Source organism: Perca flavescens, chromosome 1 (assembly GCF_004354835.1).
Source record: "Perca flavescens isolate YP-PL-M2 chromosome 1, PFLA_1.0, whole genome shotgun sequence".
In the NCBI taxonomy this organism is placed as follows: Eukaryota; Metazoa; Chordata; class Actinopteri; order Perciformes; family Percidae; genus Perca; species Perca flavescens.
In genome coordinates, this window is record NC_041331.1 from 17363817 (window position 1) to 17497723 (window position 133907).

Consider the following 133907-nt stretch of genomic DNA (forward strand, 5'->3'; position numbering starts at 1 on the left):
CATATGCATGACACAGAAAAGCGCAATTTGCCATTTTCAGTGCCCGCAACAAGCAGTCTGCGCATTTACCTCAGTGCGGCCTGTTTGAACATACCTCGCCATGCTTTTACGCACACTTTGTGAAACAAATATGCCTGAAGTGGGCGCAAAAGCGTTAGTACATCTGGCCCTCGGAGTCTAATGCAGTTTAAGGCATCTTATTGAACTTTGGAGACCAAGGTTAGCTGTTTCTCCAGCTACCCGTCTTTATGCTAAGCTAGGCTAATCATGCCCTGACTCCTGCTACATAATTATAACACAAACATCAGATTAGTGACAAACTTCTCATCTTAAGGCCTTTACACACCGAGGGCGTTTTTTCATACGATTAATTGGCTCGTCAATATATTTTTTCAAATTGTTTTTGTCACAAGTACTTTCACACAGAACGTGAATATTATGCAGCAAACATGGAACATAATTCTTTTGCAACACTCAAACAAGGTAGATTTTTCTGAGCTTTGAAATAAAGATCATCGACCTATCACGTTGCGTCTATACTTACGAGAATTGTAAAACAACACAGATGGTCCGAGGTCCAAGATGACAAACTTTACTCCTTTACTCTGAAAAAGAAGCTAATAAGCCAAAATGTTGAATTATATTTTTAGACTGCTAACTCTTCTGTCCAGCATAGATACAGATAATCACAGATAGACCGTAAATGGACAGTTGTCACAGCAGCATGAACTTGATCCCAAATATGCTTCACAACAAAACACGATAAATCTAGTCCAAAGCTTGTCACATTTATTATCATACTGTTTACAATTTTTTTCAAAGAATACCAACAACATGCTTTTGTAATTCCACGATGCTGCCTGCCAAAGGATGCTGTGACACAAACAACTACCCTGTCTGCTTGAGTTTGCTCCCATCTTGATCCAAGTTGAGTCACTGTGAGCATCCACCCATCCCCGAGAGAGCAACTACACACTGAAGAAAGTTACAGTCAGCCGCTGAGAGACCCCAGAAATCAGCAATTTATGTGAATCCAATCCATCTTTAAACCCTGTAGGTCTTTACAAAGGATTTTGTCATCCAGGGATTGCCTCATTCTCAGAGCAAAATGTATTCACTCTTGAGTCTGTATCAGTTATGTGATTGAGAGACTTTTTTCACAGTCAAAGCAAACATCTTGCCCCACAGCAATTCAAGATGCCAGTGTGTGTGCACTTTCAAGGGAGCAACAAGTGGTTTAGTGTGTGGTACAAAGTCAGGAGACACTATTTATATCTCTAATGTTCCTTTCAGAGCTGCAGGGACAGTCCATGTTGAACCTATCTGTGTGACTCAGATAACCCAAAACATCAGCAACACAATGACTGTTATTTAGCTGCAGGTTTCCTGTTACGCTCACACTGCTGATGGCAAGGACCATGATCTCTTTTTTTTCTCTCTCTAAGTTGATCCTCTGTATTTCTGAGGATATCACGGCTCATAGGTCAGAGGTTAAACTTTTCCAGCCAGGCAGAGGTGGTCTGACCACACGAAACAAGCTTGAACATGGAGTCTATCAGCATACCAGTGAGATCTCTTCTGACCATAATAAGCACCCAGCAGACCACAAATCGTACTCCTCAGCACTTTTGATGATGAAATGATCTCCTTTTCTCTTGTCCAGACCCAATTGACTCCACCGTGCGTGTGTGTGTGCGTGCGTGCGTGTGTGTGTGATGGGGGTGAAGATTTTGACCTCAAATGGATCAGGCACCACTGACATTTTGTTTCCAAACTTTTTTACAACTAAGCCACAAATTTTACAAATACATTACAGTACATTTAGCCGGATTCCCTTGGGTGTCCTCCTAAATAAAAAACGGACTGTATTGTATTTGTTTCTGCAAAATAAGTCGGGGAAAACGCAACACCAGACTGAGGCAGCATTCAGACTGACTTTAGCTCTGATTGGGGGGAAAAGCTGCCCTTGAATGAGGCCAGTCCAGTGGGACAACCAAAGGTTTGGACATAAAGTCAAATACAATTAACCCTGAGGGGGACATGAATGTCTAAATGTCATGGCAATCCATCTAATAGTTGTTGAGCTATGTTAGTCTGGACCAAAGTGGTGGGCCATGGTGGCCATTATTACCGTACTTGGAGCCTTGCCGTTATGTGACAAAACAAACAAGCGTCAAAGTTGAGGCTTCACACCAAAATGAGTCAGCAGTCAATTAGTAGTAAATAAATTTTACAGAAATAACCTTCATCCACAGCGTTGCAAAGGAGGGTCTGGCTAGTCCACACAGCATTCCGGGATGGGAGAAAAACATGTTCTGGTTTATTGGCATTTCTTTAAACCAATCACAATCGTCATGGGCAGCGCGAAGCTCCACACGGAGCCGCTGTAAAATAGCCTCAGGAAGGAATTTGGTGGAACGTGTGTACGTCGTGCAACAGAACACTGGCTGTCTCAATTTACCCTGCAGAGATCTGAGGAGCAGTTAACCATAGCCTTCATAAATCGGCCGGAAATTTTAAATTACAACACAAACAAAGCGGAAGGTAACGGACATCCGGGCGAAAAAGTGTGATCCGGCGGAATTTCCGGCAGCACCGGAGCAATCTCGGAAGTGGAATGTCGTGGATATAGATTAGAAATAATCAAGTCAGATTCAGGTGAATTTTTAGCTTTTTTTTATCAAAGGAGTGGTGTATTTTTCGCTAATTGGTTTTGAGGAAGCAAACACTCTCACTCAGTATCACCCAAAGCAACGCTAGAACAGTACAAAGGTAGGACGAGCCCAAATTCTCACATTTCAGACCTCCGGTAGGCAGCTAGAAGTGAAGTTGTTTTAAAAGGTTGCTGTTAACAACCCTCCCAGGGATAATGTTTTTTTGATTTGGTTTGTTTTGAAACTGGTATGAGAAGAAGCTAAAGTGCTTCCAGAAATCCCTGGAAGGCTTGATAGGTTTGTCTCGTGAATCAGAACATGATAATGGGCGTATTCACTGTTATAAACACAATAAACTGTTTGGCAGGAGAGATGCTTCATGGAGCTTAATGTTGTAATGTCAGTTTAAGGGAGGTAGAGAGACCCCATTTGAGACAAACAATAGGCTAAAAGCCTACATGACATGAGACATGTTATTTTGTTGTTCTAATAGTTGGTCAATTGAAACTATCTAATTGAATCAGTATGAATCAAAGCCCAACATTTAAATAACTGTAGCTCAGCAAAGAGATTTGCTGTTTTTCTCTCATGTATTACATGACGGAATATAATCTTTTTTTCTGGGTATTTTCTTGTTACCTATCACTCAAAGGTTTTTATCCATATTCAGAGCAGTGCCAAAGTTCGAAAACATTTTTTTTTAAGTGTTTTGTTGAGATTGAAAGTTAATTTCACAAGTTTCATTTGACCTTAGAAACGGCAGTTGTGAAAACAAGGTCCACCACAATACAAAGTACAATATTTGCCTGTGAGATGTAGTGAAGTAGAAGTATAAAGTAGCAGCAAATGGAAATACGCAAGTAAAGTACCTCAAAATTGTACTTGAGTAAATGTACTTAGTTACTCTCCACCACTGCTGTATTTGCCAAACAATCTGAGCAACTAACACAAACACACGTTACTGTGCTTCTGTGTTCACACCAGACAAACATTTATCTGTAGTCATCTTTTGACCTGTCTTGCTCCCACAAAACAACTGTTGCTATAATAACACAAGTAGGCACAATCACTGACCAGCAGGAAGTGTGGAGCTTTTCGGGTTAATGAGAGCTTCCGTGTGGGAAGGGGTGTGTTCACAGCAGGAGGGAGACCTCTGAGTCATTCTAACAAAGGGGATTTTCCATGTTTTTATGACAGTGGGAATATTGTTTTAGTGTCCCAGGCTATTCATTTTTTCCTGTCTGGGCCATTTTTTTTATTGTGTTTACCTTTTAAAATATTTCCACTATTTTTAATTTTTTTAATAAAGTAGGAAAACACACATGATTTGTAAGTTTTGAGTTATTGTCATATGCACAACAATTACAGAGAAGCAGTCGTTGCTTATTAAATATGTAGGCTATAAAAAGAAAATCATGCAACAAAAACAATTTGAATCTAAAACATAAAATAGTTTAGGTTAAGTTAAATATGAAGATAAAATATAACGTATAATAATAAATAACTCTATATTTTAGTAGTTTTTCTAACTTTATATTTTATATAGCCCATGTTATATTTTTCATTTGTTCAATTTCACTTGTTTCATCTAATCAACTACATCACCTAATTTGAGAGAATGTAATTTTGCTCGAATTGGCCTGTCTTATCCTGTTTTTATTTCTGGTTCTTGACTTTTCTTCTGAATCAGCTAAACTGCAATGGAAACGAGGAGCTTTCCAACTGGCAAAATGATTCACTTAAAAAACAGGTTTTTAAGACAGAGTTTTTGACTAAGATTAATGCCGTTTGAGTCTCAATAGGATACAAATCAGACCAAGGTTGAAGAGTGTTGTAATATTGAATACATACAGTCATGTTTGGGGGCTGCAGCATGAAATGGCCTACAGCCAGTTTGGCTGGACTTGTCTGTGAGTAATTATGTTTTTGTGCTGATCTTGGACCTAAGCTGTAGTACACGCATGCACGCACGCACGCCCGATCACGATGCATCATGATGCGTCACCATAGACTAACCCTGCGTTCATGCCACCTTGGAATAACCAAGGGGGTAAGCTTCGCTTCAGAACGCGAACCTCCGATGGCGCCATTTTGTTGCTACAAAGCGATCACCTCTTACACTGACCGCCATTTTTTTTTTTACGTCACTTGACTGTGAATAACTTTACATCTGAAGCGTTTAAAGACTCTATTGAAATTGTTTATTTCTAAAGAAACACGACAATGTATAAAAGGCTTCATTACCTTGTAGCTCACGTTATAGCTCCGTAGCAGACGTTTTTGTAAAAATAAGCTAACGATTGTGTCATAACCAAGTGACTTACTGTCGCACAGTAGAGGAATTACCGTATAGTACAGGAGAAGCTCGCAGGCAGTTTCGACTTCCATTAGCTGTTTAGGTTTAATTACTAATGTTAATTAGCATGCTAGTTAGCAATAATTAGCCTGTGCTTATGTTATCTCCTTACATATACCTACGCTCTCCGTCTCTGTAAGATTGGGAATGATTGAGATTTCTCTTGGCACAGCTACTAGAAGACTTACAACTTTCAGACACGTTGCTCACGTCACATTTACGTTGTCTCTGTCAGTTGGAGGCTGCGCAGTAAAGCAAGAGATCACCGGAAAAGTGCTTCTAATAGCCTTCACTGGTCTCCGTCCAGAGCAACGGGGTCTATTGGTCCATTATATATATGTCAATGGGAATAACAGGCACCGCCCCCGTGGTTACGTTGTTTTTCTGTTTTACTGGTAGCGTTCACATGGTCGGGATGCGTGCTCTTCTTCTGTTATATTGGCGTTTGGCATAACAACTTTTTGCTTTACTGCCACCAACGGTCGGCCGTAGTCTAGAGCATCAGGTGTGTGAAAACATGGAGGCCACAATAACAAAAGATTTGCTGCTGTTTTCTTATGCGAGCATCCAAACAGCACATCGACAGGTTTTTGTTTGTTTTATCTGCAGGACAACCAACGGGAATGGACACGGATAATGTGTTTTTTTTTTTTATATGTGGGCCTATTTATGAATAATTTGAAACATATTATGTCTGTGTATGTTTCTTGGAAGAGGCATTTGTCCACAATAAACAGTTTATTGTCATTAAAATATGTTCAGTGAACCGAAGTTGCCTCCATCAAACGTCAGTTGTCAACAACGGGTCACCAACTGGGAAACTCGGGTATCAAAATCCAGCCCAAGTTTCCGACCTCTGATTCCCACAGGACGTTACGTGAATGGTGACGTTTTCACTCAGAAAAAAGTTTTTCCGATGTCCATGAACGCAGGGTAATAATATACAGTCTATGTGCGTCATATCCTCAGTGTTATTATATAGGCCTATTGCTACACATTGTTTTCATCAACTAATTCAAGCAGTCAGGTATGCGTTGAACTCTTTTTATTGTATCTGCTCCTAAAAAAAAGACACTTCCTGAATTTAGCAGAGTCTGAACACAACAGACAAAAAGCAAAAAAATAACTCCTAACTCCTAAATAAAAAACGGACTGTATTGTATTTGTTTCTGCAAAATAAGTCGGGGAAAAACGCAGCACTACAGTGGTGAACCAGACTGAGGCAGCATTCAGACTGACTTTAGCTCTGATTGGGGGGAAAAGCTGCCCTTGAATGAGGCCAGTCCAGTGGGACAACCAAAGGTTTGGACATAAAGTCAAATACAATTAACCCTGAGGGGGACATGAATGTCTAAATGTCATGGCAATCCATCTAATAGTTGTTGAGCTATGTTAGTCTGGACCAAAGTGGTGGGCCATGGTGGCCATTATTACCGTACTTGGAGCCTTGCCGCTATGTGACAAAACAAACAAGCGTCAAAGTTGAGGCTTCACACCAAAATGAGTCAGCAGTCAATTAGTAGTAAATAAATTTTACAGAAATAACCTTCATCCACAGCGTTGCAAAGGAGGGTCTGGCTAGTCCACACAGCATTCCGGGATGGGAGAAAAACATGTTCTGGTTTATTGGCATTTCTTTAAACCAATCACAATCGTCATGGGCAGCGCTAAGCTCCACACGGAGCCGCTGTAAAATAGCCTCAGGAAGGAATTTGGTGGAACGTGTGTACGTCGTGCAACAGAACACTGGCTGTCTCAATTTACCCTGCAGAGATCTGAGGAGCAGTTAACCATAGCCTTCATAAATCGGCCGGAAATTTTAAATTACAACACAAACAAAGCGGAAGGTAACGGACATCCGGGCGAAAAAGTGTGATCCGGCGGAATTTCCAACAGACAACAGACAAAAAGCAAAAAAATATTTTATTTTAGATCAGGTTTTTGTCGGTCAATGGCGCGATCCCGCTGCCTCAAGATAGCAATACGCCAAGAATTCACCTGAACACACCTCCCTGTAAGACCAGCACGCCCATGGGCGCAAAGGTGGGCGCATGTGCATTTGCTATTTAAACGATGTGGGCGCTGGACAGTCTTAAAATAGCAAAGACACTTGCATCGGGCTTTGCCCTGCGCTGCGCCGGGTGCAAGATAGGGTCCTAAATGTAATGGACTGGAGGCCACGCCCACCGTAGCCACATGACAACGCCTGCCCTCAACTCCCCTATACCGGATTTTACCCATTCTCATCTGGTCACCCTACAGTAGGATGATAATTGTCTGTGGGTTGGTGACTACAAGTGACACAACTGTCACATACCAAGGATTAGTGCAGCTTTAATCAATCCATTTTAAAATGTTTCTTTAATGCTGTGAGGAATGAACAACATGTCCTCACAACTTGAAACGTCTTCAGCCCCTTGTCAAGAGTAGGTCCTGCAGTACACACACACACACACACACTCTCAGTGGCTGTGCTTCCACATTTTGGCAGGTTATCAACATTACTTCCATCTTTCTTTAGTTTCCCATCATTCCCAGCTGTTCACATCTATCAAGACTCCACTCATTAGCAGCAGGCAATTAAGGGGCTGGAATGGAGATATTGTTCTGAATCCTATTCAAACACAGACACACAGACACAGACACACACACACACACACACACACACACACACACACACACACACACACACACTGACATCGAATGTGGTGTTGGTGTTCAGGCAGAGCAGCAGTGTAATCAGTAATACTGCTGCAATATTGCGACCATGATCTCGACCATGATCTGCTTTCAGCTGTTAGTTCAGCTGAAGCTGCAGCTCACTGGGACCGGTTCCTTCATCATATCAGGAGACACCCTCTGTCTCCATTATTAAAGGATACAAAACAAGTGCAGAGGGATCGGGGCGAATAAACTGTAGTCGATTAACAAGTGATGACATGGGGGCCTCCAAATTACATCCAAATTACTGTGACTCACACAGTGTGGGTGTTGTAGAAAAACTTGTACTTCAGTCAATCTCCATTTTGATGAACTAATAGAATAAACTTGATGAGCCTCAGTTGCCCTTTCTTGAATATAAAAGTTTACTACAACACAAACCCACAAATATATCAGAGAAGTACATTTAGCTCATAATACCTCTGTACTTTTACTTAAGTAAGATTCTAAATCTAGGACTTTTACTGTGCTTTAAGTGTTTTTGCACTACTTTAGTTAAGGATCTGAGTACTTCTTCCACCATTGATGGTCAGTAAATACCTCCAAACTGCTTGTGAAACCACTATGTCACGTTTGAAGTTACCCTTGACAGGGATATGCTCAGTAACAAAAGGATCGGTGGAGTAATGTAACTAATTACGTTTGCTTTTGAGTAATGAGGAAAGTAATGTAATAAATTTTTTAATGTAATGAGTAACTGATTCCTTTTTTCCCCTCGTCGAATAATAAAGTACAGACCCAAACTTCTGCCAGGACACAAAGTAAAAATGAATTTGAAATAAACCAGTAACTAACAGTGGGAGCTTTATATTTTATGACTGGCTTTTAAGCACATATTTTAGTTTCTCTCCTTCACTCAATCACTCTCTCTCCTTCTTCCCATGTCTACTGTGCTCTGAGTGACCCTGCTAGCATAGTTTGACCATAAACGGGCATGAGAGACAGCTGAATTCTTAGAAATGCACAAACATAACATGTAGATATGCACATGTACGTATATATACACAAAGACACACAATGGAACATTTGACTAATTTTAGTTCAAAAGCGTTTAATGCAAAAACTCCACATGCTCCTTTTAGCAAATAAAACAACATGCTACCCAGGCAGCTCAGACTCCTTTTGAGAAGCTTTGAAGCTAATTTGTCTTCTGCTTAACATGGAAGTCATTATGCTGTGTAAATTGCAGCCCACTGGATGAGCGGTTTAAGTACAACTTTCAGCTTGAGAAACGGTTTCTAATTACCCGTCGCGCTCTACAATTGAATGGCATTGTACCACAAACCACAGCACACGCACACACAGCGATGCTGACCTCCCTGTGCCAAGATGGGCTCCCTGTAGCAGCTGTGTCTTCATGCTTATAACTGAAGACCTGTATTGTGTTACAGTGGACAGGAACCTCAGATAATACACTGGAGACAGGCAAACACAAAGGTACAGACAGATTACAGTAAGATGGGATACATATGTTGAGAAGAGGTGGTGAAGGATGGGAAGTCATCTAGAAGGACATTAAGCAAAAAAGAAAAATAATTAAAGAGGAGACAGAGGAAGGATGATCATGTACTGTCGCTTGTCAGAGAAAAGGCAAAATGCGGAAAAAAAGAGGAAGATTAGAAGGGGAGTTTGGTCCAAATCCATATAATACAACTACTGCTGCCCTTAGACAACAGTCCAAATCATTTCTCTGTGTATCTGCCTGTTGAGGTTATTCATGTGTGAACCATTAGGATGTACCTTTATTATCGGAAGAGGAACAGGAAAGGAGGAGGCTTCAGTAGAACAGTAGAAAAATATTTGTGACAGGAAATGACATTTTTTTACATGCAGAGTGAGCCTTAGATTCCCTTTGCATGATTGTGTGAGATAGACAGAGACTGCGTGTGCATGTGCGTGTGCGTGTGCGTGTGCACTCACATGTTCATATTGTATTTAAGACACGCTGTTAAGAGCTTGAGGGAGCAGGCGTGGTTTTTCTGGCCTGTACTGGTTTCATCACTGGAAACAGCTTTTGCTTCTCAGACGTGCTGAAAATGACTCTAATCAACAACAGATCTCACTTTCATCATCACCAATTGTTTCTGATAACTTGGAGTAATTTAGATTTTTTTTGTCAGAAAAAAAAGTGATTGCAAACAGACTCATAGCTTCTCATTCAGTTTTTAAACAACGGTTGCAATACTTTTAAAACGGTGGCAGCGCTTGAACAGTGCCTGAACTGATACTTAATAGCATACAATTAAAAAAAGAAGAGAAAAAAAATGACAATTGGCGACATTAAAGAACTGCTTGATTATTGCTGAGGCCATATGGTCAAATGTAACTAATTTATTTAAAATGTAATACTTATTATTAATATTATCAGTCACCAGTCAATTGCTGTTAGAATCACTAGATGGCAATAGGGTACTTTACAACAACAGCTTGAGTTGCACTTGAATGCACCATGAGCTTACGAGGTGCAATTGAATGCACCATTAAGTCAGTGTTGTTTCTCATCTCCGACTCTGGCAGTGGCCATAGTGTCTCAAAGTGCAGCTGGTCTACGCTGTGTCTTTAGCTGCAGACTGTTGTACATCCCGGTGTTGGAATCCTATTGAGTGAAATACAGCCACACTTCAGACCGTTTAGTTTTCAGCATTTTCAGCCAGCTCCTAGCTAACTGTAGGCTAATACGATCTGCTGCCAATCAGTGTGCAGCGCAGGCATTTAAGTGGCACCGAAATGAGGCACTTAAATCTGAGTTGTAATTTGGTCCGGTAGATACCGGTCATTTAGAAGCCAGTTCCATATTGTACTCTACTCAAGTGAGGCTTTTATTTTATTTCAACATGTCTTCTTACATACGTGTTTGTAATTTCCAACAGTATGTTTTCACCTACAACATCAAGAGAAAAGGCAGTGAGCTGAAACGTGTTAAAATGTAGAGCTGAGGGAATTGCAGAGTGACTCTCTGTGGGTTTGTCACTTACACATAGTCGTTGGATCCAATGGTAATATAAAAATGTTGATTAGTTCAGCTTTAAAGTATCTTAATTTTGACACAGATCATGACACAGTATTAAAGGTTAAAGTGTCTAAACTACATGACATATGTCCTGCTCATTTCATTGAACTCTTATATTTTATACATACCAGTTGTTGTTTTGTTTTTTTACAGTGGACATACACACAGTGTCATTCTCCATCAGTTACTCTCAGAGTGTAAACAACTGATCATGTGTTGGTTGTCGTTCAAATACGCAGCCCGCCGGCTCTCACAATGTGTTGGTTCATGGGAATTGTGCTCTGGTCATTGTTGGATGGCGTGTGGGCAGGGTGGGAACATCTGGATCTGAAATGAAGCTTGGACACTAACTGTCAAAAAGCCAACCACAATCTGCCTGCCAGAATATCCATTAGATCTACTAGCCCTGGGAAACACAGAAACATGCACACGCCAAAGAGAAAAGGAGAGGGAAGAGAGAGGAAATGGAGGGTGTTTCACAATTGTCCTTAATTTCACACATTTCACAGATTTCCTCCAGAGGAAACAAGTTCACATTTGAGTCAACTACAGTATATGAGGACACTTTTGTGCTGTTGTGCAAAATTTGCCTCATATAACGCCCTCCATTGGCTGTCAAGTGCATGACAAACAGCATACAGTATGTTGTCGTTGGTCTGCTGTCTGCTCCTCTAGGGGAGCATAAATGCCCCATGAGACAGTGCCCCCCACCCCTCTAATAACCCCCCAATCCTCTCCAATGACCCAGCTTGGACGACATCACCTCAGTGAGCCTAATCAAAGAAAATGATGAGTCCATAACAAATGTAGTCACCAGATGTTGGTTCCAAGTCCTAAATCCTTAGTATTGTATTCAACACACAAACCACCCAGAGAGTAAGTAATCCATGCCCGAAATATGATTAGTAAAACAGCGTTAAGAGCTTTTGTTACATTTCAACTAATAGTTGTTTTTTTCATAATGTATAGGGAAACTTGAAATAAAAAATTCCCTTAAGCTAAAGCCCTAACGTCAGCATGCTAACATTTTCACTCCCTCAGTTCTTCAAGGGTCGATCCCTTCTCAAATCCATGTGTTTACAGAGTAATAGAACATTGCTTAAGGGTAAGTCGACAAGGGCTCATCAAAACCCTAATAACACACACCACACAACTTTGCGGGAGATGGGTGGGTCATACACAGTCAAGTCAGTTAAGTCAAACACTTAAAACCGAGGCGAAAAGAGATAAGTGAGTATTTGACAATTTCTAGGAATGTCTCACCCACTGAATTTGGTTTAAATATGCAGTTTGGCACATCTATGACTGTATCTCTGACTCTTGTATATATTACCCCATGCATATCTCAACAGGTAATTTTTTACAAGCTTAGAGAAATATGTTGGAAAAGTAGTGTTTTCAAAAATACCCCTGTGACCTTAAACAGGTGTGCAGCAGTAATTTATTATAAAGCAACTATTTTAATGGAAGGTCTGTTCTGGATCACATACCTCTTTCCTGAGATACAACATCCATGAGGTTTCTGTACCACTACATATACAGTCTATGCTTTATACCCTACAACCCCCACCCCTCCCTACACACACATATTTGTCCATACACACAATCTGTCTGTCAGTTAGTAAATTAATCAGCCAGTGTGTTGGGCAGTCAATTGTGCATCTGTTTTGGTAAAAAGACCTTCAAAATGCCTCCATGAGCTCATTAAGGGAATTCTGGCTTCAGAGAGAACTGGGAACACAGCCAGATTAATATTGTCATGATCCTGGAACACATTTATCATCTATAGAAACTCTTCACTGCATGAACCAGTCCTCCCATATCAAGGCTGCATACCTTCTTTCATCTTCATCTTGTTTTGTTTTCCCTTACTTATCTGTTTCTTCCAATTTGTTTCAACCAATGATGACTTATGAAGAAAACAATGATTTACAATGATTTGTGTTTTTGTGTTTCCGTCCTTCTATCCTCACAGTCCTCACAAACTTGGGGGCCCTGTTGGGGCCCTGTTGCTTCTCATCTCTCTGTACTGTACTTCTCAAAGACACCACAGACAGTCTCTTTACTTACTTTGCCAATGTGCTGCACTGATGAACACCCTGGGTTTTCACAGTGTAAGCCTTTCAGAAGCAAAAAAACACAGTTTTGTATGTTAATAACCATGTTGTTTTTTTTACTTTGCCTAGGCAGACTTTTTTTTTTTTAACAGTCAAACTTGACATGGTAATATGGCGTCACCTGCATTATGGCGTTTTTCCATTACATGGTACCTGCTCGACTCGCCTCGACTCTACTTGCCTTTTTTGGTTTACCATAACAAAAAAAAAGTCCCTTGTAACAGGTACTTTTTTTAGTACCACCTCCGTCCAGGTTCCAAGCGAGCTGAGCCGATACCAAAAGGTGACGTGAAAACCTGCAGACTACTGATTGGCCAGAGAGAATCGTCACTAATCAGTGCGTCATTATTGCTAGCGACACACGGGGGTGTGCTGAACAAACCCGCCATTTTTAAATAGTTTAGCCAGCGGTGTTTTTTTTTTTTGCTGCCTCCAGCTTCTTTTGAAAGAAAATTTGTGTTCTGGCAACAGCCACATGCCGAGAGTCAAAAACAACACACCTTCGACGTTCTGTGTGTGTGTCGCGTTAGGTCACGGCAGTTTCCTGCGGCGTCACTATGACGATCAGCCGCGCTCGCCTCAAGCATGAGGGGTACTAAATCTGCAATGGAAAATGGAGTCAAGCGGGTACCATGTAATGGAAAAACGCCATTATAGTCTATGTGGACTGCACTTACTAGAGAGGAGGATTCTTATTTGTTGTAACAAATGGCTTTGAGTGTAAGCCATGTTTACAAAGTTTAACATTAACTTGACAAGTTAATTAGAGTGACTAGCTTTTGTCTCCAATAATACAAAATCTTACATTAGTACACTGGGCCTCTTAACCAAACTGAATGAGAGATTTGCTCAAAGGGGTCAAGTAGGTTTTATTTCTGTAACCCAAAATCACAAATTCTTCTCAAAGGGCATACAGAGTGCACGCTGGGTGAATAACAGACAGGGCATTGCTATTTCATTGCTGAGTAACTGTTAATGTGCTGCTGTTTATTCCAAAGTGTTGGGTACTGTAAGTGTCACCAGATTGCATCTAGGTGGTTGCTATGGTGTTTGGTGTGGTTGCTATTGTATTAATACGTGGCTGCTGAGATGTTTAAGATGATTGGTAGGGTGTTCCAGGAGGTTACTGTGGGACTTTAATATGGTTGATAAGGTGTTTCTGCTGGTTGCAATGGTGTTAGTAGGTGGTTGCTAGGGTGAAGTAGGCCATTGCCATATTAGGTGGTTTCTGAATGGATTGAAAATAAGCTGCCATCAGCAAATTTTTAACACTATTAAACAACGAAAGATAAAATAGTTGCCACTGTGATAACTTTCCAGAGTTGTAAAATCCTGTCTGTGAATATTACCAACATTTTGTACGGGTGAGTATTATTGTAACATGCAAACTTGGGATATATAAATACCAAAAACAACCATATTCTAGGAAAAATACAAAGTACAACAAACATGAACTCAGAAGACTAATTGATGAAAGGAGCAAGAAGAAATCTCACATTAAAACAGAGGATAGTGCATGCTGCACACCAAAACATCCAAGTATCTTTAGTCACATGATGAGTTACAAAGGCTGAGGTCTTGTTTAGGGATTGATGTTTAAGTGCTGCTCTAGGCTACACTTTTCATCAGATCATGAACTGTGAGCCAGAAAGATAATAGGAGTCTTTCCAGATGTTGGTCTCTCCACAGTTGGTGGTCCTCCTCTTACACTGGCAGCAGCGCCTGTACTGCTCAAGCTTATCAACCAGGAGTTGACCAGCAGACCTGACCACAGACAGAAAGCAAAAAAGCAAAAGAAGAATGATTGAATGACCAGAAAAACATGTTATATAGCAACGTGACATCATGACTTTGCGTAAACATACACGCCACTTTCTAAAGCCAAGTGGTGTGTTATCTGTACGCATTTTGAGCTATCCGCGTGTATGTCTACGCTGTATACAGCGGACGGGTTGCAGTGCAATAAGTGGCATATGTATGATACGCCAATTCGTATGCCATTTTGGCGTGTTATCAAGACGCAGACGTAATCGCTTTTCGGACGGTTGGGTTTAGGAAAACAATAACGGGGTTGAGTTTAAGAAAAGAAGGAAGCGACGGTTGGGTTTAGGAAACGTGACACGTGGGACACGATCCCCAGTCTCTGGGTGAAGGTCCTGTGTTGTTTGACCCATCTACAATATTCGGGCTTTCATACAACTCGCTATGTCGTAAATTGACAAGTACTTGCAAGGTAATGTAAGTCAATGGAGGCCAAACGGTGTTGACAAACACGCTAAAAAGCTATCATGTGTCTTGATAACACGCCAAAATGGCATACGAATTGGCGTGTCATACATACGCCACTTATTGAGATCAGTCTTTATATAGCATGAATGATGTAGGCCAAGGTGTACCTTTTAGGGCAGTCAGTACCAAGGTCCAGTACATCACAATCAGATGAATGTTGTAACCAAACTCAGGAGAGCATTTATTCACAATTAGAGCAATGTGTACAGTGTTACAGCCTTTCAAAGTTGGAAATGTTTTACCTTTAATCAAGCCACTTTAAATTCTTGTGTGCAAGATGTCAAAATGGGCCAGTTGTTTGTGTCTTAGATAGCAAGTCTGCAACTAGGAACTAAAATAAGGAACACTGTCCCAGTGTGCAACAAATTTAATGCCAGTCAGACTAGGCATGGGTCGGTTACCGGTTTCAAGGTTTGAAAAAGTCACGGTTTCAAAACCACTAAAATCTGCCGTCATACCGTTCCTGCGGTATAAGCTGAGGATATCATACCGTCAGAATGTTATACCGCCTCATGCCTGAGTCAGACTAAGTACCACACTGTGTGAGTGAATGGTTAATAAGCGTATGATTATTTAAATAGATGTAAATGCATGGGTAAATGTTTATGCAGTCGCAAGGTAGTCCTACATCTACACACCTCAGGAAGTGCCTCTCCTCATCCTCTCGCTGGTGTTTGAGCTTCACACTACGACTCCACTCGTCCTCCAGTGACTTACTGATGTCCTGCTTCTTCTCAAAGCGACTAATGCGGTCCAATATTAACCTGGACAGAAAACATTCCACAGAAAGTTTCCACAAAAAGAAAACATTTCTGGACTAAGGTTGCTGCTTTTTCTCTAATTCTTTTTACTCACTCCATTTTGTTGTGTTTGAGAACTTCTCTCTCTTTCTCCAGCTGTTCTCGGCGGTTGTGCAGTTCTTCTTTCTTCCTCTGAGTGGCAGCGCTGGAATTTACCTGGAAGAGCTGCCAGTATGTAAAATAAAATCACATCAACTTTGATAAAATAGTAGACCAATTTAAAAAAACAAACACAAGACTTACAGTAACAGGCCTGAGAATATGTGTTGGCCTGTCAACCAAAAAACAGTGGTAGAAAAGAAGTACATTTACTCAAATACTTGTAGGTATGATTTTGAGAAACTTGTATTTTACACAGTATTTACATGTTATGCTACTTTATACATTAACTTCACAACATTTTAGAAGGCAATATTGTAGTTTTTATTCCACCACATTTATCTAACATCTATAATTTGTAATAATTTTGCTGGTAAACATTTGATCAACAAAATGTGATGCATTTTTTTATTTTAAGCCCCCACCCTATTTAAAGAAGTTTAATTATCTTTATCTCAACCAACTGCAACATAAAACTGCTGATTAAATGTTAATGGATCAATGATTGAATGAATAATCCAATAAAAAAATTTATAATAATAGCACATTCATTCTACACTGTGGTATTGCTACTTTTACTTCAGGTTCTGAATACCTCTTCTGTCACTGTCATTGCAAAAACACCTATGCAGAGATAATTAAACAACTAGGACTTCTTATTTCTGACATCTGCAAGAGGCCACATGTGGAAAAATGAGGTTTATGGCAGCAATAAGAAACAGAGGTGACCTTCTGGGCCCTCTGTCGGCTCTCTGCGTTATTGGCTGCTGTCTCACAGCGGTTAAACCCGGAGTTGTCATGCTGGCACTCTGGAGGGTCTGTGCACTTCTTATCTCCCACCTAAAGGACAGAACAGACTCATTTCAGTTTTAAGGTTACCATAGAGCAGACCATGGCATAATACAGCCTCCGGGCCAGATGTGCCGTGGTGGCCATGTCCTTTCTGGCCGACAAGATCAAAACAAAGCCCAGTGATTTTTATTTTGCTGGTGCCCTTTGTTGTTATCCCAAAAAAAATATTGGTTATCAATTTTTTTTTTACTATGTCAAACTCAATGCAGCAGAACCAGAGCTATTGTTTAATATGCCATGCATTATTCTTCCTTGTCTAAATGTACCCTGTTTATGCTAGTAGCTGCTAATGTAGAAAATGAAAAAATGCCTCAGATGCCAATCGTAGTATGAGGATTTATAACTGTGTTGTCTTAATGGATCTATTTAATACACCGGTATGTATGGTTTGTGATGATTGATGCTTGATCTGCTGCCACTTGCTCGCACAAAAAAATGTTACAGAGTCCATGGTAGAACTTCAGACATTACGACAAAGTAATGAAATACGTGTGGCAGGGCACCTTTAAAGTCTTCAGCTACAACCAATGCTGACTCAAGAGCTCCCCAAGACCTGTAAACAGACTGTGTTGTGTAAATCTATGCTTCTTTATTAACAAAGAAACTGGAATGATTTTGTTTAGAAAATGTGTTTTTTGAGTCAGGGAAAAAAAACAAAAACAATAATGCTTTAAGTGTTTTGGTCAGGCTGCTGGCACTAGTTCCCTTAACTGGCAGGATGGGCGGCAGCTGTACTCTGCTGCCTTCCTTTGACCTACAACCTTACTCAAGCTGACAACACAACAGCACAGTTAGACATCCGTAATATTGAATAATATGAATAATAATATCTGAACCTGAAATGCTTTCGTAATCGGAGAGGAATACAGAAGGGACAACATTATTTCTGTAAAAGATCTCAAATATATATTTTTAAAGCCGATTAACACCAGAGCTATTATGTTAACTAATATTAACATTATAATAAAAAACAATGACCAAGTATTCTCTCTTGCTCCAAGTGTTTGTAAAACATGTTGAAATGCAAGAACATGTATCACCTAATGTTAACTTCATGAACTCATCACATTGTTTGTTTACTAAATTGCTTGTGTCTGAAAGTCAACTTTGTGAAGACATTTTCTTGCCTGAGTGTCCAGAGCCCTCTTGTAATGCACAGTTCTCTTGTGTTTCTGCTGGAGCTGCTGAGCCTTTTGCAAAGCTATCCTAAAACACACACACACATATACACCAGATGACACACTATTTATCACAACAGATGAGAAATGCCAGAGCAGTACCGCTGTAAAGGACTCACTCCTGGACCAGCTGGACCTGGTCTAGACGCTCCATGAGGAGACGGTTCTGCTGGTCTTGAACATCGTGTTGCCGCCGTGTCTCTATCTGGCTCTGTAGCTCGTTCATGTAGCGATGCTGCTGGATCCTCCTGGCAGGAGTGAAGGGCCGAGCCGGGAAGACAAATGAGTTCTAAACACAAGTAGCCCAGAGAAGACTTTGAATTTTAACAGCTTGAGTTACCTTAAAAAGATGCAGTGAGTGACAATAGTTAATACAGCTTATTTCATGTTTAAAGTAATAATCTACAAGATTGGTGTTTATGCTCAGCATGTTTTCTGCAATAGCCATTCAATCTATTTAGATTCAGTAAAACAACATGAGTTTGTTTGGCTGCACTGTAAACAGACCCTCCTCTGATGGACTTCTTACAAACTAGCTGCTCAAGGAGTGTTACCACCAGGACTGAAATCCTGAAACGCTTTAACGTCCAGGTTCTACTCACAGGCAAGAGAGGACAGTACGTTTTCTCTTTCTTCTCTGACATTTTCAGGTTGAATGTAGCCACCTGCTTTGCATGCTCACGTTGCTCATTCAGCTTTTCCTGCCAGATGAACACACAAAAACACACGCCTTTTATCATCATATTGACTGGAAAAAATAGACATTGAGCGCATGCCATATACAGGGTAAAACATGAACTGTTAAGGGAAGTTTTATTGAACCATGAAATAATATTGGCAAAGTCAACATGCAAAGCACTTAAAGTTTTTTTCATTTAAAATTTTAATATCCCACATGTCCAACACCTCTTTCCCAGCGCTGTAAAGAGGATAAAGCTGTTTTCTCAGCTCTCTGGCCCCAACCAGTCTGGAACCACCCTTAACTCCTCAGTTGTTGAGCTATTTTTAGTGTTTTATCGCTGCTTTCACAGAGTTTTATCTGACTTCTTCCTCTGACCATGGGACCAGCAGTTTATCCAACCACAGTTTGTGTTTTGCTGTGACTAAAAACCACAAAAGAATCCTGAGAGCACTCACAAATCGCAAAGACTCTGGGAAGGTCAATGTTGGTCTCTGAGTCGGTCCGGACTGCAATATCTTGACTCTTTGATAAATAACTATTTGATTGCTATTTGGTTCATTCATGTTCCCCTCAGGATCATAATAACTTTTGTGATCCCCTTCATGTAGCACCATCATCAGCTCAAAATTTACTTTTATCCAATACTTGGGTTTATGACCAAAACCATTGCTGTGTTTGTATTACAGTAATTACCTAATGTTAGCGTGCTAACATGCTAAACTAGCGTGGTGACCACGGTAACCATTACACATCCTGACGTAACCATGCTGACATTAGCATTTAGCTCAAAGAGGCTGTTTGGATGTTTCAGGGGACTTGGTCTGTCGACGACGTTCCAGTTACGGGATTACTCTGTTGCCGCCGGAAAATCCGCCAGGTGACATTCTTTTCGGGCCGGATGTCCGTTACGTGTCGCTTTCTATGTGTTAGAATTTTAAACTTTGGTCGATTTATGAGGACTATGGTTGACTGCTCCTCATATCTCTGCAGGGTAAATCCAGACAGCTAGCTAGACTATCTGTCGAATCTGAGTTCTCTGTTGCAAGACTAAAACAACCTTTGAACGTACACAAGTTCCACCAAAACAAGTTCCTTCCCGAGGCTATTTTGCAGTGGCACCGTGGCTCCGTCCGGCGCTTAGCGCCACCCATAACGATTGTGATTGGTTTAAAGAAATGACAATTAACCAGAGCACGTTTTTCTCCCATCCCGGAATGCTGTGTGGACTAGCCAGTCCCTCCTTTGCAACGCTGTGGATGAAGGTTATTTCTGTAAAATGTATTTACTACTAATTGACTGTTGACTCATTTTGGTGTGAAGCCTCAACTAGCCAGACCCTCCAGTGCAGCGCTGTGGAGGAAGGTCTGGCAAAGAGAGACTACAGGGGAATTAACAGAGATTGACAAGCATTCCAGCAGTCACATTTGTACGAATGATGCAAAATGCAAATCCTTGTCAAACACATCAAGTGCACACAATGCATTCACGCAAACACACGGGTCACGCACACACCTGATCTTCGTCAATGTACTGCTTGTCTCTCTGCTGTTCTCCAAGCAGTAAGAGTTTCTCGTACGCTTTCTCCTCTGCCTGCCGCTGCTCCCTCAGATAGACTGGAACGTTTCTTTGTGCCCGCTGCATACACAGGTAGCACAGTTCCTATGATGACAAGAAACGACAGTTATTACAATCATAAACTGTAATTATTAGTAACATGAACATGTAGTTATTTTCATTTTCCTCACAGGCTTTAAAATTTGTAGAGAATGCTTGTTTGGGTTTTATAGACTGTATAAAAGAAGTGGACATAGCCTACAAGTCTGAAAAGTGAAGCCAATGCATTCTTTTTAATGGCCAGCAGGGGGCAACTCCACTGGTTGCAAAAATAATTCTGATTGTATATAAGTCTATGAAAAAATTATCCTGCTTCTCACTTGATTTATTACCTCAGTAAACAATCGTGTTCAGGCACGGTTCAAGGTAACTGGGCCAAGTGTGAATACGCCTTAGAGTAAAATAAACGATGTAAGTTATGCTTTAGGGTGTGGTGGCTTGTGATTAACAAGTCGCTACCATGGCGACATGTAAATCATCATAGAGGCTTAGCAATGCGTATCCTCCCAAGCTACAGCTTTCCAAAATGCCAAACTCCGGGCTTCAAAAATGTAGTCCACAAACCGTCACTGTGGCTCCGCCCACTTATTATAGGCCTACAGTCTATGACAAACACTCACCTGTCCAGCACGGGTGTGGCCAGAGCAGCTAACGTTCATGCGAGGTTCCTCTAGTTTGGGAGTGGCCTCTGGTGGTGTGATGGAGGTGGTAGGCCTGGGAGGGGAAACCAATCCTTTACTTCTGTATATTGTTCATCAAAGAGAACAATGTCCCTTGTACATGTGCATTTTGGTGTTATCTTAATACGGTAAAGATAGATTATTAGATTGTAAATGAGCAGGGATGTTAAATCACCTGTTTCACGTAACGTTACTATAAGGTACCGTCTATGTGCTGGATTTTTCCTAAGGTCATAGCTAGCAAATAAACCCACTGACGGCAACATTATTGTTGATATTTTGGCACAATGTTTAGTAATGACAGTAGTAGTGGTCATAGTGAGTGAACATGTGATGTGAGATGCACATTGTGTTATGTCTGTGGAACTGTTCATTAGCTGTGTAACGTTATGTGTGATATCTGTAAAGCTGAACCGACTCGAGTAGTAAAACAGATTTTATTCTGATTCTTATTCCAAAGACTTTCTGTGAGATAAAGGACACTAACAGATTATACCCTGGACACTATCCATTATATCCAAATGTTAATGAGTAATCGTGTTAAATAATATTTCAATATTGACCAAAATAATCGTGATTATTTTTTCCATAATCGAGCAGCCCTAATTGCTGTAAACATGTCTACATGAACATATAAACATATAATTAATTTTACACATTATCTTTAGATCCTTCCGAGGTTGTGTAAGAGGGGATCTGCGAAAGATACATTTTAACTGCAATTTCCGTATGTGGGTTGTGTGGATTGACAAATAATACAAGTTATTTCAGATATTTATTCCAAGTTAAGTGTGTGTGTGTGTGTGTGTGTGTGTGTGTGTGTGTGTGTGTGTGTGTGCGCTCGCTCGCTCTCTGACAGTGCAGGTAGGTAATGACAGAAGAGAAATCTGTCCCACAAGTAGTTGTGCATCATTGATGGAGCTGGAAGCTGCCTCAGGCCAGTAACAATGTAAGACCACCACTGAGCTCTCAGTTCTCACTGACTCATCTATACTTTCAAACAACAGCTCTGTGCACTGCAAAGTGTACCTCAACATAGATTGTGTGTGCTTGTCTGTCTGTGCGGTTTTGAGTCTTTGTGTGTGGTGTACTTGTCTGTGGCCTCCATGGGGGGTTTTGGATTCAGGTTTTCAGACAGGCTGACAGCTTTCATCTTGGCAGGCTGCAGTGGCTGATTAGATTTAGATTCTCTCTGTTGGGGAACTTCTGTGGAAACATACAAGTCTGAGTAGGTTCACTGTTCCTAAACGTAACTGAACTTATCTTGCTCTTTAAATGGCAGCTCCAGATTTATCGTTATTGATTCCGTCATTCAGAACTCAACAGCTATTCTTTCTTTGCTGTATCCTAAAGATCCCATGGCACGAAATGGGGATAGGTGTAAACCGAGCCCTGGGTATCCTGCTCTGCCTTTGAGAAAATGAAAGCTCAGATGGGCCGATCTGGAATCTTTCTCCTTATGAGGTCATAATGAGCAAGGTTACCTCCCCTTTCTCCGCTTTGCCCGCCTAGAGAATTTGGCCCACCCATGAGAGACAGAGAGAGAGAGAGAGAGAGAGAGAGAGAGAGACATCATGGCTTTCAAACAAGCAAAGTGGCAGTTGGTCAAGGCCAGATGGACAGATCCAGGCTAGCTGTTTCCCCCTCATTCCAGTCTTTATGCTAAGCTGAGCTAATCGGCCGTTGCCTGTAGCTTTATATTTAACGGAGAGTCAGCTAACGTTTCAGCAAGAAATCAAATAAGCCCCCACATGTTTATTTCAGATTCAGCCACGAAGAAAACAAATATTTTTCCTTTGCAGCAAGTTGATAGGAGATTTGAAAGGATCTGGATTTGATTCAATACCTAATTTAGTGCAAAAAGCTCTTTCACTTCCTGCATTCCTCTGGTCTGGAGACAAAGATCTATGGTGCTTGTCACCAGCTTTGTTGTCTAGCTGAGGAGAGCAGACAGTTGGCAAGGCGACAGGGTTGGCAGTCTGTGGCCTCTGCAGCCTGGACAGGCCACCAGACAGTAAAGAGACACTGCTCCCAGGTCTCTGCAGGGGCAAAAGTACAGATGATCTGTATCCATACATATGATTTACATTCATTATATACTGTACTGTAACATGCACTGTAACCTGCAAACACACATGCACTTCTTTATACTCACATTGTTAAAGGCTAACAGCAGCCGACCAGTTCCATCCATGGCATTAATAAATTCTCTGTTGAACTTCATCCGTACCTTTGAATAACAACAGATGAGATTAGATTTACCAGAAAACTATCGTCATAGTCTGCAGCTTAGAAATACAGTATGAGTAAGCGAGCCACCTTGTTGTTCTTGAACGATAAAACTCCAATTCCCTGGAAGGTGAGGAATATATTTTGTTCAGAGGCCAAAGCTCTGAAGAGGAGAAGAAGAGTTTCTCTAATGCAGCCCTCCACTACGTCGCGACTGAAAGGAGTATCTTGTGACACAGCTGCAAAGTTCAGTTGTACAACTGGTAGGTGTGTTGCTGTAAGGGACATACACACAAACCAACAAACCCTTATAATAATATAATCATAATCATAATAATGACAGTGAACTAGCAACCACCAACTATCATACGATTCTGATTGAAATATTTCTAAATCCTGATTGATGCATGGGAGTATGTGATATGAAAGCACAGAAAAAAAGAAATCTATTGTAAAATAACCAAAAGTGTTACATTGTGTCTTTATAGGACCCCATCACATACTGATTGTATATATTTTATCCATTTGGTGGCACTTTTTGTTTTTCAGATGAGTTTGTGATTAAATAAATCTTCAGAAGTCACATGTATAGCTTTTCTTCAAAAATTAGCTCACCTGCAGCCAGCGGCCTGAGCTGCTTTAAACCCAGAGACTGGACTAGTTTCCCGGCCAGGAGAAAGATGGGTCTTTGGATCATTGTGAACTTGTTTCCTATGTCCAACTTCTGCTGAGAGAAGGTAAAGGTCCCCAGTCCTGCCAGGTGGACCCCCTGTTTCAATCAATCAATCAATCAATCAATCAATCAATCAATCAATCAATCCATCCATTTATACATAGATAGATAGATAGATAGATATATAGATAGATAGATAGATAGATGGGCTAACCTTCTGTAAGGTCATCTGACGTTCAATGTAGGTGGACATATCAGCCCAAATACTGTTGATATCTGGAAAATAAATACACATCAGATGTGGTTAAATGGAGACGCATGGGAACTTTATTAGCAGTACACAGACTATAAACTACCAGCAGCTGAATAAACAATTTACCACACAGTCATTAGAAATAAAGGTTGTCCGACCGTTTTCAGAGAGCCGGGAAAGAGTAGGTAAAGTCCGTGTGTCCGCTTCTGGCACCAGCCGCAGTAGGTCCGTCATATCTGTTAAACCGTCAGAAAAAAAAAAAAAAAAAAATGAAGTTGTTTCTTTAAAACTTTTCCCTGTAAGTAGCCTAATGTCGTCTCGCTGCTTGGCTGCCACTGCCAGAGATCATGCATGTCGAGCATTTGAGAGCCGCGGTTGCCCGTAGCAATGCACCCCCGCATTGCACGCGTCTAAGCGTAGCTGATGCCTCCGTCAGTGCGGCTGACACGAAACTACAACAAAGGAGGTTTTTATGAGTTCAAGTTTCCTCTTGCAGTTCATCATTATTATCATGTTGTACACACATAAGCTATTTGGAAGCCAAAAAACGTCATAATCAGGGTGAACTCGACAAACTAGCCTATTTATTTCAGCATTAACTTCAGACTTTCCTGTTAATAATTACAAACAATCACAAATAACAACAATTATTATTATTATTGTTATTATTATTATTATTATAAACACATACAGACAGGAATAACTTAACCTCCCCTACAGGTGCCACTCTTAATGTGGATTGTTTATATGGAATGCCATTTTATTCAATATTAAATAAATAAATAGCCTACATAGGCCTACTTAAATAAATATTCATTAAATAGGCCTACATTCCTACAATAAATAAATGAGTGAAAAGATATATAAAAATATATAAATTAGTCATTATAGTTTAATAAATAAATAGAAGTTTTATTTCATAATTGCACTTTTTTTTAATTTGCTTTCTAAATGAGGGTCGGTCTGCAAAACGTCATCCAGAGGAGGCTCTAATACGCCCCTTTCTGGAGGGGCTGGGGGGGCAATCCATGCCCTGCATAAAATTACGCAACAATAATCCCCTTTACCGTTTTAAGATAACCCCAAAATGCACATGTACAAGGTACATTGTTCTCTTTGATGAACAATATACAGAAGCAAAGGATCGGTTTCTCCTCCAGAGTGATAGTGGGCTATTCGTACTGGGGGTGCAAATAGACACACCGAAATAGATCGGTAGATGAGAAGAGCAGTGTCCCAGTGTTAAGAAATTCTGTACGTGTTCGTTTGATTTCTGAGGAGGAAAGAGAGGCTTGGGTCGAATTGAAAGATTAAGCAAAAGGTTTAATAAACAACACGATAAAAACGACATGACAAAAAAAATACACTGCAGCTGACAGCGGACAGAAATGACATGCCTCCTTGTGGAGTCACATCAATCAGTCCCGAAATCACCTCTGTTTCCGAATTATATTCCTGTGGAATTGTGGGTCTCAGATTAAGGACACTGATTTCAGGTTTACTCCAGGTCACAGACAAAGGTCATTTATCATGGTAGTGCCAATTCTATTCAAGTTTACAGAGATATGCATTTCCTTTGTTCTAATCAAGTCTGGCCCAGCAGGGAGTGGCTCCCCGGAAAGCAGGAACAACAGTCAGCCTACCTTTTCTGTGAGGACAATGAGTCTTCTCCAGTATGCTAAATGTCAAACATCACCTGATGATTCTTTAGAAATTGGAGATGGTGTGAGCCAGACAAATGCTAATTAGTGTAGTTATTTGATTAGATCTAGCTGCAGGCTGCATAAAACCAAAAGTAGCCTACATTGTTTTCAAAACATAAGCATGGTTTTAACTTTTTTAACTTCAGCACCAATAAGCACACATACGTCACCACGACGTATGCAAAAGATCACTTCATCTGCAATTGATCGCGGGTCATTCTGAAGCGTCGTTTAATGAGCGTCTGGACGTCTTATTATGATGGAAATGTATACATCGCAGCAACGTATTAACTATCTCGGTTAGATGTTATAAGTTCCTCAGTTGTTCGCGGGTCATTTGGAAGCGTCGTTTATTGAGCGTCTGGACATCTGATTTTGCTGAAAACCTAGCTACACATTGCAGCAACGTATTAACTATGTATGTTAGATATTATTATAAGTTCCTCAGTTGTTCGGGGGTCATTTGGGAGCATCGTTTAATGAGCGTCTGGGCGTCTTATTATTGTAACCGAGCATTTCTTATATTGTCTAGACTCACTGTTTGGCTCTAAAATAAAGACACGGGCTTCCAGAACCAAGACGGTACTGCACGTCTTCTCACTTTATTTTTCCCCAACCGTCAGCGGTCAGAAAATACAACGCTTTTCCACTTCCCTTTTTCCCGTCAAAATAAAAAGCTGTTTACTATAACTTCCTCTTAAGCTTCAATTGAGAGGTTACACAATAAAATCCCTTACATTATGATAGAAATCTATACATCGCAGCAACGTATTTACTATGTATGTTAGATGTATTACAATTTCCTCAGTTGTTCGCGGGTCATTTGGAAGCATCGTTTATTGAGCGTCTGGATGTCTTTACTGTACACACACACTGTTGATGTGATGGACAGAATATGAATTCTGCACAGCAACATATTCGCGCCACAGTCGATAAAGGAAGGAAAAAAGTTACCAGTCTATGAAGGGTTAGGATGGAGACTGCTTCGTTGCTACCGTCAAACCCCATGGTAAGCATTATTTCATCTTAACGTAACGTTAATACAAATTTTTCAACGTTTTTTCATGTGGAAGTTGGTGTTCATCTGACAAATAACAAGATGTGCTAGCTAAGTTACGCCATGTCGTGGTTTAAAGTAGCTAACTTTAGAGCCGTTAGATAAAAAAAGAGCCGTTAGATCAGGCTAACATCGCACTAGCCGCCCTTTTTCACATTAATTTAAAATTAAAATATCCGTGCTCTAGCTAGTTATATGTACTAATCTGACTGAATCTGAATGTAAAGTTAACGTTAGCTAGCTAATGGCGCTTTTCCATTACATGGTACCTACTCGCCTCGCCTCGACTCTACTCGACTTTTTTGGTTTTCCATTACGAAAAAAAGTACCTGGTACCTGCTAACAGGTACTTTTTTTAGTACCTGCTCAGTCGAGGTTCCAAGCGAGTTGAGGCGAGCCGAGAAGGTGACGTGAAACCCTGCAGGCTGCTGATTGGTCGGAAAGAAGCGTCACTGATCACTGCATTGCTAGCGGGAGACGGCATTGGCATTTTTAAATAGTTTAGCCAGCGGTGTTTTCTTGCTGCCGGAGGCTCCATGCAGAGCTTTCTCCGTAGCATACAAGTGGCCTGATGGTTATACTGGTGCGCTGGTGTGTGCATGTGTGATGTGTGTGTGTTGAGTATGTGTGTGTGTGGGGAGCTAGTGAGCGAGGGAGAAGTGAGAGAGTGACGGCGATTATCTCCGCAGCGAGTAGCGACTCTAGAGTCATATATTTGTGACCACGGTGGGAAATCTGGAGCAGTAAACGTTAACTATCTCTTTGATATGTTGTTTACGGAGACGGAGAACCAGGAAATGCGTCGGGGATATGTCAATGGGAAAAAACAAGCCAATTGAGACTGAGTCTGACTCTGAGGCACCGCCATCAATTAAAAAGAGAAGGTGTGGGTACAAGAAAGACTGGGGAAATGAATATTTGTGGCTGAAAGGTGTTGCAGAGGTTAAATTGGGCCGGAGCGCACTGGAGCGCAGCTCCCCCTCCTCAGGTCCACAAAACACCCTGCCGGAGCTCAGCTCCGTCTCCTTCAGCATCAAACATTTTGCCGGGGGTTCAGCCCCGAATGTTTTGAGTGTAACCCCAAATTTATTTTGAAAAGTTGATTGACAAATATGAAACCGGACGTCGCTTAGTGTCCACTCTCGCTGTAAAAAGCTGCGCAGCTTCAGGTTTATGGATGCGCTCTGCTGTGGACATGCTGCGGCAGATGTTTCGTGTTTGAGCTCCGTGTATTTCTGCCATAAGTTTCGGGTTTCCACCTCCGATGTTTAGCAGCGTACAGCCACTTCCCTAAACGTCTCAAACGGGGCTCTGTGTTTCAAACGGGGCTGTGTCTTTCAGGAGGTCTGAGATCTACCGTATCAGCAGAGCAATCACGTAATGCACAGCAGACTACGGTGCAGGTAGCCTATAGATTATTTTCTAAAATATAGTGACTTTATTCTCGTAATAGCCTATATTATAACTTTATTTTTTTCACAAAATATCACGACTCCTTCAAATCTCAGAGAGCACAGATGGGATGAGTTATATTTTGAATGTGCACAAAGTTTTGGACATGAGTAGAAATCTTGCTCAATCATCTGAAATATTACAATCAAGAGGTTTATTAATAAATTAAATGAATAATGTATCACTGAGGTGAATAATTGTCATATGCACATTTATGGAGGTTACTTCCCCAACAAAAGATGCAAAAAAGGGAAGAATAAATGATGCCTAAGGTACATGTGTGCTGACTCAGATATAAGTCAATCTAAAGGAGAATAAATAGATGAAAGCAATACAGAATTCCTGACAGCCTTACTGCAATATTTTCCATTATGTTGTTATATTTGGATTGTAGCCTAATGTTTCCCTTTACATAAAGATAAAGGTAGAAATAGGTGCATAAAAATTCACCAAAATGCAGAAAATGAAGTGTTTAATGCTAAAAAAAATTCAGACCCCCACATCATAAGTCACCAAACCAATCTGGAAGCAAAACCTTGGCCTTTGAGTTGCCAGGCCAGTTATGATCAGACCAAATGTTGGTGCCATCTAACAAACTAGAAGCTAAAATGAACATACCTTACACTGGCTATTAACAAGCTGGGCCAGCCAATCACTGTTAAAAAAGCTATAATAGTGATTTCTGATTCTCTTAAATCAACATAATTTTCTTGTTTAAAAAGATGTTTACATATTTGCCAACCAATATTTTCAAACATGTTCAATTTCATACATTTTCCAAGGGTGAAATCCATTGCCTGATAACATTAGCCTATAAAAGGTTAAAAAAAAAAAATAATAAAGTAAGTGAATAGTGAAGTATTTCTCTTTGTTTGAATAACGTATCAACCCTACCTTACACATTAATACTGGAAAAAGAGCCCATTTGGTGTAAAAACACATTAAGTCATTTTACTGCCCGTGGGGTGGGGGCACCGCCGCGCCAGGCAGTGTCCCACATTGTCCCTCAGAAACATACCCCTTGTCCCCCCTTGGGCTTATTAGCAGGTGGTCACCCTAGTTGCAGTACAGGCCAGTAACGTTAGCTAATGTTAGGCTGCTAGATAGCTAGCTAATTGAACGTTACCCGATATCCCTTAATGTTCATTTTAGCTAGCAAACAGTAACTGAGTGCCGCACCATACTTTTCTCATATCGGTTAATTTGATTTTTTTGGGCTTAAATGGAACTGAACCTCAACTGGGAACATTTAAAGCTGAAGAGTTGTTATAGAATCAAAATGTCAAGGTAAATTTGGCATTTAGCTTTAGCTAGCTCGCCAGCTAATCTGCCAACTAACGTTAAATCATATTTAAAAAAGGTGAAGAGGTTCAGGGGCCGTCTAATGGCAGGCTAACGTTCGTACTTATTACATTGTGATTATAATGTTTTATTTTTACCCTGCTTATTAACAAAATAACTCTATGTAAAATTTGTTTTAGGACAGTTTAGCTGGTAAGAATGTGGTTTGTTTCTGTACACTCGACATTAAATCTGGATAACAACTGATTTTGAAAACGGGGTTTGGAGTGCCAACGGTCATAAAACATAAGTTAGATGGTGCCCGTTTTCGTTGGCTAACGTTAGCCTTCAAAACACCCCAATGGGCATCGTCACCAGGTTACCATCATTTTCTTACTGATAGATCACTAACGTTGATTACTTAAATAAAAACAATTTACCTTGCAAGCTAGCGTTAGCTTAATGTAGTTACTGTCCAGTCACTTAACTTTATGTTTTACTTTTTGCTGAAGCTAAATTAGGGCTGGGAAAAAAATCGATTTGATTTAAAAATCGAGTTGGTAGGTCAAATCGATTCATATTTTCAAAAAATTGATTTTTTAAATTTTTTTCAGTCCAAATACAGTATAAATAATTTGAATGTTTAACAATCTTTGTTGCACACTGCGCAGTGACTTTTCACTTAGAGAAAGGGTTTGCCTGTGCAATTTTGTTTATGTTGATGCACTTTAATTAAATACAATAAATATATATTTTTAAAATATATTTACAGTTCGCAGTTATTTTGTTTTAAATGGAAGGGGGGGAAATCGAGTCGTAAATCGAGTTTTTTATAAAAAGATTATAGATTTTTTTAAGGGAAAAAATCGCCCAGCTCTAAGCTAAATTGACCATAAGCCTAGCTAACGTTACATAGCTAAAACTGACATTATTTATTTATTTATTTGATAGGGACAACTCATTGATCAACAGACAAATTACTTGCTGTAAACAAGCCAGAGTTAGCTACAAATGCTAGTTTCCATCTATTGTCCCTAGCCAGGTCTTAACAGGCACCCTAAAATACAAAAAGCAATACAAATACACTATAAACCTAGAAATACAGTAGCAATGTAATAAATACATTAGCGGTTTATAATCGGCTTTAACAGGGACTAAACACGTTCTATGGACATATTGAATCAGATTTGACTTTGAGATCAATACAATTATCAATATCACAATAATTTGATTGGTACTTTTCCATTTCATGTTTATAGCAAGGGTAACTTTGGTAAACTGTTAGTTGATGTTCGTTTGCTTGTTTTTTTCACTAGTTATCCCTCATTAAAAAGGTAGTTCTTTGTCTAAGAATATCACCATCTTCTACAAAATATCAGGAATACACCGTTTTCATTGCAAAACAGTAGTTTGCAATACTAAAAATACTGCATCCTCACAAAAGAGCAGTATTTTTTGATAGTAGTTTTCACATATTGTGTCTGTTTTTATGTTGGTATGATGTATAGTGGAAGATCAGAAAACGTGGGCAGGAGTTGGGAGAGAAAGCAGTGCAGAGATAAAGGAAATCATACCACAATAATAGTTGTGTGTATAAGCCTGATCAACAAGTGAAAAGAGCCAGGTATGTTATTGTCATATTAGTTTGTTGCCTAGTGCAAATTACACACATGTAATCCAAATCTCTATATATATATATATATATATATAAATCTCTTTCAGATAAGAGGAAAGAGTTTGAAAACTGATTTGACGACCACTGCTGAATTGGCCTGCTCAGAGGAAGAGGCACTAATGATTCCAGAAGAGGAAGCCAAAGAAGAAGACCTCCACAGACTTTGAAATGGGTAGGTAATAAACTATTATTAAATCATATCCATCTATCAACAGTAAATATTTTAACCCTTTGGAAGTTGTACTTAGGTTACATTTTGTATTCAAATGTAACCCTAATGTGCAGTGAAGGAGAGATACCACACGTCCTTCCTGCTGCTGTCAGACTTTATAATCAACACTGCTCCAATAGACCACACGCACCCTATCTGACAATTTACTCATGTGCATCATCAATGTACACCTTATTATGCAATATCAATAACTCCTCTGTGCAATACTGTGAATACCGTATTATTAAAGTGATGGTTCGGAGTAATTTCACCCTAGGGTCCTTTGCACCATGACCTTGAGCCAAACACCCCCCCAGAAGCTTTTTTCACCTGGGTCGAACATTGGGAGAGTTAGCGTAGAGTAGCATTATCAGCTGAATAGCTTAGCGCAGGGGCTAATGGATCCAGTGATGTATCTCGAAAGTTACCCCACTAATAATGCCCGAAATGATACCAAACTTCTACACTAGTACAAATAGGTTATGCACTCATAAAACAATGGATTGTAAAGTTTGTAAGTACACCAGAAGTGTATGTAAGTAACACTTGCCTGTTGGCTTCTCGTCTCTGCTGCTGCTGCTAACGGACAGTAAGAGTGCTTAGGGCAGTCTACAAATTACAACAGCGAAAAGAGATGCAACAAATATATTTATTAATTTAATGATTAAATAAGGTAATGTCTCCAAACTTACCTCAATTATAACTTGTCTCCTGCTAGTTATACTACAGCACTTACTTAAAAAAAAAAGTTAAATTAATAAATATTTTTGTTGCATCTCTTTTCGGTGTTGTAATTTGTAGATGGCCCTAAGCACTCTTACTGCCTGGTAGCAGCAGCATCAGCAGCAGAGACAGATACCATCATTACTGAGTTTAAACTACATTCTTGGTTATGTTTGCACTCAATAAACAGAAACATAACTCTTGCAGCGCACATGAACAGATGCGCAATATTAGCTCACACATAAAATCACGATGGTGGCTCTCCATCCTGATGTCGGCCAGCCATCACGATCGGCACAACTCTAATTCACAGTCATTTCTTTGCCAAATCATCTGTGGTAAGTTTACAAAATTGTAATTGAAAATGGGGTTAGGAAGTAAAGCATAAAATGGCACCTTTGGTATCAAAAGTATATACTTTTTAAATAATTGTGATTACTATGAAACCTTGATGTTAGCCCTTTTAGAGAGAAAGTTATGGTATATTTTATGGGACAATTTACAAAGTGATCTAAATACATATTGTCAGAATGGCGCTTTAACAGTGGTTGAGGCTAGATGGGAGACAGCTACGGTGACGACAGTTAAGTTTAGGCACCAAAATGACTAGTTAAGTTCAGGAAACAGATCGTGGTTTGAATTTAAACTCTAGAGGAATGAAACACGTTTTCCTGGGTGAAAGTATAACCAATATATTATTATATTAGTCTAGATTTTGCGGGATTTTTACGTAACTTTTGACCGTAGCTGTATCCCTTCTACCGTAAACAGCACAGACTGCAGCGCCCCCTACTGACCAAATGGCCTTACTGTTCAATTATATTTAAAGCGCCCATATTATGCTCATTTTCAGGTTCATAACTGTATTTTAAGGTTGTACCAGAATAGGTTTACATGGTTTCATTTTCAAAAAACACCATATTTTTGTTGTACTGCACAGCTCTCTCTCACTACTGCAGATCCTCTTTTCACCTGGTTTCTGTTTTAGCTACAGAGTGAGACCTCTTTCTTCTTCTTCTTCTGTACTATCTTTGATTGCACTCGCACATGCGCAGTAGCTCAGATCAAGGGGGTAAGCTTCGCTTCAGAACTCGAACCTCCCATGGGTTTGTAGCAACAAAGCGATCACCTCCCGTTAGCATTCCGCTGACCGCCATTTTGTTTTTACGTCACTTGACAGCGAATAACTTTACATCTGAAGCGTTTAAAGACTCTATTTGTCCATTGTTTATTTCTACAGAAACACAAAAATGTATAAAAGGCTCCATTACCTTGTACCTCACGTTATGATTCCGTAGCAGATGTTTTTGTGAAAATAGGCTAACGATTGTGTCATAAACACGCGACTTACTGTCGCATAGTCGAAAAATTACCGTACTGCCAGGAGAAGCCATAGGAAGGGAGAAGCCAATAAGCCAAACTCGCAGGCAATCGGGTGGGCGTGGAGGCATGCAGTCAAGTGAGAAGGTGAAGCCCATAGAGAGTTTATGAAAAGCATCGGAACAAAATATTTCAGCTTTATTATATATAATATTTCAGTTTTCAGCAACGTTTTGATGGATTAGAATTACTCATACTTCGATATGTAGCAAATTAATTCACATGAAGTAACATTTATCCACGAACACGTAGGCTATGATATTTTAAGAAATGTATATGTTGTTAAATAATGAGGGTTAAGAGGTATAGCTACTAAGGGTGTGACGAGATCTCGTTTTACGAGATCTCGCGAGATTAAAACGTGACGAGACTTCTCGTCGAGGTGAAAAGTTGTCTCGTGAGGCGATGTGATGTCAGCGTGATGGAGCGTGAAATTACTATTGAAGATCCCCCTGCCACTTTTAAATCATTTGTGTGCAAACATTTTGGTTTTCCTGCGGAAATAATAAACGGCGAAAGAGTGACAGACAAGACGAACACAATATGTAAATATTGTAAGAAAAAAATGCCGTATACCGCGGCTAACACGAGCACTATGCAAAAACACTTACAGCACCACCACAGCTCTCTACCAACTACAGCACCCGCGACGAAAACATTAAAAGGCCAAACAACTCTAAAAGCCTTTGCATCTCTGCCACCGGTAAGTGCAAGAGCCACGGCAATAACGAGGGACGTTAGGCGTTTTCATTGCAGCTGATATGAGGCCATTTTCTGTGGTGGAAAATGTCGGATTTCGGCAACTCCTAAATATCCTTTGCTGTCTCCACTTGCCAAAGCATACCTTTCCATCCCTGCTACCTCAGTTCCAAGTGAGTGTGTTTTTTCTACTGCAGGAGACATAGTTACTGCCCAAAGGTCTCAACTGCTGCCAGAAATAGTCGACATGCTTATATTCTTGAAAAATAACATGACCATATCTTAGGCTGTTCTGTGTAGTTTATCTTATAGAAAAAAATTGTTTCTGTTTGCACTTGTAGTTTTGAGAGAGCAGTACTTTGGTTATTGATACACTTACTGTTTGCATTTAAACATTTTCTGTTGTTTACACATTTATTTTATTTATACTGTTTATTTTTTATGTTCGATTTGTGGAAAGGAGTTAGATTTCACAGGGCAGAAGCCAGTTGGTAGATTTTATACAAAACATTTTGCAGTGTTTGCATGTCCTTTACTGCATATGATTCATTAAAATAGTAAAAAAAAAGTTAAATAACATTCATCATTAATAGTTGATTTCAAAAGGCACCTAAATTGTTTTGCATTTTGTGATTTTTCAGTTGAATAAAAAAACTATTTTCCATTCATATATTTCATCATTGAGGATTTCTTTAAAAAAAAATTTAAAATCTTGTCTCGTCTCGTTCTCGTGAACCCAATCTCGTGATGTGTCTCGTCTCGTGGAGTAAGCGTCTCGTCACACCCCTAATAGCTACACAGGGGATGGGGAAATTATACAGGCAATGGAGAAAAAAAACGTCTTAAAGCCAATTGCGGTTAACGTTATTCCTTTATTTATTTACAGATCCGTGTGCTTGAAGATGAATGTGATCCCTTTCATCATGGTCGAAGCCATCTACAAGGTGTCCTGTCTAACATAATGTGAAATAAGGAAAAACGTTCTGTTCAAGTGTTTTTGACCATGATTTATTTTCTTAACTTACATGATTTAACACATATCTCCCAACTCAACTCACAATTATGTGTTGGAATGTTATATGGTGAAATGTTTTACATTACCAAGAAACTGCAGGCTACTCAAACGATTCCAATCAAAAAAGTATATTTTAAATTTGATTCTAGCCACTTTTGTCAGGCCAAGAATGTTTTAATGTAAGATGTCATATTGTAATTATAGCGTAAGATATTATAATATTATTATAATATATTTATATGTTTTATATTATTACTATATTATACGATTTGATTTTCAAAAATGCACACACACACACACACACACACACACACACACACACACACACACACACACACACACACACACATTAATGTTCATTCGAGGTCAGCTTGCATGCGCTTTATGACAACCCCTTGGCAATAGTCAAAGCCAATTTTTCTGGAGAGCCGTGGACTGTGGAGAGACTTCGACCTTGGAAAACTTCAAGTTCTGATCATCATTCAAGACAAATATTGTATAGGTGGTATTTTGTTAATTCAGTGTGTTAACTGTTTGTTTAAGTTTTTTGAATTTCATCTTCCTCAATTTACTTCAATTTACTTGTTGCTAGCTTATTGCCCTCGTGTGAACATGTCTTGCTGTGTAGCATACATGTGTTCTAACAGACAAGGCTTTTCTTCCAAGTTAAGCTTTTTTAGGTAAGTCCACAGTCTCTTTTCGTATAATGTAAGATTATGATTATTTGAATCATCATTATAAGCCTGACTATTCGTTCATGGGTATTAAAAGTAGCATTATGTGCAGCTGTGTTAGCTAGGTTAATCGGTGTAGCCAGACAGCCAGACCTACATCAAGCTAACGTAAAACGCTAATGCTTCAAAGCTGCTCTCTTTCCCACATCAAAAAGTATTTTTCTATTGTCTACATGCTGTACTCAGTCATACACTAGCTAGCTATAGTGCCCAGTTGAATGTTTTTTTCCATTTTAACCCTCCTGTTGTCCTCTGGGTCAAACTTGACCCATTTTTTTAAAGTTTCTAGTAAAAAAATGTCCTGTGTCCCACTCTCAGCCTGCACCTTGACGTGGTGAGTGGGCTTCTAACTAAGCCAGGCTAGATGTTGAGAGTTAAAGCCAAGATGCTGGTCATCCTCTCTCTTTTTCAGACATGTTGGTGGTTGCTGTTTCCAGGTTTTCCAGTAACAAACCCTGATAAGTCTGAAAGAACTTTTAACTCAGATTGAGGACAGAGAAGTTGAAGAATAAAGGTGAAGAAAGTTAAGTTAGATAACACAGACACCATCTGTAGTTTACTGTATTATATGCTTTTCTAGCCAACATGTTTACAGCCACCTATCAGACCAGAGCAATTAAGTGAGTTGAATTATTTTCTCAGCTATGTTATTATTATGTCATTGCTGACAGGTGTAATAGATCCTGGTGAACTTCTACTGCTGCAGCATCAAGAGCATCCTCACCAACTGTGTCACAGTATGGTATGGCAACTGCTCTGCCTCTGACTGGAACGTACTGCAGGGGGCGGTGAAAACTGCCTAACACATCACTGCTTCCTCACACCCCTCCATCGAGGCCATCCAGGGCAAACAATGCTTGAGTAAGGCGCACAGCATCGCCAAAGACTGATCTTACTTCAACCAGACTGTTCACCCCATTCCTCTCCAGGATGCATTACAGGTCTCTGTCCACACGGACTAGCAGGTTCAGAGGAAGCCTACCGACACCTCCTTGCCTGTGCTTGATGAGCTGAACCACATCCATGGGGTCGCTTTGATAAACAAGGAGGTAGCCATCAACGACTGCACAATGACATTGAAGAGAAATATAATCAAATCTAATCTAAAGGTGTCTTGACACCTCCCTTATCAATAATCACTGTGTAGGCCACTGACTTTGAATATATATCATTATAAAGTTCTACCACATAAGTAATAAAATCACCAACCATTTCTGTTTCAAGAGCAGTGACAATTGAACAGTGTTAAATCTACCCAAGTGATGACGTATTAATCTAAAGACAAAATGCACATACACAACCCCAAAAGAATGTAACATTCTTTAACTGTTTCATATTAAAAACATGTTGAGAGGTTTAATCCAGTATCACCCCTACTGGATTAAGACTCTCAAGCCTTCAGCTAAATTATTTAAAAAAAATATCATTACCCCTAGTGGATAAATGAACTTCATCCCTAAGAAACAGTTCACACTTGTCAAATTCAATTTGAGGGTGATGCACGATACCCCCCTGCATTCCCAAGACAAAGGTAGCCATGACACCGTTCACCCATTTACGGGACTTGTCAATTTTCCCCGGATGGCCCGATCTCCACCGACGTCTCTGGGTGATGTCAGACCGCACGATGATCATCTGAGGGAAACGCCGATGGAGATGTTGCAGATCCTGCTTCATCGCTGCGACGAGATCGATGCTCTTCCTGCATCCCAAGTCGTTCCCGCCGCAGTGAATCAGCAGGATATCCGGGGCTGCTCTTCCTCTAAGGGACCGGTTGAAGAAAGGAAGGAGTCCGTGCCATCGAAGTCCACCCCAGCCAAACCAGTGAGCCTTGGCCGCTAGGCCAAGATTGGCCCCCATGGTCTCTCTGGCCCTCTCTTCCCCACGACGAATGTAGCTGCTGCCCATGATCCAAATCACTGGACCTGTTAATACCATACAGTAATCACAATCATAAAAGTGTTTTTTTATGTGAAAGTGTCAGTACACATATGTTAACACACACAAGTAACTTGTCTCAGGCCATAAACAAAACAGAAAAAGTCTATGCAGATATACAATAAATCACAAATGAATTGCTTATCTGTTCATTGAAATAATAATATGACAATATAGGTATTACACAACGTTTGAGGGCTTTGCATTCTTTGCTACTGCTTACTGTTAAACCTTAATTATAGTGTGAAGTCATGCCATGTATTGATTTGCAGTGTGTCAGTTGGGTTACCTATTTGGACTTGAACTTTAGGCTTAATGGCCATTGTCTCTGCTGCTGTCCCCGAAGTGGAGGATGGGGACGGGTCCTAGAAAAATAAAAAGGCACAGTACAAAGCATGTTAGCTTTGGTATGACTAAATAACAACATTACAACTAACAGGTGACATCTTATTTTAGCACAATCTCATACAGTTCCGAAATATATCCTAGGGTCCTGTTTCTTCAGAGACGGCATTGTTTGCTAATTCAGTAGCTGACAGGGATTATATTTGGACCCAATCTGTTTTCTAGTTATACAATTCAAATGAACTTGTGTAATACTTCCTTTGGGCACCTACAATTGATTGTTAGGCATGGTGTAGGCTAACAGCTTAATATTTAAACCTATGTGGAAAGAAAAATGAAAAGGGCAACCCTCAGTTATACATGTTATTGGTGACATTATTGTCCATCTATTACCTATCTGTTATTCAACAGGCCAAAGCAGACGCTTTTGTCCAAAGCGATTTACTGATTAACCTTTTTATATGACAGGCTACAGATTGGTCGGAAAGAATCGTCACTGATCACTGCATTGCTAGCGACGGACGGCATTTTTCAATAGTTTAGCCAGCGGTGTTTTTTTGCTGATGTTTATACTTGTGCGCTGGTGTGTGTGTTGAGTCGCCGTGTGTGTGTGGGGAGCTGGTAAAAGAGGTAGAAGTGAGAGAGTGCTGGCGATTTGCTCCGCAGCGAGTAGTGACTCTAGAGTCATATAGTGAGAGAAACAAGTGTCTCCCCTGTTCTTTCTGACCATGGTGGGAAATCTGGAGCAGGAATGTTGTTTACGGAGAAGGACAACCAGGAAATGAGTCGGGGGAAATCATTGACATAAATACAATGGACCAATAGACCCCGTTGCTCTGGACGGAGACCAGTGAAGGCTATTAGAAGCACTTTTCCGGTGATCACTTGCTTTACTGCGCAGCCTCCAACTGACAGAGACAACGTAAATGTGATGTGAGCAACCTGTCTGAAAGTCTTAACTCTTCTGGTAGCTGTGACAAGAGAAATCTCAATCATTTCCAATCTTACAGAGACGGAGAGTGTAGGTATATGTAAGGAGATAACATAAGCACAGGCTAATTATTGCTAACTAACATGCTAGTTAACATTAGTAATTAAACCTAAACAGCTAATGTAAGTCGAAACTGCCTGCGAGCTTCTCCTGTACTGTATGGTAATTCCTCTACTGTGCGACAGTAAGTCACTTGGTTATGACACAATCGTTAGCTTATTTTTACAGTCAAGTGACGTAAAAAAAAATGGCGGTCAGTGTAATGCTAACAAGAGGTGATCGCTTTGTAGCAACAAAATGGCGCCATCGGAGGTTCGCGTTCTGAAGCAAAGCTTACCCCCTTGGGGGAAATGCAACGCTACCAAGCCACGCCCACGGCAGTCGCTATGACGACCAGCCAAGCTGAGGCGGTACTAAAATCTGCAATGGAAAAGGGACGCACAGTGCGTCGAGTCGAGGCGAGTAGAGTCGAGGCGAGGCGAGTAGGTACCATGTAATGGAAAAACGCCATAGGAGACTGAAGGCAGGACACATTCAGAAACCGTATCTCACTCAAAACAGCATGGATGGATTTTTTTTCAAAGTTTGTATGTGTGTGGAAGCACCAGAGACACAAAATAACACCCCAAATCCCAGAAAAAGTGTTTTTTTTTTCATAATATGGGCACTTTAAAGGCTGAATTGGAGCTTCTGAGGAAAATTTAGCAGAGAATTTAACTACGTTAACGACATTTGACTTGCCATATTCTACTTGATGAAACCGATCTTCTATTCACATCTGCAAAAAAAATATATATTACTCAACCACTTCTTAAAAACAAAGGGAGATGAAACAAAAAAATGTATTAGAGATACTAAGTCGAATAACGCACAAAACCCAAATCTTTTGTTCTTGTCACAGCAGCACCTTTGAGGGATCCTACTTTTCTGAGTATGAAGCCGGCCATCAAGGACTTCCCCGACTGGCAACAGACTGGAGCAGAGGCTGTAGCAGGGACAGCCTTTTTTTGCTACTGAAATAATTTACATTATGATAGACAGTGGACAGTATAGTGTGACAATTAGTTTTTGTTCTCCAACATATACACACTGCTGTTGTGAAGCAGTGATATACAGCTCGAGTGTGTAGTCAAAAGAGAGAAATACTATATATTTCAGCGTAATATTTCAGATTAAGAAAAATAATGAATTTTCTTAATAAATAAATGTTATTCTTGGCTCAATTGTTCAGTGTTTGGATTCAAATAACATTACCATGATCCCATAGGCATAACAAAATTGAGAAAGTGACGTTTACACAGCCAATAATCGAGAGACACACCCACTACACAGCTAATAATCGAGAGACACACCCACCAAACGAGAGAAAACACAACTCAAGCCGTTGCACACCTTTCCAAGGAAACGTGCGAGTGACCCAGCTCTTTATTGCCTGAGGGAAAGCCCACAGTCTCAGACTTTAAAAAGCACTGGTTTAAGCTTTTAACCCTTGCGTTGACTTCAGGTCAAATTGACCCGTTTTCAATTTTTGTTTTATATCAGAAAATATGGGACGTAGCGCTGAAAATGTGTAGAAGAAAAATTTAATTTTCTTTTTTCAAGGTTGACGGGAAGACAACACAAGGTAGTGTTTTTGTACATTAGCCCTTTAGACCACAGTAGGATAATTATCCCCAAATCTAGCTAGCTTTTAATGTGTTACAGTGTGCTATTTTCTATAATGATTTGAACTTGTGTAAATTGTCTTTTGAGTATAGGCCTACCCTGAAAAGCATAAAATGTATTATTATTAGTAATTGTGTATGGTTTATCTATCTTACTTTAGCAATTCAATTTAGTAAAGATATTTAAAGTAATTTTGTGTGACCTGTACTGACCAGTTTTGTTAAATGGATTTATGCAGGATCATTTGATCGGCACATCTTCCTGACATCTGTACTACGTATAACAGATGTCAGGAAGATGTACCTGAGACTGCATCTGTAAGATGTATATGAGCCCGCAGCTTTACGATACGTCCCGGGGACGTCGTGCCAGTGAGCAAACGAGCAATCTACTACGTATCCCCCGCCGCATTTTGTTTACATCGCCAATACATCGTGGCGACGTATGTGCTTACATAAGTGACTGTGAAAAAACTGGTTATGTAATAGCTCCTCCTTTTTAGTTTCAATTCTCGGGTAATTCCACTGAACTAAGGAGTTTATAAGAACACACTGCACTCGTCTGGATGTGCTTTGTTCTCATCATGACTGTGAAAATACTTCTGATTCTCGTGACGTTATGGACAGGTATGATAATGACTACTTTTTCCACCACTGTATGTCATTAGACAGGTTGAATAATGTGTAAATCTGTTGTGACAGGCATATCCAGACTCTATGTCCTGTAAATATTTAACATTCAAAGTGGGGATACTTCTCAACTAATCTTGTTTCATTAGGTGTTATTAAATGTGTAGTCCTTACATTAATACACTATTAATAAATAGGCCTAGACATTGGTAGTATGTAAACTTGAGGTAGCCAATACTTTTTTACATTTGTGTTTTTACATTTGATGCCACTTTAACTTAAACTGTACTACATTTCAGAAGAAAATATTCTAGGCCTACTCTTCACTTAATTGCCTTATTTTAATAGAAGTAGCTCAGTAATTAGTTACTTACTTTTTAGATTAAGATTTTACACAAAAACCTATAAGTTCAAAAAATAACACAAATTAAAGCTTTAGTGTGTAACTTTTTAATATTAACGAACGTCCGTTACATTCAAGCCATTGCCAAATGAGTTGCTACAAAACTAATTAAGATTATCAGCTCCACACAACTCTCTCGGTAGGCTATTTGTTCAGAAGATTGTCATCCGGTGACTTTCGCACACAGAAAATCGAGTGAAGATAATGACCTCTTCTGAAGAGTCCATCATGTTTTATTAATCTTCAGTGTCCTCCTTGGCTACTAGCTACTGTGTGTGTGTGTGTGTGTGTGTGTGTGTGTGTGTGTGTGTGTGTGTGTGTGTGTGTGTGTGTGTGTGTGTGTGTGTGTGTGTGTGTGTGTGTGTGTGTGGGGGGGGTGTCCTTCTCACGTTTTAGATATCTATTAATTGTTTACATTTCCACCAAAGAGTAATTTCTTATCTTATATTATTAAATCATTAACCAGACAGCTAAAATGATCCTATATTTTATAAAAAGTCAAAAAAATAATATAGATTTATTTAACAGGACAACGCCCATTATCATTCCATTACCTCTGAGATTTATCCAGTGACCCTTTGGGGGCCCGAACCATACTGTAATGTAGTTGGAAGTATTTAAAACTAGGTTGACCTCGACAAACTACAATCTTAAAATGGGCTCAGGTCATGCTAATTGATTATTATATTACTTGGAAATATTGTTTTATAGAGCCGGGACTGACAAAAAATAAATCTTGAATCTTAATAAATTCATCTGTCTAATACAGTAGGTAATTCTGGGCCGTGATAAAATCGCAGGTACACCTGGCGATGTACTGTGCTCAAAACCGCCTCTGTGTTAGTGGTAGTCAGTGTTTTCCAGATCACATGTTGCATGATAACACATACAGACACAGACACACACACACACACACACACACACACACACAAACTCACAAGGGGAGCAATACCAGCATTGCTTTAGCAGCTGGTAAATATCAACAATCCTTGTGAAATAACCATGGTTATAAGACGTGCCAAATAAAACAATGCCTCATCAGTGCTGAATACTTCCGTAGAAGCTGACCAATTCCCTAATTTAGCAACCACTAAATTGGGATGTGGTCAGAATGTGTCACCCAAACTCATGATAATGATAATGTTTAACAAAGGGCAAAATAGCCTATATCAAGCTAAATATGAGCTAAATGCAAGAGCTTTAAGACTTGATTTAGAGCACTTATAGAATACATTGTGAGAACTTGTAGAACAAAAATCTGAACTTGTATGTTAACATTTTCACTATTATAAAATATTCACACATTATCTGAATGTGTATTCATTCACAAATGTGTAAAATGATATTTACATTTACTTTTACATTTACTTAAATAAAAAATGTTTTAAGTACAACCACAACTCAGTTATTACAACCTCTCATATCAGTCACTGCATCTTCACATCTTTGCATCACAAACTGGTGAGTCTGCGCGCCTTGCTTTTGCAATACATCTTGTGATAAATGTGGTCCAAAACAAACTTGTAGCTGTGGACGTGAGTAGGACATGTTTATCTAAGCTAAGCATACATATTTGTCTTACAAAACTTATCTGTACAAAAACTGAAGTAAAAATAACAATTTTGTGGTTTTACAAGGAGTTTTTTGTGGGACTAGATGCGGTAACTTCTTCGACTTTCTGATGGTTGCCTGGAAACTTCATGGTGACAACAAGATTTTATCTTTATTGCACTCGGTCAAAAATTATTCTCGCACATAACCCCTATTTCCAGCCGTGTGCTAAGCTAACCTGCTATAGCTTCATATTCTCCGTACAGACATGAGAGTGGTGTCAATCTTTATCTAACTCTTGGTTGGTAAGTGCATACGTGGCAAATGTCTAACTATTCCTTTTTAGTCTTATGTGGTACATTCAGAATTGAAGAAAGGCTCTGATTGGTTAGCAGCAGTATATTGTCCATTAACAGATATTTTGATTACAAGACTAACCAGTCACATTTCAGTGACCATTTGAGCATACAATGATAACTTTGAAATTTCCTTCTCAATTTCCACAAACAAGTTCAAGTTCTCTGTTAACCGCGTGAGATAGCTTACTATGGGAAGCTCCCTCAGGCGTGACCAATCATGGAAGCATGGGCCAGCCTAACCCACTTTTTAAGCGCCGCCGCCCGTGCCATTCACATTTTCTTTCTTGTATAGATGAAACAAGCTCCTCAGCTGTCCTGATGTCTGGATTTTTGTGGATCTGGTGTCAGGATTTGTGGATTTTTTTTTAAGAAATATTTGCTCAGGCTCATGTTGTTGTTTTCTATTGTGGCTGTGTTGGCTCACGTCAAACCCGGAAAGCCTTTCCACTCCCTATTCAGCCCCATCGTACCGAATTTGGTTGCAGTTCCACCAGAGTTCCACTGGGGGTGATTGTGGTCCAGTGCAAAATGAATGGGACTCTGTGGAGCTAGACGGCTAAATTTGTCTCTTTCGCCTGATAGTCGTTGAGAAATCTCAGATTTGATTGTAGTTTTTGCAAGTTCAACATGGATTATAGGTCGAAAGTTGAATGAACGAGTACTTATGTCCTTTCGATTTCTTACAGGTTGAGTCGTTGTTGCCCATAACACGCTCGCATTCTGCTAATGAATGCTGATTGGTCAGTGATAGACTGATTACAATCGGAGCTCCCGCTTGACGGCATCCGAAGCAGAACCAGAATGTCAGAGTGAATATTTCGGCGTGGTCTTTAAAACATTAGCAAACCTCTTTCAAGCATGTGTGTTGACAGGTAGAGCCTTACTTGTTAGCTGTGTTGTCAATGCCTCGAGAGAACAAAGGAAGTGACTCAGAGCTTGCCGTAAAGCAGTATCTCTGGCTGTACAGTATGTCTGTATGGTATGGACACAGATGTTGTCCATACCGTCTCTGCTTCTGGCCCAGACCACATGGAATAGTGACGGGACAGCTCCCTTCAACGCAGCGTAATAACTACTGGAAATAATGTCCATCACGCGATGTATCTGTCTCTGCAGTCATCTCAACCATCGAATACAGCAACAGGAAATAATAATAAGGCTTTTTTTTCCTGTGAAGAAATGTTTTTCACGTTGTTGGTGAATTCTTAAAAAAACAAAACACGACTAAATGTTGCGTAAATCGCGTTACTGAGATTGTAACGGGTATAATATTACCAAAATGTAATTAGTAATGCGTTATATTACTGCTTTACGGCAAAAACGAATACATTACTGTAATTGCGTTACTTTTGAGTTGGGGGTCCGTTATATTTTCTGCTAACCGTCAAGGTTAATTTTAGCTTGCATCACCTCAAGATGATTGGGCTGTTTTCTGACAGACGTGGTGTTATTGGAGCTTCCATGATTAGTCACGCCTGAGGGCACTTCCCATAATGAGATACCTCACTGGGTTAACAGATAATTATGGTTACCCTGGTAACCTAAAGTTCTAGTTTTACAAAGTAAAATTAAATAAAATGTGTGACACTTTGCAGGTGTGTGTTCCCGGAGACCCAGAGAGATATATGTCAAGGAAGGTGAGATGGTGGCGCTCTACTGCCCCCGGTACGGAGGGTATGATCATGGTGATGCCAAACTGATCTGGACCAGTTACACCACCCAGGACATGGATCTGACCAACAACGTGTCATCAGCTGAGCAGAGGCAGATGGGTATACTGGTTCATGGGAGGAGCCTTATGATTCTTACTGCCTCTGTAAACTATCAGGGGAATTACTCATGCACTCAAGGGTAAGTACAAACAAATTGATAAACCTAAACATTCCTCTATTACATTTCCACAGAAACCACAGTTAATAACATGCATGTGTTTCCTTCCTGAGACTGGCATTGAACAAAACTGTAAAGTTAAGGCATGCAAACACATTTTACTCCTAAGGGATTATTTGGCTAGATGCTGCTAAAATCACTGACGGATGAGGTTTTACATTAGTCATTTTATTAGAAGTTATATCTTAAAGTTGGGGTAGGCAGTTTATCTTTGGCGTCATTGGGCTCTATCTTCAGGCTTAAGGAAATCTAGTCATCAAGGGAGACTTTGGCCAATCACAGGTCATTTCAGAGAGAGAGAGAGAGAGAAAAATAAAATAACGCCGAAGCTATGGCACCGCCTACTGCTGCCTTCCGAATAAGGAGACACCGGGTAAACGTGGTGGACGAGCAAGATTATCTGAACCCTAGTCTATATCGATGACGTTTCATTTTCGAGATTGTTTAGGTGCCGCCGGAAATTCCGCCGCAAGTCCCTCATTACGTCACCTTCCGCTTTCTTTGCGTTGGCATTCGAAACTCTGGCCGATTTATGAGGACTATGGTTAACTGCTCCTCCGATCTCTGCAGGGTAAATCGAGACCGAATTTGTATTTTCTCTTGCATTACTAAAACATACGCAGGCCTACATATGTTCCACCAAAACAAGTTCCTTCCCGAGCCTATTTTGCAGAGCCACCGTCATTGAGTCCGGCACTTAGCGCCACCCAAGACGATTGTGATTGGTTTAAAGAAATGCCAATAAACCAGAGCATGTTTTTCTCCCATGATGTGTGGACTAGCCAGACCTTCTTCCGCAGCGCTGTGAAGGTAGGTCTGGCAATGCAAAACTATCTCAACCCTACAGAAGTGTTTTCCGTGGGGAATGCCAAGGCCTTTTGATTGGAGGAGAGAAGGATGGACGACCTATAGGCCTATATAAGAATCTGACCCTGTATTAACTTTCGTTACTCTGCAGACCTAATTTTGATCTCTTGAATAAAGGATCATATTGCATTATCTAGGTCTCCTTCGAAATGTATTATTCAACGCCAAATAAAATCTTTAAAGGTCCCATGATGTGGTGCTCTTTGGATGCTTTTATATAGACCTTAGTGGTCCCTCATAAAGTGAAATTTTCATGCCATGGGACCTTTAACAGTAGTTTAGCTTTCTGCTAACCCTAGTTTACGGCTGGGGCTGATTCAATTTAATGTTTCTGTAGCTAACTAGAGCCTCTAATCACAGTATGTCATCTCAAAGGGCAAACAGAACGGTCAATCTCATAGAATTGCTGCTATATACCGGCATGCCATTGGTATGAAATTAATGATTAGTGGTACTCATGCCCATGCTCGCTTGATAGGAGGAGCTAGACAGAGAGGGAAGAGGGAGAACTGCAGGTCTCATTCTGCTTCAAATTAATGAAATTCATGAAACCTTGTCAGCCACAAACCAAATGCCATTAAAGGGCTGTTATAATGTGGTGATGTATATACAGACATACAGATCTTGCCAAATAATACCAAAACAAACGGGATGTAGAAATGGCACACTGGCTAAGAGAAAAATTTGTCATTTGCAAACGGATCCTTAAAGCCGTCTCTACTTTCACATTCATTGTAAGTGGTTGTGATTCAAATGTAAAGTGAAACCTTCATATTAATCTTTTCTTTGATGACATGGCAGGAATGCCAGCACCTGGTTCAGGCTGACAGTTCTCACAACACAGTCCAGAGAGTATGAAAAGATGACCCAGTACCCTACAACATGTTACACAGAAGAAACCTGCACATTGCGTTGCCCTGATGTAAACATACCTGCTCCAAACATCCCGAATATTACCAGCAACGGCATTATATGGCACAAGGTATGCACAGCAGATATATCGTATGATATTTTAGCTCCAGAAATGTGGTCAGGACTTCTGACTGCATGTTGTAACCCATCAGATTTAAACATTTAAAAAATATTTTTTTAAGCATACCACAGTTTGGAGGGAGAGTGGAGTTTTGTTTTATTTGAGGCTGATTTTCATGAATTTAATAAATTTTCCATCTTGTAGGAGGGCGAGTCATTGCCAAAAAACAGTTACTTCTCAAGTGTGGAAGAGAATGATCATGGGAACTACACCTGTACCAGATCTTACCTGTGTTATGGTCAAATATATAAGATGACCTTTACAGTGGTGCTTGATGTCCAACCAAAGGGTAGCAAATCAGCACTGTTTTCAGTATGTTTATCTTTATATGCTAGAATAGAGATGAAAGGGTTTTCTCCTTTTTTTTTTGCACAGAAAAACATCTGAAAGATGCCGCAATCACAGAACCACAGAATAATCATGTATTTCTTGTAGATTTGGGTGAGCTTCAATCTTGTAGCGTGAATACACACACTTGGATATACAAGTATAAGCATTTATTATCTTTCTAATCTACTACTTTTAAATGTGGTGTAAACTCTGCTTTTTCTAGGCTCACCAAAGGTGATTGATTGTAAAGCTGTTATTTATTCAGACTTTGATCAGGTATTCTGGTTAAGTGGGAAATCATTCGTGGAAACGGACAACAGCTTACCAGTTTTCTACAATTTGACAAGGTAAACATTTCACACAGATGTACCAGCTTTCACAAATAGGGTTGGGAGTGCAAATGTTATACATAGCCACATATACACACACACACACACACACACACACACACACACACACACACACACACACACACACACACACACACACACACACACATATCAGAGTTTACCTTTGTCCTTTCCTTTTCTTTTCAGGGAAAATAATGATGGAGAATTAAAGATGACAGCATCTCTCGTCTTTAAAAAAGTGTCAGAGGAGAATCTATCAAAAAATTACACCTGTAAACTGCAATCTGTATCCGAACACTCAGGCTTTGTCACCATCAACTTGGCCCAAAAACGTATGTGAGATGGATGGATAGATACATCTTTGGCTTTCCTATTCTTGCTATTGTATATTGTTTTTTCCAGCAGTGTTGGGTTCAGTTTACTATCATAAAGCTCAGACTAGTTCAACTAATGACCCTGGGATACACTAAAATTGTACTTAATAAACACATCTCTAATCGACACATTCAAATTACAGGGATGTTTCATATGGCGTTTGCTACTTTAAATGAATATTTGTAGGAGTTATTTGTCCTTTTTGTCCCTACAGCATCCTTTTCCTCACTCTCCCTCGCTCTTGGCATTGTGTGCGTCGTGGTGGTGATCGTTGTAGCAGTTGTTCTGTATATGAAGCTGAAAATGGACATTGCTGTTTTTCTACGACGCACTCTTTGTTGCTATCCCAGCACCTCAGGTGGAATAAATGTTTCATGTTTTGAATAACATTTTGCGTAACAGGTGCATATTGTTCCCAGAACTGCAGGGTAAAAGCAGACAGCCATGTTGTCTCTACCTAAGCTTGTTTTGTTTGTTTTTGTTATCTTAGATGGAAAGAGCTATGATGCCATTTTGATTTGTTACAAGAGCAACACAGACGTAGGACTACATGAAGATGACAGAAAAGAGAAGAGAGAATGTTTTGAAAGAGAGGTTTGGTTACAGTCTCTGTCTTGATCGTGACGTCTTACTGGGGAAAGGTACGTATTAAAGGTTATACTCTAAAGAGAATCTACCCGAAAATCTTAAAGGGGTGGTTCAGAATTTTGGATATAGGACCTCATTTCCAAGTTAGCCAGTGTGTTATTTATCAGTGGAGACTGTTTTCAACACTTTTCATCCAGTCCTTCTAGTTTCAGAGTTCGTTGATGCTAGGCTAATGCAAGTCAACAGTATCTGCTAGCCTGCCACTAAAAACAGTCTTACCTACTCCACAGAACACCCGAGGCAAAAAAATTACGCCAAACTATCTATGTAAATGTCTGTTGATAGAATAATGTTTGAAATGTTCTTTTCAAAAATTAAAAAGTCTTAACATGAATCCAACATATTATTAGCAAATATAAATCCCCACTGATGATAGGCTTACTGTCCCATAGGTAAGGTAGTCACTAAGGTATTAGTTGTTTTTTTTTAGCTTAGTATTCTATGCAAAAAAAGGTATGTAAAAAGGCTTTAGGCTGCCCTACATGTAATTGTAGGGCCCAGTTTATTATGCACCTTCATTTTATACAATATATGTAGTAGGGGGTCCCTGCTCCGTCTCGGTTTAAGTTAAGGGGTCCTTGGTTTAAAAAACATTGAAGACCCCAGGCATAGGCTACAGCAACGGCGGAGTGATATTACCTAGGCTACCGGTTTACATGACAATCACGCAAGTTTATTTATGTGCTGCTGTCACTTATTGCTACAGAAGCAGAGTACATTGCACGAAGGAATCAACACAATGCACTGAATTGTAATGTTATCTCCACTAACGTTGTCAGTCTCTGGAATCTCTCAGTAGCCGGTAGGCTAACCTTACGAAAGGGGCTAGCTTTATTTGCTATAGTGGCCTACCAAAAGTTATTACCTGTTCATCAGTAGCTGTTGGTGCATCTGGAAAGACGGATGGAACCACATTCGTTGTCAGTGACTTGTGGTCCTTTAGATTGCGGGGTTTTTCAAAGTTGTCTGTCTAAACTACACTACACATTCACCACTTGAGCAGAGTCTCCGCCGGTGCGCTTCTCTGTTTAATACTTAATAGTACTACTAACCGGAGCAAAGTAAAATTCCGCCACTGCTGAGAAACTAGTCCCTCAAAATGCAATGCGATTATTGAGATGCAAGGATAGTTTTATTTCTAACATTATTCTATCAACACAGACATTTACATCAATAGTCTGGCATTGTAATTTATTTGCCTCAGGTGTTCTGTGGAGTAGGTAAGACTGTTTTTAATGGCAGGCTAGCAGATACTGTTGACTTGTGCTAGCCTAGCACCAGCGAACTCTACAACTAGAAGGACTGGATTAAACATGTTAAAAACGGTCTCCACTGATAAATAACACACTGGCTAACTTGGAAATGATTTCCTATGTCCAAAATTCTGAACCACCCCTTTAATGAATATATATTAATAATATATATAATCTGAATTCTGATTGGTTGCAGCTGTAAGGAAGGCAGTGTTGGACTGTATAGAGCCTGGTCACACGGTGGTTTTGGTTCCCACCCATGCAGCTCCTTGTCTAGGATCTGACCTGCTGAGTGCCATCCGTGAAGCCCTTGTGGAGCGACAAACTCAGGTTCGTTACCAGAGGCCTTACAGCTTCTTGGCGAGGCTGGAGACTGTGTCACCTGGAAGGGCATAAGCTCCATGCCGCCCTCCTCCTCCTTCTGGAAGCAGCTGCAGTATTACCTACCTTCCCTGCAGCGTGCATCAAAAGAAAGGCTTTTACCTCAGACAATCCAGTATGATAACTGTTTAGTTACAATGAATATAACAGATCAATTGTTTTAGTATGCTACATAATAATAATAATAATAATAATAATAATAATAATAATAATACATTCTATTTATAGAGCACTTTACATAATAAAGCTTTCTTGTGTTTCCAATTTACCCTCAAATAGTTTTTGAAGATCCTGTTACTCACAGGAAATAACTGTTCTCCATCCCTTTTCCACCCCGATAACTTATTTCCCCTATCCCTCTACCCCCCTCACCCCTACCACATATATCAGAAAATGCAGAGCCTTAGTGTAGTAATGTCCACTCCTGGTGAGCCCCAGCACTGCAGATCTTCCATCACTCTGCCCACACCTGTTGAACACATCTCATTGAGTAAATAGGCCTTTTTGGCAGCAGACATTATAAACTTGTCATTGTGGTAGAAATTCTCTTTTGTGTCTGTTTCTGCTGTACCAGTACTTTTAAATCTGCATTTATACATGTGTTTGATATTGTATTCAATTATTACGTGGTATAAAGGTATAACTGTATATTTGCCTTGAATGTATTTCATATTTAATACTATATATATGTATATATATATATTATATATTTTTATTTCTATTTATAATTTGTTATATTTTATTTTAAGTCTTTTATATTTACTAATATCCTACTGTTTTTCTTTAGTGGAGCTTCCCAGTAAAGGTATTTCACACAATTGTAACTGGGTTAACTTTTTAGTCTTTTAGTTTATTGTTTTGATTTTACATTTTGCAGTCAGATGTTCTCATCAACTTGCTGAGGGGCAGACAAGCTGTGATAAGTCTCACATTGCCAGACAGATCTCCACAGCACTGCGGAGAAAGGAAGCTGTGATAAACCCACAAGCAAAATTCTTGGCCCTGTTAAAAGGCATTCTCTATGGGCCCCTCCCAGCATCCACAGCCATTCATTTTATCATCTTGTTGGGCCTTATGAGTACTCAGTCCCCTTTGCCCCCCAGTCCGACACCCCTGCCCACAAATAGCAGACAGTAATCAAGTGACGGTTGACAGCTGCACCAATGCTGGACTTCTATTCATCCGGTGGCTGGAAACACACTGTTGCTCCATGTTTGTTGAATAGGTAGATCATTGTTTGCATCATGATGAGGGCATTTTATGTCAGCTCATTTGATGTGTTTCTGCCACCTAGTGGAAGGTTTTCAGAACAACAAATACATTGCATTTCTCTGACTTCTCCACAATACAAGCCACCCTTGTGTTCCACCAATATCTTAATGTGAAGCAGCAGCGGTAGGAAATGTGTGGTTGTAAATAATGTAATGTAAAGACATCTGAATCATCAGAATAAGGATGTGTAGAAATAAAAGGATTTTGAATTGGTTTTAGATTGATCTCAATGTAGCTACTTGCACACAACATTTCCAACAACATTTTACAGCAAGATAGAAATAGCTAAAAACAAGGTCAATAAGCTAAAAAATAAAAATATACAACTATTTCATACAAGTGCATGAACAAAGGTGTATAGCTTATATAAAAAGCAACAATGAAGAGCAACATACAATGTCTACGTACAAATCAAGTGTTCTGATTTGACAAACCATTATGTAGGCATTGAATACATTGAATGGTTATTGCTGAAAATGCTGACCATAAATTGTATCCAAAACAAGCTTTGAATATGACTTTGGCCACTTGGGGGCAGCAGAAAAATGCAACATTGATATATCATACCTTTAAGTTAGCAGACTGCTTATTCAGCAGTTAAAGAACAGCATTATTCATTATAACTTATGTTTCTGGCCACTTGGTGTAATGTCAGTCCAATATTAACTCTCTTTTAACTCTGGTTTTGGTCTCTACCCAGTCCTAAGGGAAATATCTCGCTCTTTTAGCTGTTCGACTTTATTCACCAGCTAGACCCTAACATTGCCTGTCTGATGTTTGGTGCTGAGCAGGTAGTATACAGTGATTTTTCAGAGATTTTTCTCTGAAAACAGTCCCTGCTGTGGCCAAAAAGCAATCTATGAGAATGGTGAGAGTGAATAAAAACAGTTTAGTTGTGGCCGGACAGCTAAACGATGAACGAAAAACTCTGAATAAAGCCCTGTAAAGCCAAGGGAAGCTGCAAATTCAGGTGATAATTCTACAGTTTCATAACTACAAGCGACCTCTTTAACATTGCTTTTACACTGTGTTAGAATAATTACATTATCAAGAATAGACAGAGACCACTGAAGATATATTAAAGTTAATTTTCCTTGAGAACCCAACAAGGAGGCAGTCTCCGCAATACAGAGTAGTACAGACGGTGACCTAACGAAGTGTAGATGCAATAAATCATGATACAAGAGTTGGTGTTGTCAGTTGTTATTCGGTAAGAGACGATGACGTCTCCCCTGTCTGGTCTGGGAGGGCATGTATGCCCTCAGGAACACACTGTGCATAGACAAGGACAAGCAATGGCTCCACGTTATCTTGTTTAGAGTATTCAGTATAATATTATTCCATGCAAATAGTTTAATAATAACAAGAGGGGAAGTATGTATCATAATTTCCCTAACACACTGTCTATACTTCATTAATACTTCAATATAAAAAGATTGATAATAGTTGCTTTAAAGGTGCTTCTGATGTGTCTGTCAGCTACAGTGTTTTTGTTGTTATGGCTGATGTGCCAGGCTATGCAATGCGACCACTTCATAAAAGAACATGGCAAGTCACATTTGTCTGCACAACAAATCAAGTACTGTGGGTATTCAACGGAAATCAGTGAGCCACCTGGTTGTTTTTAAAGGGAAAATCCATTGATTTTACACATAGGCCTAGAGATCATGTTATGACTGGTGTGTTATCTCTATGGGGTGTTCCCCTCCGTCTCCGTGAAAACAGTTGCATTAAGTCTGTGGGCTGTGGAGTTTCGTCAAGTCTCTATAAATAACACACGATTATCGGTGAAAATATGCTATATAGGCTACATACCAAATACCTTTTTCCTTGTTTTATTTGAATATCTTTAATAAGCCCAAAGAGGTGAACAATTAATTCACAAGAATAAAGTAATGATAGAGCAAAGTCTAAAAGATTTTTCTTTTGCATTCTTAACCTGTTAATAATAGACAACTGTAAGTTGTTAAAATGAGCTCCACCTTGACAATTAAATTGCAGCTTATATGTTGGCCTACACATTAATGAATCAGTAGTACAATCCTAATGCACAAATGAGAATCTACGCATATTATTACATGTACATTGTTACATCATTATTTTGGGGCGTTCTTTCCACCTTTAGTATATGTAGCAGGAAAGTGGCAGCATTTGCAACATTGCGGATGCTGCTGAGAAGATAGTCAGGACACCACCTCTGATTGGTTGGCACAATCACGCCAAGATGGCCGGGGCTGACAAGGGGGTAAGCGAGCATCCGCAAAGCGTACCTCCTATGGAGACATTTTAATGCTAACAAGCCATCACCTGCCGTTAGCATTCCATTGCCTGCCATTCATTTTGGCGTCATTTTGACAGCGAATAACTTTACATCTGAAGTGTTTAAAGACTCTATTTGTCCATTGTTTATTTCTAAAGAAACACGGCAATGTATAAAAGGCTCCATTACCTTGTATCTCACGTTATGGCTCCGTAGCAGACATTTTTGTAAAAATAGGCTAACGATTGTGTCAACCACACAACTTTCTGTCGCATAGTAGACAAATTACTGTATAGTACAGGAGAAGCTCGCAGGCAGTTTCGACTTACATTAGCAGTTTAAGTTTAATTACTAATGTTAATTAGCATTTTAGTTAGCAATAATTAGCCTGTGCCCATGTTATCTCCTTACATATATCTACACTCTCCATCCCTGCAAGATTCGGAATGTTTGAGATTTCTCTTGGCTCAGCTACTAGAAGACTTACAACTTCCAGATAGGTTGCTCACGTCACATCTACGTCGTCAAGCTCAGTTTGAGGCTGCGCAGTAATGCTCAGCCATCACTGGAAAAGTGCTTCTAATATCCTTCACTGGTCTCCGTGGAAGTCTACGGCGTCGCTTTGTCCATTAATTTTACTGTCTATGCTAACAGATACGGGTCTATGCTGGATACCTTTTCATTCGATAATCGTTCAGTTGTGGATTTATCATTCAGGACTTATTGTGCACAGTCTAGAAAAGACAAAACACTGCAGTTCCAGGCTGGATTAAAAAGCTCATTAAAGGCCTACGATCGCGTATAAGATCTCGTTTTAACAGAAAATTACTCATCGTCTAAACAAACAAAAAAAGTCTCTATCGTTACATCTATATTGATCTGAAGATATTGAATATGACATACAGGTATATTTCATCGTATTGTCAGCACAGCATGCATGCAGGTAGCCTGAGACAACAAAATGAAGTTTAACGTTGGCATGCAACTGAAATGCATGCAGAGTGATAGTTAGCAGTAGCTAGCAAAAACAGACGTTAGGTGTGCATACTGAATACCATGGTTATTAAACTAAAACGAAAATGAGCAGTAGCATTTTTTTAGAAAAGAAATTATACAAAATGGAAATTTTCGAAGAAAAAATAAAACTAAACGGAAACTATATTGCCAGGTTAAATCTTTTTTTTAAAAATAAAACAAAAATGAATGTAGGCTAAATTATTTCAATTGTAGTTTATAGCCTACTAAAATAAAGGATAGCATGAATTTCCGTCAACTCTCGTGACATTGAACCATAGAAATTGAACGGACTTGACATAAGATGGTGCTGTGAACTTAAACATTAAACATCATGGCTGTTTTCCAACCATGCTTTGAATAGCTACGTACTTGAGACATTATACCTGGCCCTAACGAAAACAAACTAGGCCTACTGTAAAATTAATATACCTATAAAAACTAATATATAAAAACTAAACCTTTCCTAAAAACTGAAACTAAAATAAAACTATAGACACACTCTAAAAACAATCAAAACTAAGAAATGAAATCCAAAAGTCAAAACTAAAATAAGCCTATATAAAAACTAATTGAAAATTCTAAACTATCATACCCATTAACTGTAAACAGTATGACATGGGATTAAGTAATCCTGCGGGTCCAATTTATAGTGGGACAATGTGGGTCCTCAGTCCTGACACGTGGTTCCCCTATCACAAAGAATACATGAGTCTCTGTTGTTTAGTTAAAAAAGAAAAAAAATCTAAACTGGCCAGTGCAACCCACCCACAAAATATATAATAATAATATGATTATATACAGTACAGGCCAAAAGTTTGGACACACCTTCTCATTCATTGCGTTTCCTTTATTTTCATGACTATTTACATTTTAGATTCTCACTGAAGGCATCAAAACTATGAATGAACACATGTGGAATTATGTACTTAACAAAAAAGTGTGAAATAACTGAAAACATGTCTTATATTTTAGATTCTTCAAAGTAGCCACCCTTTTCTTTTTTATTAATACGGGGAAAAATTCCACAAATTAACCCTGACAAAGCACACCTGTGAAGTGAAAACCATTTCAGGTGACTACCTCATGAAGCTCATTGAGAGAACACCAAGGGTTTGCAGAGTTATCAAAAAAAAAAAAAAGGGTGGCTACTTTGAAGAATCTAAAATATAAGACATGTTTTCAGTTATTTCACACTTTTTTGTTAAGTACATAATTCCATATGTGTTCATTCATAGTTTTGATGCCTTCAGTGAGAATCTACAATGTAAATATTCATGAAAATAAAGAAACACGTTGAATGAGAAAGTGTGTCCAAACTTTTGGCCTGTACTGTATACAGGTCAATATTGACTTTTGGTCATAGCGCCCCCCGCTGGCAACAGGAAATCAGCCTTATATGACAAACATCATCCGATTGAATGTGTGGTCTACTTGTGATACTGAGCCGGCCCCTAAAATGTACTCCGGTCACGCCCCCTTTTATGGCTTTTGAACTGTTTAAGGTAGAGTCTTGTGTGAGGTATCATTGAACTCAGCAGAGAGTTTCTTTTTGATTCGTGATGGTTTGACCCGCCCCCTATGCATTAGCCACGCCCCTTTTCATAACCAATTACCTGTTTAATGTAGAGTCTTGTGTGAGGTATCATTGGCCTGCCCCCTATGCTTTAGCCACGCCCCTTTCACAGCTAATGAACTGTATGACGTAGAGTCTTGCGTGAGGCATCATTGAACTCAACAGGGAGTTCCCTTTTCATTGGTGACGATTTGAGTGCAGCGCAAATGCATGGTTGCAAGAAGCTGCGTCCGCCAGTAACCCCAACGCACGAAGAGGCGCGAGGGCCCGTCCAATGCTGCTTGCAGCTTTAATATATTATTATTATAATATTATTATTATTATAATAATAATATATTTTTACTATTTTTATTATTACTTAATCACATGTCATACTGTTTACAATTAACGGGTATGATAGTTTAGAATTTTCAATACATTTTTATATAGGCTTATTTTAGTTTTGACTTTTGGATTTCATTTCTTAGTTTTGATTGTTTTCAGAGGGTGTCTATAGTTTAATTTTTTTATTTTAAGTCGGCGTGTTCCTTTAAAATCTCCTCTATCACATCCTGAAAAATCCAAGTTGTGGAAAATATTGAAAAATACTGAAATCGGTGATGCCAATTTCCCATTGCAGCCCATGTTAAAGGGTTTGTACTGTTTTTTTTCAACCTGCACCCGATTTTCCTATGTTTTTGTGTCTAAGTGACTGATGAGAACAACAATCTTTGAAATTGGTCCAGTATTGTGAGTATAATGGAGTCTGGCGAGTTTGGTGATGGTGATTTTGGGTCTGTTTTACGTTAAACAAAAGGATCTTACTCTTTAACAAAAAGGTCTATCTCGGTAGGGATCCTTTCCATAATGTTATCAGACACAGAATAACAATCTGAGCCTGTCAGTGGCAAAATAAACAGCACTTTTAGTGGACGCAAACTGACAGTGTGCATTTTACATTGCAGCCTGGTTCGTGGCTGCTGAGTACAGCGTTCTCACTCAATGCTGGACCACAGATATCAAAAGATTTCAAAGGATTTCAAAGAATTTCATTCACATTAGTCACTTAGACACCAATGCATGGGAAAATAGGGTCCAATTTGAAAAATACAGAACCACCATTATTTATGCAAATCAGCACAATTAGACAATGCCTCATTTGCATAATTAAACATAAAAGTTCAGAAAACTTGTAAAAGTAAAAAATATTGTCTTGCCGGCAATTTCCACTGGATGCGGAACGTCTGCGGAACGTCTGCGGAACGTCTACGGAACGTCTGCGGAACGTCTGCGGAACGTCTGCGGAACGTCGACGGAATCATTAGGTTTCCATTAAAGTCAATCTGTGTATTTCCACAGACTGCGGAACGTCTGCGTCCCTACTCCGTCCCAGTTCCGTCAGTCCGCAGGCCTCCGGAGCAGATACGCAGAGCTTCTATTTTTGACGGGTGACGGAGAGCTCCGCAGCAATTCAGCACACGGCAGATAGTGCGGGACAGGAAGTCGAGCACATAAACAAAATAAATATCCGGTTAATTTTCAAAATTAAATACACCGTGCTCACGACGGATCATATTTCCCTGCCCTACACCTTGAAAACACATCACAGAGTCGTTTCCCCTCTACTCCTCTGGATGGAAACAAACTGTTGTTGGTTTTGTGGTTCTATTCCACCTGAATTCGCGAGAACTTGTGGGTCCTTGTGACTACAGCTGTCAGTCACGGCCGCAGCCGTTCCGCAACAAATCCGGACCCGGTGGGTATTGACGGACGGCGGAGCACGCAGCAGACACGCAGCGGAGCCGGTCCGCAGCTGTTAGGCATCCAGTGCGTGGCTCATTCAAAGCAACACAACTCTTAACACACGTCTCAAAACAGGCTCAGTGCAGACAAACATTATGAACAATCCTCACTGAGATAACACACACACTGTTACTCAGAACACACTGAGAGTAAAAACACTAGCATCAAACACTAATACAGAAATCACAAACTTTCTCATCTTTACAGTTTAAACAATTTGATAGACTTGACACTACTCAATAGTTTATTTGAGGAAAATATATAGCTTTTATAATGTACCAATTTTTATGTAACGTAAACAAGAAGGAATGAAAATCGGCAGTTTTCTTCAATATAATATTTTTTCTCTGGTAATTTATGGAATTACTGGGGAAAAAAACTAAAGGTACATACGTAACAGTAACAAAGAATAGTGTGACTAATTCTGCCTCTCTCCAGCATCATGTGGCAGGTTTTCTTCATCACATTGGATGTCTGCATCATCTCTAAATACAAATGAATGTGGTGTTTCCATTGCTTTCACCTCCATTACTTTCTGAAAAACGCAGTTTTACTATTGTAAAGATATAGTGTTTTTAACTTTTTTTTATAGCTGTGTACATAACCTCAGATATCTTACCTGGACATGTTGGTATCTTTGCTCTTTTACCTGTTTCTCTCAAACAGTACAGTGTATGATCATTCTTATTTGGTGTTTATATACAAAAAAAAGGCTTTCTGAGCTTCCTCTGTATAAATACCATATATGTTCACTAACTAGTCTAAAACAAGACACCTGCTTAGACTTTCAGCTAAAATTGCAATCAGCAGCGTTTGATAGGCACCAGACTGAAATCTGTTCTGTTTTGAATGTGTGGTTAACAGTTATGACAGCACTGTGTCAGCATTTGAACAAAGTGCTGTAATTCTACAGTGCTGTGCACATTGTGGTTAAAGTCATGGGATACGTGTGTAGAGTTTTGAAAACTGTAAATGAAACGGCAATGAAAAACGAACTAGAGTTTGGTCCACATGAACTCCTGCTGTGCAGACTGTAGTTAGAGTTTTGCACAAAAACAACTGTAACTTCGGTATTAGTGTTTGATGCTAGTGTTTTTACTCTCAGTGTGTTCTGAGTGACGGTGTGTGTTATCTCAGTGAGGATTGTTCATAGTGTTTGGCTGCACTGAGCCTGTTTTGAGACGTGTGAAGAGTTGTGTTGCTTGGAATGAGTTTTGTAGGAAATTTGAACTGTTTAGTTCAGGTGACTGTTGGTAATGCAGACTGTAGTTGTGTGTTGTGTGGCTTCAGTTGTGCCCAGTGTCATTTAGCAATCGAACAAACAAACTGTAATGTAACTAATCAACTGGGGAAGTTTCATGGTGATATCTGTTAGTTAAAATATTTTCCCTATTCAGCTGTAGTGTCTCCTTAACATGGGTTACAATGGGAAATTGCCGTCACCGATTTCAGTATTTTTCAATACTTTCCACCAATTGCATTTCTTAGGACTCCTGTCACACCTCCACCCTCCACCTTTGCCCTCCTCTCTCCTCCTCAATAGCTACAGACACAGAAATAGCACATAAGGAACGCTCGTTGTGAGACTGGCTCTAGTGGCTGTAATTCTGCACCAAGGCTGAATTTTGGGAAAGAGACTTCAGATACAGTATTAGGGGACCACTAAGATCTATATAAAAGCATCCAAAGGGCACCATGTCATGGGACCTTTAACATTGCGGTAGCACGACTCTTTAGTTTCACTTTTTATGATTGAGGAAATGTTCAACTCTGCAGAACTGCATGTGGAGACTGTTTGGCCAGAGATTATCATGAAGGTGAAAGCACTTCTGCTCCCTCTGTTTTGCCTCCTTACATTATTAACAGGTAAGAAAATGCTCTCAATGGTTTTGATAGATAAATAGATAAGATAGATAGATAGATAGATAGATAGATAGATAGATAGATAGATAGATAGATAGATAGATACAGTAGATTATTTATGCATTATGTGTACATAATTTTATTCTTACAGCTGGTAAAGGTGAGGCTAATTTATTTACTTTAAATACTGTTAAATTTCCTCCCGTAATTAATAAAGTCTATATAATAATGGATCATATAAGCAAGTACATACATAAGTAAGTACATACTTAAGTAAGTAGAGTGAGTAGGCTACTTGAGTAAATGTAGCCTATTTGACACGAGCAAAACCCCTGAAAGTTAATATGGGTAATTTTCATAGTGGTCCTGACACAATAAATTATAATAACGGCACAGACTGTTTCTGTGCTACATTGTGACATGCAGATGTGATTATCCTGTATATTAAACATGCCAATACTACAAACACTTTTGTATTTTAAATACATTGGCACATCGCTTGGTAGTTTGAACTGCTGACTTCCACTAACGTGACTCATTTTCCATCACACTGAATCACAAGACTTTAGAAAATTAGGATGTGGTTACCCCCTCTTTCCTTTCACAACGGTCACATCCACCAAACTCCTGCGGTTTCACAGATGATCCAGTGTGAGGTACGCTATTACCAGAGGAAGTCTTATCGAATTGTCACTTAAGTGTCAACTTTCTTTGAATAATAAATTTACATCAACTATTGTAGAAATTTGCTTATTGGTTGACAGCAGTACATTGTTCATTAACAGACATTTGGATTGTGAGATTAGAACATTTTAATCCCAGGGGGAAAAAAATGTTTGTCCTACTTCCAGACACAGGCATCTCAAAGATTCTCTTATTTGCTTCAAATATATGGCACATGATTTTTGTTTTAAACAGGAGAAGAGTAATCCAGCTAGTCAGTGTACTCGGTGGGAGTTGTGGTGAAACTGATAGTAACTATGGGGTTATAACAACAGCCTCATAACCAATGGATGATTCCTGTAAAAATTGACAAAGTGCAAACACAGAGATTCCCTCAAAGTAACTTTTATCATGTCATTAACCTTTCTAACTTCATATGGGTCAGGGGTCAACACCCAGAATGTCAACTAAAGCATTATAACTAATAAATAACACAGACAACTATTTAGTGAACCCTTTACATATGTATATAAAGAGAGGTTACAACCAAGAGTCTAACTCATTTTGGTCATAAGGACCAGTGCAATAGACAAATCAGTTTGTATACAAGCCTCACTTTAACAGTGGGCAGGATGCCAGAGTTCCACTGGTAGTGGTTTTAATCAGCCACTTGTCAGTTTATGTTCTAGTTTTACAAACTAAAATCAACTGACATTTGTGACACTCATTTGCAGGTGTGTGTCCCTGGAGACCCAGAGAGATATATGTCAAGGAAGGTGAGATGGTGGCGCTGTACTGCCCCCGGTACGGAGGGTATGATCATGGTGATGCCAAACTGATCTGGACCAGTTACACCACCCAGGACATGGATCTGACCAACGTGTCATCAGCTGAGCAGAGGCAGATGGGCATACTGGTTCATGGGAGGAGCCTTATGATTCTTACTGCCTCTGTAAACTATCAGGGGAATTACTCATGCACTCAGGGGTAAAGTCCAGTCAGTTCTACAATGATCCTGACTATGTTTTATATCCTAATATCCTAAATTTATGTTTCCCTAGCATATTATACAAAACGCATTGACACTGTGTAGGCTTTCATATTTCAGTATGACAGTACAGGAGTATATTTCTTTTTGGCATTAGTATCTTTGTACATTTTTATTCAGTCATAGATAGATAGATCAGATAGGCTCCTAAAATCCTATGACATTGCTGTTTGATGCTTGGAGATACATTTGTAAATGTACAGTTAATACATAAGTTATTGTTTTGTCTCAGCCTAGCTGCAATGCTTTATGAGTTTACAATACCGGGCGGATCCTTAAAGCCGTGTCTACTTTCACATTCATTGTAAGTGGTTGTGATTCAAATGTAAAGTGAAACCTTCATATTAATCTTTTCTTTGATGACATGGCAGGAATGCCAGCACCTGGTTCAGGCTGACAGTTCTCACAACACAGTCCAGAGAGTATGAAAATATGACCCAGTACCTTACAACATGTTACACAGAAGAAACCTGCACATTGCGTTGCCCTGATGTAAACATACCTGCTCAAAACATCCCGAATATTACCAGCAACGGCATTATATGGCACAAGGTATGTAAACACAGCAGATATATCGTATGATATTTTAGCTCCAGAAATGTGGTCAGGACTTCTGACTGCATGTTGTAACCCATCAGATTTAAACATTTAAAGCATACCACCATTTGGGGGGTAGTGTGGAGTTTTGTTTTATTTGAGGCTGATTTTCATGAATGTAATTCATTTTCCATCTTGTAGGAGTCATTGCAAACAAAAAGTTACTTCTCACGTGTGGAAGAGAAGGATCATGGGAACTACACCTGTACCAGATCTTACATGTGTTATGGTCAAATATATAAGATGACCTTTACAGTGGTGCTTGATGTCCAACCAAAGGGTAACAAATCAGCACTGTTTTCAATATGTTTATCTTTATATGCTAGAATAGAGATGAAAGTGTTTTCTCCTTTTTTTTGCACAGAAAATCATGTGAAAGATGCCGCAATCACAGAACCACAGAATAATCATGTATTTCTTGTAGATTTGGGTGAGCTTTATATCTTGTAGCGTGAATACACACACTTGGATATACAAGTATAAGCATTTATTATCTTTCTAATCTACTACTTTTAAATTTTGTGTAAACTCTGCTTTTTCTAGGCTCACCAAAGGTGATTGATTGTAAAGCTGTTATTTATTCAGACTTTGATCAGGTATTCTGGTTAAGCGTGGAAGCGGACAACAGCTTACCAGTTTTCTACAATTTGACAAGGTAAACATTTCACACAGATGTACCAGCTTTCACAAATAGGTTTGGGAATGCAAATGTTATACGTAGCCACACACACACACACACACACACACACACACACACACACATACAAACACATCAGAGTTAACCTTTGTCCTTTTCTTTTCAGGGAAAATAATGATGGAATATTAAAGATGACAGCATCTCTCGTCTTTAAAAAAGTGTCAGAGGAAGATCTATTGAAAAATTACACCTGTAAACTGCAATCTGTATCTGCACACTCAAGTTTTGTCACCATCAACTTGGCCCAAAAACGTAAGTAAAATGTATGGATAGCTCTAACATGTGTTCAAAACCTTGTTTTTAAACTTAAACCTGTTCAATCAAGTTGTTCTTTTTGATTGGGGCTGCAACTAGCAATTATTATTTTTGGAATAATAAATGATTTGTTAAGTTTAAAAAAACTGTGACTGTCGCCTTTCAGTCTCCTACCATTAACGAGTGTTTAAATTACTATATTAATTAATTCATTCTCTCTGTTATTTCCCTACAGCTCGCCCTTCTTACCTTTCCCTGGCTCTTAGCGTTGTCGGTATTGTGGTGGTGATGGTTTTGACAGTAGTTATCTATGTGAGGTTCAAAATTAACATCACTCTTTTCCTAAGAGACACTATTGGCTGCCATAGCAGCACCTCAGGTAGTCATGTTTTTGTTTAATTTAAACCATCAACTTTATATGTTTGAGAGGCACATACTGTATATGTGCTTTCTTTGGACTTCACACAATGACACAACTGTGTTTGTTGTTGTTGTTTGCTTAGATGGAAAGAGCTATGATGCCTTTTTGGTCTGTTACAAGAGCAACACAGACGCAGGACTACATGAAGATGACAGAAAAGAGCTGGAGAATGTTTTGGAAGAGAGGTTTGGTTACAGTCTCTGTCTTTATGATCGTGACGTCTTACCGGGGAAAGGTACGTATTAAAGGTTAGACTCTGAAGAAAATCTACCTACGAATCTTAATGAAGCTAATGTCTGAACTCTGATTGGTTGCAGCGGTAGCAGAGGCAGTGTTGGACTGTATAGAGCAGAGTCGCACGGTGGTTTTGGTTCCCACCTCTCCGGATCCAGGTCCAGGATCTGGCCTGCTGAGTGCCATCCATGAAGCCCTTGTGGAGCGACAGACTCGCTTGGTTTTCATCAAAACTGAGACAACAGATGTGTTGAGATCAGGTTCGTTACCAGAGGCCTTACAGCTTCTTGGCGAGGCTGGAGACTGTGTCACCTGGAAGGGCGTAAGCTCCATGCCGCCCTCCTCCTCCTTCTGGAAGCAGCTACGTTATTACCTACCTTCCCCGCAGCGTGCTCCAAAAGTAAGGCTTTTACCTCAGACAATCCAGGATGTTATGTCATTGTGAAATGTTTAGCCAAGTCAACCAAATTTTTTTCAGTGCACATAGAAAATAGAGAGCTAGGTGACCATAAGGAGATATTCCCTGTATTGGATTAACATCACTTACTATACCTTTTAATATTGATTAATTGATTGATTGATTGATTGATATTTTGCTAACACTTTACAATAAGGTACACAAACAAATAGGTAGTTAATGATTAGTTACTGTTTTTCAGAATGGTAGTTACTGTTTTTTGAATGAGTAATGAATGATTAGTTACAGTAACTACCATTCTGAAAAACAGAAACTAATCATTAACTACCTATTTTTTTGTGTACCTTATTGTAAAGTGTTACCGATATTATTATTTACATGTTCACAAGGAATTACATGACACAATTACAACAGTAATTCATTCCACAGCTTCCTTTTAATAAATGTATACTACAAATGCAGAATCTAAAAAATACATTTCAGGAAAAAAAAATGATTTACTGAAAGACGGTCATAATTTATTTTTAAAATTTTACTTTAGTGTCTTAACACATTCAGAACCCAAGTATGTTTCTAACACAAAAAACAATCTTTTGTTGGATTTCTACTCTAAATGTACTCATAAATCATAAGAAATAAAAAAAAAGTCTGTCAATTTCAATAGCCGCAGAATCTGACCGAGAGAAACCACCTAAAAGCAAAAATGACAATAAATAGTCTTAGGAGACCTTTTTACAACAAAAAACATGAGTTTGTTTGTTTTTCTTTATGAATGGTTTACTATTATCAATGAATAAAGGGGTTAGGCCCTTTGGGTGATGCTTAAAAACACATTGCAATTATATTTTGTATTATTTTATCAAAATGATTGATATAACGTACATACAGTAATCAATAGGATGCATTATAAGCTGATTGTAAGAAAATTCACATCCCCGACCATTCCAATGGACGCATTTCTTTTAAAAAAATCCAGAGTAAAAGCTATAAATCTTTCATTTAATATGTTTACGTAAATAAGTGATATAACATCTCATGTTGACACTACACACAGTTTAAACACAATTTATGTGTGCTACTTTAACAATATTATTATTAAAGGACTTGCCATGCTTGCAGTCAGATGACAGTAATCATAGATCTAGACATCCTAGAAAGGTTATGTCCTTTGGAATGGTCGGGGGATCTGATGGGTTAATATTTTTATTTATTTTACAACTTGGTTGAATACTTGATTCTGACTGGTCAGTCACGGCATTCTGCTGCCTTCTGTTTCTGTATACCAGATTGTTGCTAAGTATAACAGACCATTGCCATGGGCGGAGTTTTGATCATAGACTCTGGCAGACCATTTTTAAATCAATAAAATTGTTTTTAAATTAATATTTGTACTCATACCAAGCTCGTACCGCGATCAGCGGAATCAAGTTTGCATGGTTATGGTAGACATAGTGTATTGTGTTAGTGAATTGTTGTATTTTGAAAATTAGTGTTAGAGTTTGGTTTTCAATGTGTGATTTTGAGCATGAAATTAACTGTTTTGCTAATTGTGTGTTGTAGATGATTTAATGCCTTAAGAGTTTAGGAAAGTTGTTAAAAGTATTGAAAAAATTGTCAAAGCGATCGTAAAAAACTGTAATATTGCACTGTCACTGTCATGCTGTACTTCATCCTTATCCATTTCCTCTATCACTGCATGTACTGTACCATAAAATGACTTACTGTGATGCCCTGGGGCAAAAATATGTATTAAGTGTACTTAAATAAATAATATTTTTTGCCTATGTTAGTCAACATTTGTTTTAAAACCCGATCTGCAGATGAGGATTTGTTGTGTGTGTGTTTGTGTGTGTGTGTGTGTGTGTGTGTGTGTGTGTGTGTGTGTGTGTGTGTGTGTGTGTGTGTGTGCTGTGCTGTGTATGTGTGTATGTACGTGTATGTTATATTTCCTGGAATGATTTGTATATGCGACCAGAAGACGTTTTGCTAAATAAATTTGTGGTGTCCCCACAAATGTGGGATGGGGCAAATGTTTGGCATGACAGAAATAAAATTAAACTATATATATATATATATATATATATATATATATATATATATATATATATATATATATATATATATGTATGTATGTGTGTGAAGTGTGAAGTTGAAGTGACCGTAAAAACATAAATAAGACAAAATCAATTTAAAAATGAACAATTAAATACAAATACACACAAGACCATAAAAAATATGAAAAATTAAGACAATAGATTTAAAAGCTATAAAAAACAGATACAAATAAAAACTAGATAAAAAGACAACAAGACAAAGCAAGAATAAAAACATGACAATGAAATAGATTTTAAAGTTAAAAAGAGATAAAAGCTAGACTAAAAATCTGATAAAATGTTCTTGGTCTTGGCTTCAGATTATAAAAAACAACAACAGGTTTCTCATTTCTAGCCAGCGACCATATACTGTACTGGCTAGAAGATTGTATCAACTGTAGCTAGCTAGCTACACTAATGTTAGTTCCATAGAAATAAGAGTAGAAAAAAATGTTTTTGTGCAATTGAGAACGTTTTTTTCTAAACTGCACATGGAAATATGTGAATGGAAACCTGGATACTGTAGCAATCATCAATTTCTATCTAGCAGCAAGGCAACAGACATAGTGGCTAAAAAAGCCTCTGCATGCTTTACTGAACTGCTCATTTGTCTCAAAACCTCCCCACAATAGCCATAGGAACATCTTTGGTAGACATGCACAAAAACAACATTGCTGGGACAGTAACATGCAACAGAAGAATATCCTAACTATACTGTACAATAATGAAACAGACAATCTCACAGGCAGAGTAGAAGAATCACAGACAGGCAGAGCAAAGGGACAAGATGGCAGCAAGAGTTAGTGCCTAAATGAATGTTGACAGTGCTGACTACTTGTTAGCACTTATTTAAGTTAAGTTTAAAAGAGGCATAAGTGTTAATATTTCTTATGTGACTTGTGAAATAGTTCCACCCACGAGCAGCCCTAACTGAAAAAGCTGTTTGACTGAATGCACTTTTCCTTAACGGGACATTAATGACTACAGAAAGTAAATAATAATAATAATAACAATAAAAATGATTATATACAAATGGAAATTACAGCATAAGAGAATTTGGAGACACTATTTATAAGGTAGAGTGACAGTGGTGTTAATAGCAGCAGAGACAGCAAGTTTCTGTCAGTGCACACCGATATGATTAAGCAATTGTACTTAGTATTTGTCTTTATTATTATAGAGATAATATAAATACAATATAGAAAATGATGCAAAAATCTAATATTGTGTAATATGCTAAATTATGATATAGTATAGGATATTAGATTAGTCAAGATAAAAGGTAGTAATCTAGTATAACATAATATATAGGCTATAGTATAGTACAGCAGCATGTAGTAGAACATAATACAGTACAGGCCAAAAGTTTGGACACACTTTCTCATTCAATGTGTTTCCTTTGTATTTTCATGACTATTTACCTTGTAGATTATCACTGAAGGCATCAAAACTATGAATGAACACATGGAATTATGTTCTTAACATAAAAGTGTGAAATAACTGAAAACATGTCTTATATTTTAGATTCTTCAAAGTAGCCACCCTTTGCTTTTTTATTAATAAGGGAAAAGATTCCACTAATTAACCCTGACAAAGCACACCTGTGAAGTGAAAACCATTTCAGGTGACTACCTCATGAAGCTCATTGAGAGAACACCAAGGGTTTGCAGAGTTATCAAAAAAAGCAAAGGGTGGCTACTTTGAAGAATCAGTGTGAAATCAGTTATTTCACACTTTTTTGTTAAGTACATAATTCCATATGTGTTCATTCATAGTTTTGATGCCTTCAGTGAGAATCTACAATGTACATAGTCATGAAAATAAAGAAACACATTGAATGAGAAGGTGTGTCCAAACTTTTGGCCTGTACTGTATATACTGTAGTACAGTATAGTACAGCATGTCCAAACAGTCCAAACTAAGTAGAGCTTAGTAAAATCCTACTTCAGTGGCAAATGGTGACAGCAGATACAGCAGAAATAGAGAGTGGAAATGAGATATAGGCCAGATGTATGCTGGGATTAGAAACCAGGGCAGTGAAAATTCAGGTTGGCCCCAGAAAATTTGGTTTTAACCACTTACCACAGCTTAAAGCAGGGAGCAGATCCACTGTGCTTTCAGTCGCTAAATTTACTCTTTGAAAACTGTGTTTGTGTTGTGTTTAGTATTTTCACCTGAAGTTTATTATTATTAAAAGTGTGCCTTGCATTTATCTATGTGTCTGTTGTTCTTTAAGGAACTACAGCCTAAGTTTTTGTGCAATCTATTAGTTTAGCAATATCTTGCTAGCAATGTTTTGAAATCATGGTTAGTGTTTCCTTTCACAAAACAGTAAAATATGAGATAATACTGAGAACTAACACTTCTGTAGTTCACATAGGAAGTGGCTAACAACTATCTCAATTTGCAGTCAAATCATGTTCAACCTAAACAAACAGGAAACCATACGATACCACCTACTACATCTATTTTCCTGTGAAAACTTTACACCTCATGTTGTCGCCCAAGGGGAAAAAACATTAATGTCGATGACAAAATACCAAGAATTGTAGACATGGTTACAGGAGAACGCGTTAGAAAAAAAATTTGAAGAAGACTGATTTCATCAGCATCATGACTGAAGTGAACAAGCAATGTTTGTCTGTTTACATTCTGTGTTCTTTTATTTTTCCTATTTTTATGGAGGGATGCTGTGAAGGAAAACAAAAGAAACGAACAGGTATTTAATTTAAAAAATACATACATACACACAAAAAAATGCTTTGTAATGTGTGTTTAAAAGGATTCTATGTAATGTAATTATTAATGGCACCCCAGACCTTTTTATGTCTGAATGTATAATTAAAATGAAACCAAAATACGACTCTCTCTAGATGGGAACCAGCAGGGAACTTTTCCCCAGCACTACAGAGCTGTAGAGGGGGAAGACTTTATGATACCGTGTGAATCTGTGAACCAGCACATGGTGTCATGTTCCATGACAGGAGAAGGAAATGAAGGCCTATCCTTTGTCTGTGGGAGAGTCTTCCGAGCTGAAGCAAAACATTCTGGAAAGTACACATGCAGGTGATAATATTTCCAAATGCATCTGCTTAAACTTTTCAAAATAAATGCACCTGAGATTAATGTCTTAAAAACAAGTTGTGTAATAACACAGTATAATTATGTTTGTCTTTGTGATATTGCATTGGAGAAAATAATGTAGAATTTGATGATACAGTCGCATGTGCATATTTGCATTGATACAACAATGGCAATAATTGTTTCTCATGTCTTAGCTATGAAGTTCCAAATCAAGTTTCACACACAAAACACAAAAAAACTCCTAATCTTTAGGTTTCTACTTATTAAAGCGTAACTCTCGCCAAAATACAATCTAGGGTCTTTTTGTGAATGTACCCGAGTCAAACTTTTGTTTAAAAGCTTAATTAGGACGGAAGCCCCACTTTTAAGATTTACCGTATTTCAAATAGCCTTTTGAATGGGAGTGCTAGGGGCACTACAATGGTAGCATCAAAATCGCTATTTTTAAAACACTAAGAAGGCTCGACACAACGTCAAACTTTGCTCGAAGTATCACCAGAGGCTCTACACATGAACTCCAGCACTAAGAACATTGTTTGTGTACACAGAGTTTACTAGGTTTTGAACAACTCACGTTAGCTGTTGGTGTTTCCGCTCGCCGCCATCTTGACAGTCAAAAAGGGTCGATCTCCGAATGCGAATGAACGGACTCCATAGGAGGAAATGTCATTCTTATATGAGGCTCTTTTTTCAACTACAAGGTCAATATTGTTTTTCACTAACGACTAAACAATGAATTATCCATGCATTAATATGGAACTAAGCTTTAGGAGCTTTCATCTTTACTCTCCTCCCTGTTACGTTGCATTCGGAGTTTGCTGTTATTGGCAATACACAAATCACAGATTGAGGTTTACAATAAGACTTATTTAACAAGCTAATAATAATAAATAAATACATGTAAATTGTTATTTGTAAAGATAATATATAATATAATATAATTATAAATTATTAATATGCATTACTTAAAGACATTAGTAGCAACTTTCAAAATGTTTTTGATATACTTAATATCAAATAACGATTTTATTTTATTTTAACAACTTATATACTATATATACTAAATATCGAATTACGTTTTGGTTTTTTTAAGTTTAGATCGCATGTGATTGGACTTTTTATTAAGTGTTCAGGTCTTTGCTGTCCAGTGGCAGCAATATGTTTTTCCATCTGCAGATGGTGAATAGAAGTCTGGGATGCTTACAGTCTAACAAGAGCCATAAGTCAGTATGGCTGACCGTGGATCAAGGTGGGGAGATCCCCTGCCCAGGTAGCAACTGTAGTAACAACCCAGAGATCATTTGGTACAAGGTGAAGTACACACATGAAAAGGATTATCAATCTCACAATGTAAATCACAACAAAAACCCACAAGTGTGCTTTCTTACAGAATAACAAAACTGTGTCCCAACGCTCCTGTCAGACGCCTGGGGGATTACATCTCTGTGAAGTCAGACAAGAGGATACTGATGTATATTTCTGTGATAGACAAATAATTGAGCAAGGAGTCAATTGGACCTTCAGGAGGGCTGTTCACGTCATAGTCATCCGTAAGTGCTCTGTGTGTGTGTGTGTGTGTGTGTGTGTGTGTGTGTGTGTGTGTGTCTCTGTGTGTCAGGTTAAAGAGATATGTTGCTGATTTAAATCCAGCTTTGTGTCATCTTTGCGAGGGCAGTGTGTGCAGATTAACAGTTTGGCTGTCCTCTGTGGTAACACAGATAAGCTCACGATAAGCTTAAACCAATTTTCGCAATGCTTTTAGCTGTGTAAGTATCTAATGTTATGTTAGCAAAAGAAACTTTAATAAATTGTGCAAATATATATTTATTTATTTATTTATCTACAATGAAGTTCACTACACTTCCAAACGAGGCCACGCCCATTTAGGAGACCAGAAGTGTGTGCCATTTCATAACATTGGCGCAGCTTGTAATGCGCTATCTTTAGTTATAGAGAATCTTTGCTAAGATTTTGAACATAGTAAACATTATACCCACTTAGCATCAGTGAGCTAGCATTGCCAATGTGAGCATGTTAGCATTACATTAGCATTTCGCTCGAATCTTTGCTGTTGTAACAGAGCTGCTAGCATGGCTGTTTAGGGTGAAAGGCAATGCACCTCTTCACTCCTTCTATTATATGTTTATCATGTATTTACCACACAGAAAATGCACAAGGAATAGGAAAAAGGAAATACAACAATGTGTTTTGTATTTTACTTTATTTATGTTCGATTCCACCAATAAGATAAGAAAGAGTTTGATGTGCTTCTGTCGTATGTGTGGAGCCCTCCAACATCTGAGGTTGAGGGAGTTTTGACCATTTGATACTATAAATAAAATTGAATTGAATTGAATTGAATTGAATTTGTTTTCATTTAAGCATTATAAATCTTCCATATGCAACTTGCCAAGCCATTTTGTAGAGTCTTGATTCCTCTAATCATGTAGTGGTTTTTCTAACATGTGGGTGCCATGTGTAAAAAAAAGACCCTTTCTGACCTGTTTTTTTAAATTAAATCTGTGTTATCGGTACAGATCTAAGTACAGGGCATAGGCGATTTCCGCCTGTGCTCAGGACAGATGTTCAAACCAGGTCAGAACAGGCCCTATGTTTCTCAGACACAGTAAACTAGACATATTATAATACAGAACTGTGTGACTTTATTTCCCATGCCCAAACAGCTCCTAAATCAGATGAACCTCCCAGCATTATTTATCCCTATGGCAACATAAAAGAGGAAGTGGAGCTTGGTAAGTATGTCCAAATTATATAATTCCACATCAGAGTTAATAACTAATTTAGATGGTTGTCACTCAAAGGTCAACACTGTTATCAAACATCTGAAGGGTTGATTATAATGGGCATGTTTTTGTTCTAGGTCGGAATCACACTCTGATGTGTAAGGCACGTTTTATTTTTGAGCCAGACGTTTCGCCCGAGGTGAGGTGGTACAGGAACTACGGTGGCAAGATGGAGACTATGAATCTACTACCCATGGAATCGTGAGTCCCTGCAGTCCCTTTTTGCCAATTGTTGCTTTTGCTAGGAAGTAACGGTCTTTTTGTGTGCAGCACCAGTGTTTGAGGTTGTAACATTTGAGGATTTAAACATGATTGTTCAGCTCGGCTTGCATGATAAGTGTTCATTAGGATGCAATGGAGCTGAAATCCTTTCCCTGATTCAGCAAGGACTTAGGCCTATTTGTGCTCGAGGTTATACGAAGAGCCGTCATAGAAGAGGTGACTCCACAACTCTTGAACCAGAATCACACATATACCTGCATTGCCAATAATACTAATGGAAACAGCAATGCCACCATCAAGCTCATCGAGAAAATTAAAGGTACTATTGTTTCACCTTCATGCGTTTGTTGTATTCAAAGTATACTTTGTCACAACATTGTTACATTGCAGCTCAAATAATTGTCATTGCTCAATTTGAAAATGCTCCATCTGAGACAGTCTGTATTACAATGTAATCAATCCAGTGGTGACACTATAGCCATTTTCAAAACACCCATGTTCACATAGTTATATCCACTAACTGATACTTTGGTGTGTTTAAAACATTGGGTTACTTAATGTAATCTTTGATAACAGAGTGAGGTGTTTCATTATGGGAATTTCCTCAGCGTGACCAACTATGCCGAGGCGATTCCCATAGTGAAACACAGAACAAAGTTAGAATAATAACTTACTGTTTGCTAACATATTACTGTAACTTCATATGGTCAAATGTCAATTTTGTGTTTACAGCTTGTTTCTGCTGCCCCCAAGTCCATTATTGATGATTTGCATTTCATAATAACGATCTAATGTGCACATTGTTGACTGGGTTTTTAGTAAAATGGCCGTCACTGGTTGGGTATCCCGTTGTGTCTTTGCTGCTGGTAGCTGGGCTGGGAATGGTTTTGCATGTGAAATGGCTGGAAATACAGCTTATCTACAGATCTCACTTCCAACGTGGAAAACATGATGGAGGTCAGAATACAGACACACACATACACACACACACACACACACACACACACACACACACACACACACACACACAATCCCCCAAGCAATGTAGAGTAGAAACCGAAAGGCTGACTTAGCATACGGTGGCATCCATGCTCTGACACCTGGCCCGCATGGAGCTGCTCAGCTGCTCTTCTTCAAAGGATGTGGGTTAACCTTTAGATAAAGCTCTAGCTCTACCACAACCTATTCAACCCTACAAAGCATTACATTAATAAAGTAACTGAAATATCATAATACTTTAAAATCTTAATATCTATGACATGGGTCTTCAACATTTTTTAAGCCAAGGACCCCTTAACTGAAAGAGAGGTGGAGCAGTTGAAGTTGCCTAATAAACTGGGCCTACAATAAAATGTAGGGCGGTCTTAAGCTTTTATACATACCTTTTTTACATAGAATACTAAGCAATTAAAATAGCCTAATAATTGTTGTCATGATTTAATAAATCATGTTTGAATGTTAAACAATGACTTTAGGATTAACTCTATCTGTGGATGGCCTTAGTGACTACCTTACCTAAAGGCCAGTGAGCAGTGGGGATTTATATTTAATAATGTTGGATTCATGTTAAGACTTTTTACTTTTTGAAAAAAACGTACTACTAATTTGGACACCCTGTTGAAGATCCCTGATCTATGATATTGCACTTACTGTAGAGTGTTACTACGGCTGCATACGAAACGGAAATAACTGAAATAACCTAATGTTTTCGTTTCAAAATTGTCTTTCACATCCACCTCCACCAATAAGATAAGAAAGAGTTTGATGTGCTTCTGTCGTATGTGTGGAGCCCTCCAACATCTGAGGTTGAGGGAGTTTTGACCATTACCACCCAGAAAGGACCTGACACAGATGAGGAAGGTAGGCCAACACATTACACATTTAATGTATGATATCTGGATTTTATTTTCATGCAGCTACACTAAAGTAAATTGACAAAATGCTTTCATTGGCAGCATGTTTGTCCAGCACGGACCCGCTGAACACTGAGGAGGGTAACTCAACCCAGAGACAACTAGAAGTGCTGTTACCCCATGTGTTAGAGGACCGGTGGGCATATCGCCTCTGTCTGCTGGAGAGGGACGTGCTTCCTGGAGGAGGTCAGAGGATCAACTGTATGTCTGTGTCTCTGTGTGTTGGCGGCAAATGTTCCTGATGGTTTCCATTTTGTATTGCAGCATATGCAGATGATGTGGTCCTTGCAATGCAAAGAAGCCGAATGCTTATCTGTCTCCTGTCAGCTGACTACCTCTCCAACAGCAATGCAGTGTTTGTACTGGAATCGGGAATCCAGGTAGGCCTACATTTCCCAGAAAGAAGACGACTAATGCCGCATTCACAGGGACGTAGCACAAAATTCTGGACCCTGTACACAGGCATTCTCTATAGGCCGCTCCCCGCAACCACGGCTATTCATTCCATAGACTGTGAGAAAAGATGTACAACGCGTCTCCACTTCCTCCCAATACACAAAAGTTAAGCCAAAGTATACCGGATACTTGTAATGTACCAGATGTAATTTTGGAAATAGAGTCTGCGCAGTAGTGATCCCCCAGTGGAACTGCTGTATCAAAGTCCCGTCCATACACCCGCCCGACCAAACACGAGTCAATCACAGCTGTCAATCATGACGTTTCACCCAGGTTTTTTTAAACATAAAATACCTAATAAAACCAAACTTATCACAATTAACCATTGAACAAACATCAGCGTGATAAGAACTACCTAAAATTACCAAAACCATCTTTGGGAAAATGTATTTGACGTGTACTTTGACTTTTTAGTTTGGCCCGTGTCACATCAACCAACATGGAGGGTCGAGATTTGACCTATACTGCAGCCAACCACCAGAGGGCAATCGAGATGTTTTGGCTTGACTCACAGTCTTTGCATCTACCCCCGATTGATTCCAGTATCTTTGTGCCCCGCCCAACCCCCACCACCCCCATGCAATTCTCAAATAGCCACATTGGTTTCATTTTATCGATTTACTGACATCAACTGAAACCCATTGCTGCGTTGATGGTAGGACACGTGTCAAACTCAAACACGTTACATTTTTAGATCCGGCCCGTATATCAATTTGGGTTCACAATAAATTTTGGCCCGCCTAGTTGTGCACCAAACCAAAAACACAGGAAAGTGTTTTTTAAACTGCAATTACCTGACATTCAAAGCAGAATATGGCAGATTTGCTGACTCTGAGACTCAGAAATTCCCCCAGAAGCAGGGAGTTTTCATATTCAGGCTGTGAAACAGGTTGTTGTTAAAAAAATTGTTGTTGTTTTGCTTGATTTGCTAAATTCTCTGATGGCTAAGGAACTCTTTTGATGACTTTTGTAGTGTCAACAAAAATACGACAAAAAGCGTACAAAAATGTCGGAAAAAGCAACAAATTTACAAAAAGGTGACAAATGTCTGAGAAAGCCACAAAAAAGTTGCAACAAAAATGTGTGACATGCAGTAACAAAAGCACGTCAATAAACTCTACGTCTGGCCCTTGTGATTCCCTTTTTCTAGTTTGGCCCTTAGTGAAAATGAGTTTGACACCCCTGTGGGAGGAACATCTGTATAAGATGGGTTAAGTGGTTATCTACGGAAGAGGATTAGGGCCACTGGTGAAAAATGTATTTGAGTTCAGAATTCTGACTTTATTCTCAGAATTCTGACTTGAATCTCAGAATTCTAACTTTATTCTCAGAATTCTGACTTTATTCTCAGAATTCTGAGAATTAAGTCAGAACTCAAATACATTTTTCACCAGTGGCCCTAATCCTCTTCCGTAGTTAACCCTTGGTGACATTTTTAACCACTGTTTTTACAGTTCAAAACATAAATTCATTACCGATTTGTTGCTCGGTCCATCTTTAGGCTTTGCTGCAAAACTCTTCCCTCAAAGTCCTGCTAATATGGACCGGCAGAGCGTCAGCATCTCTCATCCAGCCGGACCCCCCGCTGCCCACACTGGTCCAAAGGGCCTTGAAGGTGCTACCCAGTCTGGATTGGACCTCAGGCGACCCCACCAGAGCCACCAACAACTTCTGGAGGTCTTTGAGGAAGGCCATGCCCGATCAGAGAGTGGCGCTGGTTTCACTCATGCAGGACCAATGATTAGACTGTTCGGTTTGCAAGCAAGGGCAACACATGAACAACAGTGTCAAGGTAATTTTCATATGAAGGGAAGTGTGTCACCCTTTGTGCCATGCTCAGAGCACAACGGTGTGTACTCTGGTCTTTGTGGCAGAAGTCAGAACTAAACAGGGGGAAGCAGCGTTCAGTTTTAATGCTCCACATATCTGGAACAAACTCCCAGAAACCTGCAGGTCCGCTGCAACTCTGTTCTTTTAAATCCAGGCTGAAGACATATCTTTTTAATGTTGCCTTTCTTTAATTAACCTATTTTTAACTGCTGTGTCTTTAAAATTCTTATACTGCACTGTACATTTTTTTTGTCTTTTAATGCTTTGAAATTGTTTTTTTTAATGTTTCATGTAAAGCACTTTGAATTGCCTTGTTGCTGAAATGTGCTATACAAATAAAGCTGCCTTGCCTTGCCTTTAATTTCCATCTGTACCAAAGATAAACTGTTTCGGTTAAACAGTGCAAAATAATTTATAGGATGTTAACGGTTAAAGGATTTTTTTTTTTTTTGTCCATTGATAAAATATGTTTAAACAATGGATGCTCATAACAATTAAACCTAATTACCTTTTATATGCCTGTATGTACTATGTAATGTAATATATGTAATATATATATCAGCTTAAGTAAATCATGTATTGTCACAGCAGACATGTCTGCAATAAACATTTGACACAATATAGTTCATCCAAAAAATGTATTTGATTGAGTTGTTGGATAAAACAGGTCGCAGCAGTGGATGTTTATGTTATTCATTTGGGGAAGCACAACAGTCAGGTAACCTACAGAGGAATTCAGGGTTCATATTTTTGATGAAGGGAGTTTTCCAAAAAAGTGTCAGGCACAGAATAAGTCACAGAGGTACCACATTATTTGTTGTGAAAGTGGCGATGAAAAGAGTTTGTAAAAGTGTCTAATCATTGCTGACCAGCATTTTAACCCCCTGGAAATCATTCAAGATAAGCGTTACCAGCACCCTGGTGTTCATGTGACAGCTGTCTTCACACAGTTGTCAACTAAAAACACATTAGCAGTCCTTCCATCAGAACATCATTTTTGTAGGGTTTTTAAATTGCCAGATTCAATAAAAAAACAGTAAGTAAACAAAACCAGAAATACTGACACAAAGCTTAAACTAACAAAACAAAAGACTGCCTATATGGTGGCATAGCTGGTGAAAACAAAGGGTTGTACATTAATGTTGCGAAACTAAATGAAACGAAACAATCGATCTGTAGATCTAGTTTATGTCACACATGCAAGATTACGTAACACTCGAACACACACTCCCATTTGTGGATTTAAAAATAAAACATTATCACACTTCTATGTACATTTTTACACAAATATTTGACAAGCAACACTGAGAGCTTGCTCAGCACCACAACCAACCAGCTTCAGTTGGGAACAAGCATGTCACAAAAGGGGCATGGGGGCTCTAAGATGCTAGATTTTCTAATTAGCCAGCAGAAAGCAACTGTAGCAAATTTTAGTATAAACAATACTGGCTAATTTTTTTTTGTCCCATATCTCTATCACCCCACCTCTCATCACAAAAGGGTTGACACTGGTACCTCTCTTCTTAGTTAGCATCAGCCGGTAGTGGTTAGAAACGTAAACGTGAGCTCAGTCACATAATATCATAGAGGGCTTAAAGTATTCTTTACCGTATGTCCACAAAGCTGAGAAGTTGTCAAAACCGAGGCTACAGTAAGGAATCATTTGAGCCTTTACAGATATCTCTGACATGGCTTAAACTATACACACACACACACTCCTCCTTTAGTGCCACAAACTGTGGTAGTTGTAGTGGCAACTTCACAGTAGTCATTTACAATTTGTCTGCTTGGGCCTTCATCTTCCTCTCCCAGAGTTTTTGATGATCAGAGAAACCCTGCTTGCCCTTGTTGAAGGAATTGGGTCCTGCAGATGTCGGTGTCTCCCTGAAAAGAAAGCAGATTAGTCACTTCACAAATAACTTAATGTGAAATGTAGCGCTTATTTTAAAAAAATATTCAAAAGCTGAATGTTTTTAATGAAAGCAGAGGCTGAGGCAACAATTATGAAGTACATGCATGTGTGTACTCACCTGCCAATATTCTTCATCCTCATCTTTGCTTCTGGGGGCATCTCCTCAGGTTCACTCTGCATGGCAAGATATAGTTTAAGTAAGCTTTTGCACATTCGTTGTTTATGGATTTGAACAACCATGACATTACTGTGTGTGTGTGTGTGCACTTACATCATCTTCGTCAAAAACAGACGCCATCCCTGACTTTTTTGGAGGAGCTGATGGTACTGGCTCTTTGGGTTTCTACAACAGATTGGGGATTCAAGATTTAAGGGAACTGAAAAGCTTCACACGTCTTCACTCGCTTCCTAACTGCAAAATAAAAGCTGAGTATTTGCAGTTTTTCTTTACTTAATTTATTAATGAATTAATTCTCATTTAATTCAAACTCATTAATAACTACTTCTTTTAACACCACTCACAATGGGGGAAACATTCAAGCAGTAGGTGTTAAAGCAGTTATAATGCATTACTACACACTCACTGATGCTCCAAGTTTGATAGAAATGGGGTTCGACTTCTTCCCCATCGGACTGCTCATGCTAAAGCCAATCTTGGAGACTTTGCGGGGTGCTGGTGGGTCTGCGGAGGACTCGTCCTCATCTTCAGGTGTGAGATGCTGGGATTTGCGTTTGACTGCGGTCCCTTCGCCCACAGTGCTACAAGAGACAGGCTTAGTTTTCACTCTGTCTCCCTCCTCCTGCGGCCCTGCTTGAGGCAAGACAACTCACCAAGGTGAACAACTGTTTCCTGGGAACTGGAGAATAATAAGCTATCACCTTTACCTGTGTGGCTAAGGTTTCAAGCCATTAACTAGCAACATGTAACGTTAGCCTAACTTAGGTTCTTCCCATTTAACTTACGGTCTTAATAGTCCATATGGGAACTGTGTATGCAGAAACTACCTACAATATCAGGGTTAATGTACACAGAGTGCTGTACAGGGTCTGAGGGCAAATAATAATAACGTTGTTAACCTGCGTCTACACTTGCACGCTAGCTAGGCTAACGCCAGGTTAGCAAGATAACAAGAGACAGGCAGCTGAAGGCAAATATTCAACATACTCTCTGACTAACGTAGCTAGCAGTTACTTTAGCCGTGAAGTTACAGCCATCCCAATTCCCACAGCTAAATAGTTTACGTTAATTCAACGCAAACTATTTACGTTACTTCGCATTAGCTAACGTTAGCCAGTGATACGCAGCTAACATTAAGTTAGCTTAACGTTAGTGAAGTTTCCTCAGTCTAACATTAGCTGGGCGCAGTTTTCATGGATAGGCTGAACAATCGCGCTAACGCTAAATACTGCTTATTTTGTCGGCCACATTTTAGATGTTAAAACAGCACAAATATCACCTCCGTCGTCGTTGCCACCCCTTCTGTTATTCTCGTAATCCGCCATAACTTTTTCTGTGGAACCAGACAAGTCATGCCGCTAGTCTTCTTCAGTCGCTGCGCGCCAAACAAGCTCCGTACACACTATTTATGAGAGGAGAAGAAGAAAAGAGCCATCACAAAAAAAGCTCAAATGGGGCCCCTAGAAGTGAGCCCTATCACCAAATCTGTTCAGTAACCAATTTTATTTTGTACAAACTAGCATTTTGAGTCGTATAGTCTATGGTCGTATATAAATATTGAGTTAACGCTAATTGCGTGACCAGAGACGGGTTAGAAGAACTAATCAATCTAGCATAAAGGATATCTGGCTGGAAGGTCCATTACAGTCTATGAAGGACCAGTATTGTCGGTCTTACGCTAAAAATAAACCCTTTTTCTTAAACAAGCTTAACCGGATAATCCGCAATTAATACAATATTGATGATGCCATCTCAGACGTATTTCAGGAGTGCTGGGAACAGAGGACAAAAAGCAAGCTTTGGGTGCGTTGGCAAATAATGCAGAGGATTTATCAGATTTAATTAGGCCTGTATGTATTTCAAAATTGAAAATGTCAATACATTTTTAAATGTATAATGTGAACGTATTAAATGGTAAGCATGTGATGGATTGTAATATGAACAAGAAGTAGAAGCAATAGCATTTTAGCGGTCCACGCTGTCACACACACTCCAAAGCAGAAGATGGCGGTAATGCGCCCAGTACATTTCTTGCCAACCGCTGTTAAAAACCAAGAAGAAAAAGATAGAGCCATGACAGTAAGCTAATTTGGTAAACAGACAGCTAGCTGGTAAGAATAAAGACGCAGTGCCACCAATAATAGCATATGTTTGTTATGTTTAGCGTCGGGTAGTCAATTAAAATTCCACCGCTATTGGGGCTAACGTTAAAATCGACGTTAATGTCGCCTTTTCGCTGTTCTAGCCTGGAAGTTACGTTGGAAGCTTAGCTACGTTAGATGTTGGTGATGTGCTATGTTAGCTAACGTTAACAGTTTACGCTGTATTGACAATGTGTTAACTGTTTCTCTACAATGGGCGTAAAGCGTATCTTGCAGTTTACTTTCATTAATGAATGTTTTAGCTAGTAGCATTATTTGCTATATTTCTGTGGCTGTCTCTCTCGAATAACTTTTTTTATTTATTTTTTATTTTTCCTGCTTCTCCCAGGCCCTTAAAAGCTTGGCGTTAAACAATGAGCCAGTCAGGATGGGACAGACCCTCTGCATATGCTCCCGTGGCTCCATCACCATTGATAACAAAAAATATTACTTTGTTCAGAAACTAGACGAAGGGTAAGATAACAGTTTTTTTTTTTGTATTAGTTTGTCAACAAATACCATGAAACGACAAAAATCATCTAATGATCCTGTAAGCCATAGCCTGATTATAGCCTATTGCTTGAGCGTCCTACAAACTTTTAAAAACACATCACTAAGCCTCCGTGTTGACCTTGGGGACATCTTTCTTAGTAACAGTATGTTTATTTTGAGTCAATCTTATATATACCATCATTCTACTGCAAATACAAACATAGCACACCAAATCTCAGTTGAAAGGAGTCCCCGTAAAATGCACTATTTATTCCTCCTTTGTGGAACATCCATGAAAAAAAATGCGCAAAAAAAAAAAAATGGAAATTTATATTTGTGACTTGTTTTCAAAGATTGATGTCTTCAGTAGGAGCAAACAGGGTTGGGGCTGAGATCATTGATAGATGGACAAATGTTGTTTGTCTTTTTATGGGAATTAAAAAAATAAATGGAAAGAGAGAAAGGATATTGCCAGCATTATCCCTTAGTCCAAGTCCAATTAAGACTCATATGATCCTCCGGAACTCTAATCTCTCCGTGTCCTCTGTTCAGTGGGTTCAGTTATGTTGATCTGGTAGAGGGTGCAAAGGATGGGCACTTCTACGCCCTGAAGAGGATCCTGTGCCATGACCGTGAAGGCCGTCAGGAGGCTCGGACAGAGGTGGAGATGCATCAGATTTTTAATCACCCTAATGTCTTGAGCCTGGTTGCACACACCTTTGTTGATCGTGGAGGCAAGACTGAAGCCTGGTTACTTCTACCTTATATTAGAGTAAGTTAGTGCAGAAGTTGGTATGACCAGAATAACCCTGAGGGAAATTATTTGATTCTGATATTTTGGTCTTTAAACAGAAAGGCAGTTTGTGGTCTGTTCTGGAGAAGCTAAGAGACAAGGGGAGCTTGATGCCTGAAAAACAGGTTTTGCAAATCTTGCGTGGCATCTGCTCTGGACTCAAGACTATTCATGAAAAAGGCTATGCACACAGGTAAGACACAAGCATGACAACATGCCTACGATCTTCTTCTTTTTTTTATAGTAACACAATTGCAGACATCTGACTATGTACACTGAATGCTATGTGTTTGCTTTAATTTGTCAGAGACTTGAAGCCTACAAATGTGCTTCTGGATGAGGATGACAGGCCTCTTCTGATGGACCTGGGCTCTATGAACCATGCCAGGATTGAGGTAAGGGCACAGAGTCTATGAAGAGTTTGAAAGATTTTACCGATGACTTTATAAGCATTGATACTATTAGTCAAACACTAAAGCCCAAATGAGTTTAATTGATACCTGAGGTCAGTCACATCCACACAGTCTGTCTCAATGTCGTATTAAAAGCAAAATGCTGTGTAATTTGGGAGGTTGGGCTCTTACTGTGTAAGAACAGAGTCCATCACTTTTGTTATTTTGTCTGTTGATATTAAGAAATCATTTTGAACATTATTCTTAGATGTTGCTGAATAGTATGAAATTAAGATATGTCAGAATCTACGTCTTTTAAATTAGGAGATTGAGATCCAAGCAAGCTAATATCAATGCCGAGTGATTTATAACTCTCAAATACTTTAAATGAACATCCTTGTGTACTGTACTTGACATTATTTTAGAATTAAGTTCCAAAATTCCACCTCTACATGGCAGAGTAACATTTCAACCACATATTCAAAATGTCATGCTTCACATCTTTGAAATGAACAGTTACTGAATATTGTATATTACTTATCAGAATACAGCTTTTAACTATCTGGATGTTTTAGCAATAGCTATGTAACAAACAGAAGCCTAAGTGATGTTACTGAGGGTTCATCTTAAAGCACAAAACATTTCTGTTTTCTTCCTGCAAAAAGTTCCTCAAATTTCTTAAAGGTCCCATGACATGTTTCTGTTTGGATGCTTTTAGACCTTAGTGGTCCCCTAATACTGTATCTGAAGTCTCTTTCCCGAAATTCAGTCTTGGTGCAGAATTACAGCCACTAGAGCCAGTCCCACAATGAGCTTTCCTTAGTATGTGCCATTTGTGTAGCTATTGAGGAGGAGAGGGGGGGCAAGGTGGAGGGTGGGGGTGTGGCCTTGACCAACTGCCACTTTGCTCGTTTGAAAACCATGATGTCTCTCTCTTTCTCATGGGTGGGCCAAATTCTCTGGGCGGGCAAAGCAGGGCTGACCCTTGTCAGGGTATACTTTGATAAACAAAATATTTCAAAGGGGGTACATTATTGAAACAAGTTTGAGAAACACTGCTTACCCTGTGATGAATTGAATGAAGCTGAATTAATTTCAGGTTAGAGGAACCAGAGAAGCCATGACCATACAGGACTGGGCAGCTCAGCGGTGCACCATTTCCTACAGGGCTCCTGAACTCTTCAATGTAGAGAGCCACTGCATTATAGATGAGCGCACTGATATCTGGGTAAAGCCTTGTTTTCTTTATCGCTTTTGTATGTTGTGCTAGTTGTTTTCTTAAGTGACTTTAGTAAGTCTCTAAAACCAAGTCCTAATGTTACTGTGGATCATTCACTGATTACGTCTTTTCTCTTCTTTTGATGTCTTCCTATACTCCTCCAGTCACTCGGATGTGTGCTATACTGCATGATGATGTTGGAGGGGCCATATGACATGGTATTCCAGAAGGGGGACAGTGTTGCCCTGGCTGTCCAGAATCCAGTGACTATCCCACAGTCTTGCAGGTCAGTCTTCAGACTATAACATTGTCTTCCAGTGTTTTCCGCTGATGTATCCATTTCTGTTACTTCCCGTGGTAGTACTGTAGGTAGGTGTAACTATCTGGACATGCTGTATACAAGCAGCCACAAAACTAACTCAATTAGCATGCAGTGTTTTCCCTAGGTTCGTGGAAGACTTAGGTGCATGCATTTGGCTAGGGCTTTAGGGGTCCTCCCTCAAGAAAATGTTAAATTTTTCAATTAAAGAAATTCAATTTCACGTCATTTTAGACCATTATTATTACCATATGTGTCTAAACCATTAGAAAAGCTACAGGAGATAAATAAATAACACTCAAAGCTTAAAGACCAAACTTGTTAAAGAAGTTCACTGGGGACCAACTGATCTGATCGAGATTTGATGCTCACATTAATTTTACATTCATTCGCCTTAGGTGCTTCCCAAAACAGCTTGGGTGCTGCGCCTTAAGGCTGTTTTATGCTTCTGCGTCAACTCCACGCCGTAGCTACGCCGTTGCTCCTACGCCGTCGTGACCCTTTGGGAGTTCTGCGTCGGGGTTGCTTTGCATCGCGGTGCATTTTGCTGCCATAACGTTAGGGGGTGATAAGTCTGAAGTTATCTGCGAGGTGTCTGCCTGCCAGTTAATGTTATGTTAGCAAGCAAACTTTAGCACAACTGCCCACAAAGTACTGCTTGCTGTCGAAGTGCTAATTTCAAAACGTTACTGAGATATAGACACTTTACAAACAGAACCCCGTCATTGTAACCAAAATATGTCTGAGTTTATTTGGAAACCTTGTCAGTGAACTAGCCTGTTGCTACTCCCCACAGTAGGCTGCTTGAAACACAGACTATCAACACACAGGACGAGTTGACCAATCATAGTCCTTGCGGTCTGCGTCGCCCCAATGCAAAGTTACACATTTTTGGAGGTGCACTTCGAGCTACGGTGGAGGGGGGTTCACGGCGACGCAGAGAGGTCAGCGGGGGTACGCCGTCGGTTCGACGCAGAAGCATAAAACAGCCTTTAGCCTTATATGTAATGGTAGGGTAAACCCTGACATGTAACATAAAAACCTGGCAGACCAAGATTTTCATCCACTTGAATTGAATTGTCCTATAAGCCATTGTTAGTCTGCAGCTACGTTAATGTGAGACCGACTTTTCAAATGCAGTACAAACTACTGAATGTAGTTCAATTTCCTTTTTATAACTGAACAAAATGCAATCTGAAAACACAAGTCTGGTTAATGTTTTTGTTTCGTTTTTTGTCGCGTTTGAACTCCGCTATGTCTTGTCTTTGTCTCGTGCCCAGTTACTCGGAGGGCCTGCAGATGCTGCTGAGCTCCATAATGGTGTCAAATCCCCAGGAGAGACCAAACATCAACTGGGTTCTTGACCAGGTACAGGACCTGCAGAGTCGCAGCCCCAACACCCAAACCAACATGGTCTGATCATACACCGTGAACTGGATGCGGGGACTTGGAAACCTTTGCACACATAAATGAACGCCTATTATTTTGAGCTTGAAAATATTTCTTTTATTTATTGAATTGTGTGTAAAAAGCCTAGGGTGCAGACTTTCACTCAGCTTGGGGAGCTTGGCAACAGTATCAGCTTTTAGTTTGAATGATCCGGTCTGGTCTGCGTATCACAGTGGAGTCTTGCAGCCCTTATACACTTAACGTGTACGAAATAATCTGAAAGGCCTCAAATCTAATTCCAGCCTGTAATATAATGCTTTTGGCAAGGGTCATCCGTTGCTTCTAATAGGGAAGTGGCTTCACTTTGTAATCTTAAAGGGATGTTTTAAAAATTGTAGTTGGCATTTTTTTTTTTTTTTTTTTTGAAGAAAAGGGATGACAAAAAAGCTTTGCCAAACTTTCCGGTGGATGAAAGCTACCTGAGTTCAATACATATCAGACTTCATTCCGTAGAAGAAGAAGGAATAGGGTCCAGTTCCCTTTATTTTATTATCTTGATTCCTGTGTTTTGTGTGTGTGTAACATCTTGTGGTTACACACGTGTGCTGTAATCATCGATATACACCTTTGCCTTCAGCTTTTCTTCACGCCTTCCCTCGTACTGTTGGTCTCTACTGGGGGAAAGTTAAGAGGCAGAGTGCTCCTTTACCTGCAATGCTGCATTTAAACACACAGAGGTGCTCCACCATCACATTCACTTACTCCACATTATTGACACGGTGATGTTTCTGTACTGTTGATAATGTGTGAATGGGCTCCTTGTAAAACAGAGCAAAGAGGGTCTGCTTACATAAGAAGAAAACTGTTCAAGGAGAAGGGGACAGGTGTTACTGTAACACACCTACAACAGTAGATAATAATTTTCACAAATTATGTCTTTTTATTAATTACGCCAATGTCATGTCAGCCATTGCAGTTTAACCTTCACTTTTCACTGTATTGTCTTTTTAAACGTTTTTTTCCATTTCAGCTATGCTAAATTCTGGGTTTCCTGTCATGTTTGAATGTGGATCACACTTTTGTTCTCTCAGGGTTCAACCACATCCTAAAGGGTTTGGCATTCTGAAGTAGTAGACATAAATGGTACCTTTTTTAAAACAATTATTAGATTAAAAAATACATATCTATAAATACTTTGGACATTTAAGTTGAGATCACAACTTTTGTGACTCTGTAATGCGGTGATTGTGGACCATATTAGAACTAAAAACAATCTTGATAATGACTTGACAAGTAGGTTGTTGGAATGTTAATTGGCATACGTTACAGTACTGTTCAAATATATTATCGTTTTAAAGCTAAGTTTGGATATGTCAAGGGACTTTAAATTATTGTGTTGTTAATGGCAAACTAATTTCTTTAAGTGTAGGTGGGAGTACACCGATGGGAATAAGTAAGAGTGCGTTATTTGATTATGGTAAATTCTGTTTAACCTCTCATTCACTGCACAGTAAAGGATAAATAAACAATTATGTAGCACTCGTATACGGTTTTATTTATTTTTTTGTGGCCATTTTCGGCCTTTATTTTCAGAACAGCTGAAGACATGAAAGGGGAGCGAGAGGGGGGGAATGACATGCAGCAAAGGGCCGCAGGTCGGAGTCAAACGCTGCGTCGAGGAGTAAACGTCTATATATGAGTGCCCGCTCTACCAACTGAGCTATCCGGGCGCCCTCATATACAGTTTTTAATAAAATTATGAAACTGACTCCAAAGGAAAAGGTATATGAATCAATACTCAATAACCCCCACTACTTAGTCAGCATGATGTGCTCAATATGGTCAAAAGTATTTGGACAGCACATGTAATGAGTTGATTCAGCTGCATCAAATCTAACATACAGCTATGAAATCTCCATCGACAAACACTTGCAGTTAAAAAGGTTGCACTGAAGAGCTCAGTACCTTCAACATGGCAGCGTCATGGGAGGATTTCCAGTAAGTCAGTTACTCAAGAGGTAATAATATTGTAATATAAAAATATTAACTAGCCAAACATGGGTATTTCATTTTTCCCGACCTAATGCTCTACAATGGGAGCAGATCTCTGCAGCCACGTTCCAAAATCTTTTGTCAAACCTAATAAGAGTGGAGGATGTTGTATCAGAATGTTCATCAAATATGTGTAAAATGTTTGTGTATCCACAAACCTTTGGCCACGTAGAGTTGCAAAGAGCGATACTAAAGAAAACACATTTAATTTGGGAATTCTTGCACGTTAACTAACATGGAGTGTTATTTCCGAATCATTTGGGTGTAACAGTTAATGTAGAGCTTAATTACATTTGTCATCATGCTTATGCAGTTTCACATTAAATGAGAAATCCTTAACTTTTTTAATTAAGTTGGCTCCGTTTTAGTTAATCCTCTCCCGTGGCAAACAAGCACATCCTTCATCCAACAATATTTTAAGCACTGGTGGCCCTTCTCTGCATCTCTTGTGTGTGTGTGTGCGTGCATGCGTGTGTGCGTGCGTGCGTGCACACATCTTTGGAAACAAATATCAAACTGCCCATGTAGCTGAATTTACAACCCTTATGTCCACTCAGATCAGTGAGATGTCACACTTCACTGCTATCCCAATTACTTTCATTCAAATTCTGACCCTGAGAGGCGCGCACACACACACACTCTAATGGCCGGTCATAAAGTATACATAACATATCACATATCTACAGTGCATATGCCCTTTTTTACACAAAACCCCCCTTAGGATTCATTACACTTGAATTAATGATATGCCAGCTGATTTCTTCCTCAGGCCCACCTACAAATCCCAGACTCCCCTGGGACTGGGTCTAACGGAGCTGTGTTTATGGGTCCAACATGTGCCCACACACACACACACACCTTTTATATTCACTATCATCTGCCTGTGAGGGGCTGAAATGATGTCATACAACACAAGCGCAAGGTCAACTCAATGTTCGCCTACATTTTAGCACCAATTTCATGTGCTTTTGCTTACCGTTCAGTTAGGGGGATGCACTGGCAGTTTGGATCATCAGTGTGTGTGTGCGTGTGTTTCATTTGTGACCCAACCCCAGTCCTCAAACACAAACACACTTTAGCTCTCAGACCATAAACCATCTGCAGGCTTTATTGATTTGGCAATGAATCAATTAGTGAATTATTTAATTAGCAAAGCATTATGGGTCAGCACAGAGCTGCTCCCACCCTGCACTGTTCCTAGATCTCTTTAAATCATTGTACACATATGTTTTGGACCCCATGTGGGTGTGAGCATGTAGTCCTATCTGTACAAAATGACCACACAAAAGTTTTTTAAATACAGTGAATTCAGACATGATTCCTGTGAGACCTTGTAAAGTCGCCCAGTAAAGTTTTTGTTGTTACTTCCCAGACGAGGGATCCTTTATAGCTTTATATGTACAGACCCAGAACTTTTGCTGTCACTCAAGTCCAAATTAGCCTTGGCTGCTGCTGAAAGAGGGAGAAATATGGACATTACGTCTGCCCCGTTGAGTGGATGAGTTATGACTTGTGTTCGTGATCAAGGCGTTCTTTCCGTCCAGGGGCTTTCTTTGTGCTCATTAATTCATGGGAGTGTTCGGGTTAAAATGCATAATGAGTTCATTAAGGGGGATTGGCGTAATCAGGAAAGGTATTGCCTTAATTACTGGCTCAGGGCCAGATCTATCCGTTCTCTGTGAGATCGGCAACCCACCCTGTCCACAAAGCTCACTAATTTAATTAAGTGTACAAAATGCTACACCCTAACGTCGCCCTTGGGGGCAATTATGGCACTAGAGATTGAAAGATCTCTGCTGGGGATATTTTACTTACTGGCAGGAGATTGCCTGTGTCAGTTAGCTGATTGCATTGATTATATTGATTTGTAACAGCTTTTCGGGTAATTTCATCTGCAAAGGTGAGAGCAACACGTTGGCCCAGGGACTTTTTTATTTATTCTTTATTTAGACCCTGGACTCTTTTGCCAAGTGATTAGATGAAATGGAGCTCCACAATAAGTCTTTTAAAGTGGGAGTTGGGGAGGGAGGATCGATAGTTTTTATTTGCTGTATAAGGTCAGTTGGATGTTATGAATTCTTTTAAAGGCATCACAACTCTTTCACCTACAGTGGAAGTGATGCATGGTCGTGCTGAAGCAGCAAGATGTCGCTTAAACAGGGACGAGATCTTCAGCTCAAAAGTCAGAGAGACTAGACGCGTTCTAGTTTATCTAAATCACACAAACCACAGAGATATATGGTTGAAAGCAAAGTTGAAATTAAATTGTAGAATCTTTAAATGACTATAACTAACACTTCATACTAATTTCAAGTGTTATTTTCAAGCTGAAAAGAAACTGAAATGTTCAAAGTTTGTCCTTTCTATAGGAGAAAATGTCTGTGAATCAGCTCTTGAATAAACTATCAACTCAAACCCACAGTAGTGAAATTAGGGTTAGCTTAGCAGATCCTAAAGGTAGCGGTTCATAACTCAAAACTCTGCTGATTTGTATTCTCTATTATTTAATTGTATCTGAATGCCCAGTAAATCATTTTATTCAAAGAGATATTTTGCTGATTTAAATCAAACTCTGTGTCATGGCAGTGTGGTCAGTGGCAGCAGAAGTCTGCTGAGATGTGCTCGGCAGACCTCGGTTTCTCCGAGCTCCATGCACTAGCGCCACGGAAGGAAGCCAAATACCGTTCATCTAAACGCAGTGCCCACACAAAGATGACTCAGAGATGCATTAAAATCCCAGGGTGAGCCACCCCACATTCTAAGGGTAACAGAAAATATTGTTAAAATGAAGAATCAACATCCCAAAACATGGAACGTAGAACATAAAATGAGCAACTTAGCCTAGATTTGAATATACTCCATGTGGCCATCATCCACGCTTGGTGAGCTAAGGCAGTTAGTTATGCATCAGTCCAACGTTTTCTCTCCCAAATTCTGATACTTGAACTTTTGGAATCTGACAATAATGAGTTCCAATCAATATTGATGCTTTCCTTTACATTTGACAAGTACAGCCAGTAGGAAGATAAACAGACATATAGATAAAGATAACGTCATCACTTTGACTGCAGAATTTGGGGATAAATTGGTTGAAAATTGCAAATAGAAAAACTGAAACACTGAGGCATTGATCCTTAAACCACTTGTTTTTTTTTATTTGCATCTTTTTTTTCTTCTCTATTTTACAAAATGCCTGTGTTTCATCAAAAGTTGTGAAGATGTTTTCTTCATTTGCTTGTGTTTTCTCTGTCACTGAATAAAAGCTACTTAAATTGTTTCTAATCTGCCAATTAAAGAGAGAAATGTGACCCAATAGATTAGTTTTAATTACAGGCATATGACCTTTGTGAAGCATGACAAAGTTCAAAAGGAGGCTAATAGTTTAATGAGCAGTTCATCAGCGCTAATTAAGACGATGGGATGACAAGATAATCCAGAGGTGGCGCGGCCATTAACAGTGGCCAAAGAACAGCAAATTAGCTGATTGAACAACTTCCCGCCCAGGCAATGCCAAGCAGGCAGAAGGGAGGGGCTTCATGAGTGATGGATGAGGAGGCGTGGAGGAAGTGTTTATGTCGCTTGCCAGTAGAGTTGTCACTGAATGAGTGAAGTGTCTTCATCAATTTGGAGCCATTACCATGTCAAAAGGAGAGGATGGTGCTTGAAGGAGGGGAACAGATTGGGGGAGGAGAGAAGCAGAAAGGCCATCTGCATACAAACCTATTCATTTTCACACATACACACACACACTCCTCCAGCCCCTCCCTTCAGGCAGGCCAGTTTACCGTAAGCCCGTTTAATTTTCCTGAAATAGGGCTGTGACAGCTGTGTCATGCTGATGAGAAGCTGCTGAGAAGAGTGGCAGCCTGTCACATCTCATCTGTCTCAGCTCCTTAATCTCTTCTACTTCTGCCTTCACCTCCTCATGGCTCTTCATTCTTCCTTCTGAGATGTCAAACCTTCTCCCTCAAATAAACGCAGCAGTCCCAGTCTGTTAAACTGATGTAGGGGAGGGGCATTGATTGACGGTGGAAAAGGACAAAAGTAATAACTGGGAGATGTTTTTTATTTCACCTGCATTGATTGTTATAGGTCCCTTTATCATCTGACCCGGCTCAATTATGCCAATTGGATAGTGCAGTGACACTGTGAGGTTGCGAGGGACCGTAAAATGAAACACAGAAAGCGAAAGGGGAATTAAAGCGTGTGTGTGTGTGTGTGTGTGTGTGTGTGTGTGTGTGTGTGTGAGAAAGGTGGAGTAAAGATGGGGTAGATGAGTGTAGAAATGGCTTGTTGGTGGAATATGTATCACTTAGTATGTATCACTCTGCAGAGAGAAGGACAACGATTTAAATGTTAGTGATGTCATTTCCACCTGTCAGTCATGTCAGGGTGCGATAAATGTGGAGCCATTACATAAATGAGATGTTGAAGTGACCCCCTGTATGCATGCATGCAGACACACGCACACACTGGTATCTCTTCAGCTTTATGTAAATAGAATACAAATCTAACAAATGTCCTGAATGTGTTTGCTGTTAGAAGAAACACCTTTGTCTGTCACATCCAGAATGTCCAACAGAAACCAATGTAAATTTAATTTGTCTTTTTGTTGTTGTTTTTTAATCAAATTAATATAAAAATGCAAGTTGCTGGGACTGCCTACAGCATTACTTATATTGATGTTTTGAAATGCACAACAACACTTAAGATATTCTTTCATTTCTACATAATGTGTTGCAAATATAATTTTTTGGCGCATTTGCCTTAATTTAAATTGGCTGCTGGGTGACATTAGCAGATGCAATTTAAACCAACGATACCTTAAACCAGGGCCTTAATGAGTTTCATGTAGACCAAAACAGTCTTATGGTTGTCCTACCCGATAAGTATTTTTGCTACTACAAATAGTTACACACAGTTAAAATGTACACTCCTTGTGCCACCCTCCTTGCTACTGTTTGATCTTCAGCTGATAGAGATTAATCATAATGCCTGCTGCCGGAACTCCAAAAGTGTTTTTCTCTGCACTGTACACTTCAAGGCGTCCCATAGTGGCAAGAGCTAATGCGGCGCACCCGCTGTGTTAGTTATAGCTTAGTAAGAGCAAGCAACAGCTGCAATTTACAGTGTTGTGGTTTTATTGCATTGGAGAGTGTAAAAATGTAATTTCCCCTTGGGGATCATTAAAGTATGTCTTCTTCTTCTTCTTCTTCTTAGTATATGGAAGAAAGTAATTATCTCCCTTTTTGCTTTTTTGTCAACACTGTTCATTGCTTTTGTTAATTTTAGTTTTCAAACATTTTCAGAACCTCAACATTCTAAGGTGAAGGAAAAACATTCACAGCAAATATTAATAAGTAATTAAAGGAATACAAATAATCTTAACTTGAGGAAATTAGAATGAAAGAATATATAAAGATCAAATCATCCTCCTCCGTATTTGCAAACAAGCACTCAAATACCTTGAAGTGACAACAATTGCACCAAAACTTGTCTGATCAGCTACATCTATATACTGTATGTACCTGTCATGATTTTTACCTTATAAAAATCCTCAGCTTTAACCAGTGTCAAACTGCAAGACATCTCATTAATGCACTCACTTGAATTTGAGTTTGGCCAGTAAAAAAATAATACATACATAATAATACTGTGTGTCTGTGTATATATATATATATATATATATATATATATATATATATACACAGACACACAGTATTATTATGTATGTATTATTTTTATATATATATATATATATATATATATATATATATATATATAATAATGCATTAAGGTATATATACAGTAATTCATATAATTTAGCTTAATTGGGAACACTATTTTCATATCTGCCACTGCCACATACAAAGAAATGAAAGAGAGTACCAATTTCTGCATTACATCTAATACAGCTGCCAGGAATATAAGTCCTGATCAGCCATTTATACAGTGACGGTTTTTATCTGGTCTAATAGTCTGGGTTTGGGCATGATCTTCAATGCAGATACTGTAGATAATAAAGTTTTCCTTAGAACCTGCTAGTAATGAACACACTATCTACCTTATTATGATGGAATGTGACTGATGGAGAAATCATTTGACATTTATCACCGGTGTGTGAGCTAGTTAAACATTTTTGTGCTAGTAAACTTTGTGTTGATGAAATGGTAGCTGCACTTCCAGTATTATTAAAACAGTTGGATTTCTGTTCATGTGTACCCTTCACAAACAGTGGATGGAGCCGCTGTGACTACGCCTCAGCCTGGGACTGTATTAATGATGCCAGCCGCTCTGATGTTGTCAGGCAGACAGATTACCCTGCTCTTAACCCACTTTTGAACCCAGTGGGCCACACAAAAGCCAGCTGTGTGCCTTCACGCCAGTACAAACACTTATTCACACTAATGCTACTTTATTCACTGTTATTACTTCACAAGCGAAGGAATGACACATTTATTTTGAGTCAGCATTAAGATTATATGCCAACAGCACTGAAAACAGGCTGGATTAGAAAAGGTCAATAGCTCAGTGAAGGCATACTGAGTTGAAAAGGGGAAAAGCATCATCATCATCATCATCATCATCATCATATGTCGATTAACTCAACAGCCCTGGGAAAACAAATACAGTTATAATGACGAAAAACTCAAATCTATCAATGTGGGAAGAGTATTACACAGTTGAGCACAATGTTCCTGTTTTTCTTTGAATTTACATCGATTAATTTGCTGCTTTGTGGCCACAATTTGTAAGAGAAACAGAGAAGCACATCGTTTCACCGCTGTATTCTTACACAGTATCAGACTAGACCTATGGTTTATGTAGTAAAGTAATTTTAACAAACACAAACAAGGTGACAGTCTGTGAGGCTGTATGTAGGCACAGCGGTGCTTTGAGCTAAATGCTAACGTCAGGATGCAAACATGTTCACTGATGGTGCCTACATGCTGGAAGGTCAGAGTCTCTCCTGCTGGAGGAGGGGAGGTGGTCTGTGTAGGTGTGGGTGGTAAGGTGGAGGGGGGATTTAATTAGAGCGAGTGCCTGCATCCCCCTTGGGTCCTCTGCTCTGTATTACTACTTGCTGCCAAGGGTTAACTGGCCTGATAAATGGGATCAGTCACACTTGTGTACACACACACACACACACACACACACACCTGTGTCATAGAGAGGCAATGACTAAGGCCTGTATGATTCTAACAAAATTGGTAAAGATACAAATGTTGAAATAGCACGAAGCTTACACACTGGTCTGATCTGCTGCACTTAGACAAAAACACTGTAACAGCGACATCAAGTTTAGCATAAGTCTTATTCGTGATTTTGCTTAAACAATTGCTTGTTGAGTGTTTGATTGGTCAGATGCGTCTGCTTTTACGTTTAAAAGCGGCATGGCCAATGTCGATTGGTCACTCTCTCCACCTTCAGACTGAAATATATCAACCACTACTGGATATGAATTTTGTATAGACATGCATGGTCCCCAGCAGATTAATCACACTGCATTTGGTGATCTTTGACTTTTCTTCAAATGACACTATTAAGTTAAGACTTTTTGACTTTTAGGGAAATATTTCGACAACCATTGGATGGATTTTGTACAGATTCATGTCTCCCTCAGGATGAATTATAATAACTTCCCTCGACCCTCATCTAGCATCATCATCAGGTCAAAATTATTATTGTCCAATAATTTGGTTTATGATTCGGTCTATAGCATATAGCCTATTTGCAGCCTGTGTGTCATTCACATTTTATAGTGTTTACTACATGTCTTTGCCACCGGGAAAACCATCACGTCCAAAAGAGAAAAGTATCCTCTATTTGTCAAACTATATATTAGGATATTAGGTCTATATATATATATATATACATTACCGGTCAAAAGTTTTAGAACACCTCAATTTATTTAGTTTTTTATTGAAATTTTAGCAGTTCAAGTCCAATGAATAGCTTGAAATGGTACAAAGTTAAGTGGTGAACTGCCTGAGGTTAAAAAAAAAGTAAGGTTACCCAAAACTGAAAAACAAATGTACATTTCAGTATTTTACAAAAAGGCCTTTTTCAGGGAACAAGAACTGGGTAAACAACGTAAAGCTGTTCTGCAGCAATGGAGGTTGATCAAGCTTTGAAAGTTGGTGCTACCAATTCCCAGAGGTGTTCCAACTTGTCTGGATTACTTACAACCCCTCTGTTTGTATAAAAGTATTGTTGGAACACACTGTGGTACCGTACCCTGGTGAGCATTATTTGAACAGTATTGTACTGCAGAAAGTAGTGTGTTGCCATAAAAATGGCGGGAAAAAGGCAATTAACAATGGGAGAGAGACAGACCATCAGAACACTTAAGAATGTTGGTCTTTCCTACAGAGAAATTGCAAAGAAAGTCAAGGTGTCAGTGAGTACAGTATTCTTCACCATCAAAAGGCACTTAGAAACTGGGGAAACTCTGAAAGGAAGAGGTCTGGCAGACCCAAAGCCACAACAGAATCAGAAGTTTCTGAGAGTAAACAGCTTGCGTGATAGGCAGCTCACAGGACAACAGCTTCAAGCACAGCTTAATAGTGTTCGTAATAAGCAAGTCTTAGTTTCAACTGTAAAGAGAAGACTTGGAGCTGCAGGTTTGATAGGTCGAGTTGCAGCTAGAGAGCCATTGCTAAGACGTCAGAATAAGAAAAAAAGGCTTTCCTGGGCCAAGAAACATCGTCAATGGACTACTGAAGACTGGAAGAAGGTGCTATGGACTGATGAATCCAAATTTGAAATCTTCGGTTCATGACGCAGGATTTTTGTATACCGTCGAGTAGGCGAAAGGATGGTTCCTCAGTGTGTGACATCAACTGTCAAACATGGAGAAGGAAGCGTGATGGTCTGGGGCTGTTTTGCTGGATCCAGGGTCGGTGATTTGTACAGAGTGAAAGGCACCCTGAACCAAAACGGCTACCGCAGCATTTTGCAGCACAATGCAGTACCCTGTGGTATGCGCCTAGTTGGTCAGGGGTTCATCCTACAGCAAGATAATGACCCAAAACATAAGTCCAAGCTATGCCAGAACTACCTTAGCAAAAAAGAACAAGATGGTAAGCTTAAAAACATGGAGTGGCCAGAACAGTCACCAGACTTAAACCCCATTGAGCTGGTTTGGGATGAACTGGACAGAAAAGTGAAAGCAAAGCAACCTACAAGTGCCACACATTTATGGGACCTTCTGCAACAGAGTTGGGAAGAACTTTCTGAACAATATTTGATTTCCATTGTAGAAAGAATGCCACGAGTGTGTTCAGCTGTTATATCTGCCAAAGGGGGCTACTTTGATGAGTCAAAAATGTATAATACATTTTGGTTTATAAATTGATTCCATGATTTCTTTTTTAACTTAAATTGTTAATTTGTTCTATTCTTTCATTTCAGAGTACAATAAGACATTGAACTGCATGAATTTTAATAAAAACCTGGAAAAATTGGGGTGTTCTAAAACTTTTGACTGGTAGTGTATATATATATATATATATATATATATATATATATATATATATATATATATTTTTGGTGACTTTCATAAGTTCCCTTCCTGCAAGGTGTAACACACCTCAGTGAAGGAAAGTATGTTGGGTGATACGCCGCCAGTGTGTGTTGTTTCATAAATCTTTCGTCTTAATCAAAGCGGAGGCTGTGTCCATTAATAACCCGGTGTGGTTGGCCTGATGACAGAACACAATGCACCTAATGGAACAATTTATTTCCATAATGCTGCATTGTCAGGGCAAGCGCACAGCCTCAGGGAGGGGGAGCAGGAGAGCGAGGGAGCCAGTGCAAGAAAACAGAGAGGACAATGAAGGACATTAAAGGCACAGTTTTTAAAACATTAGTGGGTACATATATATTAATATTTAATTGTAGGATGTGTCAACAGAATGAAGATGAACTAGGATCTTATATTTTTACATGTTCATGTTTCTATCATCTTAATCCAAAATCCTGGAAGCTACAATAAACCCAAAGAGCCGGTGTCCTTCAGTGGCAGCTATTCCAAAATTACAACACTTAACTCACTAAATATAAACTTAACCCAACCTTTAGTGACATTTTAACTTCAGGCAGTTAGCTATGGGACATACACTGAGCACCTATCATACTACAGGGGACTTTCTCAGCCAGGGTAAGATATTTGTTGACCCTGAGGTTCACTGGTTCAATAGAATCTCACAGAAATGTAATCACACAGAGAACAATAATGAACAAGACTTTTGGCTTTTGAATTTTTTTCTCCCATATCTTGGCAATCACGGGGAAACAAAAATGAACACTAACTATTTAGATCCCAGAAAGCAAGCTGCCTTTCTCCTGACATCACTTCATTTCCATTTACCTGTCAAAAAGTCACATCAAATATGTAAAAACAATATAAAAACTATAATCTTCTACTCCAGAGGGTTCACTCAACAACTCCTTCGAATTTAACGGGAAATATGTCATTTGTCCATGCCCTGTAGAGCCATGTCATCATCGTTACATTATGTAATAATCACGTTGGTAAGGCATGGCAAGGCAGCTTTATATAGCACATTTCATCAACAAGATGAAGACACCTTAAAGTCCTTTACATAAAACATTAAAAAGCAATTTAAAACAATTTAAAACATATGTATAAATACAGCTACCATGGAATTAGACAGGAATACAATACAAGAATATACAGTTACAAGTTACAGTGCAGTGTAAGAAATGAACAATTGGAACAGTTGACGTTCGGGAACAATCGTTGTCATGATTAAAGAGAAAAACCAAGTTGACATGCGGTAGGAAACAGGAGGAAAACAGCAGTCTCCTGTGTTAAGGGTCCAATGTGTAGGAATTTCTCCCATCTAGCGTTGAGATCATATATATCGCAATCAACTCTCTCACACCACGCAGTTCAAAGTAAGTTTTACAGCTACGGTAGCCTTCACGCTTCAAAAAGCCGGTCTCTTGCTCTTTTCAATATCCTTTTTCTTTTTCTGGGCGAAGAAGAAGACTCCTGTTCCTGAAATTTGGATTATGAACATGTGTGGTCCTCCATGTTTCCTTCTTCAAACTTGCTGGTCCGGGAAGTTACGATACCCATTAGCAGCATTAGCAGCACCTGGGAGTTTATCATTTGACAGCGAAAACGCGAAAGGCGGAGCAGTAGGTCCTGTATGTCCCTTACAGGCTAACGTATTTCAAGATGGCGCATGAATGTGGAGCTTCTACCCCAGTTCATGCCAATGCAAATTCCAAAATTCCAAAAAGAATACTTGGAATTGATGGTGGTGGTAAATATTCATGAAAAAGGACAAGTTTGTGAACAGGCAACACAGATTTTGATAATGAACAACTAAACACACTGGACCTTTAAAGTCTGACGTTTGGTTGACCAATCTCTCCACCCTGAACACCTCAGGATAGACTAACTCTTTTGTCTCTAATGGACAAGAGTCAATAATCACCTATAATCCCTAAGGCTGCTAGAGGGCTTTGTAAACGTGAACAAATGTGGTTTTTTTGTTGAAACTTTCTTCTTGGAGGACAGTCTTCTTGTGCTTTGCTTGTAGGTCTTTTAGCAGTATGACCAAAGCCAGGACATCAGCTTATCATTAAAAACATACAACAAAATTTAGAGTGCTTCTCCTGTGAGGTGCCGCTAGTTAAGCAAAACATTTTTTTAGATTAAATTACAGGCTTTGAAGGATATAGAGTTAAGGAGTTTGTAAAGCAGGACACAGTGGATGTTGTAATTAGTGACTGAAGTTTTGTGTTAGGCATAGTCTGAGACAGAGCATGAGACAAATCACTTAGTGACCACTTCATCATCTCGGTTTGTCAGAACCTCTGACACAACAGTCAATTATGGAATTGCTAATTCCTCAGTTAGCTTGCTCTGAGCCGGTGCCAGCTTGGCACATCTGGAACATTTCCTGGAACTCAACACGTCAGTGTACCAAGTACAAACAGAATATCACAAACAGTGCTAATCTCATAAAGATATTTGAACAAAACCAAATGTCAATAAATATGAGATTTAGATATGTAAATATGGCAGGTGTAGGACTTTGTGTCCCGGAATCATTTTGAGACACACGGAAAAAGGATGTCAACTCAAATGCTTTACTTTACTTTATTTCACGGTTAAGTGCTTCACAAGCTAAAATAAACAAAACGACTATAAAAACCACAAGAGAAAAAAAAACAATATCAAAAAAGGGTTGAAACAGTGGGAAAAGATGATTAAAAAAAAAATTCATATAATCATATATCATATAAGGGATAAGAAAATATCTGTAATCTAGGCCTGAGCCTGAAATCCCTAAATATCAATAGTAAAACATTTTAAATCTTTAAATTATCTATTCTAAAATTTACAGGCAACCAGTTAAAGGAGGCATAAATACATACAAGTTTATTCTCCTCTCTTGGAATTTAGAACTGAGAGTAAGAGATTCCCTTATGACTGATCTACAGTTTTGACTAGTTGTGAGGGTCCAAAAGTTTTTAACTTTGTCCATGGTAAAAACTGGAGAAAATACAGTATTTTTATACAACTCTTTCAAAGGAAATATTACACTGAAATTACGAAATCCTTAGTATATGCAGACGAAGCAGGAAGTGTGGAGCATAGAGAGCCTTCAAAAATATTTAAAAAAACATATACATGAAAAAGACTAAGATTAATAATTTTTTTATACACTGTGTGGCTGACTACGTGTTTGTGCCTGTTCCAAACAGCCAGACTCGAAGGCAAGGGGAAAGGCTGGTTGTCATACAGTGGTTGGGAATCATTCAAATATGGGGGATAATAGCAGTTTCAAAGTTTCACCATTTTGACATATTTTGGATGGTTTATCAAATTCGCCAGTTCAGATTTTCTCTGATATTTGTTTGTAAAATGCAACTGGTTGAGATTTGTTTATTTATGTCTTACATGTCTTAAGATTAATAATAAAAAAACATCCAGAAACTTTTTTTTCTATGTACTGATACAAGATAAGCACAGATTAGACTGAAAGTTTGGCTGTTTGACACCTGCAAAGCACATTTTTAATCTAAGCGAGATGGAGAATTTATCCATATCATGTGACAGCGAAAACGCGAAAGGCGGAGCAGTATGTCCTGTATGTCCCTTACTGGCTAACGTATTTCAAGATGGCGCTTGAATATGGAGCGCCTACCTCAGTTCATGCAAACGCAAATGTAAAATTTCAAGCCAAAAGGAATACCTGGAATTGATGGTGGTGGTAAATATATTTTTGAAATAGGACAAGTTTGTGAATCGGGCAACACAGATTTTGATAATGAACAACACGTTACACACTGGACCTTTAAGATTGAGCACACATAGTTTATTGGGGGGAAGGATGTTTATTTAAACCAATTAGCACACTGACAGAGAGGGATGAGTTCCCTGACCTCTCTACCCTTGAAGCCATAAATAGAACAAATATAATAAACAAGGAGTGAAGAAAAGATGAGTGAATGAGGCAGAGACGATTGTATTTAAACTTTCATTGTTCCCTCAAAGTCAGTGATGCAGTATATTGTGCTGTGTTGTGAATCAATGCTAAAACATCAAGTTAGTGTTTCTTGCCAGACTGGACACCGTTAGTTAGTTAGAAAGTTATAGAAAAGACTACCTCTACTTTACACAGATCCAGTTGTATCTGTATTTCTGGTCTTAGCTGTATAGTGTGCTAAGCAGAAGCTAAATAAATAGAAATCTGTCTATTGGTACTCTATAGGGTATTTTGACTGTTCTGTCACTTCATCAGAGCTCTGTTGCGAAGGAGCTGGACAGACCGCACTTTGTCACACCTCTGATGACGTTTTGATCAATTGAGGGCCATTAAAATATACCACAATGCTGTGATTTACTTCTGCCACCCTTTTAAATATTGACAGATTTTAGCAGCCCTCCATTAGTCTATTGACAAAGTCAAGTGACTGATCAATTCATTTCAATTTTTGGAATATTGACTACAGAAGTTACCTGATGGGAGGTGGCACTATTGCCATTACCACCAGGAGATTCATTTGCTTAAAAGATTAGCCTGATGTGTGATTGAATTAGTTTTCTAATCTGGCCCTTCAGCTCTCAACAACTCCTTGAATTTAAAACCTCTTAAGATTAATAACATCTGTTTGTTCAAAATGTTACTTAGGATTTGTCATGTTTCAGATACTGTAGATGTCCTTCCTGTCTGTCCTCAGAATCAGCAGCTGTCAGTCCTTTTTCTGAGCAGTGCATTTGTTTTTGTATCCTTTCTTCCACAAGTCGATTGTGGGTTAGTTGCTGCTCTGTGCACACAAGAGGACACAGAGATTCAGTTTCCACAAAATAATCAAATGAAACACACTGGATTTACAGGATAAAAGCCCACAGGTAAAAACCAGTGTAAGTTCTGCATAAATTCACCTGGAGATGTACAGATAACAAGCAGCCTCAGTCTTGCTGCTGCACGCTATTACAGATTATTTAAAAAGGTAACTCCATATTTCCGCTGTACTGAATTTGTTTGCTAAATTTCAAGACAATCCATCCAATAGTTGTAGAGACTTAAACCCACAAATGTGAACCTCATGGTGGCGCTTGAGGACAAGTAAGGGGTTCTCAAAAGTCATTAGCATTCATCCTATAAAAAAAAGAAATTTTACATCAATCCAGCCAATAGTTGTTGCAATATTTCTGTCCATACCAAAGTGGTGAAAAGAATGACTGCCACGCCTACGTTTTTTTTCCGCTATCATGCCTAAAAAAGGACAGTTTCACCTGTTTGAATGCAGCAGTATCCTTCAGTCGAGTGCTGTTCAAACCCAGGCAATGCAAAATAATCAAAATATGCTGAAGACCAACTTAAAATGTCTCAGTATTTAGTAAATTCATTAACTACAAGTGGAAGAATTGTTTTAACTTAAAATCTGCCTCTGTCTCGCTCTCACTATCTCTTACCGCTGATCTGTTCTTTTCCCCTCAGTAACCTTTGGTTAGTGTTAACAGGTAAATTGGGCGATAAGAAGACATTAGTCAAGTGCTAATGGCAGTGGGTGATTTCTTCACAGCGGAAAGCATGACAGAAGACATGCTATCATGAGCAATCCGCATCCCCAAAGTAGCAATTAGAAGCAGATTTAAATTTTAGAGAGCAAAGTATGGCTGTAAGATGTTGTATTACAACACATTTACAACAGTTGAAACAGAGTTGATCTGTAGAAGGGGGAAACGGAGAGAGCAAACAGCCAACTGGCGGAGATCTTCAAAGCACTTGATGGCTCTGAATATCTTCATAAGTGGGCAGATAATGCATGGTGGAGAGGGACAGTGAGATAGCAGGGTGAAAGTAATGATGTCTTGTTGTGTCTGATAAGGTGTATTTATCTCCTATCTCCCATGTCTATGCACAATGGGGCCGTTGTATGGGTGATAGTAAAAGACAAGGCTGTTAGATGGAATGACCCATTAAATGGTCATAAAACTCACACTGGACTGGATTATGTTGAAAGGAAGCTATTGTTTCCAGTGTGGAAAAAAGAAACTGGTGAGCTGGAAAAGAGATTGGAGAGTTTCAAGGTTGGAATTCCCCAATTCAGATTGAAAGTAGACTCTGAACCCTTTGTTGTTTTATTTGGTCCGCCTCTTTTGTGGTTTATCAAATGTGTCCACTTTATTAGCTGCTATTGATGACTTAAGATCATATCTGAAAGATGCAAGGAAACTTTTCAGATCAGATCATCTGATGTATCATACACCTTTGAAAGTTAAAGTTTTTGTTTTAAAACATCAATATAACCATAAGTAATTTTCTTTTTGTTGTATCCCTGCTTCTCATCAGGTATCTAGAAAATGCATTTCCTGAAGAAAATGTTTGTGAATGCTGAAAAGCTAAATAGCTAAAGCTAAACTGGATTCTTAATTGCTTAAGAAGAAGGTGAAGTAGTGAGAAGTGGGAATGGTTTTAAACGTTGAATAACCAATAATGTATCAAACAAAAGTGAAATATTTTAAGATTTTTTTAAATAGCTGTTGCTACACTGAATTGCTGTTTAAAATGTGTAAGAAGGTGCAGGCAAATGTGGTAAAGTGGAAGTGGTTCTAATTAATAAGATGTAATAAATGTCTTAAAAAAGCAGATAATATCAATATAGTATGATTTTTTTTTGCGAAAGCTGATGCTAAAGTGAATTGCCGGTTTTAATTTGGATGAAGAAGTAACTGAAAAAGTAATGAATGAGTTGGTAAAATGGGACATTGATGGGTCAAATTACGACATATTTTCAGAAAAGTTTTGCCTTGCGCCACTATTTCTTTACAGCAGACAGACATATTGACAGAGAAAGACATAAAGCTCTCAGGACACACACATATATTATTAATAATAAATGTATTATTGTTGTTATTATTAATACACAAATACACACAATATACTGTATATATAATTAATATGAATAAATTGTAATGTTGTGTTATTGTTCACATTACTATCTGTGATTGTAATTTTTCGGCCTGGGGAAAAGATTTGTCATAGTAGGCCTGTAGGAGAACAGCAGCTGGTTTTTCCATCTGTAATCTTGCCTTGCCCTGGCACCTGTTTGTTTATGAACTGCTTGCTACTGAGATCAACTGAAAGAGCCTTGGTAAACTGCCGAAGAAGCCTCAAAATAGCCCAAACAATACGTGGTATCAATATAATGACATTACCGTGAGCACCAGAAAGCATTTGCAAATGTATTGATATACAATTTCTATATAATTGCTAAAAGCTATAGAATACAGTAGTATGTCGAAAAAAAAGTGATAAAAAATCATAGTATACCATATCAAAAGAAGTTATAGTATTGTGTGATGAAAAAAGTCACAGTATAGTATGTTGAAAAAAGCCATAAAAAAGTCATAGTATCGTATGTTAAAAAAAGTCATAGTATAGTATGTCGAAAAAAAGTGATAAAAAGTCATGTTATAGTATGTCGAAAAAAGTCAGTATACAGTAGTGTGTCAAAAATGCCAAAAACATCTAGTCCATCCTAGTATATAGTATGTAAAAACAAAAAAAGTCATGAAAAAGTCAAAATATAGAATGTCTAAAAAAAAAATCATAGTATAGTATGTCCAATAAAAGTCATAAAAAGTAATAGTATACAGTAGTATGTCAAAAAGTCATAAAAAGTGATAGTTTAGTATGACGAAAAAAGGAATAAACAAGTCACAGTATAGTATGTCAAAAAAAGTCATAAAAAGTCATAGGATAGTATGATGAAAAAATCATAGTGTGGTGTGTCAAAAAAGTCATAAAAAAGTAAAAGTATTGTAAGTTTAAAAAAGTCATAATATAGTATGTCAGAAAAAAAAGTCATGGAATGGTATGACCAAAATATTCATAAAAAGTAATAGTAAAGTATGTTGAAAAAAGGGACAAAAAGTCATAGTATAGTATGTTGAAAAAAGTCATTGTACAGTATGTTGAAAAAAAGTCATAAAAAGTCACAGTATGGTGTGTCAAAAAAAAGGCATAAAAGGCATAGTATACTGTGAACAAGTCATAAAAAGTCATAGTATAGTATGTCAAAAAAACTCAAAAAAAGTCATAGTATAGTATGTCGAAAAAAGTCATTAACAGTCATAGAATAGTATAATTCATTGTTTTTGGGTTTATGTTCCTGATTTACTTCATTTTGCACTGGTAACAAGCAGGTCTTGAATCCAACTTGGTTATTTTATGTGTCTAGAACACACCTACCACACACCAATGTAATTACACTGAAAGATCATTCATTTTGGGTTTTACACTTTAAAATTCAACACTCCTTTTTGGGTTTGAACCCACAACCTGCAACCAAGCAGAGCACCAGGCATTTATCACAGTGAGCCATTTGCACAGTTTGAATTGCAGTGGTTTGACGGTGTAAAAACTCTGGAGGCACAGTTGGGATTTGATCCTTCAACCTTAGATTATGATCTATGTGCAAAGTCAAAAACTTGTCTTTATGAACTACACCTAAGGATTCAATTTTGCTGTTTTGTTCGGTTATTTGTTCTTCACACTCGTGAAAGGAATATTTGGATAATCTCAAGATCATATAGTTAGGCAGGGGAGCCGGGATTTGAGCTTATTACTTCAGACTTTTTGGAAACAGCCTCACTTGCTAAGCCACTTCTCTTGACAAAAATTGGGTCCATATCCATTTAAAAAAGTATAAAAAATGCCAAAGTATAGTATGTAAAAAAAAAAAGTCATAGTATAGTATGTCGAAAAAAGTGATAAAAAAGTCATGGTAAAGTATGTCGAAAAAAGTGATAAAAAAGTCATAGTATAGTTTGTCAAAAAAAATGATAAAAAAGTCATAGTATAGTAAAAGGAAAGATTATTATATAGTAATGAGGGAAAAAGTGATGGTACAGTATGTTGAAAAAAATTTAAAAAGTCATGGTATAGTATGTCGAAAAAAAGTGATAAAAGTCATGGTATACAGTAGTATGTTGAAAAGTCATAAAAAGTCATAGTATGGTATGACGGAAAAAAGTCAGAGTAAGGTATGACGAAAAAAATCATAAAAAAGTCACAGTATAGTATTTGAAAAAAGTCATAAAAAGTCATAGTATACTTTGACAAAAAAAGTCACAATATATACCATAAATATGGTATGTTGAAAAAAGTTGAAAATACTTATAATATAGTATGTCAGAAAAATAAGTCATGGTATAGTATAACGAAAATAGTCATTAGCTTTGCTAACCACTGAGCCACTGTGCCACCAAATAAATGTCGAAATAAGTGATAAAAAAGTCATAGTATAGTATGTCAAAAAGTCATAGTATAGTATGACGATAAAAGTCATAGTATAGCATGTCGAAAAAAAAGTCATACAAAAGTCATAATAGTAAGTCAAAGAAAGTCTGGAAAAACAAACTATAACCAAAAGAAATGGCTGGCCCGGACTGGGGATCGAAACAAGGGTCAGTGTCTGCAATGCCTACTTGATGGGCTTAGTTTGAGTTGTGCAAACTACTGAGCCACAGAGCCATCAAGTAAAGAATGTAAAAGAAGTGATAGAAAAGTCATAGTAAACAGTAGTATGACTAAAAGTCATGAAAAGTCATAGCATAGTATGTCGAAAGAAGTCATAAAAGGCATGGTATACAGTGGTGTGTTAAAAACGTCATAACAGGCAAAGTATACTGTATTGAAAAACGTCATAAAAAGTCATAGTATAGTTTGTCGAAAAAAGTCATAGTATAGTATGTTGAAAGAAGTCATAGTATAGTGTGTCGAAAAAACATAATAAAAAAGTCATAGTATAGTATGTTGAAAAAAGTCATAGTATAGTGTGTCGAAAAAAGTTATAAAAAGTCATAGTATAGTATGTCAAAGAAAGTCTGGAAGAACATGAAAACTCCACACACACACACACACACACACACACGCACACACACACACACACACACACACACACACACACACACACACACAAAGATTCAGCCTGGTGTGGGGATTGCACCAAGGGTACGACTCTGCAATGCCTACTTGCTGGATAAAGTATGTTGAAATAGTGATACAAAAGTCATAGTGTAGTATGTCAAAAAGTCATAGTATAGTATGACGATAAAAGTCATAGTATAGCATGTCGAAAAAAAGTCATACAAAAGTCATAGTAGTAAGTCAAAGAAAATGATAAACAATTCATGGTAAAGTATGTTGAAAGTCTGGAAAAACAAACTCTAACCAAAAGAAATGGCAGGTCCAGACTGGGGATCGAACCAAGGGTCAGAGTCTACAGTGCCTACTTGATGGGCTTAGTTCAAGCTGGGCTAACTACTGAGTCACCAAGCCATCAAATAAAGCACACCTAAAAAAGGTGATAGAAAAGTCATAGTATAGTATGTCAAAAAAAGTGATAAAAATGTCAAAGTATAGTACGTTTATATATCAAAAAAAGTCATAGCATGTCAAAATATGAGAAAAAAGTCATGATATAGTATTTCAGAAAAAAAGTCATAGTATAGTATGTCAAAGAAAGTCTGGAAGAACATGCAAATTACACAAAAACGTCTGGCCTGGACTGGGGATTGAACCAAGGGTCAGAGTCTGCAATGCCTACTTGCTGGTTTTAATATAAAGTATGTCGTAAAAGGTGATAAAAAAAAAGTCATGTGGAAGAACAAACTCTAACCAAAAAAATGACTGGCCTGGGGATTGACCCAAGGGTCAAAGTCTGCAACACCTACTTGCTGGTTTTAGTTGGAGCTTTGCTAACCGCTGAGCCACCGTGCCACCAAATAAAGTATGTCAGAAAAAGTCACAAAATTTAAAGTATAGTTTGTCAAAAAAGTCATAGTATAGCATGTTGAAAAAAGTCATGAAAAAGTCATGACTGGACTGGAGTTGGTTCTTGATGTTATAAGATGCACTTAAACTCTGCACGTTTGCAGCCCTCTCCTCGGGAATGTCTTTTCTGGGACGTCCGGTGTTTTTCAATGTGGTGCCACTCATTGTAAATTAAACACATTGCCATCTGTTTGGGGGTAAAATTAAAAAGTATTTTAAAGGGTTAAACCAACGGTTTTCATTATCAATTGTTCATTAATTTCCTTGTTTGTATTGTTTCCAGACAGGCTGGACCAGTTGCTCAACATGAGAAGACAGGCCTCCTAACAAGACTTCTCATCTGTGCAGTGAACACTTAGGAAGTCATCATTTCATCATCGCTGATGTCAAGGCATCGGCTCATAAGACATTACAATTTTGCCAAATTATGACACTGGGTTGTTATTCAGAGGTTATATTATAAGCACTGTTTTACTGCTACTTCTTTTAATTTAAGTTTTCTTAAAACATACAAAACAACTTTTTGTGTGGAATTTGCATGTTCTCCCCATGTTTGCGTGGGTTTCCTCCGGGTGCTCCGGTTTCCCCCACCATCAAAAACACGTACTAGGTTCTCCAGGGAGTGCCTTTGATCAATAGCCTCGTGAGACCGACCTGATCTCGCGAGCTCCAGTTTTCCACTCGCAGATCAGTCTGGCATCTTGAGGCAGAGAAAATTTGGAGCCGTTAGCCAAACGACCGGGCCAATCAGCGTTGGTTTTGAGGTGGGTTAGGTGGTGATAGACCGATGGTTTATCCAATCAGCTAACCAGTATTATCAGCCAGCGGTAGCCCTAATTCTGTTAGCCGCTCGCTAATGCTTTTTTTCTCTTGGATCCTTCTTTTGGAATATGGTCCGGGAACCTGAAATGGTGTCTTTTATTCCTAAATTCTCGTTACACAAATGGCAAATCTCCTTTACCGACATGTTGCTTGCATGCTGAGCTTACGAGCTATGCTTTGCCTGCAGCAGCAGGGGCGGGCTTGTGGTTGTATTTTCATACGCTTCGTGGATCTGATTGGTTGATTTGGCCCGTCTATCACCAACATAGGTGATAGACAGATGGTTCATCCAATCAAATAACCAGTATTCCGCCCCTTCCCAAAAGTTCTCCAACGGAAAGTTCCCAGATGGATATGCCGAGCAAATGCGAAGCAATCCATCTGGCGGAGTCAGGTTACTTGATCAAGGCACTGGCTCAGATCTGGAGTTGGTCCCCGGGCGCTGTGATTGGCTGCCCACTGCTCCCTTGAGGGATGGGTTAAATGCAGAGAATGAATTTCGCTACATGTATGTGTATGTGACAATAAAGTACCTTTACCGGTAAAAAATGTAAAAAAATTTGCAACCTGTGAAATTGATGTTTTCATGAAAACAAGATTTAACTTGTGTATTGGTAATCATTTCTTATATAAAAGAATCAGAATAAATTTACTTTACGAGTTAAAGCACATTCCTAAAAGCTTCATTTATCAGTTGCCTCTTATTTGTAAATATAGTGATCTATACGCAGATGTGTTAATGGCTATTATAGCTTCTCAGGCTCTGGTTATTATGAGTATAATAAGAAATAGACTGCGTAAGACTGAAACTTGTGGGAGTATTTTCGCTTTTCTTTTTCCGTTAATGTTTAATCTGAATTGTGTGATTTGCTTTTCCTTTGAATAGATATATTTGAATTGTGAAATCTAACATTTCAGTCAGTAAAGACAAAAGCAGTGCAAATATATTGAATTTAATATAAAACTATACAACAGTAAACATTCTCACACCAGCTACATAAACAGCAGATTGGGTCTTTATAGTGGTAATACATAGGCCCAGAGAGGCTGTAGAGGGAAAAAAGGATGAAGAAAAGCTACATATTTTAATAATTAACATATATGAACACATTTTAAGGTATGTAGCCATAACACTGATACATTTCCTGGCCTTGTCTATCTTTGCCGGATTGGAACCAGCCTTTAACCTGGCACCTTTAGGTCAGTAAAAAAACATTATCTTCATGCCAGGGTGTCAAACGCTAGTGCAGGATCTCCATCACAGACATCAGCATGATGCTCCTGACCGCCATATGGAATGATGATACCCAGAGTTGCTCTTCTGCAGGGAGGGGCAAAAAAAAGGGGAGAAGATGAGAGATGAATCCAACTTACTATGGGAGAAAAAATAAGTGCTTCAGGTAAAGAAAAATATAAAGGGTCAGAGTCTACAGTGCCTACTTGATGGGCTTAGTTCAAGCTGGGCTAACTACTGAGCCACCAAGCCATCAAATAAAGCACATCTAAAAAAGGTGATAGAAAAGTTATAGTATAGTATGTTGTAAACACTTATGAAAAAGTCTAAGTATAGAATGTCAAAAAAGTCACAGTATTGTATGTCGAAAAAAGTGATAAAAATGTCAAAGTATAGTACGTTTGTATATCGAAAAAAGTCATAGCATGTCAAAATAGTGAGAAAAAATTCATGATATAGTATGTCAGAAAAAAAGTCATAGTATAGTATGATGAAAAAGTCATAGTATAGTATGTCAAATAAAGTCTGGAAGAACATGCAAACTACACAAAAACGGCTGGCCTGGACTGGGCATTGAACCAAGGGTCAGAGTCTGCAATGCCTACTTGCTGGTTTTAATATAAAGTATGTTGTAAAAGGTGATAAAAAAAAAGTTATAGTATAGTATGACGAAAAAAGTCATAGTCATAGTATAGTTTATCGCAAAAAAGGGATGAAAAGTCATAGTATACAGTAGTATGTTGAAAAAGTCACATAAAAGTCATAGTATAGTATGACAAAAAAGCAATAGTAGTAGTAATATGGTATGTCGAATAATTGATAAAAAGTTAAAGTCTAGTATAGTATAGTATACAAACTAACCAAAAAAATGACCATCAGTTTGGGAGTCAAATTAAAAAGTATTTTAAAGGGTTAAACCGACGGTTTTCATTATCAATTGTTCATTCATTTCCCTGTTTGTATCGTTTCCAGACAGGCTGGACTAGTTGCTCAACATGAGAAGACAGGCCTCCTAACAAGACTTCTCATCTGTGCAGTGAACACTTAGGAAGTCATCATTTCATCATATCTGATGTCAAGGCATCGGCTCATAAGACATTACAATTTTGCCAAATTATGACACTGGGTTGTTATTCAGAGGTTATATTATAAGCACTGTTTTACTGCTACTTCTTTTAATTTAAGTTTTCTTAAAACATACAAAACAACTTTTGAATTTGTAACCTGTGAAATTGATGTTTTCATGAAAACAAGATTTAACTAGTGTATTGGTAATCATTTCTTATATAAAAGAATCAGAATAAATTTACTTTACGAGTTAAAGCACATTCCTAAAAGCTTCATTTATCAGTTGCCTCTTATTTGTAAATATAGTGATCTATACGCAGATGTGTTAATGGCTATTATAGCTTCTCAGGCTCTGGTTATTATGAGTATAATCTTCATGTAGGAAGTTGAACAGAAATAGACTGCGTAAGACTGAAACTTGTGGGAGTATTTTCGCTTTTCTTTTTCCGTTAATGTTTAATCTGAATTGTGTGATTTGCTTTTCCTTTGAATAGATATATTTGAATTGTGAAATCTAATATTTCAGTCAGTAAAGACAAAAACAGTGCAAATATATTGAATTTAATATTAAACTATACAACAGCAGATTGGGTCTTTATAGTGGTAATACATAGGCCCAGAGAGGCTGTAGAGGGAAAGCATAAATCTCAAAATATAGATGATAGTAAATACTTTTTTGTTGTTATCCTTTGCAGACCGCTAAAGTAAGTAGGCTAAGTACCCAAGACTGTTACTTATTTATGCTGTGTGGTGAAGGTATAACAGGTGGCTATGACCTCAACAAGGACCGAAATAAACATTTTGTAACAAATATATAGGTTGACTTTTTTTTCTTAACAGTCATATTTAAGATAATCAGGCAAAAAGCTGTCGATTACTGTAACGTAACACAAAGCTTAGTCCCCGGATGTCTACCATACAGTGTTTGCCACAGAATAAGATTGTATTAATGTTAGCTGACAGGTGTAGCTCGAAAAACAATTGCCTGCTAAAATAGGACTGCACCCGATGTGAAGTTTATATGGATGATCTATCAAAGCTGCTAACAACTGTGGAACAGGTTGTATGGTTGGGGAAACCATTATCAACCACCTGATGTACGCAAATGATCTGGTGATTCTTTGTCCATATAGTGCTGGCCTTCAACAGCTGCTCGAGAATTTCAAACGACTGTCATGGCAGCTCGTTATTAAGGGTCTGCTCCCAATACGGCTCAGACTTTGACATTAAGTACAATTCTAAGAAGAGTAATATAACGATTGCTAGAAGCAGGGAGGACAATAAACTTTCATTTCCTGCTTTCTGTTTGTCTGGTACTGTCCTTAAAGTGTGTGATGACGTCAAATACTTAAGACACTATATAACTGATGACCTGTCTGATGATAGGGACATTCAAAGACAGTACTGTATGATGTATATAGATAGTATGTAGATAATCTGTCATTATATAAACACACCAAAGGGATTCCTTTAATTCAAAGACATTTATGCATTTAGATATCTTAACATGCACAGATATGTTTTTTTAAGCGTTACTTAACCTAAAAGCTATTACACATGTAACCATACAGTACCTGCATTATACTCTCTTACTACATCTAGTAGACTGTAGTTGTTTATTTGAAGCTTCTTGTAGACAAATCATTTGCATATGAGGAGTTTTTAAATGATAAATTTAATTTTATAAGCAGATGTATAATACACCTTTGAAAGTTAGATTTTTTTTAAAACATCAATATAACCATAAGTAATTTTCTTTTTGTTGTATCCCTGCTTCTCATCAGGTATCTAGAAAATGCATTTCCTGAAGAAAATGTTTGTGAATGCTGAAAAGTTAAATAGCTAAAGCTAAACTGGATTGCTGACATAATTGCTTAAGAAGAATGTGAAATAGTGAGAATAGTTGGGAAAGTGGGAATGGTTTTAATTAGTATGAATTTCATTTAAATGTTGAATAACACCAATAATGTATCAAACAAAAGTGAAATATTTTAAGATTTTTTTGAATAGCTGTTGCTACACTGAATTGCTGAATTACTGACTGGTGGGGACACCATTATCAACCTTTTCACCTTAACACCTCTTCACCCTGGTACACACCTGCACAAACTGGCTGCCAACTAGAACGTCTGACAAAGAAATCATCCCTCACAGTCCATCATGAAGCCTATAAACTCTATCTCACTGCCTACACAGACGCCTTCATTGCTGCCAAATCTGCCTACCTTTCCACCATCCTCACCGACACCTGCCAAAATCCCAGAACCCTCTTATCCACAATGAACAACCTCATCAAGCCTAGGACCAACACCCTCCCTACCTCTACTCAGGATCTCTGCAACTCATTCCTCCACTTTTTCGCTGACAAAATCAACATCATCTACCAATCTCTATCCCCTGTATCTCACCTCTCAGTATCTGCTCCAGCACCCACCATGGACCCTCCTTTCCCCATCTCTCCTGACCTCCCGACCCCTCCTCCTCACTGCCTCCTCTCCCAGTTTGACCCGGTCACTCCTCCTGAAATCTCCAAACTCATCAGCTCTTCCAAACCCACTACCTGCTCCCTTGATCCCCTCCCTACTCCACTCCTGAAGTCCTGCCTCCCCATCCTATGCCCCTACCTCACTAACCTCTTCAACTCCTCACTGTCCCTTGGAACTGTCTCCTCTGCCTTCAAAACTGCCACTGTCACCCCAATCCTTAAAAAACCTGGTCTGGATCCCTCCTCCCTCAACAACTACCACCCAATATCCAACCTCCCCTTTCTGTCTAAAACCCTGAAATGTATAGTCGCCGCACAACTACAAATCCATCTTCATGCAAATAACAAATTCGAACCCCTCCAATCTGGTTTTTGCCCCCTCCACAGCACTGAAACCATTCTCAAATACCTCAACGACCTCCTCACCTCTGCATTCCCTCAACATCCTTATCCTCCTCAATCTGAGTGCAGCCTTTGATACCGTGAGCCATAACATCCTGCTCACCAGGCTCAAAGACCTCGGTATCGAAGATACTGCACTCAGTTGGCTCCACTCCTACCTATCCAACAGATCCCACTTCATCTCTCTCCATAACCACACCTCTGCCACAGCCACAGTCACTCAAGGTGTTCCCCAAGGCTCCATACTCGGCCCCCTCCTCTTCATCATCTACATCCTCCCTCTTTGTCAGATACTCTGCCACTTCAACCTGGACTTTCCACTGCTATGCTGATGACACCCAAATCTACCTCAGCACCAAATCCCCCCACAATCCTCCCCTCTCCCACATCAACTCCTGTCTGTCAGATATTAAAACCTGGATGCAACACAACTTCCTCAAATTCAACAGCGATAAAACAGAATTCCTCCTCATAGGCTTCAAATCCACACTCAGCAAAACCAATAACCCCACTCTCACCTGCGACAGCACCATTGTCTCCCCATCTCCCCAGGCCCGCAACCTTGGCGTTATCTTTGATTCTACCCTCTACCTTGAGTGTTCAAAACTCTTATTCGCTGATGGTGTTGGTTCACTGAACATTTAATGTGTTGTGCACATTTAAACACAGGATCCAGTGCCATTCCAAGGTTTTATTGTTGTCAAGGCAGGGAAAGGTTTACACTGGTGGCAGGTAATTGGATGAATGGATGCATGGATGATTTTGTCTAAACAAATAAGCACATAAAGGATATGTCACAGATCTAAACAGTCTTGAACAATCAATCATTACTAAATAGGTTGGACTGAGCTTGACTTACATCAGTAATGCATCCACAGTCTGCACTGCATCCACAATCTGTACTACGGTTTTCTCTTAACGTTAAGCAGGATGTCACCCTGAAATCTAGCATAAATCAAACAAGATACATTCAACTTCAAGGTATAACATTCTATGTGACCAAATAGTAAGGGTTATACAATGAAAAGGTCCATCAACTCACATCACTCCTCTGTTTGTTCTGCCTGGTTTGTTTGGAGGGAAAAGAGGGCCACAGGCCTGAAGGGCGGAGTTATATAGATTAGATAGGGGCGTGGTGTTAATGGTGATTGACAGTCCATGAAAGAGGCAGATCAGGTGGGAACTTCATATTTAACAGCCACCCCTTCAAATTATGCATTTGAAATTACTAAACAAATAACAAGTTAGTCTTCACCATCAGGCTGAACTGATGATAGAATGACAAGTCGGGCCACTGGTCTCATTAACCTCTTGTCTTTAGATGTGACCTCCACTGTTCGGATCCTTCCATCCTGACTGGGTACGAGGCGTGACACTTTGCCCACGGGCCACAGTCCTCTAGGTAGTTGGGGGTCCATTATCAGTACTACGGTTCCTTTCTTCAGATTTTGAGTGTCCTTATGCCACTTATTTCATACCTGTAAGTTGGGAACCAAAAGCGATCGGCTAGTATCTGACTATGCCTCCATCGTCTCTGTCCAAGCAAGTTGGTATCTGCATAAACAGCCTGTGGAAGAAAAGCGTCTCTCCGCCCCATGAGAAGGAGATTTGGGGTTATGGGGTCAGGGTCTGCTACTGTATGTCAGATGATACATATCCAAGTGGTTTGGAATTTAAGATTCCCTCTATCTCCACTAGCACAGGTTGTAAGACTTCCTCAAAAACAGTCTGACTTCCCACTGACACCATGAGAGCAGCCTTAATGGACCTAATTTCCCTTTCCCACGTTCCCCCAAAGTGAGGGGCATTTGGAGGATTAAAGTGGAACTGTATTTGCGATTTACTCAGCTGTTCTCTCAGGTGCGGATTCATGGTTGCGAATGCATCTCTCAGCTCTCTGTCTCCTCCTTTGAAGTTAGTGCCACAGTCAGAAAGGAGCTCGTATGGACGTCCTCTACGTGCCACAAAACGTCTAAGGGACATAAGGAAACTGTCAGAATCAAGACCGTTCAATATTTCAATATGACTACATCTGGTTGTCATACACTTAAACAGTATCCCCCATCGTTTCTCTACCCGGCGCCCCACTTTAACGGTAATGGGTCCGAAACAGTCCACTCCTGTAGACCAAAAAGGGGGTTTTTCTAGCCTCAACCTCGCAGGAGGCAAGTCTGCCATTTTTGGATAAACTGGTTTTGCCCGCCATCTTCTACATTCAGTGCATGACCACTGATGTTTTTTGACAGCTTGTCTACCTCGAAGGATCCAGTAGGCACGTCGGAGCTCAGCGAATACCCTATCCGGTCCTGGGTGAAAGAGTCATAATCCCTAATCAGGAGCTGTGTCAGATGATGTTTAGGGTCAAGCACTATGGGATGGATAATATCAAGTTCAAGGTCTTTACTCCGTCAAAGTCTACCTCCCACTCTGATGACTTCTAGTGTTTTATCAAACTCAGGGGAGAGAGGTAACAGGCGACTATGTGGGGTAATTTCTTTACCAGTTTTGAGTGCCTGAAACTCCTTGGGGAAAGTCTCACTTTGAGCCTGTGATATTAGAGCAGTTTCTGCTTTGGATCTTGATAAACGAGTAGGTTCAGAATTTGCATTACAGGCCGATGTTTGCATTATGTGGTATGTGGCATCTACATGATCTGTCCAGGTGTTGTAGTCTTTGGGATTAGGTAGATCAAATGGCTTAGTGGGTTGTGTGAGGCCGCAAAACAGGGGTTTTCTCAACTCTGGGCTTAACTCTTTGGCAGGAGCAGGACAGACAGGCCATTGATCAGGAGAAAGGTGAAGGAACGCAGGACCTCTATGCCATCGATATGTAGCCCATTTGTGGCGGCGCTATAAAAAAAAAGCAGTATGCAGAAACTCAATGTGGCATATAATGATGGCATGAGGCTGCTGCTTAAAATGCCACGATAGAGCAGTGCAAGCCAAATGTTTGTAAGTGTTAATGTATTTACCGGTCCTGCTGTACTTGGGAATCTCATGTACAGATGTATGTGTAGACTGAGTCATTCAACAGCATAATTGCAACAGTAGTGAACCCTGCTATGAGTGCAGTTAGGTTCACTTCGCGATTGTGGAACCATTGGCGTTTAAGTCTATATGCTAATGTGGCAATGCGAGTGGCCTAGGACACTCAAGAAAAACTAAAAATATCCGACAACGCCACTTGGGATAGGCCCAAGACCTTTAAGGTACACAGATCCGTTCACCAAAATCAAGGGGTCAGAGACAAAGTGATTATAAAAGTATAGTTTTATTTAGTTGAATATTCTTTTAAAAATGGCAATATGTTCTGTTAAAAATGAAGATATTAGAAAACAATAAACAAAACAATTCAAATCAATAAACCATCATGCATAATGAGAAAACAATAAACAAAAAACAAAAGAAAAACTCACATGCAATATGTACAACAGTTAATATAATATATCCAAACCACTTCTTGCACTAGTATTCAGACCAGGGTTACCAGAGTTCAGAACAGTTTTGCCAGTATCTAGAACACGTTTGCAGTTATCCAGAACACGTTTGCCGTTATCCAGAACAGCTTTTCCAGTAGCCACAACAGCACCAGTGGGTTGAAGAACGCACAGGGGGAATACTGGCCCTTTAATCGGTTGTGGCACCACGATAGCACCAGGCCCCCAGCCTGTATGAGACTGCAGCACGGTCCAGCGATATACAGGACATGCCGCCCTCAGAACCCGGCGGGGGCACACACTCCGAACACGCACGCAGCGGCCCACACGAGACACCAAACGCCAGCAACACAGGTAGGCTATGCATCTACCCACACGGGGACATCCCCAGCCAAGACAGGGTCGGCTCAACCCGCAGCAAACGGACGACCTAGGGCAGCTCTGCTGCGCTGCTATTAGGGCCGTTTTAAGGCTCTTATATACTAGACGCATCCAAGGTAAAAGTAGAGGGAGGCAGGCCAGCACAGCCCGATCCGGCAGGGGAGAGTTCCAAGCCCGAACCGGCTACCTCTCCTTGCCCTGCTGTGCCCTGATATGACATGAACTACTACAACTACCATTTGAAGTCACTGTTCTATTATTAATGTGACTATTATTCCCACTGTTCATCACATCCCCAAACGGCACCATCAGACACCGCCTACCAAGAGCCTGGGTCTGTCTGCGGTTTCTTCCCAAGAGGGAGTTTTTCCTCGCCACTGTCGCACTGCTTGCTCTTTAGGGAATTACTAGAGGTCATGCACGGCTCTTTTTTTCAAAGCAGGAACAGGAGGCCTGAACGAGTTCACCGACAACCGGATGACAGGACTCTCAGAGTGACTGCAAGTCTCTCCTGTAAACTTACTGGGTTAAGATGAGTTCTTTTATGGTGAATGAAAGGCTTGATCCGACAAAGTAGGTCATCAAATCAAATCGAAGCATTGACGTCAATGCTACTGCCAGTTCTGCCGTTGTTTACCTTTTTCTTCTTCTTCTAGTCCGTAGAAATAGCAAAGTCGGTAGCCTTTCCTCATTAGCACCACCTCTGTTCAGGAGAAGACTGCAACTAGTGTCGCGAGCACCACTCAACGTCACACTACCATGGGTGATGCTTCACGCCCTTTCCCGGCAGCTGGTTGGACGAACGCGTCACGTGGGTTTGGCTGCTCGAGAATTTCAAACGACTGTCATGGCAGCTCGTTGAGAATACAATCTTATATTTTACGAAAATAGTTTCTGAAAACATTTTAAGCGAGAAATAGGCCGTACAGTTGCTGAATCTGTCTTCATTTCAGATCGACAAAGGTTAGTTTGAAAGATTTTTTTTCTACTTCTACTGGATAGTCACATTCATTTGCATAAAGATGGGCATCGGCCACGATTTTTTCAAATGCAGCGCCACCTTCGCGGGATGCTTTACATGCATGTTAAAGTCACTTGACGTCACCCATAGGAATAAAGTGGAGCGCAGCACGACAGAAGTGTTGCACGGGTAGGTGGATCCACACTGTTACGGCGCTCCCATGACGTCACACTGGCGCTCGACAGGTCAGCTGCAGCGGGTTAAAGTCGGTTCCTGCTGCTGACGATGCACGTTCCCAGATAACGTGGGGAACTTATATTTTCCAACCTCATACAAACACCTTTTGTTCAACAGTATTATCACGCTACATTTAAGCACTTGTGTGTCTAAGTTACGTGTTGACTTCGGTGCATGCCAGGTTTAACGTTACTTACTGTGGCTAACTTGACTCCCATTAGCTGCCCATCTTGCTCCAAAGCTAATAAGCTAGTTAACATGAAAATAATATTTCATTCACTGAAAGAACTGGAGCATAGACTTTTTAGCTTAAAACTTTCTGATTCAAAACTTTTGCACTCACAAGCATAACTTTTTGATACAAAAGCAAAACTTTTTGATTCAAAAGGAAAACATTTTGGGATGCAAAGAAGACACTTGCTTTTTGATTGCAGTGAGAAATATGCTCTCAAACCATTTTTTTTTGTTGCTTGGGTTATAAAGAAACAAAAATAACTTCATTAAAAAGACGCTCCAAGCTGCAAAAAAAGAACTCGGCGGTGGCGTTTAAAAAAGAGCTCAGGACTTTTTTGAAAACATGGTTTTATTATTATTATTATTATTTATTATAATGTAAAACAGACGCTGTCAGCTTAAAAAAAGACACCAAGTGTAGCCTTGTGTTGTGTTATGTATTTGGAGCGGTAGGTTCCTTAATAAGTGATTTCAGATACAAACAAATAGAAGCTCCTTTAAAATTAGGTGTATCAGTTATATTAGTGTTGATATTAGATAATTTATTAAGATGTAACTGCCTGTGGTGGTGGCTTTGCAGCCATGTCGACAACCGTTTGTGGACACATCTGTTATTCTTTTCACCAGGTGGGAGGTACAATCAGAGGTCCCTGATATCTCTGACTAAGAATTATAACTCAGAGGCAGGTGTGAATGTTTTTTCCCTATTTGGCTACCCGTAATCACGGTCTGAATGATACAATGGGAATGCATGTATTTTGGTTTGCTGTTTGGGACGAGCTTTTTCAGCTACCTGGATTTGGTTGAAGCATTTTGCCATAAACACAAAGGTTTGTTGCAACTTTATAATTGTGGTTTTATTCATCAGGGACATTGTGAAAATGCTGGCTTTAATACACTATATGTGCTTAGGCATTGTTTTTTGTTCTCTAAAGCATATTTCATTATTTTTCTAGTAGTTCTTCCTGCACAACTGGAGAATAAATGAATGAATGAATAGTACAAACACTAAACTGCACTAGAGCAAATATTTCCTGGCTCAGCAAACAACTGCATTCTCTCTCCAGCAGCAGCTCCTGAGAGTGCTGATACACACCTGGTGAAAGGAGTGGGAAGAGGCCAAAGTAGCAAAGACATACAGAAGGAGATTCACATCCAGTGGCTGGATGTCATATGCCAAAGCTCAATATTGGTTAATAAATGATGAGGACTGGGTATGGAGACCAAGTACATAAGTAAAACTGTAATAAATAACCTTTTATCTCCTTAATGAGACAACATTAATTTTGGTCTCAAGGTCTGGCAGAAAGCGAGCTGATTTATCGACTGCCTTTAACGTTGTGGGAATTAGTCTAATTACCAAGGGTGCGGAGAGCTGATTCTCTTTGCACAGACTGCCCATTGTGCACTTGAATCATTTATCACAGACGCGGTTCGGATGTTGTACTCCAGGCCTGGTGGGAAAACTGGTGCTGGAGGACAGCGTCACTGAAAGCTACACAGTGTCACAACAAACCTGAGAGCAGATATAGGAATGTGCTCTTACGAAGCAAGTTTAATCAGAATGAATCAACATGTTTTACAGTGAGTCTGCATCTTCCATGGGTCGTTGTATGGTGTTGGCATGTTTCCGTATGATATGATCCATGTTATCAGGCAGGCAATGTGTAGAAGCTTCTGAACTGTCTTTAGTCTCACTTCACAGCGTGAAGAGTCTTATCAGTAGGTTAAGTAAACCAACGAGGATCAGTGTACCATGTCGAAGTCAACAATGTGCTGACTAGGCCGAGCACAAGAGCGCACCCGGATTAGTTTTAGGACAGGGAGGCCGTCTCAGAGCAAAAAACATGCCTGTAATTGCTGATAAGCTCTTTAATGTTTCAGTAAACTCCTGTTGGCCGCTATGTTTACTGACGCATAACTCGTCGATGAACTCTGGCTTTGTAGTCAAGGGCCGGCGGTCTCTTTGAACAAATTGTCTCCTTGTGGTATGAAAGGTGTGCGCCGCTCTTTGAAAGTTCGGCAAAGGGTTCAAGAGGGCACGTGTGAAAGGAGGCAGTGATAGTTTCGGTTGGTCAGATTAGATACAATTTTGCGATAAATAAAACTTTGAGATAATCACACAATCAATCTGATTAACTACGTCTTGCTATTGCTGTTTTTGACTCCGTTTTGAGCATCAGTTGAAGTGTCCCTCAGCAACACAGTAAACCGTACTAGTGGCTGATCCTGACCTAAGAAAGCCTTTTCCTTAATGGATCAACATATGACCCCATTATTATCTCTGCTATTTATAGGTATAATGCAACAGAAGGAGAAAAAAACATACACAGAACAGCCACGCAGCTTTGTGAAGCTGTACTTGTACCAGCAAACTCACTAGGAAACTTAATGCAAGTGCACCGAGGAGAAAGGTGAGACAGATACATGCTTATTTTGGGCTGTTAGTGGATTAGCAACACTGTAAAGTCACAGAGCCCCAGGAACCCTGGGTTAACTGCATGTAAGTTAAGTTGCAATTTGGTTAATTAAAAATGTGTCTCGGGATTTGCAACACTGAAGTTCAGTATCAACTAAGACAGTAGGGCTTTTTTGGGTTTGGTGAGGTCTTAAAGAGGGGCCCTGTTTTGAAATCAACTTTCAAGACCTTCATTATTTTAGTTCGTTTTGCGCTTACATTTTGTATTTTCCTAAATAAAGTGCTTATTCAGATTTCCTCACAGGGGCCTAACAAGAAATATTTGCCCTTGGGCCCCCAAACTGGTCCCTGCATATATTGTTTGTCTAAAACAAATGTCCCAAAATCAGCCTCTATTTATTTATTATACATTAATTTACTGACTTCCCTGCTTAATAACTTGTTTGCTTGTTTACTTTATCAGTCTGAATTATTTAAAGTTGGAGTCCTTGCCAACCGAAATTTTCGGGAGTATTGTTGGTTTTCTGACCTAAATCACATATTTTAAAGAATTTAGGCATTTGTTGGCATTTTGCTGTTTTAATATAAAAAATTACCAATATTGACTATCGTAGCTTTTATATGCACACATACAGCACAGTGTGATCTCTTCAAGGAGAGCGACAGTGTGCATAGATGCTCAGAAGGCAGCTGACACTGGAGGCAGGAGCGCAGTTTCAGGCAACGATTCAATTTCATTTGTGCGCCTCTGTCAACAGGCCCGGGTGACGGATTTACCCGTGGCCTGGCTATTTAAATCACTTTCAAATCATAAAAGCATGTGGGTACGACGGATTGGAAGGGGAAGAGGTTGAGAGAAACAGGCAGAAAGCAGCACTGATTTCCCTGGAGCAAATTACCTCTATATCAGCTCCGGAGACAGGCGGTAATCTGCCTGATAGAGAGCGGAGGGCGAGAGACAGAGAGACACACTGGTGAAGGAGAGAGAGAGAGAGAGAGAGAGAGAGAGAGAGAGAGAGAGAGAGAGGTGGGCGGACCTGCAAGACCTCTCCAATTTTCTGGAGGTCAACGTACACGCGCGCACACCCGCACGTGCGCCAGCCAATTACATATCATGAGTGGGGGGTCTTAGAAAGATTCTCCTATAGTGTTTTATCTGCTGAATGGATTTAAATTTCCGGAGAGACGCGATTTACAGTTTTTTTCAAGCGGGACCTGCAGTTTGAATTAAACTGCAACATTGTGACATGTGCAATATGATGTTTGTTATTGAGGGTGTTCGGAGAGATGAAGAACCGATGACCTTTAATTGATGTCTTCAAGACCAAACACCAGCCCTTTATTTCTGGATTAGAAGTTAATTTCTAGAATGAAGATTCGATCGCTGAATATTGTCTAATATCTAGGCTAGGGCTGCAACTATCGATTTTTTTTCATTATCAATCAATTTAAGTATTTTCTCGACTAATAATTAGGTCCCTAACTCTCAGTAAATAGTGAAAATGGCCCATCATAAATTCCCAGAGCTCATGGTGGCACCTTTAAAATGTTTAGTTTTGTCTGATCAAAAGAACACAGATATTCCGTTTAGTTTTTTAAAAGACAAAAGAAAACGGAAAACACTATATTAATATTAAAAATAGTAGCCTATTAGTGCCATTTTTGCTAAAGAAAATAACAACTAAACAATGAAAATTGTGGCTGTTTGATTTTATGTGCATCAATTAATCGAGCAATTGCTTCAATTATATTGTCTAATGCACACCTGGACACTGAGGTTATTTTTTTTATTTTATTATTCTTTTTACATCCAACAAGAGTACAAATGTGCACATGTTGAGTATAGGTTAGCATATATTTAGATTTTAGGTCAACAAGTAACCTAAGTAAATAAGGAATAAATCAAATAGTCAACCTTTTTTAACCAGAGAAACTCTTTAAAACAACATTTAAACATTTGTTCTGGGAAAATATTAACATTTTACTAAACAATTAGAGGCTTTTATTTTGAAGACTGGGTTGGGCTATAACACTAAATTTATTAAAAAACAAACGACGTTTCGGTAAGATCGAGAGATCTATGACAGAAACGTTACACTTTCACAAATGTTCACTATCTTCTCTTACATGACGTCAATCCTAAATGTTGAGCATCAGTTTTGGCCCATAATGTGTATCGACATGCAAACTCTCATTTTAAAATAGTTCAATTAAACATCTGAGATAAGAAGCATTGTCTTAATTCATATTTTAACAAACTGATTGTGTCTGCAGCCCAATTAGACACGCCTTTTTAAAACGGTATTATTTGTACATGGTTTTCTTTTAGTCAGTGAAATAACAGGGAGTATGTTAGACCACTTGTATTCAGCTGACGGACATGTAACCATGTTGAAAAGAAGTCAGCTGATACACCTCCGCTTTTTCAGGTCTTAAAATGGCATTAGTTCACCTCAAGCAGAAGGCCAATTAACTTATAGCCTCTTCTGCCAAGTCATTACACTTTTATATGGTCTGTGTGCAATTCCTGATCGTTAACTTTAATGGCATTGGTATGGCCTCAGTATGAGAATGAAGCCGTCCATTACTATTAATGATTTAAATGCCGGAGTGGACACAATGTTGTTGTTGGTTTTTTTACGTCACCCATTCATCGTAACCTCAAGACTGAAGAAAAACAGCCATAGCCAATTTGTTACTAAGGTGTGGAGGATGTTTGCAGCACTAATAATTAGTTTGGATAATCAAAGAGGTGGATATCATTCTTTGTTTATGGCATGGTAGCTGCAGTCTGCGTTGAGTATGAGATGCTGGCAGTAGGATGCTGAAAGTACAATCGCCTAATCTTCTAATGTACCTCCGCGCTTTGATGCAGTTGAAGGTGTTCGCAGGCGGGACAAGGGTTGGACATTACCTCACTCTGAGCGCTTTCTGGGGGGAGAAACGAGCGAGTAATTAGCTGATTAGAGCCCCGTCAGAGCAGCTCAGCCTCCAGCCAATCCCAGCTCACATCGGCCCGCAGGGGTGGAGAAGGAGGGCTGGTGGAGTGTGGCATACGCCTCTTTGTGAAGTTAGTGTTAAAACACCGAGACGGATGCAATGTTGCAGAGTGACATGCAGGTAGCTACGATTCAAGGAACTAGATGCAGGGATGAACAAGCAAACGCCAGTAGTCAAAAAGTTTTTTCTAAGTCTTTAAGATACAAGTTGATATTATATTAATTATCATTTTTGAATAACGTATAATTTGTGCTGATTCTTCTTCCAGCCGGAGCCTTTTAGGAAAAAAAATAAGGAGAACACATGAGTTTGTGACTGAAGGAGGCTCCGCTTTCTGCGCGCTGACGCACGGCACAGGTGCGCACCCGCCAAGCGAAACACGTTGGTCTTTTTTTGAGACTGTGCAGTCCTCCTGAGTGAAGCCGTCATGGAGAAATCGAAAAACTTCCGAATTGACGCCCTGCTTGCTGATGAGACCAACCGTGTGAGCCGAGATCTCTCCCCCGGTCTGAGCAGCGACAGCCCAACAGGCAGCCCGTTATCGTGCCGCCGCGCGGACACCCCGTCTCCGCGGGCCGCACAACTTCAAGGAATAATCCACAAACCGGGTGTCCTGAATCTCCCGCATCCAGGTCTCGCTTCAATTCCCGGCATGTATCATGCCCCTATGTACCCATTGTCCGCGTTGGGTGGACAGCACCCCGCGTTTGCATACACCGGTTTCACACAACTAACACAGACCTACCCAGAGCACCTAAAGGCAGCTGCCATGGCGGGATCTCTGCCCCTGGAGCACTGGATCCGCGCCGGTATCATGATGCCACGACTACCAGATTACAGCAGTAAGTATATGATGAAATAAAATGATTTTATATGCCGAAAATGTCCAGACTTTAAAACACAAGAGAATTAGTAGCTACATAGGCTGCGTATTGTTTATCTTGACCAGATGTCATTTTCCAAACACAGGCACACATCAGTCACTGAAGAACCGCTTTCTGTTATCAGTTTTTACAGTTCTTAATCAGATGGTTTGAGCTCTAAAGAACCGCTGAGATGTTGTAAACTCATTGAACTGTCAAATCAAACTGCAGTTCATTTTTTACTTATCCCCGATTTGTGTTTTGTTTAGATTAGTAGGAGTAGCCTTTTAGTAGTGGTATAGTAGTATTTTTTATTAGCATATGCAATTAGTATAGATAATTAATTATTAATCGTTCTTTGTTTTTGCTTGTTTATTTATTGTTTGTTTTCTTCTTTTCATTTTCGGAATAACCAAAGCCACTGATTTAGTAGCCAAATTACATCACTCATTAGCCTATCAAGTCTGCTACAGATGATTTTATATGCTTCAGAGTTTAAAAAAAAAAAGAATGAAATGCAATTTCGATGTCTGTGTGGTACAGAAACAGGCACACTGAAAAAGCACAATGTGCTGAATTGATTTGACAGTCACTATAATTATACTTGTTATACTTTGTTTTCCAAGCCATGCTTTGTAGAAAATTTTATTCAAGGTAATGCCGGAGCTCTTCGTAACACACACTGCCACGTGCAGTAGGCCACACTCGCTTCTGTTAACTGCTTATTCAGTGTGTCATATTTTAATTTTGGCCCATTTATTTCTCTATAAACGCCAACCCGATGGAAATTGTCTTTGTGTTACGAAGAAACTATAAACAAACACCTAAAACGTTCTGCAGTTCATCAATAAAATCCCAAAAGCCTTCATTGAATTTTCATTAAGTTAATGGCATGCCTGTGTTTTTATGGCCTCTGCGCCTGCTTCTGCGGTGTCTCCCCGTCAACAATAAACTGGAGTAAAGCTATTATAGTTAATGATGGCGAGAGAGTGCGGGCATATGTGTGCCTGTTCCCACCCACAAAATGATATTGAACTCCCTATGTCCTTGGTATTGTATAAATAAGACGGGTCGCAGTTACTGGCAAAATATTTCATGTAAGACTTGTATCTTCTCATAAATCAGTTTAAGTTGAATTAGCAGAACAAAAATATTCAGACGTTGTGTGTTTAGTATATAAAATCCCTAATTAATAATGAATAAACAATCAATCAATCAATCAATAATGAAGGGAATCCATGAATGTCTCATATCAAGTAAGAAATAAGATTTCATAAAATCAATAATAAATGTAACCTGCATGTCCATAGCCGCAGACTGATAACTTTGCTCTTCCTCCTCCAGCGGGCCCTCAGTCTGGTTTGTTGGGGAAGTGCCGGAGGCCCCGCACCGCCTTCACCAGTCAGCAGCTGCTGGAGCTGGAGAACCAGTTTAAGCTCAACAAGTACCTGTCCAGACCCAAACGCTTTGAAGTGGCCACCTCCCTCATGCTGACCGAAACACAGGTAAGAAGAGACAGACCAGTCCACTTTGACAGCCAACAGGTTGATTTCAAGGTTAAAAACTAAATTCACAGAAACCAGAATGAGGCGAGAACTCATCGCCAGGAATACTCCAAAACAAAGTTCACACACTCATCACAGCACACTCATCTGGCATGATAAATGAATTTTAACAGACTTCTAAGAGCAGGCACCTTATTTGTGTAACTCCTGTAGGTGACAGACTTTTAATTCATTTAGTTTGATTATTTATTTTCTTAACTTGGAAAGCCTAACTGCAATCACAAATCTCTTTTTCAAGAGAGTAATGGCCAAAATATGTAACATCAACAATGAGTTACAGACCAACAACATAAGAAATATACACAAAATCAGAATTAAACAGTAATGTGATTATAAAACCATGAATGACCTTTCTAAAACAACCATGTCAAATATTTAAACCTAAAGACAACGTAAATGCCACCTTAAAACAACCTATGAACTGTCTAAACCCATATAAATAAGTAAACAACCGTCCATTGGTAGCGTGGTAGCCATTGCACTAAGTTTAGTCTATGTGAAATGTTAAAATCAAATACTTGCATTCTTGTTCATCGCTTAACACACTGTGACTGCCACATGCTGAAACATCAATCCTATGTACCGATTTAGCTGACAGCTAAAATGAGTTTATTTGAAAAAAGGGCAAACAAGTCATGCAAAGATGCAGACTGTAGAACAGACACATTACTGTCTCAACTTTATGTTTCATTATTGTGGTGATATCTCATCAACCATCTGTGACTGTTTCAAGAATCTAAACTGGTGACTTAATCTCCCGAAGAACCAAACAAAGACATAATTTAGCTTTCTCTGGATTTTATCTGTAAGATTTAAATTTTTAGTTTTTCTATTTTCATTATGTATATATATATATATATATATATATATATATATATATATATATATATATATATATATATATATATATTCCTTCATAATTCTGGTAGTGTTGATGAATTATAACAACAGTATATTTGATCATAAATAGTCATAGATTTCAAGTACATTGTTTAAAGGTAGGGTGCTTTTATTGTTGGATGTCCCGAACAGATGCAGGAGAACAAAGATAAAGCGTTAGTATTCAATAAAGAGTTCTTTAGTATCAGTGGGGAAAAAAAGTAAATAAATATTAAGGTCTACAGATTTTGTGTTACTGATCTTCCTCAGAGGACAGACCTACACAGCTTTTTACAGCTTTGGCAAAGCTGGAAAAAAAGGTAGAAACATCAGACAGGACTGGCACACATAGCGAGAAGATGTTTTAAAGAATGAAAACATACTGGCAGCTTTTAGAATAACTTCTGTTCAAGAGCTGAAAATAAGAGATGCTATAACAAAAATGTACATCTAAATCTGTTCAGACAAACTCTGGACTACATTTCCTAAATCTGACCATCTAGTGAGCAAATTGTCATTGCTTTTTTGTCTCGCCGCAGGTCAAGATCTGGTTCCAAAATCGGAGGATGAAGTGGAAACGCAGCCGTAAGGCGAAGGAGCAGGTCACCGCATCTACACCGTCTGAGTCCCAGCGACTACGCAGCGGAGGAAAAACAGCCACGGACAAACCTGATGAGAGCAGACGAGCTGTGAAACCAGACGATAGAGGGATTGATCTTGAGCTGGAGGATGGAGAAGAGGAGGAAGAGGACGAGGAGGAGGAAGAGGACGAGGAGGAAGAAGAGGTGGAAGCCCAGCATGGTTTTCCTCTTGGGATGCCACGATCCACAGACTTCTTACAGCGTAGCACCGACATTGGCTACAATCCCCACAGCCCTTTCTCTGACGAGGAGCTGGAGGGGGTGCAAGTAGGAGGAGGTGACAGGAAGATCGGGGCAGGACTGTGAACAGACTCTCAGGAAACACCGCTTTGGTTTCCTGAGTGTAACAGAGACATTCCACTGGGACATTACTGTGTTTGTGGTCACTAGAGAAGACAATTTATGGTAACACTTTATTTGAATGTATCTACATAAGAGTGACATGCCACTGTCATGAACACATGACGCTGTCATGACACAGTCATGACACATGACGCTGTCATGAACACATGACACTGTCATGAACACATGAAGCCTAACTCTACCCTTAACTCTAACCCTAACCCTAACTTGTCATGGCAAAAACCGAATTACACTTACTTAAAGAAGTGTTATGTCATAAACGTTTATGACTTGTTTATAATGTTTATGACACATTCATGACAGTGTCATGTCACTCCTATGTAGATACCTTCAGGTAAAGTTTAACCCAATTTACAAACACACACAAAAGACACAAATATACTGTATAAAATATCTATGAAAAAAAATCATCTCCAAGTACTGTAGATTTTGTAGCATGCCGGAAAAAAAGGTGCTCATTTCCTCCCTAAATTTAGCTGTTTTCATTCCAATTACCTTCTGGTCACCTTGTCTTTGCTCCATCCACTGACAGTTGGAGCTCCAGTGAACACATGGCTACATGAATGAAGGATGCAAAGTGAGACAAGTGAACTGTTGTGCGTTCCCACAGCGTGAGAATGTGCAGTATAGGTGCAGCCTCCACTGCATCATGAAGACAAAAAGAAGTTAAACATGCAGTTTGTTGTTGGAAATGAAGAAACAATACAAGCTAACAAACATCCGCTGCTCCAGATGTTTTAGGTAGCAGATACTTTGCAGAACATGTCATGTATTACATTTACTTTTGTGGATTTTATGTGTAAATATTGGTGTTTTTGTTTTTTTTTGCTCTCGTGAGGTTTATGAATTTTTTTCAACGTCATGTAAATTAAATTAATTTATTTGAAAGATTGAAAAGATGAATCATTCATGTATTTATCTGAAAGTTGTTTGTAGTGTAACTGTGAATTTAAAAAGAATGACATAAAAAAATAAATAAAAAAATATATAACTGAAAAATGAATTAATTATTGACTAATGTCCCATCAAATGTTAATTCATGGATTTTGAAAAGAAATAGTGATAAGCAGGGGCATAAAACTGGGTTTAGTAAACAGGGTCCCAGATAGATAGATAGATAGATAGATAGATAGATAGATAGATAGATAGATAGATAGATAAATCTGTGTCTATTATGCAAGATGAAGAAGAAAAGAAGAAACACTAAGAGTCATGGTGTTCAGTATGTTTACCTTGTTTACCATCTTATTTTAGCATGTTTGCAATCCATCCAATAGTTGTAGAGTCATTTCACTTAAAACAAACTTCAAATTTCAACCTGCTGGTGGCGCTATAGAGGAAAAGCCAGAGAATCACCAAAGTCATTAGGGTTTATCCTCTGGGGACATGAATGTCTGAATAACATTGTATGGCAATGCAGCCAATAGTCATTGAGATATTTCAATCTGGACCAAAGTGGTGGACAGACTGACCTATCCTATCATAATTCATGTTAAGACAAATATGTGACTTGTGATCAAAAGTAAAGTAAGTAAATCTCACTCATAGGAAAATGGTCCATATTTTCATTAACAATCCAACATAATGAAGAAGAAGAAAAACCTTATTGTGTACACATCTCCTTCAACTCCTTCCCCCACTTGCGCTGCCTCTGGTAGCAACAGTAATTCTTTACAGTTTGAATTTATTACAAAGTCTCTTAGATATTAATTACTCGATGGGGTTTACTGATAGCCAAATAATTAAGTTAATGAAGAAGAAGTAAAGCAATCAAAAGCCTGATGGTGATGTCACACAGGCCCATTTTAATTTCCAAGAGCAACAGCATGATGAGTGTGTGTAACTGCGAAGGGGCGTTTTAATGGCCACACATGTAAGGGTTGTGATTAGAGAGCAGACTGGAGGACATGCAGTATGGTGTAATTTAGCCCCTTATCAGACCATAGTCCCATGTTGTTTATATAGTGATTATATGCATTCTTAACTGGCCGGACACACACTCACACCCTTCTTGTGAGAAAAACAAAACAAAAAGCTTTATTCTGTTCAATTGTTTATGTTTTGCTTTCCCCTGTTTCTAATTTTACATGTTGTGTGTTTTGTTGATGTTTTAATCGCAGATGTAACATCTGGCCAAGGGACAACAGTTAAAAAATGTGCCTGTTGGCTAACACTGTCACATTTACAGTGATGTTGATCTATGAGCATTGTCCCTGAGAATAAATAAATAAATTAATATTACAGTTTGTCAGAAAAGTTTTTTTAAATATCCACAATCATATTTTAAATGATTCACTATAATATCTCTAAAGGAAAAAATTAACAGAGTCTTTACAACAGAAGTAATTCTAATGTCCAGATTTTAATCAGGATGTTTGGCTACCACCTCATGATGACAAGTATCACTTTTATTGTGAATGGAATTATCAGATTTAGGTGTCTTTACTACTTTAGGGTCCTGATTGTCCCACATACATCAATTACAGCTCAATGGCCACCAAACCAAAAGTAATAGGCCAATACACTTTGTCTAAAAAAAAACTGTATTGGTATGAAAGTAATCTATGAGAAACCTTTACTAGATTCGTGGTTTAGTATGGCTATGTTATCTTAAGGTTTGGATATATGCATTGATGTGCTATCATTTGATTTTACCAAAATCATCCACTTACATTCATAACAATATGTGTATCACTAACATTTCATTTGTATTTGTGTTTCTGTCTTATGTTTTCCATTTAATCAGTTAATCATTAATGAGCAGTTTCATGCAAATACTTATTTTTATATTAGTTTTTATTTATTTAACACATATTGACACATAACATATTTTGTCATTACATTTGGAGTGACCTAGACAGTGAATTTCAGGTATACTGCTACTGCAAATGTTTTTATTATAGTTTATTGCATGCTTTATTTTGCCACCCAGTGTAAGGTCACAAAATGTCGATATTCCTCCCATCCACGTGTTAGTACCCTCTACAGTTGGTGCACACATATGCTATCAAATTTGTGTCTATGTTATCCTAATATATAGGTTCACAACTCTCAGAATGTGTGACCTGGTTTAAATACTATGGGGGCACCATGTTTGGTAACAGCTATTAAAATAAAGCACGATATTCTCAGTCTGACATGGAGGATGGGAAAATGTAGATGCACACAATAAGAAATGCTCTGGAGTAACTTTCACTACAATTTGAGAGCTAAACATGCAGTAATTTAAGCGCCAGCACAGCTTTAACCAACCTGGTAGAGGCCTGATGCAGCAGCATCACATACTGATGTTCAATTCAACACACTTTCAGTTACACATTGAACTAAAAGAACTTAAAAAGAGTTCCCATTGAACTATTTAGACTTGATTTAATAAGGGTAAGTAGAATGCATAACAAGCCTGCATACTGAACCTCTATCAAACTGCAGCTTTTAATTTGGCTGATGAAAAATCACAGGAATCAATAGGAGCTCATTTAGTTGTGTGACTTGTCAGCTGCATGACGAATGCCATTTGGCTTGTTTTATGACACAGGCCCCTCTGACACAGTACAAAAAAGCACAGCTAATTGATAAGGCAGTGCAGCAATATATGGAGGTCATTGATTCCGTTTCTCTTCTAATTTAATCTGAATACACCAGTCATGTTGATTAAAAATCCCCTGCGTAAATTAAAGTTATTGCTGATAATGCTGTCAGTTTTCTCAACTAAAGTGCTGACGGCCTTCCTACCTCTTTCTCTTTTTAACCAATAATGCATAGTGAAGCCTGTGTCTTTCTATAAAAAATGTTTCTCTGTCCATTGAATCACTTAACTCGCCCGTAAGATGTCAGCTCAGCCCCTCAAACACAGAGTGGTTACCAGAAACTCCCATTTTCATAGTTAGACAAATAAATCGGCCTCTTTTTTTTTTTTTTTTTTTTTTTTTGTTGGCTTATAAATCAGCTGCGCCCTTAAAATATTTACACCCTGTAGTTTAATCAATCAGGAAAATGTGGGGCTCATTACGTAAATATGAACAGATTGTGCGATCTTTTAACGTAATCACA

The 133907-nt window shown here is 39.1% G+C and overlaps 6 protein-coding genes and 1 pseudogene across 15 annotated transcripts; 5 read left to right on the top strand and 2 right to left on the bottom strand.

Moving 5' to 3' along the window:
* Positions 1-13707: 13707 nt before the first annotated feature.
* Positions 13708-27369, bottom strand: LOC114556402 (coiled-coil domain-containing protein 81). 4 transcript variants are annotated; one of them, XM_028579344.1, is made up of 17 exons: positions 27330-27369; positions 24366-24443; positions 24169-24230; positions 23897-24050; positions 23372-23556; positions 23208-23282; positions 22899-23091; positions 22144-22258; positions 20993-21086; positions 20271-20417; positions 18679-18777; positions 18196-18365; positions 18026-18104; positions 16776-16886; positions 16003-16112; positions 15786-15911; positions 13708-14622 (listed from the first exon to the last, which is right to left on the bottom strand). In XM_028579344.1, exons 2-17 carry the CDS (start codon positions 24439-24441, stop codon positions 14484-14486), a joined length of 1935 nt encoding a protein of 644 aa, XP_028435145.1. In that variant the 5' UTR covers positions 24442-24443; positions 27330-27369; the 3' UTR covers positions 13708-14483. The 4 variants fall into 4 exon arrangements, with proteins under 4 accessions (XP_028435145.1, XP_028435163.1, XP_028435174.1 ...); XM_028579362.1 differs by lacking the exon at positions 27330-27369 and adding an exon at positions 26865-27034; XM_028579373.1 differs by lacking the exon at positions 27330-27369 and adding an exon at positions 26449-26488.
* A 14254-nt stretch (positions 27370-41623) lies between these two features.
* On the top strand, positions 41624-51309 carry LOC114559396 (interleukin-1 receptor accessory protein-like; annotated as a pseudogene).
* Positions 51310-60705: 9396 nt separating this feature from the next.
* LOC114558320 (interleukin-18 receptor 1-like) lies at positions 60706-65418 on the top strand. Of its 3 annotated transcripts, XM_028582231.1 has the most exons (10): positions 60706-60915; positions 62310-62562; positions 62995-63175; positions 63362-63500; positions 63585-63650; positions 63764-63875; positions 64024-64169; positions 64408-64551; positions 64676-64828; positions 64911-65418. In XM_028582231.1, the coding sequence occupies exons 1-10, from the start codon at positions 60798-60800 to the stop codon at positions 65270-65272; spliced, it is 1674 nt and encodes a 557-aa protein (XP_028438032.1). In that variant the 5' UTR covers positions 60706-60797; the 3' UTR covers positions 65273-65418. The 3 variants fall into 3 exon arrangements, with proteins under 3 accessions (XP_028438032.1, XP_028438021.1, XP_028438041.1); XM_028582220.1 differs by having other exon boundaries at positions 63362-63650; XM_028582240.1 differs by lacking the exon at positions 60706-60915 and adding an exon at positions 61458-61568 and having other exon boundaries at positions 63362-63650.
* A 4506-nt stretch (positions 65419-69924) lies between these two features.
* On the top strand, positions 69925-77721 carry LOC114560122 (interleukin-18 receptor accessory protein-like). The gene is made up of 12 exons (XM_028585276.1): positions 69925-70057; positions 70212-70404; positions 71571-71733; positions 71813-71972; positions 73107-73175; positions 73304-73427; positions 73610-73767; positions 74268-74405; positions 75198-75308; positions 75404-75547; positions 75626-75741; positions 77319-77721. The coding sequence occupies exons 1-12, from the start codon at positions 69952-69954 to the stop codon at positions 77556-77558; spliced, it is 1722 nt and encodes a 573-aa protein (XP_028441077.1). The 5' UTR covers positions 69925-69951; the 3' UTR covers positions 77559-77721.
* Positions 77722-78268: 547 nt separating this feature from the next.
* On the bottom strand, positions 78269-81156 carry pcnp (PEST proteolytic signal containing nuclear protein). Its single transcript, XM_028575920.1, has 5 exons — positions 81017-81156; positions 80144-80367; positions 79831-79902; positions 79678-79733; positions 78269-79531 (listed from the first exon to the last, which is right to left on the bottom strand). Exons 1-5 carry the CDS (start codon positions 81060-81062, stop codon positions 79420-79422), a joined length of 510 nt encoding a protein of 169 aa, XP_028431721.1. The 5' UTR covers positions 81063-81156; the 3' UTR covers positions 78269-79419.
* Positions 80211-88027, top strand: stk16 (serine/threonine kinase 16). 5 transcript variants are annotated; one of them, XM_028575900.1, is made up of 8 exons: positions 80211-80394; positions 82228-82352; positions 82923-83142; positions 83223-83356; positions 83471-83558; positions 84655-84783; positions 84939-85060; positions 86374-88027. In XM_028575900.1, exons 2-8 carry the CDS (start codon positions 82267-82269, stop codon positions 86510-86512), a joined length of 918 nt encoding a protein of 305 aa, XP_028431701.1. In that variant the 5' UTR covers positions 80211-80394; positions 82228-82266; the 3' UTR covers positions 86513-88027. The 5 variants fall into 5 exon arrangements, with proteins under 5 accessions (XP_028431701.1, XP_028431692.1, XP_028431683.1 ...); XM_028575891.1 differs by lacking the exon at positions 80211-80394 and adding an exon at positions 80893-81540; XM_028575882.1 differs by lacking the exon at positions 80211-80394 and adding an exon at positions 81727-81848.
* Positions 88028-125973: 37946 nt separating this feature from the next.
* Positions 125974-129800, top strand: mnx2b (motor neuron and pancreas homeobox 2b). Its single transcript, XM_028586832.1, has 3 exons — positions 125974-126388; positions 127754-127914; positions 129393-129800. The coding sequence occupies exons 1-3, from the start codon at positions 125974-125976 to the stop codon at positions 129798-129800; spliced, it is 984 nt and encodes a 327-aa protein (XP_028442633.1).
* The last annotated feature ends 4107 nt before the right edge of the window (positions 129801-133907 follow it).

Coding starts and splice junctions, on each gene's coding strand:
- LOC114556402 (XM_028579344.1), bottom strand. CDS start 24,441: ATGACGGACCTACTGCGGCTGGTGCCAGAAGCGGACACACGGACTTTA. Junction 24,231..24,365: donor TTCCCGGCTCTCTGAAAACG/GTCGGACAACCT, acceptor TTTATTTTCCAG/ATATCAACAGTATTTGGGCT. Junction 24,051..24,168: donor GTCAGATGACCTTACAGAAG/GTTAGCCCATCT, acceptor TGATTGAAACAG/GGGGTCCACCTGGCAGGACT.
- LOC114558320 (XM_028582220.1), top strand. CDS start 60,798: ATGATTGAGGAAATGTTCAACTCTGCAGAACTGCATGTGGAGACTGTT. Junction 60,916..62,309: donor CCTCCTTACATTATTAACAG/GTAAGAAAATGC, acceptor ACTCATTTGCAG/GTGTGTGTCCCTGGAGACCC. Junction 63,651..63,763: donor TGTATTTCTTGTAGATTTGG/GTGAGCTTTATA, acceptor TGCTTTTTCTAG/GCTCACCAAAGGTGATTGAT.
- LOC114560122 (XM_028585276.1), top strand. CDS start 69,952: ATGACTGAAGTGAACAAGCAATGTTTGTCTGTTTACATTCTGTGTTCT. Junction 73,176..73,303: donor AAAAGAGGAAGTGGAGCTTG/GTAAGTATGTCC, acceptor TTTTTGTTCTAG/GTCGGAATCACACTCTGATG. Junction 75,742..77,318: donor TACTGGAATCGGGAATCCAG/GTAGGCCTACAT, acceptor GTCCATCTTTAG/GCTTTGCTGCAAAACTCTTC.
- pcnp (XM_028575920.1), bottom strand. CDS start 81,062: ATGGCGGATTACGAGAATAACAGAAGGGGTGGCAACGACGACGGAG. Junction 79,734..79,830: donor CTGTTTTTGACGAAGATGAT/GTAAGTGCACAC, acceptor CTTGCCATGCAG/AGTGAACCTGAGGAGATGCC. Junction 79,532..79,677: donor AGGATGAAGAATATTGGCAG/GTGAGTACACAC, acceptor CTTTCTTTTCAG/GGAGACACCGACATCTGCAG.
- stk16 (XM_028575873.1), top strand. CDS start 81,742: ATGGCGGTAATGCGCCCAGTACATTTCTTGCCAACCGCTGTTAAAAAC. Junction 82,353..82,922: donor GTTCAGAAACTAGACGAAGG/GTAAGATAACAG, acceptor TCCTCTGTTCAG/TGGGTTCAGTTATGTTGATC. Junction 83,559..84,654: donor TGAACCATGCCAGGATTGAG/GTAAGGGCACAG, acceptor AATTAATTTCAG/GTTAGAGGAACCAGAGAAGC.
- mnx2b (XM_028586832.1), top strand. CDS start 125,974: ATGGAGAAATCGAAAAACTTCCGAATTGACGCCCTGCTTGCTGATGAG. Junction 126,389..127,753: donor ACGACTACCAGATTACAGCA/GTAAGTATATGA, acceptor TTCCTCCTCCAG/CGGGCCCTCAGTCTGGTTTG. Junction 127,915..129,392: donor TCATGCTGACCGAAACACAG/GTAAGAAGAGAC, acceptor GTCTCGCCGCAG/GTCAAGATCTGGTTCCAAAA.